The 121,865-nt window shown below is 36.2% G+C and overlaps 2 protein-coding genes and 1 long non-coding RNA gene across 4 annotated transcripts in view; 1 reads left to right on the plus strand and 2 right to left on the minus strand.

The window, feature by feature from the left end:
• The window catches only part of LOC138711872 (kelch-like protein 17), a 471,943-nt gene extending 441,805 nt beyond the window's left edge, over positions 1 to 30,138 (minus strand). For both annotated transcript variants that reach the window (XM_069843135.1, XM_069843134.1), the window contains exon 1: positions 30,023 to 30,138. The gene's annotated coding sequence lies outside the window, so the exon portion shown is untranslated. The remainder of the gene's footprint in view (positions 1 to 30,022) is intronic.
• A 12,193-nt stretch (positions 30,139 to 42,331) lies between these two features.
• LOC138711873 (alpha-tocopherol transfer protein-like) lies at positions 42,332 to 101,874 on the minus strand. The gene is made up of 7 exons (XM_069843136.1): positions 101,818 to 101,874; positions 95,405 to 95,562; positions 84,462 to 84,630; positions 81,416 to 81,665; positions 69,929 to 70,039; positions 56,076 to 56,181; positions 42,332 to 42,600 (listed from the first exon to the last, which is right to left on the minus strand). Exons 2-7 carry the CDS (start codon positions 95,430 to 95,432, stop codon positions 42,449 to 42,451), a joined length of 816 nt encoding a protein of 271 aa, XP_069699237.1. The 5' UTR covers positions 95,433 to 95,562; positions 101,818 to 101,874; the 3' UTR covers positions 42,332 to 42,448.
• Positions 101,875 to 106,608: 4,734 nt separating this feature from the next.
• On the plus strand, positions 106,609 to 115,654 carry LOC138711875 (uncharacterized). Its single transcript, XR_011335513.1, has 3 exons — positions 106,609 to 111,448; positions 111,530 to 111,867; positions 111,947 to 115,654. It is a non-coding gene; the product is annotated as an uncharacterized lncRNA (long non-coding RNA).
• The last annotated feature ends 6,211 nt before the right edge of the window (positions 115,655 to 121,865 follow it).

Consider the following 121,865-nt stretch of genomic DNA (forward strand, 5'->3'; position numbering starts at 1 on the left):
AATCATTATCGTAACGAAGTGGGCACGACCATAATTGAAGGGTTCAGAGCCATAGTGGGCCAAGCGCCATTTATTAAGCACGGATAAAGCAAGGGTTAAAGTTAAGTGAAGAATGTAGTTTAATGAAGATTGACATATTATTTTGTTTTAATGTTCATACTTAATATTACTTGCTATTATGTTTCATTAAATTGTGATAATCACTCAATTTTAAACCTTGCTTTCTCCCTTTTTTAATATATGGCGCTTGGCCCACTATGGCTCTGAGCTCTTCAATCTATATGAAAAAAATATATATTTCATTTCTGTTATAGAATACTCTGCACTACTTTATAGTACATAATCACGAATAACTCTGTACATTACAACTATAAAATATTTGATGTTGGTGATTCTTTCATATATTATAACTCAAATACTTGAAGGTTCTGACATATTCAGTTGTTTTCTATCCGGTAACTAATATTGTCTAGTGCCGCCTTGCGTTTCATGAATCAAGTGAAGGTGAGAGACACTCCTCCGAGGCTATTAAAGTCCGGATTGTGGAAGTATGCCGCTTTCGTAAAAGTCAATTTGTCAACTGTTTAAAGACAGGTTTGAACCTCATAAGTGAAACTAATAGGGCATTACTCATGAGGCAACTACGTCACGAGTTAATAGGGAAAGGTGGTCAGATCCTTTCCCCCTCCATTATATACATCGCTGACTAGTAATATATTACGCCAGGGATGTCGAACAGAGCTCTCAAACTGTGAAACGATTAATACTGTTTCCTACCGTAGCTGGGCTGAAACGACAATCAGCTCCCTGTAGCAGTGTTCTGTACGCAGTGTGTTTATTAACTATGGCGGCTGGTATGGATATGGAATGAAGATTCAATAGTGAATGGACAGATAAATATTTATTTATCTTAAAGGACGGAAGGGCACATTGCTTAATATGTAGAAAAAAACTTGGATACATTAGCCATCATAATATTAAAAGGCGTTTTAATTCTACACGTCATGCTGAAGCTTATGGACCAGAAAAGTTATCCGGTTTCACTCGTAAAAAGACTGTAGAAGAATTAAAATCAAGATTGAATTCAGAAGACCTTCCATCATCATCGGGTATTAGTAGAATAAGCTTAGTTTGTGCTAGCTACAAAATTTGTGAAACTATTGCAACGGCTTCAAAGCTATTTACTGACGGAGAATTTGTGAAAGACTGTCTCATAGCTGTTGCAAAAGGGATATGTCCGGAATACATTAATGATTTTAAATCTATATGTTTGTCTCGTAATATTGTTGCAGAGCGCGTATCAGAAATGGGGGATAACTTGGAGGAACAACTGGTATCAAGAATAAAAGCTTTCACTTGTCACTCACTATAGCTGTTGATGAAAGTACCGACCGGAAAGATACGTCACAGCTAGCTACAGTATATTCATAAGAGGTGTCGATTCAGATTTCAATGTTCATGGAGATCTTGTAGATGTCATTTCACTAAAGGATCGAACTCGAGGAGGAGATATTTTTAAATATGTAACAAAAACTATGAAAAAATTTCAGGTCACGCTAAAAGTAATTAATTTTATACATCAAAGCAGTTTACGTTTCTGAACTTGAAGTTACTCTGCTACAACACATACACATAAAGTTGATATTTTAAACATGATATTAACAATATTATTATTATGATTTACATATTTCTGCCACTAACGAACAACTTTCATGTAATGACTCAGTAGATAAAACTATTATTATTATTATTATTATTATTATTATTATTATTATGCTATTATTATTATCATCATAATTCATCCTCATGTAGGCTACATTCTTTGTTTATCAGAGTTAATCAAGTGCAAATCTAAATTGAGTTCCTAATCAATTGGTTAGATGTATAAAAGCTATCCAAGTACCAGCCGCCGCAGTTTCGCTTTTGTTTACTATCATTCGGTCGGACTGCCTGCTACCTGTGTTCAACCGTTCCACGGTAAGGGAGGAGTGAAGGCTCTGCAGTTCACAGCTCGAGAGCGCTGTTCGACATCCCTGTATTACGCTAATCAGACTAAGATCTATGCAAACAACTGTTTTTCCTCTGACATATCGTCAAGTGAGGTATACTGCCTGAAAATAGATGTAAGCCTACAGTCTTAGAAAAAAGTTTTGTCGCACAGATACATTGTTAAGTTCCAGAAAGGAGGCAGTGCGCATGATCAGAGGTCGAGCGACTTGGTTCACAAGAGCACGACTAGTTGCGGTAATAAGATTAGTTTCGTTTCGTTGTATGTCTGATCATAAAGTAGAATATCTGTGCGATAAAACTTTTTTTCTAAGACCGTACAGAAAATTAGAACTAACTATACATTGATTTCTAAAAGGATAATTTCTTCACTCTGGTTCTGTTTCCGACTTGTGTGACTCGGTTAAGAGAGAAGTTTTATATAACATTGTTATTGAATTTGGTATTCCCCAGAAACTGTTCCATTAATTAAAATGTGCCTCAATGAAACTTAGAGCTGAGGCAGATTCTGTCTGATGCTTTTCCAATTCACTGCGGGCTAAAGCAAGGAGATGCACTATCACCTTTACTTTTTAACTTCACTTTAGAATACGCCATTACAAAAGATCAAGATAACAGAGAAGGTTTGGAATTGAACGGGTTAAATCAGCTTCTTGTCTATGCGGATGACGTGAATATGTTAGGAGAAAATCCACAAACGATGGGGGAAAACACGGGAATTTTACTTGAAGCAAGTAAAGCGATAGGTTTGGAAGTAAATTCCGAAAAGACGAAGTATAAATTATGTCTCGTGACCAGAATATTGTATGAAATGGAAATATAAAAATTGGAGATTTATCCTTCGAAGAGGTGGAAAAATTCAAATATTTTGGAGCAACAGTGGCAAATATAACTGACACGCGGGAGGAAATTAAACGCAGAATAAATATGGGAAATGCGTGTTATTATTCGGTTGAGAAGTTTTGTCATCTAGTCTGCTGTCAAAATAGCTGAAAGTTAGAATATATAAAACAGTTATACTACCGGTTGTTCTTTATGGTTGTGAAACTTTGTTCCTCTCGCAAATTGATAGTCAGAGGTTAAGGGTGTTTGAGAATAAGTTTCTTAGGAAAATATTTGGTGCTAAGAGGAATGAAGTTACAGAAGAATAGAGAAAGTTACACAACACAGAACTGCACACATTGTATTCTTCACCTAACATAATTACGAACATTAAATCGAGACGTTTGAGATGGACAGGGCATGTAGCACGTTGTATGGGTGAATCAAGAAATGCATAGCCTATAGAGTGTTAGTTGGGAAGCCGGAGGGAAAAAGACCTTTGGGGAGGCCGAGACATAGATGGGAGGATAATATAAAAATTAATTTGAGGAAGGTGGGATATGATGATAGAGATTGGATTAATCTTGCACCGGATAGGGACCGATGGCGGGCTTATGTGAGGGCGGCAATGAACCTCCGTGTCCCTTAAAAACCATTTGTAAGTAAGTAAGCAAGTATGAACACATTGGCGCTTCGTTTCATGTTCGAACTAATAGCGTGTCATTATTGATTCTAACAAATGTGCGTGCTTCTTCGAGCAGTTTAATGAGGTCTTTGACTTTTTCAATGCGGTTATGTCATTTATCTGCCATGCTGTGAGAAAAACTATGTGCAGAATTTGTTTTTGTTTTTTGTTTTTTTTTTTCCTATTATTAGACTAAAATTTTGTCGAAAGTTTCACTATTCGGAACGAAATTACCTGAAAAAATTTGTTCCGCAGGAGTTCTTTTACATGCCAGTAAATCTACTGACATGGCCTGTCGTATTTAAACACACTTAAATGCCATCGACCTCGGCCGGGATCGAACCCACAACCTCGAGATAGAAGGCCAGCGCTATACCAACTGCGCTACCGAGGGCCATCTGCTCGGGAATTTTGTCGTTTTTAACCTCCTTTTCGTCCAACAAAGATTTTCGAGGTCAAGCGGAATTAAAAGAAAAATAATATTAAAAACGTAGTTATTCACACCTACTCGTATTTCGGTTCCATGATGAAAAATGTAACAGAAAAGTGCCGGAATGCCGTTCCAAAGCGTTCCGTTAGAAAAAGAGCACTAATAACAATTTCTATGTAGTGTCGGACATCCAGTATTGTAAATAGGTCGATGCTAACACGCAATCGAAAATTCTTAAAAAAAAAAAAAAAAAAAAAAAAAGCAGCAACTTGGGTGACAAAAAAAAAAAAAAGGTTTGTGTCAAAAATATCAACCTATCTATGCTGTATGTCCGATAAAAGCTTTCTATTATCGTTTTTGGAAACTCACCTATTTAAATTAATGTGAAGTCTGCGCTTGGTTGGTTGCATGAAGTTTCTCTATACGTGGCCTTATGATTGACAGGCAATACGTAAATCATCTTCAAGATGCAGCAGTCTGTTACTTTGTTTAGAGTACACTGTCTTCATGGTAGAAAATGCTGATTCACATAAGTATTACGTTGAAAACGACAGTTCTAAATGTCTTTCTAGTTTATCCGGTACCATCGACTGATTTAACAAAACAGTTCCGCATATAAGACACTCGGGATTTTGTTTATATTCATCTCCACGCCACATAACTATATTGCAAATATTCATCACTATAATATTTACGAAATGCAGTACGTTTTTGCAAACCGCGAAGGGAAATTTCGCTCACATTATTTGAATTAGCACTGCTGTCATCTAACCCAGAACTTAATTCAGATTGTGTTTTTTGACTTAAAAATTTGTTCATAAAAATCTAAATAAAGCACTTTTGATAAAATAATCGCACTGTCTATTCTAACGATTCTAAACTCTGTTTGTTACTAAGTGGGGGATTAAACGAATTACTAAGCTTTGTTGTAGGTGAAGAATGGATATGTAATAATATAATTTGTTGCAGGTGTTTACTTTCATTCGAATTATCGCCGGGCAGAAAAATTAAACTGAGTATTGTTGCAGGTGTTCACGTTTCATTGGTAAAGTCTGTCTCAAAATAAAATGTACCATATCAAAGAATTCGTTGTAAATAAAAAAAAATGTTGCAAAGAGACTTTCTGGATGGCATAAAATTTATTTTTCAATTTCAAAATTTCGCGACACACTCCATGGGGCTTGCGACACACCGGTTGGGAATCCCTGCCTTAGACCACGACACTAAAGCGAGGGACAAATGCTATAATGAATTAGATTAAAAGGTAATCGATGCGAGAGTGATGACGGAAGAATTGAAGGCACCAAATCTGTGGGATATGATACCAGGTTTCTGATGTAGAATTACTCGTATTACATGTGAGATATCCTGTAATTTTACAGCAAGCATAAAATTTTAAACTACTATTTCATGCACCCCTAGTTAAAGGTGTCATCGGCTGAAACTAACAAAACAAAGGAAGGTCAAGGGCGCGTATTACACGCGCTTGCTTCCGCTCCATTGTTGTGCTGTGAGCCCTATTACTCTCTCCCGAATCAGCCGTTGCGTATTGGCAGGCTCGAGATTAGCCACGTGTATATAAAGAGCTATCTATCAATATCTCTATTCTATATCTATGGGACTAACACCGCAAAATTCTGACATTTATTCTTCTTTTCACTGTCTCTGTAAGCATGTGCATGCAACAGTACATCTGATAGTTGATCAGCAATAGTCACAAGAGAAACCGATATCTATGTTCTTAAGGTAAAGTACCCAAATAAGAGACAATTTTTAACTGCTTATAAATGAGGATGGGAATAGACATTTTTAATCTGAATGAGTGTAATACATACAGCATTTCGTCAATTTTTTAAATTGACAATACAAATTTTAGTCAGTTTTTATTATTATTTTAAATTATAAAAAGAACTAAAACTGGGAAATAATGATGTTTTGGAAAGGGGTTCCAAATAAGAAATGCATGTGTTTTTTAACTTTATTTTTGAACATGGACAAAAATTATTATCATGGGTGAAAATTGAAGCAATATATAACATTGTTAAATCGTGTAGATACTTTATTAAATTCAGGAACATTTTAAAATTGAAGGGATCAGTGCAACAGTGGTCTAACTCCTCTCAAAAGAAATTCTGTTGTTTATTTGGAACTTTTCCATGTGAAATTAAGATGGTTTACGAAAATAACAAAAAGTCGGTCAAATTGGACATGAATGTATTAATCTTACTTACACTACTATTGCTAACGTTAATATTTTGCTAGAGAAAGGAAAAAATGATAGAATATTAAACTTCGATCTCCATATTTTAATTTTAAGTTGATTGCACTTATTTTGCGACCCCTTTAATTGTCACAATTCTTATTTCGCTGTATTGAGCAAATTGGACAAATGAAAAGTTCTTCATCAGTGCTGCAGTCTTCGTGTGTCCAACGACGATATTTTGAACACCGAGTCTATTTCTCCCCCCTGAGCCCTGGTGTCCTCTGAAAAAAAATTCAGTGCAAAACAAGCACTCTCCATCATGATAATTTTCTCCATATTCCGAGTCACTAGAGTTAATTAATTGCATTTCCACATCGAATTCTTCATCACTGGACGAACTCAAGCTGTGCTTCTTGGACTGATTGTTTTTGTGGTTTTTGTAGTTTTTCGAACAACTTCTTGCGAGCTCTATCTTTTCTTTATTTTTCCTTATCTAAAGTCTTTCCCCTTTGTTTCTGATAAAGAGTTGATATTATGATAGCTCCTTTTCGTGCCCTAGATACTTTACATGCGACTTCCCACTGGTTGAAGCTTGCGGCTCTTGAGGTGGTTGTTGCTGCTGTTGCTGCTTCTGTAACTGTGGTATAACTAAAGTCACCGTTTTTGGCGCGTGAAATAAGTAATGGGAACGAATAACTTATCTTTGCAACAGTCTGTGGGCATGAAAGGTTACAACTCTGATTGGCAGATTGTTGACGTCACATCTGTTTAAAAGGTGGTACCACTCTCAGCCGAAGTGACAACAGATGCCACTGACTAGACAGTGTACTCAGGGACACGTCCCAGAAACGCAAAGTGCGAGTGCCTTGCCTTTGACGTAGTCAGTTGGCAATAAGACTGACAACTGTGATTGGCAGATTGCTTACGTGACGTGTTGGGTGTTATTATTCTCAGCTATACTGGCAACAAGTGCTGACTGACTGGCTTTTTACTCAAGGACAAGCGTCACAAACGCTGGCATTTGCTGTAGTGGCGATATTTACACAGATCCAACGAAATTTTCGAAACCAGGAATCACAATTAAATTTAATAGTTTTAATGATTACACAAGATTTTTATTTGAAATATGTAGAGAATATTTCACGAATTACGCACTTATGTTTTGATCTTTAAGTAAGGTAAATATTGCCGGACTAGCCAATTTTAATTGATTTTAACCATTTATATTATTGTCATCTCAATGAATAATTAATTTTAGTCATTAATAATGATAACTTAATCATTTCAATTAGTAATTTTCGTAATGAATAAATGAGGACACTGGATTATTAATGATTGACGTAATACGTAATTAATTTTAATTAATAGTTCAATTAATCTTTCATTGGTTCTTATGCAGTTAATGACAAACAAACTGACACTACTAAAAGCATTAACGCTTTTCGTGAACTCTCAAAGGTGAGCATCATAATAAATCCAAACAAGGGTTCTAAATAAGAGATACTATCTCTTAATAGGACCCCTAGGTATCTTTTATTAGGGAACGGAATAAATAAAAATGAAATAGCTACCCAAGGTCATAGTTCATAAATTATTATCTTTCTTATTAGCAATCTACCTTATTATATGCAACATTTTGCCAGCAATTTTATAAAATTAATAATAAATTTGTTGTAGCTTACATTAACTACTGTTCACTTCCTCAACAAAAACCACCAAAAAGTTCAAAGTGTCAAAAATTACTTTGCTTGCACTCTGCTTCGTTGCTTACTTTCAACTGAGACTAGACAAAGAACACGATGCCTTAGAAGCACAAACATTGGTTTCCCAATTAATCGAGAGTTTACTGCAGGCGTAAACTTCGGAGACTCCTACTGAATATAATCAAAGCTAACATAGCTTGCTGTCGAGGTTGCATATTCTTCTTTTCCCTCTTTCAAAATAAAACTGTAGCCAGCGATTCCTTACTTGAAGTTCTGTAGTTGTTTTTGTTTAATAGCTAGCTCTTTGGAGGCGCAATTTCATTAGTTAAATTTTTAAGGTTGAAAGCATATTATTCAGAATATTTCGGGATCTGAATGAAAACAAAAGGCTTTCCCTGGTTTTTACATAGGAACACAGCCATTTTGACTTGTTTTAAGAGTATTTAATGAACAAATACACTACTTAAATCCTCAATGTTTATATACCGGAAAACAAATGCACACGCAAAGCGCATCCCTCAAAGTACACGCGCGCTATCTGTTGGTGCTAGTTCAAGATATCCCTATTCAGCCGACACTGGAAAGATGATTTCAACTTAATGACAGGGAATCCAACCTGAGTCATAACCACAGGTAGGAAGTTCGTACCGAAACATTAGATTTCAATTGAGTACAGCGAGTAGTATAGATGTCACCCGTCCCGCTCTACTACCGCTCGCTGCAGACGATACGCAGTTCACATAAACAACGCATAGCAAGTTATTATTCTGTGGAGCTGTATACAGTAGTGAATAGTTTGAAGAATATTGTTAATTTATATTAATAGTTTAGGCTTTGAACAAAGTGAGTTATTCTGTTATTATTCTATTATTTACGTAATGTTAATATTATGTATTATTCCAAAAAAGTAAACTCATCTCTTATTAAATAGTTATGTAAACAGGACTGTGTAACATGTTTATTTTTTCTCGGATTATTCTTCGTCAAATATTGATTGAAAGACACTTTTATTTACCGGCCCTCAATACTTGTTTTGCTGGTATGTTGACGTCTCGCGCTGCTGTGCTACTATGCATTCGGTTGCGTTACAGTCCAAGTTCAACTTCAGAATTACAATACAAATTTCCTAACTGTCATTACAATAGAAATTAAAATATTCTTGAAAACATTATTATGGGTTTAATATTATGTGCCTCATACGAGATACACTATTCGATTCACAAAGTAGTGTTAATCTGATACACTGTATCATATTTCAGATTGCTCCAGTAACGTCTTGTGACGTAGAACAAATATTTTCAGAGTACAAATATTGTTTTTTTTTTCTGAACATAAAATAAGTACGGTATTTCTTTTGATAAAATGATAATGTTCATTGTTATTTGTTATGATGAGCCTGGAATCATAATTGTATAATTTGTATGTTATTTAGGAGAAATGAGCGTTGAGCGACTTCCGCCGATTTTGGAATAGACACCGACGCACTTGAACTGCCAACATAGAAAACAAAAAATCACTATCTGTTCAAGAGCGGCGCACTCAATCGCTTTCACCATCTTGACGAGGATGATAGAAATCTAAACTAGCCCAACACTAAAATCCTAAACTAACCCAACGTAACACTAAAATCCTAAACTAACCTAACCTAGCCTAACCTAACCTAATTTGTCACAGATTTGCCTATACAAGGTATAACAAAAGCCTAAACTAACCTAACCTATCCTGTCACAGTTTCGTATATGCACAGTATAATAAAAGCCTAAACTAACCTAACCTAACCTGTCACTAAAATCCTAAACTAACCTAACCCAGGGGTTCCCAACCAATGTGTCGCGACACACTGGTTGTCGCGCAGCCCCATGGAATGTGTCGCGAAATTTTGCAATTGAAAAATAAATTTTATGCCATCCAGAAAGTCTCATTACAACGCATTTTGTATTTTTTGATTTACAACGAAGTCTTTGATATGGTATATTTTATTTTGAGACAGACTTTACCAATGAAACGTGAAACACCTGCCACAATGCTCAGTTTAATTTTTCTTCCTGGCGATAATTCGAATGAAAATAAACACCTGCAACAAAGCTTAGTAATTCGTTTACTCTCTCCACTTAGTAATAATCAGAGTCTAGAATCGTTAGAACAGATAGTGCAATTATTTTATCAAAAGGGCTTTATTTATATTTTTATGGACAAATTTTTAATTCACCACGAAGCGAAGACTTCACATTAATTTAAATAGGTGAGTTTCCAAAAACGATAATAGAAAGCTTTATCGGACATACAGCATAGATAGGTTGAGATTTTTGACACAAACCTTTGTTTTTTTTTTATAATGTCACCCAAGTTGCTGCTTTTTTTTTTTTTTTAAGAATTTTCGATTGCGTATTACCATCGACCTATTTACAATACTGAATATCCGACACTACATAGAAATTGTTATAAGAGCTCTTTTCTAACGGAACGCTATGGAACGGCATTCTGGTACATTTTTGTTACATTTTCATCATGGAACCGAAATATGTGTCAATAGGTATGTTTTTAATTTTTTTTCTTTGAATTCCGCTTAGACCTCGAAAGTCTTGGGTGGACGAAAAGGAAGTTTAAAACGACAAAATTCCCGTGCAGTGAACAGTAACCATCTCATCTTCCGCTAAAAATATTCTACACATAGTTCTACCACCTCTTTCTCCAGAAGAAAAGCACTGGTTGTTATTATTATATCACTATTTTTAATAAAAACAAATAAGTGTGTCGCGATATCGTGGGCGTTCAGTAAAGTGTGTCGTCAGTCAAAAATGGTTGGGAACCACTGACCTAACCTAACCTGTCACAGATTTGCCTATACAAGGCATAATAAAACCCTGAACTACCGTAACCTAACCTGTCATAGATAAGTACGTAAGACATAATAAAAGTATAAACTAACATAAGCTGTCATAACACTCCATTTTCTTACTTCTATACACTCCCTGAGGCATGAAAATGGCCGAATTTCTATCCCGCTGGAACATTGAAAACCAGCGTGAAACGTTCGTAATGTCTCATAAGTTATGTTGGTACGACATGTTTAACGACTGAAGATGCATATCCGCAATAGGAAAAGAAGTCACTCAACGCTCGTTTAACCGTTATATGTATGTGTACATTATTTTAGATTGAGAGTTACGATGTTTATAATTACAAATTATTGTTTCTTTTTTATTATTCGTTTATTTTCTTGTTCTAAGGCAGCACAAGTTGGTTGCCACCCAGTACATGTTTGTCGTTCTGGTTCGCTGACATTGAAAGCTTCGTTACTACGTTTCATTCGGTAGAGATACTGTATATTAGTCCAAGCTCACACAACTTAACAGTTTCGGTACAAACTTCCTAGCTCTGGTCATAACGAAGGACTGATTTTTGCATATTACGTTAACGTTACTGATCACCGTAGGTGTCTTTATTAATTTTCGTGGAGTTTTCAACTTAAAAAAATTGATCTAAGTACACATATTAACCAGTAGGGCCTACAGCACTGAAACATAGTGAATCTCATCAACATAAAATAGGAAGATTATATTTCAGTTTGGATCTGTAAAACCATGAACAAATCTCAAACTGGTGAGCAACACTGAACCAGAGCTTTGACTTCGCTTGTCGAAAATAATATCATCTGAGTTTTAGAATACTTCCGGTTAAAATTTCAAAATTAAAAAGGGCAGTATAATGAGGTACTAACAGGTAAAAAATCAAGTAAAAAATATTTTGCAAGAAATGTAAGAAAGACAAATTTTTTGAAAATTCAGAACAACAGACTGACAAAAGATTATGTAGTTCACACGATAGAGAAAAAAAAATAACGGAAGGTCGACGGCTAATAAAAAACTGTGACTTACATAATGAAAAAGTAACAGTTCATACATAATAACTGCATGTACCTCATTGTTAAGGAAGGAAATGTCAACAGTTAAACGTAGTCTGAAGCAGAGGTGAAGGTTGGATGTTAATGATGTGTAGGCCTATGTTTTCACAACCATGTGCTCAGCTAAACTCATGGTATTTAGTAATAAACTCTTCCTGTTCCAACATTGAGAATATCCTTTGTGTTCCTTGATGCAAGAGATGGCGTACGAGTATTCCTTCCTCTTTCTCTTTCAACAAACTTATCAGCGATGTTCCGAAGTGACCCAAGCCCTTGCACGATTTTTTGTGTCACAAAAACCAATCTCTCGATATGTTCATGGACCTTGCCTAGGGAGGGAATCGTTTCTTTCGTATATACGCAATAATGTGATTGCATGCGACTGCTGTTTTTCTATCAGCTTGAACCACAATCGAAGGCATGCCTTGCATCGCTCTCGCACACCGGTGTCGTGTGCGAGGGTCCGAGATCAGTTAAATCATCTTAGACATTCTGGTATCCGTTTCGGTGAAGGTGTCAGTAAAGTTAACAATCATATATTATATTCAATTTAAACGTATACTTAGAGTGATTCATTCATTCATTCATTCATTCATTCATTCATTCATTCATTCATTCATTCATTCATTCCATTTAGTGTTCTGACCAAGGGCAGGTCTTTCACTGTAAACCCAGCATTTTCCAATCTTCCTTTGTTTCAGTCTTTCTCTTGGCCTCCGCATACTATCCATGTATGTTAATGTCGTCTATCATCTGATAACTTCTTCTGTCCCGAATTTTTCCCCCGTTCACCATTCTTTTCAGTGTATCCTTCAGTAGGCAGTTTCTTCTCAGCCAGTGACCCAAATAATTCATTTTCTTCTTCCTGATCAGTTTCAGCATCATTCTTTTTTCATCCACTCTTTCCAAAACAGCTTCATTTTCTTATTTTGTCTGTCCACTTCATACGTTCCATTCTTCTCCATATCCACATTTCAAATGCTTCTATTCGCTTCTCTTCACTTCGTCGTAATGTCCATGTTTCTGCCCTATACAATGTCACACTTCACATAAAGCACTTCATTAGTCTCTTCCTTAGTTCTTTTTCCAGATATCTGCAGAAGATTCTCCTTTTTCTTTTAAAAGCTACGTTGCCATTGCTATACTCCTATAATTTCATGGTGACCATGATTTTGTAAATTTCTATCATCGACGCTTAAATCCTCAAAGTTCGATACAGATACGGTTAATACTGAGTCTTTAAATAAATGAGAAGAAAAAGCAACTAAAGCTATAGGAGTACGTGGCTTTCCTTGTCCTCTCCACATGGATAGAAGAAGAGAAAAACAAAGTAGGTCTAGTTGTTACAATTTCACAGAGTAGCGTGCGTCAAAGAAATATTCTTATAATCCCTTGAAATTATTATTTTTAATTAGACGTCGAACTTTTCTTTAGAAATTTCTGCAAAAATATGTCCTGTATACATAAATATGAGAAGGTTATAGGCCTCCAAGAGTATAGGACTTTTCAATTCATCATTTTATTAATATATGGAGAGTTTCAATTCACACATACGGGAATATAAAATGGAGAATTGCTTTGAATTATCGGGCAAAAGGAAGAAATGGCCCCGGACGTCTAAAGAAGAATTTTAAATAATAATAATAATAATAATAATAATAATAATAATGACATAATATAAATAGTAATTATTACTTTAGCTACGATTTTAACTACAGAAGTTATTCAGAACCGAAATTCAACATTAGCGAGAAATGACCAACAAATTCTTTCTGGGATACTCTGTCGCAATAGGCTTATTGTATGTGTGAAAAATCTAAGTCATCTAAAACAACGGCCTCCTAGCCTTACTTCCTTCCCATAGGACGCCATGCAAAGGAAATTCCTTTCTGATAACTCATTCTTTCCCCTCTCGCACAGATCAATAGATCATATGGCAGATCTCGCTTCCTCATTTGTACAGGTTAAACAGTATATACACCATTAAAGCGAACACACATTGTTGCAAACTTGGAGGTTTTCCCACTTTTGCAAGGGTATGTTTGTGGGGATAAAAATGTTAGGGGGATTTTCAGGGAAAATATAAATTTTAGAGGGTTCTTTTTGGGTGTTTTTGTAAACTACGTCATTACGCTTTATTTTTAAAATTAATTACAGTGAAACTACTGTGTTATGTAATTGAACAATGAATATCATGAACATGAATCCTCTATTCGGCCGGTATCGGATCTCACAAGCATGTTTTCTCTCTTGCTCTCTTTATTACTCGTATTATAATATGATGACGCTTTCTCCCGCCCGCCCGTTGTCGCGTTGCACACGTCATGTTCTTGTCTTGCTTAAGTCATAGCCTACGCAACAGTAGTCTCTGTAGAAAAATGCAGTTAAACAATCTCTCCAGTCTAAATTTATGCTCTTGATAAAACTGATTTTCATATTTTCATTTTTTTATATTCTACATAATAAAATGTTTTCTTAATTAGATTTCATTTTATACTAATATTATACGCAACATATGCCAGTCACGTGAGCTATGAATAACATTTTTAGTTTGAAACTAATATTGCCTGCTTTTCCGAGTAAAAGTCGGCACTTAGCAAGATGCTAGTGTAGTACTGTGGCAATACGTGCAAAATGCAAAACAGTGTTGTCCCGATGCATCAGAAGCCAACCAGGTCGTACTGCGAGGACGAATTATGAGAAATCCAGAGTACTCTATTCTATTGCATGTCAATGTGCATGATGTGTGAATATTTTGTCTATTCAATTGTGTATGTATAATCACATTTGCTAATTTTTATGTTGCATTTTTCCAAGTAGAAATTAAAAACTTTACGGATTTCTCTGAATTTTAGGGGGACTTTTAATATGATATAGGCCAACTTGGAGTGTTGCCAAGCTTGGGGAAAACGCTTTTGGCAGGCGGAGGCTTGGGGGTATAAAAATATTAGGGGAATTTTCAGGGGAAAGATGAATTTTAGAGGGTTTTTGGGGAATCTCTCTAAACTACGTCATTAGGACTTATTTTTAAATTAATTACAGTGAAACTAATGTGTTGTGTAATTGAACAATGAATATTGTATGATCATGAATCCTCTCTTCAGCCGGTATCGCATCTTGCAAGCATATTTTCTCACTTCTTCTCATTATTACTCATATTATTATGACGCTCTCTCCCGCCGTCGTCGCGTTGCACACGTGTTATCTTGTCTTGCTTAAGTCATGGCCTACACAACAATAGCAGTAAAATGCAGTTAAAAATTTCTCCGATCTAAATTTATGCTTTTGATACAACTGATTTTCATTTGTTTTACATTTTACATCTATGTTTTCTTAATTAGATTTCATTTTATTTTAAATACTAAAAGCAACAATTGTCAGTTACGTGAGCTATATACTGAATAAATTCTAAATTATAGACATCACCTCAAAGAATTTGAGTGACCACAAGAGTCCTGAATACAATAAACATGTACAGTATAATGTGATGTGATACATTAAAGAAAAAAGAAAGTTAATTGTTTAAGGCAAATATAAGTGGATTAATTGAATTACAGATGATGATGTAATATTTGAAGAGAATCCTTGATAATATTTATAAGGACAGACATTACATAATCAAAAGGAATGTGAAGTTCCTTAAGGTAATTCCATTTGAATTTGGAAATAGAACCTCTACTGCCAAACAGCAAACCAATGACAGACCATTGTTTAAGAGGGACGTGGTACTTTTGAGAAAGATAAGGCAGACAAGGTTCATATATGGACTTCTTCTCAATATCAACTTCGTTGGCCTGATTTAGGTTTCTTTCGAAAAGGATAGTAGGGTCAAGAACAAGAGCCCGTTTTAAGTGTCCGTTAATAGCAATAATGTCTGCCCGTCTGAAAGATCCATCTGATGATAAACAATGTACTTCCTCATGAATCTCCCAATTTAACTTTTTAGTTTAAAAGTAGTTGTCTGCTTGCCCGAGTATAAGTCGGCACTCAGCAAAGTGCAAATGTTAGGAACTTTCAGTGTACTGTGGCTGTTGTCCCGCTGCATCAGGAGCCAACCAGTTCGTAATGCGAGGAAGAATTTGAGAAATGCAAAGAAATAATATTATTATTAATTAAAAATGTTTTATATTAAGCTACTATTTTAGGCCTACCAATTTACTTATAAAGCAATTGCAAGGATATTTACCTTTGGAATAAATATCTTATTTTAATAATTAAATATCCTTGCACCTAAGAAATGAAACAATTGTTTTTTGTACTACCATGCAAAAATATCAACTCTGTTCGTTACAAAATATTAACTTACCTTTCAACAACGGATTTGTTTCCCAGAGCTTTGAATATGTTTGAACATATTTTACTTTTTTCCTTGAATGCCATATTTGAACATAGTGTGCAACTAATGCAAACGCGAACACTTAAAAATCAAGCAAATCAAGCTTTCAGGTATAACTCCCTGTAAAGTCAAATCAACTTTACAGGGAGTTATACCTGAAAGCTTGATTTGCATAATACACGTCACTGTTCGTTAACAGAAAGCCACAATTGAAGTCACACTGAGTTAGTGTGCACTCAATGTTGGTTGCTTGACGGTTGTCAGCCCACTTTGAGGTCTATGGATACAGACAGAAAAATTGGATCGGTGTCTGGTAGAGTTCCCGGGTAGCTCAGTTGGTAGAGCGTTGGTACGTTAAACCAAAGGTCCCGTGTTCGATACCCGGCCGCGGAACAATTTTTCCCTCGAAATTATTACTTAAAAATCAAATCCTGAAGAAATCGTCTTCCAGTGTAAGTACATACAAGATTGTACTGTGAGTGTTCTATTCTATTGCATGTCAGTGTGCATGATGTGTGAATATTTTTTCTATTCAATTGTGTATGTAAAATCACATTTGAAGAATACACGGGAAGAACGAGATAAGTCACCTTTTTTGCGAAATTGAGATATTGCGTTTATTGTATTCCCCAAGGCCTAATTTATCGTTTCATAGCAAGTACATGTTGAAAATGAGGTTAGTCACTTGTAAAATTAACATTAAGAAAACAGCGTACAGGAAAAGAAGGAGGTAAGTCATCTCAAAACCTAACAAGAATGAGGCACGTCAATGCAGTGATTTCTGTAATGACGTGTTATTAGTTATTGCGGTGTGTACCTGCAACAATGAACTAGTAGCATTGTTGGCATTTCTGCTAATATAATATCGTTGTTGATAATGCTAAAATTATGCGGGACTTGTTATTCATTTAGTTTTAAACATTGGTTCATCAGATTCAGAAGGCTAGATACCGACACACCTAAGAAGAAAGTGTAAATCATACGGAAGAATTGAGAATGTAAACAAGAATTAAGAGTACAGTCACAAACCATGCGAAGATTACAAGTGTAAACGGTACAAGTGTTACAGAGTGATTACTGGAGATGAAAGATCTGCTTCAATAAAGGATTTCAACTTTTGTAATCATGGGATGAACAAAATTCTTATCTTAGAGGGTTAATAACTATGTTGCCCATTAAAAAGGAGTGTGAAGATGACACTAAGTTGCGTGACTTTTCTTTCCACTATAAAGTTCGCACGAAAAGGGATGACCTAACTGAAGAAATTCTAGTGTAATCAGTAGACTTCGTTGAATTGCCACACGCAGCATGCAATCAGCTTGCCGATGTACGGTAGTATACAGGAGGTGAGCGACCGCCCGGTCTCGTAGTAGCAGCAGTTCATGTTAAGAGTTGTGACCGGGCCAAATAGATAGAGCAGCTGCAGCTGTAAGCACTTGTTTTTGCATTACTGTGGTTGGAATAGTCAAAGCTTAACATTTGTTCAGTGCAGACAAGAATTCAATCAAACATACTACAATGAGTCTGTTCCGAACAATTGTCCCTGGAATACCCTTACCCCCGCAGCCAGTCTTGACCCGTTGGAAAACGTGGTTGGATGATGTTAATTATTATGCAGAACATTACGGCAAAAAATTGGAGGTAATTGATGCATTGGATAGCACAGACAGTTCCGCTGTTGCAGCTGTAAAATCATTGCCTTCTGAACAGCTATTGGAAGATATTCTATTCACTGATTCTAATATTAAAATCGTGTCCAAAAGCATCACCCTATTATAATCGTTTAATCTACATCTCTCAGAAGCCATTAATATAGTGTATAAAGTATCACAAACCGTTATCCAAAATATCAGTTCACTAATTTCAGAAAAAGTGAAATGTAAGTTGAGAAACATTATTGCTAAAAATTCTGCCTATTTGCAACTTCGTATTATAATTTATGTACTATCAGGTCACGACAAGACATCTGAAGTTGGTGTACTAAAAAGTAGTGACTTTCCGTTCTTCAAATATGCACGTATTACATCGTGTGTTGTTCAACGTACATTTCCCCAAAATAAAAACTGTTTAAGTGACCCTTCGGAGGAGATTACTTTGCAGTCACTCAAAATGTACGTAAATCGTCACTGCAATGCACATATTCAAGGATTATGTGAGTATATTACATTAAATTTTAAGAGTTAATATATCTCAGTATAAAATAATTGTGTATTTACATGTTTAGACGTTTCCTACTTCAATGATCATTCATTATATTTCTTGAATGCAGGATACAGGTTTTATTGTAACCGCAGTATACTGCTCAGTGTTTACATCAGAGGCATACTCCATCCGCTGCACGTCCCCTTCTCATACAGTCTATACCGCGTGCGTAGTAAACCTTACGATTCCCGTGGCAATTCCACGAAGTCTAGTAATCAGCATAATCTAGTAAGAAGTAGATTATTTAAAATAATAAGATTACGAACACTATTATTAATTTTATAAACGAATCTAATTTTTATGTCTTTTTTTTCAATCTCAGACCTGTTACCTACAGTATTTACCCGAATATAAGCCGCACTTTTTTTTTTTTGCTATCTGCGGCTTAAAATCAAATACGAGTAATGTGCAGGCATGAACGATGTAAATATCCAATAAGATTTCAAGAAGTGCTGTATAACAAACAACCTTGATGGGTGTGAAGATGATATTCTTTGGTACAATGATAACGTTTCAGACTCATGAAAAGAGGAAAATGACAGTGAATTAGTGAATATGTGTGTACATATTTTGTTCCTCTGTTCTATAAGCCAACTTGTAGTGAATTATAAAAATTAATTTTGCTTAAAATCAATGGTTGGGTGTAACTTAGACTCTTCATTTAATCCATTTGATACCTATTTCACTATCATATAACTACATCATTGAGGGGTTAAATAGGGGACTGGAATTTCCTTTTATCCCAAAAATTAACCTAAAAATGTAGACGAGGCTTAAATTCAGGGCGGCTTATATTTGAGTAAATACAGTATTTCGAAAGAAAAATATAATGATGAACAAATCAAGAAATTTGTAGGACCTGAGGCTCAACAGTATTAGTCTCTCCTTCCAAGGAAGACATAAATCAATATGTTTGAAGTACATCAGGTTGAAAAATAATAATGTTTCCTTATCCAAATTTCTTGTATATTGAAGTCACGAATTCATGTCCGAAGGTCATCAAGCTAAAAACGAAATAAGAATTTCTTAAACTAATTTTGTGTTTAAGCCTAATGGTAATCTCAGAAAACTTCATTAATGTTGCATTTATAGAAAAGGACATCAACATAGTAAATCTCGCTTTCAGGTTTAGTTCTCTGTGAAGCTGATTTGAATAATTTCAAGGGAAAAATTTTTCCGACGCCAGATATCGAACCCGGCAACTTTGTCTAAACGCACCAAGGGTCTACCAACTGAGCTACCCAGGAACTCTACCAGACCCCGACCCAATTTCTCTCTTTATATCCACAGACCTCAAAGTGGGCTGACAACCGCCAAGCAACCAGCATTGAGTGCACACAAAATTACTCGGGACCAACATTGTTAAAAATGAAATAATGAAAGATATTGAGTTCTAGCAATGAGATATAATAATATAATTTAAGATTTATAGAAAGGATACTGAATTTTATTATATATTTACCTCATTCTTCCCGTGTACATAAAACGACAACAATGTTCATATTTTTATTTCTCAACAATGATGCAATTGTAAAACTTCACATTTTCAGTTTATTTCATTTATATTACAAGAAAATGTATTTAAATTTTCACAAATGTATCTTAACAGTTTTTTAGTTATTGGGTTTCAAACTTTAAAATTGCTCTCCTGTACAATTTAATAAAAGTGACTTACCTCGTTCTTCCCGTGTAGTCTTCATTTGCTAATTTTTATGTCGCTGTTTTCAAAGTACAAATTACAAAATTGATGGGATTTCTCTGAAATTTGGGGGATTTTTAATATGATATAGGGAGATTTCTTGTTCCTTGGTTGGTAACACTGATTAGATTTTTTTGTTTAGTTGAAGTATGTAGGTGGTTCGGTGTAAGTCTATTAAGACAGCTTCAAATAGTGTAATGAAATTATAATTTATTATTTCACACGTGGTAAGTTGTATTTCTTTTATCCGCACTTCATTCATATGTCTAACATAGAGACATAAATTACATTAATGTTAATTTCATTTATTCCTACTTTCTAGCAACTTTTTGCTGTTAGGTTGGCGATAAGTATTCCAGGCCAGATAGACAAAAAATCTTACTAGTAATTCACTTCCAAGTCCATAATCGCCGAGAGGATAGGTTCGAAATTTTAAAACAGGCGAAAATTTAGAATACGTTTAAATAAAATAGTACGTATAACAGTACAACAGTGTCTGAATTTATTTTACTAAAAGTGAACAAATTTCAAGAATAGGCGGATCATTTTTCTTCTAGAATATCGAAAATTCATGTAGTATATCATATGTAAATGTGATTTGATAATCATTTCTCAAAAGCTGTTCAATTTAAGGTTCATAGGATGGTATAGATTATTCGTTATCTTGTGAAACCAAATGCAATCGTGCGCCGTAGCTCATAGTAAGGACCTTATAGTGGGGGTAGCTACAATTGGAACACAGTGAGGAGAAGCTTCCCAGTCAACTTTTTCTTCTACGTTTTCTACGATGTTAAGGCTTTAATCTCAAGATACAGTAGGAAACTGAGCAACAGTATGCACGTAAGTGCTACCTCAAAGGAAGAGACAATATTGTAATGCTGCAGAAATTCAATTAAGAGATTTTCACGGAAACAACATTTTCAGAATGCTACCGAAGCCACCTGTGTAGCTCAGTTGGCATAGCGCTGGTTTACGACAATTTTATTCAATGTCGACTACGTCGGAGTTGTACTGTGATAGGCAAAGCCAATGTTGAAGGGTTTTCTTCCGAGGTCTCCTGTTTTTCCCTCGTCGTTTCACCAACTTCTTCAATAGTGGCTACACAAAAAGCACAAAGTTGGTTGTAGTGCTTTGTGTTGCTCCATGTTCCGCCCGATAAACACCTCTAGTGGTCCACGGAACCAATTTAGGGACTGAATGGTATAATTTACACAAAACTCAAACATTTTAAAATATGGTACAATCATTTTTGCGATATATAAATTTATAGTAAGTTCTTCAATACGAAAGAATATAATTACGTCAGTTTTCGTCGGTGAAAGTACGAACTTCAACTAGTTAGTTCATATTCTGTGGGTAAAGTGCGTATCTGTAGAAACTTCTTGAACTGTCTCAAATTCCCCGAATTCGAGTGGTGAGTAGGCTCGATTTAGGCATATTAGATCTCACAACGACGGAGTTGTATTGAGGTAGAAAAAGCCGAGGTTGAGGGTTTCCTTCCGGGGTCTTCTGTTTTTCCTCGTCGTTCCACCAACACTCTTCACAATATTCGCCTTTCATTATCACCCCCGTCTGCAAAGTAATGCACCATTTGTGTTTGCGTAACGCTTATCCACGAAAATTGAGTCTTTAGATTCCACCATAACTGCCATGTATTAATCTTTGGACAAATCGCGAGGACAACGACCGCTCAGTGTTACAAGTTACCTGGTTGAGATATTTTCCGTGTTTTTCCTCAACTAATTGAAGCAGAATTGCTGGGTAGTTCGGCGTTGGACCTCGGAATCATTTCGCCATCATTAATTTACAAATCATCATCATCATCATCATCCATGCAATAACCCGGGTTAAGTTCGTGATGCGGCGTGCTGTACTTGTACAAAAGCGCGGCCGTTCGGCTACCCAATCATTCACAGAATAGGAGTGGTAAGCGCAATGCCTCAGGCTGTAGTTCAAGCCTTTGGATCTCTCCTCCGTACAAAAGAGAGAGAGAGAATGACTGAAATATATGAAATAAACATAAACTCGGAAAACTGGCTGTTAATTGAATAGGTGTGTGCTAAATAACGTCGCACTACAAGTCACTTGCAGTTTCCTCTGAGAAGCGAAAGCGTGTTTTAAAATGTAGCTTCTACGTACCATATATCTCGAAAGGGTTATTACAATGAAACAGAAGATTTCGACATTAGAGGAGGCCGTCGAATTAGCAATAAATATCGCCAGAACAGTCTCTGCACACGAATATAATTCTGTGACGCCGTGCATGAACCCCTTAACCCGTTCTGAGCAAATCAAGAATTTAATGCACGGGTTTATTATTTTAAATGTGGCTACAATATGCTGCCATATCTATATATCTACTGCAAGTTTGTACACAATTACTAAGATTCCTGCATTTGGCTACCTGAAGCCTCCAAATAATTTGCAACAGTGTAGGTAGACCTAAGTACGGAGTATAGGCCGGCATACACACTTCATGTGATAGCAACAAGGCAGCACTTATGAGGCAACTAGGCCAGGAGACAATGGGACAGGGTGGCCAGTTCCTTTCCCCCTCCATTGCATACATCGCCGATTAGCTATATATTACACTAATCAGACTTCAGATGTATACAAACAGTTGTTCTTCCTCTGACACATGTCCACCGTTGTGGCTGAGGGGTTAGCGAGTCTAACTCCGAACCCAACGGTCCCGGGTTCGATTCCCGGTGAGGACGAGTTGCCTGGGCGAGGTTTTCTCGAAGTTATTTCCTCATTCCTATGGATGAATATCAGGTAACTTTATCAGGCGATTGGAACCCCACTCATCTTCGCCACTTCCTTTCCTCCCTCATCATTCTTTCGTCATCATCCCGTTTCAGATCAGTCTACAGGCGGCCTCTTGAAGCTGCTGACTCTCTCGACCGGCCCCGTGGAATGTAGTTCAGCGATGTTGGATGGCTTCTGCAATGGCACCCGAGGCAGACCTACTCGGGGAGGAGTTTCGCCTCTGACCGACAGTGGGGGCCTTGGGGGAATTTGCCGAAGCCGGAATGGTATGTGGTTTCTGTCGGCTGTAGGGACCGGTCGTTAAGGGAGTCCATTCCTCTGACACATATCGTCAAATTAGATGTACTACCTGATAATAGATGTACATTTATAAGCCAGAACCTCAATCAGAGGACCTGATTTTTAAGCGAAAAAATAATTACACTTTCATATACATATACACTTGTTCTACACATATCTCCATCTCCATCTTCCACTTACGCTCCATGTGTCAAAAGTTGTACTGCCACGCTCATGACCAGGGATGTATAAGAAATAACGCGTAAAATATCTTCGATTCCTTTACATGCTACCTGCTTGCAATATATATTGCTTTATATATAATATAGCTGTGCTCGGGCTTGGGTTAAGCCCGCGGGCCTAGGTTCGGCCCGGGCCGACCCGACTCATTGGTCGGACTTGGGTTGAAATTCACTTATGCTTGTCGGGTTCGGACCTTAAAGAAACGCAAATATATATATTTTTTCGCGAATTATATACTGATTAAATAAATAATACATGCTTTGTCGAAACAACTATTATAATGCAGTAAACAATACAAAACGAACAGAGCTCCCTCCCTTCACGCGACTTCCTTCATTTTGCATATGAACCTGAAGTACATTAGTAAAATAAACAACTGACGTCATCCTATAGCTAGTGTTTCTTAAACCTATAGCTATCTATATGAAATGTTTTGGAGTCTGAACTTGTTTCCCTAATGATCAGATAGCTTGGGCCTTTATCTTGACTTTGTTAGATTCATGAAAACCTGCTGGTACATTGGCTATGTGCTGCTGAAAATTACAATAGAATAATTTTCGCTAGAAGTTTAGGAATCTTCAAACACAGTTCATAGTTTAAGAAGTTGTAAAAGTTAAGGAAGTTTTTGTCTTAATAATGCAATGTTTTCAACATATTAAGGGCAGTATATATCCTTCTTGTTCTATACCTCGCTGCTCTACATAACCAATGCATGGACAACTTTTGCACCAGCTATCCCCATTTCGGTGCATTGTAGTTAGGGAAGAGAGGTATCCAGCGCAGAGCAATCTGCCCGTCGCGCGAGCTAGCCCGTACAGGCTGGCTTTATGCGTTCTTCTTCTGTAACGCTATAGGTAAACTTGGAGTTCATACAGTGTCGCTAAAAAGTAGATTAACAAACATTAAACAGTAATTCTAATCCCTACATTATTACTATACGTATGCAACGAATACGTGACAATTTTTTTGAGAAAGAGCAAAGCAACTCCGAGCGGGGTAATCGAGGCGATATCGTCTCATAAACGCATTTGGGAGGCCCGAGTTGAAATCTCGAGGTCGGTCATTCTTAGTGTGGATTTTTTTCGGATTTTCCCCGACAGGCACTGGTTTGTAACACCCGGAAAGGAGGTTAAAAAAAACAAAGCAGCACTTCTTTGCTATTTCATCGCCTTCAATGCTAGAATTCCCACTATATAGGGGCCATAAACAATATCAAATTCATCTGCTCAGAGTAATTTTGTTTTCCATTAAAGATGTGACTATCAACTCCTTATCCATATGGATTCCCACATACTGTTATCAATGTTATCATGTGACACATTGTTTCATTGTGTCAAGTTTACGGGTGTAGGCTACGAGTTAAAATACTGATGTAAGAAGATTATTTTTTTAATTAGTAATGTGACAAATGATGGAAAGATTTACAATAATTATCATTTTGGAACTCTAATATAAAACAATCCATGTATGGTGGGTCCCTATCACCACGGCATGGCGCGTCCTTAGGTTGCGGATAGAGGAGACGGCCTCCAGATATGGAGGGTAGCTGCGAATATATTGAATAAGCAGTCGTGGACAGCCGAAAAGGGGTGGTTCTCCAGCTTGGGGGTTGGGCGAAGGGCTAACAACCCATCACCGTAAAAAACAGCTTGTTACGAATCCCTACAATAAGCCTCGGAATAGGACTGATTCTCTGGCACGACCACAGCAGAGGAATAAGGTTTGATGAAGATTGTTGCATGGTAGTAGAAAGAAGGAAACAGGCAAAATTGAAATTCTTACAGGATCCAGTTGAGGAGAAGAGAGAGAATTATTTCAATGAAAGACGGGAAGCAAGTCGTACACTTAGGAATAAAAAGAGAGGTTACTTGAAGGAAAAACTGAATGAGGTAGAAACAAATAGTAGGAATAAACACATTCGAAATTTATATAAGGGTATAAAGGAATTTAAAAACGGATATCAGCCAAGGGTAAACGTGATCAAGGATGAGAATGGTGACTTGCTTGCAGACACTCCATCAATCCTAAACAGATGGAAAAAATATTTTGCGCAACTACTAAATGTACATAGGCCAAATAGAAATGATCGGGACGAAATTGAAATACAAACTGCTGAGCCATTTATACCCGAACCCACGCTTTCAGAAGTCGAAATTGCGGTAGAAAATCTGAAAAAGTACAAGTCTCCAGGTATCGATCAAATTCCAGCAGAATTAATACAAGAGGGTGGAAGTGCCTTATATAGCGAAATTTATAAACTTGTACTTGCTATTTGGGAAAGGGAAGTTGTACCAGAACAATGGAAGGAGTCCATAATTGTACGTATTTTTAAAAAGGGAGACAAAACCAACTGTGGTAACTTTCGAGGAATATCACTTTTGTTGACGTCGTACAAAATTTTGTCCAATATTCTTTTGAGAAGATTAACTCCGTACGTAGATGAAATTATTGGGGATCATCAGTGCGGTTTTCGGCGTAATAGATCGACTATTGATCAGATTTTTTGTATTGGACAGATAATGGAGAAAAAATGGGAGTATAAGGGTACAGTACGTCAGTTATTCATAGATTTCAAAAAGGCATATGACTCGGTTAAGAGGGAAGTATTATATGATATTCTTATTGAATTTGGTATTCCCAAGAAACTAGTTCGATTAATTAAAATGTGTCTCAGTGAAACATACAGCAGAGTCCGTGTATGTCAGTTTCTATCTGATGCTTTTCCAATTCACTGCGGGATAAAGCAGGGAGATGCACTATCACCTTTACTTTTTAACTTCGCTCTAGAATATGCCATTAGGAAAGTTCAGGATAACAGACAGGGTTTGGAATTGAACGGGTTACATCAGCTTCTTGTCTATGCAGATGACGTGAATATGTTAGGAGAAAATACACAAACGATTAGGGAAAACACGGAAATTTTACTTGAAGCAAGTAAAGCGATCGGTTTGGAAGTAAATCCCGAAAAGACAAAGTATATGATTATGTCTCGTGACCAGAATATTGTACGAAATGGAAATATAAAAATTGGAGATTTATCCTTCGAAGAAGTGGAAAAATTCAAATATCTTGGAGCAACAGTAACAAATATAAATGACACTCGGGAGGAAATTAAACGCAGAATAAATATGGGAAATGCCTGTTATTATTCGGTTGAGAAGCTCTTATCATCCAGTCTGCTGTCCAAAAATCTGAAAGTTAGAATTTATAAAACAGTTATATTACCGATTGTTCTGTATGGTTGTGAAACTTGGACTCTCACTCTGAGAGAGGAACATAGGTTAAGGGTGTTTGAGAATAAGGTGCTTAGGAAAATATTTGGGGCTAAGAGGGATGAAGTTACAGGAGAATGGAGAAAGTTACACAACACAGAACTGCACGCATTGTATTCTTCACCTGACATAATTAGGAACTTAAAATCCAGACGTTTGAGATGGGCAGCGCATGTAGCACGTATGGGCGAATCCAGAAATGCATACAGAGTGTTAGTTGGGAGACCGGAGGGAAAAAGACCTTTAGGGAGGCCGAGACGTAGATGGGAGGATAATATTAAAATGGATTTGAGGGAGGTGGGGTATTATGATAGAGACTGGATTAATCTTGCACAGGATAGGGACCGATGGCGGGCTTATGTGAGGGCGGCAATGAACATTCGGGTTCCTTAAAAGCCATTTGTAAGTAAGTAAGTAATATAAAACAATAAGCAAGAATACCTTCATTAGTAACTAGCTTTTCTTCAGAATTTCCCATTGAAACAGCTGTAGAGTTAAGCGGTAATATTGTGACTCTGTAGCGGCATTATTCTTCAGTTCGTATTTCTGAATAATTCTTCTTCTACCTCCGTGGCTCGTAAGCATTGCATTTCATTAATTAAAATTCCTGTTGTACTTTAAAATTTAGAATACATTTCAGTTCGCTGGTGGCACAATATTTCTTCCGAAACCAACACTTAGAACATTCAGGTCATCTTAAAAAAGTATGCCAGCGTATTTTTTTTTCTTTTTGTTCATCTATACCAGTGGTTCCCAAACTTTTTGAAAGCGAGACCCACTTTTGGGCGAGACTTCAGTTTGCGACTCCTCCCTCCCCCCCCCCACTATCGTACCGGTTCTTTAGTATTTCCGAAAGAAAGTCGAAACAATTACGACAGTCACAGATGGATACTGAATCCGTTGTGTTCAACTGGCTGAAATTCTAAAAAATAAGAATATATATATATATATATATAATCGTTCGTACATATATATATATATATATATATATATATATATATATATATATATATATATATATATATATGTACAAACGATTAGGGAAAACACGGAAATTTTACTTGAAGCAAGTAAAGAGATAGGTTTCGAAGTAAATCCCGAAAAGACAAAGTATATAATTATGCCTCGTGACCAGAATATTGTACGAAATGGAAACATAAAAATCGGAGATTTATCCTTCGAAGAGGTGGAAAAATTCAAATATCTTGGAGCAACAGTAACAGATATGAATGACACTCGGGAGGAAATTAAACGCAGAATAAATATGGGAAATGCGTGTTATTGTTCGGTTGAGAAGCTTTTGTCATCTAGTCTGCTGTCAAAAAACTTGAAAGTTAGAAATAAAACAGTTATATTAACGGTTCTTCTGTATGGTTGTGAAACTTGGCCTCTCACTTTGAGAGAGGAACAGAGATTAAGGGTAGCCTATTTGAGAATAAGGTTCTTAGGAAAATATTTGGGGCTAAGAGGGATGAAATTACAGGAGAATGGAGAAAGTTACACAACACAGAACTGCACGCATTTTATTCTTCACCTGACATACTGTAATTAGGAACAATAAATCCAGATGTTTGAGATGGGCAGGGCATGTAGCACGTACGGGCGAATCCAGAAATGCATATAGACTGTTAGTTGGGAGACCGGAGGGAAAAAGACCTTTGGGGAGGCCGAGACTTAGATGGGAGAATAATATTAAAATGGATTTGAGGGAGGTGAGTTATGATGATAGAGAGTGCATTTATCTTGCACAGGATAGGGACCGATGGCGGACTTATGTGAGGGCGGCAATAAACCTCCGGGTTCCTTAAAAGCCATTTGTAAGTAAGTATATATATATATATATATATATATATATATATATATATATATACCTCGAGGTTGTAAAAGAATCACTTAAATTTTTATAACATTTTCAACCTCGTATTACTTAAAATTGATATCAGGATAGGAATATTTAGTCCATATTTGAGAGGCAACGTTATGAAAAACAGGCACACTTATAACATTAATTATTTTATACCGTACTTTATAACTGCTGAATTTTTTTTTTTTGTTTTTTTTTTATGTTGAACGCTCCTAATGTTTCTAAATGCAAAATAAATGTATGTTAATAAGGCGTTTTAGTTGTATTTTGTAATTGTAAATCATCCCGCGACCCTGATCAGCTCTTTATACAACCTCTCAGAAGGCCGCGATTCCCACTTTGGGAACTACTGATCTACACTCTTTATTACTATTGGTGGACAACATCAATTAGCCAATAATACAACTAAAATGAACCAATGAAATATAAATATAATATTTAATAGAATTATTAGCAAACGATCAATTGTTTTCGAATATGAGACATGCGTTGCACAAAAATATTATTTTGTGTCTATCGAGACAGTCCTAAAAAAGGTCTGCAACAAATTTACATTTTTATGATTAATCCAAATTAAAATGAAATATGTTTACGAAGCGATAACTTTAGTTTATATTGGTAAGTTTACTCTTTAATAAGGGGGAAAGGAACTGGCCACCCTATCCCGTTATCTCCTGTCCTAGGTGCCTCATGAGTGATGCCTTATTGGTGTTGCTTATGATGTTCAAACCAGTCTTCGGACAGTTGATTAAACAACCCTTTAATAAATATTAGTAACTGATGAGACGAACATATTCCACTTGACTTTAAACAACAGCAAAATGTAGTCATTTACAATTCACGTGTTAATGTAATGAAATTGAAATTGTCATATATATATATATATATAGGACAATGGTAAACTTCAGCGATTCCTACTTACGTATATATGCGAAAAATAAAAAAATCTGAACTAACAAAAATATTTACTAAAAACTTTACAAATTAATTCCAATGGCATTGTGACGAAAAATTCTAACATTAGGGACTGTGTGAAAATGTGAATAAAACTTGAACGTAATATACTCAACAGACTGAGATATCAAATAAATATGAGTACCGGTAAACCTCTAAAGTGTATCGACTGTACATTTATGTCATTAATGTATCCAATTACACGGCAATATTGCTTAAATATTTTTATCACTACACAACTCACGTTTGATTCGTGTGGGTATAATTGTTGCGCATGCTTCAAAGCACGCGGGAGAATACTATTTGTGGGGTCAGTGTTTCTATAATAATATTATGATTATGTATTATTAATATAACAAGAATGCATGTAGGCGCTATATTACTATAAAATAATGCACTAGAATATCGAACATAATGATCCTTACAACATGCGAAATTCCTGTGTAAAATGTGAAACACTTGCGCATGATAAATATGAGAAAATGATCTGGTCATTACAAAATATCTCTCTACTTTATATGCATTAGGCATTACATTGTACACGTTTTAACGTTCTTTGAATTGGAGATATACGTGAAATATGCCCGCTTCATTGCTCTAAGACTGCAGACTTTATTTCTTAAGTTGTAGAAGTGATTAGCAATACTTACTACTGGAAATGTTGGAAGACAGATCTAACCTCACTCTCGCAAGCCCGCACGCGAAACACAACAATGACTACAGACGGACCATCGTCATGCAACCGAACCGACACAACGCAACACACTGATCTCAGCTGATAAATTTCAGGAGGTAATCACAAGTAGTGTTCAATTTCTCCACTAGATGGCAGCATCCTATAGATGACGTGGTTCATTGAGGTATCAGTCGTGGCCGTTAGGCAGCACTAGTACGTACTAATCGATCGCGGAGAAAATGATTGTAAATCGGTTTGGAATTATAGGATGCTATTCATAGACATTTCGCTAGCCCGGGCTACGAGCGTGCTAAACAGGATTCATATCATATCATATCGCTGACACTAGTTTATGAATACGAAAAACGTTAGTTCGCTGATCATCCACCGAAAGCCCGCGCTAAGAATGTCTATGAATATGGCCCATAGTATTTAACGACATCTGCAAAGTACAATTTGCTCCCTCTCCTACAAAACTCCAATGCTTTACCATGTGAACTACCTGGTCGCTGCAAGAAGCATTGCTGTTGCTGTTGCATTTATTATTATTATTATTATTATTATTATTATTATTATTATTATTATTGTTGTTGTTGTTGTTGTTGTTGTTGTTTTGTTGTTGTTATTGTTGTTGTTGTTGAATCCTAAGAAGCAGCGAAGTCGCAGAGCAGCAAAAGATTCCACTAGTTCACTCACATGGATTTTATTCTTTGTGTTCTTTCGCAGTAGACACTTGAAATTCTGAGTCTACTTAATCCCTCTTCTTTTTTTTACTTGGTTATTTAACGACGCTGTATCAACTGCTAGGTTTTTTAGCGTGGGTTGTTTCGATGAGAGCGAGGTGGTATTTGCCGATATGAGGCCGATGATTCGCAAGAGACTACCTGACATTCGCCTTACGGTTGAGGAAAACCTCGGAAAAACCTAACCAGGTAATCAGTCCAAGCGGGGATTGAATCCGTGTCCGAGCGGAACTGCGGATCGGCAGGCAAGTGATGGCTCTTAATCACTATTGAGACATGGTTCTACGTAAGTGGAAAAGAATAATTATTGTTCAATTGAAGAAACAGTTACAGGTAGAGAGAGAGGAATAAAAAGAAGTTGCATTTATATATTGAATGTCTGATGGTAAAGCGTAATAGAAATACAATGTTCAATTTGTATTTTTTAATAAGAGGTGTAACTTTTATCTCATTTTTAATGCATACTGAAAGCATTGTAACTGAAATCCAAAATCTTCTGTTAATTCTCAATATATTGTATCGTTTTAATGTTGTGTAACTTCTCTTCTGTTACAGTAGATAGATGGTAAAATCTATGGAGTTAGTACAATGAATAGATCGCTTAGACATTTCATAGAATTCAATCTAATTTGCAACTGATTAACAATTACATCTGAAGTCATGTCAAACACATTTACTTAAAAATATATTTCAGGATCTAATAGCCGTTCATCCTGAGCCAATTCAGCACAATATATCTTAGTTTTACAGAATATCTTGTTTTCGAATTTGGTGTTGACCCTCCATTGTTTTGCATGAGAAAGTCCAGATAGTAATGCTTCTTGGAAATTATTCCTATAATCATTTACCAAACTAGCGGCAGTTTCAAATAGCGTTGAAACTCGGGAAAAATCAACGTCGCTAGACTGAAGTAATTTTAACACCAAACGAAAAACTTTGAAGTGCTTTGGAATGCAGGACAACGGACGTGAAAAACAAATTGAAGTCTTTTAATCTGTTTTTAAGAGTACTGACTTCGTTACAGTCATTGACATTTTGCGTTGTAGCACCATTGGGGTTAGAGCTTCATAACTAGGGAACGGATTTCTAGGTGCTAAAAAAGATATATTTAGGACTGTATGAAATTCAACTTAGGATTTTCAGAAATTTATATAAAATTAAAAATTAACTATTTTAATGTTTGTAGATAGTCCATTTTAGTTGTATTTATGTACAGATAAGTAATTATTTTCTGCAAAATCATCTCCAATATGGTATTTTACTGAAAAAATGCAATTTCTAGAATACGAAATATTACTGTTGTTGAGGTTACCATCCACCCTGTATAAGACAGTAGTAGATTATTTTAAAAAACTTCCTAAACATCATGTTGTCAACTATAAAAAAATGGATGCATTTAAAACTTAGCGTCAACGAGGTCTTCCGGTGCATGATTAGCCTATAATCTTAAACAGCGGACATTGATGTTCGCAAAAAACGCAATTACTTTCCTGCTGCCTCACAAGCATTGATTTATCGATTTAAGAAAATCCATCATATCACCACACGTAAAATTACTAAATTTATTTCTCGTAAAGAAATTGAAAATGAATCCGAACTCGCAGTCAAAGTCAATGAATTCGCGAAAGTTATTAATAATAAAATCATCCATGAAAAGTATTACAGGTCTGACATTGTGTTTAACACAGACCATTCGTTTTGAATATGAGATGACTTCTGGCAGGACACTCTCTCATCAAGGTGAAAAAACACGCTTGCAGTTGTCCAGTCCATAGCATCCACAGCACATTCTTATAGCATCCAAATTCATATGTCCTCTGTTGTTGTGTTAGGTTCGCGATTTTGTATGTGTTTTCAAGAACCGAAGGTCGAATTTGGTCCTAGAGTACAGCAATTGGAGTTAGCTCCTCAGGTAAACTGTCTAAACTCCATGTAAAATTGGCTGAAGAAAGGTTTCATTCCTGATGTACAGAAAGATACCTTACTACTTTTGGATTTACCTGCAATGGACAAACATATAAATATATTTACAAATGAGGAAGTAATTCGCACACTGGATGGGAAAATTATACGAATAGAAATTATCTCACCCAAAACAATGCAGTTCATATAGCCATTAGATATGTCTATGTATTTAGACAGAACAAACTTGTGATTCGCAGAGTAGAAGATTATTTCACGTCCAAACTAATTACTCAGGAACCGGCAGAAAATTTATATGGTAGAATATTTATTCTGTTGTATATTATCAGTTCTATTCACCCGAACTACGAGACATGTTGGTATATGCTTGGAAGAAATATGCATATGTTACAAAAAAAGACATAGTAAACAATTTCAGTATTGCTCTCCAAATAACTCTGCATAGTGGAAAGAGTATTTGTGAAATACCTAAATGTGAGGAACCAGCTGTTGTGAAATGTTTGTACTGCAAAAGGACCCTCTGACCTGACCATTTCGTAACATAGCCATATTATCACTGAGTATAACTATTCAGGTATGTATAGATAATAAATTGCATATGGGATTGATGTGTGTATACAGGGTGTTTCCGGGCTAGTGTTACAAACTTTCAAGGATGATGGGAAAGGGCACATATATCAATTTAAGATAAGGAACTCTGGTCCGTAAATGACTGAGTCGAAAGCTATAAGCAAAAATAGTTGTGTGGAAATGAAATAATTTTATTCCTCTGCACACCTTATTTATGTATATTTATCTGTACATCTTACACAACTGTATTCATATGACATTGTTTACGTTGTCTACTTACAGTATTCCATTCAGTGCGCTGTCTGAGGGATGGGAACAGGAAATTACAATAAAGCAATACATATACCGTAGCGTAATGTGTAACGGACATGGTCGGTCCTGATATACATGTCTGTAGGCAGCAGTGTATGTGTACAAGTTGCAGTGTCCAGTCGATCAGTCCTAGTGAAATGGAGGATTATACGAGAGCTGAATATGCAGACATGATTTTCGAATACGGATGAGCCAATGGGAACAGTAGACAAGCTCACAGATTGTATTGGGCCAAGTACCCATGTAGAAGACATCCGGTCCATACCATCTTTCCACGGCTGTTCCAAAGGTTAAGGGAAGGAGGGCACGTGGTGCCAAATTGCAATTCCATTTCCACACAACTATTTTTGCTTATAACTTTCGACTGACTCATTTCTGAACCAGAGTTCTTGATTTCAAATTGATACATGTGCCCATCCCCATCATCCCTGAAAGTTTGTAACACCAGCCCGGAAACAACCTGTATAACAAACAACATGTCTTAAGATCGTAGTGATTTTTTCGATAGTTTTTTGTAACAAGCAATAGGTTTTCGAATGCCGCTGCGTTGCTAGGTTGGTGAGTAAGGATTTTAGAACAAATCTTGTGAAGTTTTATTTACGAGGGTGTGCTGAAAAGTAATGCCTCCTATTTGTTATGTGAAATATTTTATAGTTGTTTTTTCAAATTCAAATTTATTTACAATTTACATTTGAAATGAATACATATGTATAGATACCCGAAATGAGCATATGCTCGTGCTCGGGTACAGTCCAGTAGTCTACATAAATTTTACAAGGATCAAATAATAATGCTGATGATAGAAATAATAGTAACAATAATAATAATAATAACAATAAAATAATAATAATAATAATAATAATAATAATAATAATAATAGAATAATCGTGACAGAAATGATACAAAGATTGTAATACAAAATAATTCATTAATAATAATAATAATAATAATAATAATAATAATAATAATAATAATGATAAAACAAAAATATTTACAGTAATAAAATAAATACTAAGACGGATAAAATAAAATATAAAACCACTAGCGAGAGTTAACACAACTTAAATAAGCATATAATAACCGGAAAAAATTACGAACTCGAAAATCAACATAAAAGTTTGTTGTATCGCAGACGACAGCAACCGCCGTATTGACATTGTGTTGTGCATTAATGATAGTAGAGGGGAGCCGAAAGTCTACGTAACTGCCGTTCTCCTCGAATCTTCTCGTACAATCATGGGAAGTTAATGCTGCAAAAACAAAATGTCTACGAGTCAAACTGTTCATTATTACCAGGATAAATAAAAATAATACTGAAATATATTAATCTAGTTTCAGTTATACAGTAGATCGTGAGGATTTGGCTACGCAACGGAGTTGACTAATTATGTAGTGTTGAGAACGCTACATTTCGAGTTCGTTATCTGTTGCCCGGTACCACTTACCGTATGGGCATTTGGCTACGCAACGTACACTTAGCGGCAAAAAGAATGGGCCGACTCTTGGTCGATAGAAATGCTAAGTTCTATCGCGCGGTTCACTCGTGTAAACGTAACCCACTGCAAGGCATTGCTGTGGTCTCTCTTCATTGAAAGTCGTTCGTCTATAATGTAGTAAACCGTACGAGCAGTTTGTGGCCCAGCGGTAAGAAGTCTGACATCCGTACCAGAGGTTGTAAGTTCGCCTCCTGGTACGGTAAAATTATTATATTTTTATTTTAACTTTTACTTGATTTATTAGTTTAAATTCGAAATGGCATTTGTTAACAAACTTCGTTATGCCTGCCTTGTAAAAATATTATTGCCCATCACCTGTGGGCTATTAATAGGTGAGACCTGGCCTATATAAACAAAAATACTTGTTTCACATCCTAAAAAACCGGACGCATATCAAACACAATAAATAATTAAATTAACAAAAACAAACAATTTTTTAATATATTAACAAAACAAGGCTGTGGTGGGGACTAGTATCTCGTCCATAAACCACCTGGGTCAACAAGTACCCTAATTCTGCGAGGCATGGAGTCCACAAGATTATGGAACAGGTCTAAATTCTTGGCAATCTCCCCCCACGCATCTAGAACTCTGTCCCACAATTCCTCAGGTGTCCGAACGGGTGGTTGTTTGCCCAATTAGAGCGTAGGATCCTTTTGACTGCAGCCCACAAACTTTGAATCGAATTCATATCTGGTGAATTTGGAGGCCAGTCGACTGGGTCGACATCACGCCTCCTCGTAAACCATCTTTGATTCCGGTTGGCGGTGTGTATCGGATGATTATCCTGCTGGAAGAAAAGTGTTCCTTCTGGATATCGTTTTCTGGCGGAAGGGATCATTACATTTGCCAAAATGTGTTCGTAGACTTCTGCCGTAAAACCGCCCGTGGATGCGTTCTAGAAGTCCTGCCCCATCGTATGAGATCCATCTCCCAACACGCGACCCTCACGCAACCCGACTTGTTAATTCGTCTCACGAAGCGTTCATCGTATCGGTGGCCATTCATACAATAAACTAGGGCAGTACTATCGTTGCTATTGGAGACAATTACCTCGTCGGAGAAAATGACATTTCTCCAATTGAAGTCCTGTCGGAGAGTAGCATACGCAGGATGCTACTGGAGACAATTACCTGGTCGGAGAAAATGACATTTCTCCAATCGAAGTCCTGTCGGAGACTAGCATACGCAGGATAACCTATGCGAACCAGGACAATGAGTTATTGTTTCTGTGCCATTTTCAAGCGTAATGAAGAGACAGAACGTCGTATTAACAGATAGCAGTATTGCTTGAAAGAGAGAGGGAGGTTTATTATTTATTAGAGTTTGGGCATATTCTAAGAGATATCGCCACATAATTATAGCTTCGCGAGACACATATGATGGCAAATTTGTAATTTAAAAAAAAAAGAAGATTGTGGGAGATTCGAACCTTGAGCTACTACTATCAACTTGTTAAATAGACCAATGCCGTAACGGCTTCCGCTACTGTGACTGTTAATATCAGTTCGGCATAATACATGGTTTTCCCGTTTATATTCGCTCCAGTTGATTTTGTATTTATCAATTTTATTATTATTTCACTCTTCAAGGGCCCTGATGTATCTAGAATCAACCCGCCATTCGATTTTATTACATATTTTAGGCTCTTAAACAAAACAAAATACAGCAAATTTAAATGGTTTAATTATGTGTTACCTAGTGAACTACGGCTTTGACGAGACGAGCATGCGCAATGTTATGTCTCTGGAACTTAGAAATTGTCGGCCGGCCCATTCTTTTTGCCGCTAAGTGTACTACAATTTGAGTTTGCTGCCTGCCGTGAGTTCGCCTTTAATCATTGGGACTGCTCTACGTGGGTTTCGCTGCGGAACGCGGGTGCGTTCAAATTGCAGTTGACGGCTGAGCATCGCCAGCGCTCTACTGGAATTTTGGTTGGAGAACGTCGGTGGACGGCTGAACGTCCCGAACGTTCTATTACGACTTTGCTGCAGAACCGTGGTTGGCGTTCAATTGCAGTGTGCGGCTGAACGCCGCGAACGCTCTGCTTGCACTCGGCTGCGGAACGTGGGGTGCGTTCATTTGCAGTCGGCGCCTGAGCGTCGATGACATTCTAAGTGGACTTGGCTGCAGAACGTTGGATTCGTTCAATTGCAGCGGGCGGCTGAACGCCGCGAACGCTCTACTTGCACTTGGCTGCGGAACGTGGGGTGCGTTCAATTGCAGTCGGTGGCTGAGCGTCGATGACATTCTACATGTGGACTTGGCTGCAGATCGGTGTGTGTTCAATTGCAGTGAGTCATGAGAGCGTATGTAAGAATGCTGTGTGGTGTGACTATCATTATATTTGCAAGTTATATATTTGGTGATGTTTCCACTTATACACGTTATTAGGGAATATTATCTGTAAGGAAAGGTTCGGCTTTGTGATAGCCGAGTGGTTGAGTGGTGTAGATCTTGGGTTTGGTAATGTAGCTATGCAGGAATGTTTGATATTAGTGGTAGTCATATCGTCATCATCACGTCTGTGCAGATTAATTTGTATATCCTCTTATTCATGTTCTTTTAGCTTAATATACACACTCATTCTTAATGTGTTTCATTGTGAACGTTTTATTCATGTGCATTAAAGTTAATTTATTTAGTTAATATTTGTTATTTGTTATTATTTTTGGTGTTCCAACGAGACAACTCGAAAATCGTTATAAGAGAAGTAAGTACTCGATCCCTGTCGCACGTCACAATATGAACTTCAGGCTACAGAACGCTCACCATGCCGATGAAATTCTTCTATTAATCTCTTTGTGGTTTTTTGTGTGAAGGTAACCAGTTGACCCAAATACACATATTCAGAGACATACTGCAATTCTGTGTCGCCTACTCTGATTCGGATCTCCTGTACGCTTGTCATCACTTTTGTTTTCATGTTGTTCATGGTCAGTCCTATATGCGTATTTTAGATATTTACTTCCTCAATCATGTTTTGCAGTTCTCTTGCTGAGTCAACGAATAAGACGATGTCATCTGCAAATCTCAAATTAGATAGTCTTCTGCCATTGATGTTTATCCCACATTTCTTCCATTCCAAGTTTCGAAATACATCCTCAAATGTTGATATAAAGAGTTTGAGAGATATGGGATCGCCCTGCTTTATGCCTATTTCTAGGATAGAAATACCAAAAAATATTCTGCCAACTGTTAAGATTATGCTGAATTTTTTGTAGCACTACATTTTTATTCATGTCTCTATGACTAATAAAAATGAGGGTTATCATTGTCTTCCCTATTAATATTCAATTTATAAATCAGAAGCACATTATGGTAACTAAGTCAAAGCCCACAGATTAAAATATTTCTTCATTATTTTATGAGTAGGTTTCTTAGATTAATAAAAATTGGTATGTCCTAAACTCAGAAAAGCATATGATACAGTATATTGGAATAAATGTGGTGCAAAACATAGGCTTACATATATAAGGGCAATGGATATTATCAATTTTATTAAGTTAAGAACTACTGTCAGAAAGTATTAAAATTAACAAAGTTCAGTAAATCTTTACAACTACTCAAAAATTATAGTTTAATATTATATTGTAGACCTACATTCATAATATGTTCGTATTTAAATAACTTTGACAAAATGCAACTTCTGACGTCTCTCAATATTTTATATGAGTCAAGCGTAGCAATATTTCCAGAAAAAAAATATGTTCATTGAAGGAAAGTTATGTAGTTCTCATCATTATCGTAAATTTTCTGTAGATTTTATTAACAGAATAATTACACTACACAATCTATATTTAAAATTTTGATACAAATCATATCATACTATATATATTTTTTTCAGTACTCTAATGGTCTTCAGAGTACGAAATGCAACGTGTTCTAATTTGCAAACAGTACCAGTGCTTCATACTGAAAAGGAATTTTAAAATGTTACATTTGTTCGCATGAGATTTGTGCATATTTAAAGGACAAAACTAAATTAATTAATTCATTCATTATCATAATACACTGCTCTCTTAAAATGACCGAGCATATTCGAAATTAAATCAATGGTTTTCCAAAACTCGCTATGAAATATTTCATAAGAAACAATTTTTATGTCAGGATGGAAGCAAAAATGGATATAATTGTATTAAACTCTTTTGTTTGAAATGTCTCAAAGAATAACCCTCTGAAATTAATACGACATTGCTTACTCTTTACCCAGTTTGCTGGAAACGGAGAAACGACATAACTATCTTATGTTCTTATTGCAGGACAGGCAACAATTTTGTTTTCTTTTTATTTATTTATTTATTTATTTATTTATTTAGTTATTTATTTATTTATTTATTATATCGGATAACGCACTATTAACATTACTGTCTGTCTGTACACCGGCATTAATGACTTGTTTTTACTATCATTGACAATTAATATTTGAGGAGAAAAATTCGCTCCGGCGCCGGGGATCGAACCCGGGTCCTTGGTTCTACGTACCAAGCGCTCTGACCACTGAGGTACTCCGAATTCAATCCACAGCACCGGATCGAACCCTCCTCCTTCAATGTTTCCCTTTTGGCCTGACTCCAAGTCAACTGCCATTGTGCAATGGTCGCACTCAGTTGAGTGACTTATTTGGCTGGGATTCCGCAGTTAAGTGCACAGTAATCTGCACAGAATATGCATTGCTAGCTATGAGAATATTCAAGATTTTATTAATTTGTCCTACAGAATAATATCTGTAATATTAATTGACAATTAATATTTGAGGAGAAAAGTTCGCTCCGGCGCCGGGGATCGAACCCGGGTCCTGGGTTTTGGAGGAGGGTTCGATTCGGTGCTGTGGATTGAATTCGGAGTACCTCAGTGGTCAGAGCGCTTGGTACGTAGAGCCAAGGACCCGGGTTCGATCCCCGGCGCCGGAGCGAATTTTTCTCCTCAAATGTTAATTGTCAATTAATATTACAGAGATTATTCTGTAGGACAAATTAATAAAATCTTGAATGTTTATTATCATCATAAAAAGTTATTCTTTCTAAAGTGTTAATCTGTATTAATTACGACGTTAATATTCATATATATATATATATATATATATATATATATATATATTAGGAGTAAGCACAAAATATATCTTTTGAAAATTTTCACCTAAAACAAGTTTCTTGTAATTCTTTCAATAATAATAGAGTCAGCATTTTAATTTGTAGTATCAAATGAAAAAATTGTTCTTCGAAATTATCCTATTTCTTTAAATTTCCTAAATTTCACATAACAGCATTTCCTCTTTTAGTATTTAGTAATGCCTTCTTATATTAAAGAACACGTACAGGATGTTAAAAATGTATCCATTACTTTAGGAGGTGATAGTATGCATCAAAGCAAGAAAATAATGTCCAATAAACATGGTCCTACAACACATACTTTCTGAGATCTGAACACTTGTTCATAGGAGATGCCCAATTTGACGTCCATTCTTGGCAATGCATTTTTCTGCCCTACAATACAGGAGACTACCAGATAATCATACCGTAGTAGACACCTTTGGCATGGAATACTGACAAGTTGCAAGGAATACTGAAAACAAAAGTCTGTTTGCGGATATGAGCGGGGTTCGGCAGAGATGGTGTTGTGAATTTTAGTAATCAGCATGTGTAGGCTGATGGATATCCCCATTCAGTTGAAGAAACAAGGCGTCAGCACTGATTCTCAATCAACTTATGGGCAGGCGTTCTTGGTGATAGATTAGTACGTGCTACCACAGAAATTAACTGGGGATCGTTATCAGGACTTTCTTATTGACGTATTAAAAGAAATTTCAAAGAGAGCGTGATTTCTTACGCCGAAGGGCAGAGGAATGCATTGCCATGAATAGAAGTCACATAGAGCACCTCCTATGAACAAGTGTTCAGAACGTGTGTGTTGTAGGACCCATGTTTATTAGACATTATTTTATTGTTTGATGCATACTAGCACCTCTTAAAGTTAGATACCTTTTTTAACACACTGTATGTATGTGTGTATGTATGTATGTATGTATGTATGTATGTATGTATGTATGTATGTATGTATGTATGTATGTATGTATGTATGTATGTATGTATGTATGTATGTATGTATGTATGTAACTGATATATATATACCGTATATATATATATATATATATATATATTGCTCACTACATTAGATATTAAGCTTAGGCTAATTCTACAAAGACGGAAGGTCGCGGGATAGATTCCCGACGGGGTCATGAATTTTGTCGAATAATCTAATCCTTTCGGCCGCACTATGGCCCTGGAGTTAACAAAGTCTCTAACAGAAATAAGTACTAGGGGCAATTCCTTGGGGGTAAGAATGGTGGAAACGTAGGACTGACATCCCTACTGTCATTAATGTCGATTGTAAAGATGGGATCCTTAACCTCCCGCAAAATTTCGGTCGATTTGGCCTGTAATGGATTTCACTTTCTTATTAAATATACAGTATAATGCTCTCGGCTATGATTAGTCGTAATAAAAAGAAGCAATTACACTACTGGTACATTTGCCTTCACTGTTATTCTTTTATAATACTTACAGTGCACTTCTTCAATGAAGTCTATCTGTACAAAGCATACTTAGTTATTGATTACTGTTGTGTTAGTAGGGTAGAAAAATACTGCGCGAGCTACATTATACTTTTTCACTGACGGTTCTACAGGCCTGCATAGACATAAAGATGTTAACGATGTGAAAACAACGGTTGTTGGAAAACTCTAATAAAAAGCTATTAATTTTCATTTGCGAATATGACATGAAACAAAATCACCAACAATCCACAATTAAGACATAAATGTAATACGTTCAGTGAACAGTCCGTCTCTGCAGACCTTCTCTTACGTTGTAGACAAAACTCGTTTGTCATCTCGTAGTCCATAATGCAATAACTCTATATGTTCCATATTATATGCTGTTGAGTTTGCCGCAACATCTATAACATTAATAAATACACAAAACTTACATATAAACTAGCAATGTACAATAATGCGGCTGCGTGCATTCTAGTTATTAGTCCCGATCAGATCTCGTTCTCTACTTTTTTTAAGCACTTCCATCTCAACTCAACTTTTTCCATTTTACTGTATTACGTTTTGGAACAACCTTAAAAGAAGTGAAGCACTTACTTGTGGTGCAGAACATCAGCGTAACTCCACGTATGGTATATAACCAGACAGTTGAGACGAATACAGGGTCGAAAGAAAGATGTGACCACAAGGCTTTAATGTATTTATTACGTAAATTATATAATAAAAAATAGATTTCTGTTATCATTTGCTGAGAGAGTTAACTCATTTACTTGTCCGTGAGTGTTATAAAATTTAATTTCAATTTAGTCAACATTGAGTCTTCTGAAGGAGCCCTCAAAGCCGAAGAGATCATTAGAGTTGAAGGCACCTCCTTGCCTTTTCATCTCATCAGACTTGAAGTTATCGTGTTGCAGAAACCAATCGCGGTAACTGTCTACTTTCTTAAGCCACAAATCTGAAACAGTCCCAGCAAGATGTTAGACAGCTGCAAAAAAAAATTTAAAAATAATTTAGATAGAACGTGGTGGCTATGTACGACACATTTTGTTACCTATTTTGTTTTAATGTTGTAAAGCCGATTTAATTGAAAGACATGAATGTGTTTGAGGTACCTAAAACAATCTCTTTCAGCACTTCATTTATTCTTCATAGAACATCAAATAGCCTCTAAGTAAAGGGAGAGAAAACGCTGTAATTATTTAAAGAATCAGTACAATATTAACAAATTAGAAATTTACGGACAAAGGCAAAAAAAGCAACATCAGACCTACACAAAAGAGTTTTAAGCTATAGGAAATGGTACTTCAGCCTGGCTTGTCGCAGTCTCTCGAACACTTTCCTCAGGTTCGACAACTGTTCGCCGAAAATCTTGCCGACCACGATGACGTCATCAAGGTACAGAAAACAGGTGTCGTATGTCAGGCCTCTCATTACGGACTCCATTAGTCTCTGGAATGTAGCCGGGGCGATGCAGAGGCCGAACGGCATAACGGTGAACTGCCATAGTCCCTGGCCTGTAGAGAATGCCGTTTTCTCCTTGTCCTCAGGATGTAGCGCCACCTGCCAGTATCCTGACTTGAGATCCAACGTCGAGAACCACTCTGCTCCGGCCAGGGTGTCCAAGGTGTCGTCAATTCGTGGAAGGGGAAAGCAGTCCTTCTTGGTGACGTCATTAAGTTTTCTGTAGTCCACGCAGAAACGCCGGTCCCCATTCTTCTTCTTCACCAGCACTACAGGTGATGACCAAGGGCTGTCGGATTCCTCGATGACTCCTCTTGCTCTCATGCCCTCCAGTTGGCTGTCAATCTCCTTCTGTTTAGCTAGAGGGACGCGTCGAGGAGGTTGTCTGATTGGGCGAGCATTTCCGGTGTCGATGCGGTGCTGAACTTTCTCCGTTCTCCCGTAGTCGTTTTCAGACAGACTGAACACGTCTTGAAATTCTGTCAGTAGATCGTGGACTTGTCTTCTTTCTCCTTTGTTTAAATTCTCCGCCAATTCTCGAGCCAGCTCTTTCAGTGCTGGGTCTAGATCTGGACGTGGTCGGTAACACTCCTCGTTATCTGCCAGAGCCGTCACAGACACCACCGGCTCGACGCTACCTAGTACAGTTCCACTAGGCACCTCCTTGTCCCGATTGGTGACATTCAGGACCCTCACCAGTACCACCTTCTTGTTCGGGAGTAGGGATCTTGCCACATAAACACCATCTATCGGAGTTGTTTGCGAATCGAGAAGCAGGTTTCTCTTAGGTTGTCCGTCCAGTCTTGCCGTCACCACCATCTCGCAGCCTGCCGGGATTGTCACATGATTCTCCAAGGTGAGTCTGCTGGCCATGGGTTGGTCTTCGACGTCCCTCAGGAACACTTCATCCTGACCAAAACGGAGGATACGGCGCCGGACGTCCACCGTTGCATCGAAGATCCGCATGACGTCGAGTCCCAGGATGACGTCTTCAGTCTCCTCTTTCCCAAGGTCAAATCCAGGAAAACCTCTTTCTGGATGGGCAGGCTCTCGCCTGAGGCAGTACGTAGCTCATTACGGCGCAGCGGCGTCCTCCCAGGTAGGCCACGCACGACTTCCGGTCTGGCGATGGTGAGCGACGCCCCGGTGTCTACCAGTACTCTGCATGGGCGGCCTCTTATCCATCCGTTAGCAATCAGCCCATCGTCGCATCTTCTGTTAACCGTCTGCAAGATCAGCCTAGGGGATGGTGATGACGGCGCTGACGTGCCCCTCATCGCATCGGCCCCTTTTAGTTTTCCTGTTTGTGACCAGATCGGTCACAGTCCCTCCTCAGGTGTCGAGGTTCGCCGCAGGACCAGCAGGTGGGCACTCCCCGTCTTCGTCGCTCGGGTGATTTCGGTTGACGCTCCTCGAAGTCGGCCGCCGCGACGCTCCTAATCCGGTGCGACGTCGAGACATTCGCTGTCAACTTTGCTGCCTCCATCCTGAGGGCCGCCGCCAGAGCTGCGTTGATGGTGCGATGCTCTGCTAAGAGTAGCTGTTGTCTGATTTCGGGGTCTCGAACTCCACTGCCGAAGGTGTAAGCCGCCTCTCCAGCGATGAAATCATTAGGTAGGCCCCTGAGGGCCTTATGGGCCAGTTGTTCCACCACTATCGCGAATTCTTGTAGGGACTCGCCTGACTGTTGGACCCTCGTTTTTAGTTGGGTCCTGAATGCTGCCGCAAGTTGATGGTCACCATAACGTCTCTCCAGGGCCGCCATTATCTCAGCGGCTGTCCCATCTTCTGGAACGCTGTGAAGAATCTCCGACGCCTGTCCCTGAAGAGCGGTCAGCAGCTGAGTGGTTTTCTCTGCTGGCGTCCACCCATTATGCTCTGCGATGGCCTCGAACTGGCGACGGAATATCGCCCAAGACGTCGTACCGTCAAACTTCGGCGTCTTGACGTTGTGATGTCTGGCTGAAGGCGATGGTTCCGCAGGGCCACTATATAGAGTCCTCAACTCAGTGGCCGCTTCTTGCATGGCACTTCGAACCTCCTCGGCACCTATCTGTTTATGTTCTCTAGCCTGGCGATCCACCAACGCGAGAATGTGCTTGTTTTCCTCAGCGTGTTTGTCCATCATCTCACTCGTCTTGTCCAGCAACTCGCTCGTCTGCTCTTCACGACGCTCGAGATCGCGGATTTTGCCATCGAAATGGTCTACAACCTAGTTCAACTCGGCTACTGTCTCGTTTATAGTTGTAAAATTCTGGTTTAATTTATCCAAATCGGCTTTAAGTTCGTCTTTTACGATGGCGACAATTTTATCTACGTGGTCCGAAACGCTTTCAATTTGCGTAGTGACGTCATCTTTCACTCCGCTTATGTCGCCTTTCACTCCGCTTATGTCGCCTTTCACTTCACTTATGTCACTTTTCATCTCCGTTTTCACTTCACTTATGTCACTTTTCATCTCCGTTTTCACTTCACTTATGTCGTTCTTCACCTCACTGATATCGTTCTTCATTTCTGCACTTAAGTCGTTTTTCAGTTCCGCGATGGCTTGCAGGATCAGCTGTAGGTTCTCCATTGTCGATAATGTCCCGATTCTGACATCAGTTTGAATTTTTATTTCCACTCAACAATAAGGTTTTATTCTTCCAACAATAATTCCTTTCTACAATTCGCCTTAAACGCTCTCGTCAACAATTGGATTTTCACTCAACACAGTATTCGTTATAGCACTCCACCGACGACAATGACAATTTACTTGGACTATTACGAACAACAATGAACTGTTAATCTTAACTAATATTTACAAAGCACTATTTACAAATCAGAACTATCAGTTCTCAGTTCACAGTTCTTCTAGCTCAGCCACTCGAGTTGACAGTATCTCGAACCACAGACCTTCAGAGACAGTCCACTGTACTCGAACTCAGGTCCCTCCAACTGCGGTCCACTGCACTCGAACTCAGGCCTTCGGCTGCTGATACAGTTGCGGACGCACACTCGAGTCGAACTCCGGTACACAAGACTGGCTTGCTTGCTCTGGCTTTCTCACTGACTGGCTGACTAATCAACTGAAAAACTGCTCGAGTTCGCTGGCGTTTCTTCTTTTATAGCGAAATCATAGTTGCGAGAAATTTCTACAGGTGTGCAGAGAATTATCTGGATATCTCCACTTCGACGCACTTCTGGAAGAGTCGGGACGGTCCGTCCCCCCTACTCCGTACGCAGCAGTTGCGCGCGCACTCTCCCTCGTCGCTTAGGCCCTTTCCCCTTTCTTCTCTCCGCCGCGCGCCGTCCCACAGTGCTTCGTGGAGCCTGTGTCGGCTCACGTGCGGTCTGCTCTCTTGCGGGACGCTGGTCGTGAGTTCGAATCTCACGTCGCTGTCACAATATTATCTATATATGTATCCTTTTATATTCATTAAAAATATTAGGGAGCACATTTCATTGACACTACTCAATTCATTTTGTCTAGTAATATTTTTACATCTTGATTTAATTAAATTTAGGCTTGCTGCGCTGTTTCTAGTAGCCAAGTTATCCCATAACCATCCTAATCCTATATTAAAAATGTTATTTTTAAATTTTAAGATTGCCATATTTGTTGTAGTTTTAATTTGATTTAATAAATATTGTTTAATAAAAGTATTTTGTTCACTTTGGACTCTTTTAATTAAATATTTTGTGTTTCTAACTAGGATTGGACTCATGATATTGTCCATTCCCATTTCTATTCTAGCTGCATTATTTAAAGAATTTAAGCTAATATTTAATACTTTTTTACAATATGTGGCTCTTATTTTATTTAAATTTATCAATGCTTTTTCTTCTCACCCCCATAACTCACATCCGTATAATAATCTAGATTCAACAGTCGTGAAAAAAATACATTTAGCATATTAACGTTGATATTGGATAACTTACAGTATATATAGTATTATCAATTATTTTTACTGCTTCTCTACCAACATTAAACAGGTTATTCATCTGATTTATCCATTCTCCTTTGTAATTTATATTTATTCCGAAATATTTTAAGTTCGTCGTAGTTTATAAGTTCAATCCGTTAATTAATACATTTTCTGACATTGATCTTTTACATCCTTATTTACAAATTATCAGTTTTGTTTTATCTTTATTTAATTTAAGGTCTCAATTTATGCAATAATTTTCGAAAGCCTTTAACAATTGCCTCATACCCGTGACAGTCGTAGACATTATAAACGTGTCGTCTACAAAAATTGCACTGCTGAGATTTGCACATTCCCTAATGTGGGCCAGTGGCCGCTATTGCTGTCTAGAAATAAATAAATAAATAAATAAATAAATAAATAAATAAACAAATAAATAAATAAATAAATAAATAGGTAAATAGATAGATAGATAGACAGACAGACAGACAGACAGACAGACAGACAGACAGACAGACAGACAGACAGACAGACAGACAGACAGACAGACAGACAGACAGACAGATAGATAGATAGATAGATAGATAGATAGATAGATAGATAGATAGATAGATAGATAGATAGATAGATAGATAGATAGATAGATAGATAGATAGATAGATAGATAGATAGATAGATAGATAGATAGATAGATAGATAGATAGATAGATAGATAGATAGATAGATAGATAGATAGATAGATAGATAGATAGATAGATAGATAGATAGATAGATAGATAGATAGATAGATAGATAGATAGATAGATAGATAGATAGATAGATAGATAGATAGATAGATAGATAGATAGATAGATAGATAGATAGATAGATAGATAGATAGATAGATAGATAGATAGATAGATAGATAGATAGATAGATAGATAGATAGATAGGCAGACAGACAGAGAGATAGATAAATAAATAAGTAAATAAATAATTAAGTGAATGGATAAATAAATATATGAATAAATAAATAAATAAATACACAAATGAAGAAATGAATAAATAAATAAATAAGTAAACAAATAAACAATTAAATAAGTAAATAAATAAATAAATAAATAAATAAATTCTAGGATTTCTTTTTTTTCTTCCGTGATACTTTTCTAAAATATTGCTGATTTTTTCTTTCAGTTCCGAAGATTTTTATGAGTTTCTGCAGTTAATCTTCCTTGATCCCAACTTTTCTTTAATTCTTGTAATTTCTGAGTTCAAAATGGACATTATTGAACATAGACCCCTTCCATTTGAGAAACAAAGAAAAAAACTATAAGATTCAAATCCACAAAACTGTACTTTCATTCCTTAGACTGGGTGATGTATTCTACGTGCATTTTTGATTTGTGCGAATGTATTTTCTTAATGAATTTTCCCCCTTTTCAAGTAATCCGAAATGTTTTTTTAAATTTTTTTTTAGTTCTAAAATCATATTGATGTTACAAGTTACTCAGGAGTGTTCAGTATTAGCCATTACTTTTTTCCAATTGAGACAAAAATGGACTAGTAAATCCAATATTTTGTTCATGATTTTTTCAAAATGTCGGTAAATCCTCTTCTTGGATTATGCTCACGACAAAATAATCAGTATGTATCGACTTAATAACGTGACATACACTCTCAAATTTGACAGTTTGTAAAATTCCATACAAATATAAAAATAAATTTAAAGGACGCTCATAATTTCAGAAAATATTTTATTGTTTATAAAACAGAAAATTCTGAAACTCAACAACAGAATGGCATATGAGAAATAATGCGGAAATGTAAGTGAAAGTAGTTTGAAAAAATTGGTAAATATCTGTTCATAGTTATGGTTTGATGGAAAGAGAAAGTGAAGTTAAAAACTTTGGATTGCTTTCTCCAAATTATGAAATATATGTTTAAGTCATGTTTCAATGCAGAATTTTGCAGGGAATATGATGAACTTCTCGTTTAGAGTCAAATTGCAATTTACTTACCTTATCACCGTTTGGAGTAAAACTGCACTAGTTCTTCGTCTTTCCCGAAAGATAAGACTTTTTGATAAAGTGCAGTTTGATTTGATTCTAGGCGACTAATATATTCGATATTATTACTGTTCAAATTGTTCAACTCTTTATAATGATATACCAGACCACGTTCTCCTTTCCATTAATTCTTCACGAGCCTGTGTTTTACACGAAGCCTAATATTACGATGAACTGTTACCATATAAATAAAGCAGCGACATGAAAAGCTTTGAAGGTGAATTAAATCGGGAAGGAAGCAGACCAGAGGTCTTATAGCAAGTCCAAGTGTCTGGCCATTAAGTTTAATAAATAATAATGTATTCTCAGACGAATAGCAGAAGTTAGGACAACCAGTGAATTTCAGTATACCTAGGTATAATAGGAACAACGTAATATTTCTGCTTATTTTGTTAGATCGAAAAAATCACAGTAGCATATTTCCTGTGAAAAATCTTTACGCGCCTATGTCAGTCAATAAAAATCGGCTGCGTCCGTCCCAAAGTCACGTGAATCGTCCGTGTTTCGATGTTGATATCTCGTAGTAGCCTTCTGAGCAGCTATACACGCTCTCTATATTATATACTAACTCTATAATAACACCCCAACCAACGCCATTGCAGCAACCACTATGCCGCGGCATCTGTGCAGACGAGCAGCACTTTGTTTTCGTCAACTTTAATTGGATATAATACTTTGAGTCCATTGTTGGCAAATTGTGAGTTTGTTTCCTGGTTTGTCTAAAGAAGTTGCTTTGTACAGTTGTCAAAAAAAAAAAAAAAAAAAGTGGCCGCACTCGTGAACAGCGAATATTTTCAAAGTCCACTTCGGGTCGCGGCGATGTTACACGATGCATGTGCTTGTACAACAGTTCCGGAACTATGAAAGTGTTCCATATCTGCGCCTCGTAGACCAGCAGTAGAGTGCTTGTTTAATGGATTCAAAGGTTGTGGGTTCGGACCATCTTCAAGTTTTCATTTTATTTTTTAATCGTTCTTTAGCGATGTAAATAATATTCAAATTATCATTTATATCCAGTTATCGTTCTTTATGGATATCACGTTATTTATATTTTGTTATCATTCTTTAGAGATATGAATAAAATTCAAGTCATCATTTGTATTCTGTTATCGTTTTATAACGATATGAATAATAATAATTATTACTGATCTCCAATGGGGCTTAGCCCTATTTTACATATGTATGTTAGGGCTATAGTTTTATAGACAAAAAGATAAGCATAAAGAGAAATGGAAAAGAAAATTAAATTAGATTACGCGATGTAAACAAAACATAAACAATCCGTAAATTAGGCATTGCGATTGCAAAACAAATATCAGTTATCAATTTGAAACATACAAAAACATTAACGACACACACATAACACAAATATGCAGCTTTCCGTACCATACATCATAAATTAATACACAATAGTCACACAAACACAATCAAACTATAATTACGACATGCGACGACATCAAGCATCCCATAACTGACTCACATACTGTACATAACAAATGAAGCATCCGTTGCAACACATACACTTCAACATAGTAACCACATTTTTAAGAGTTACAAATTTGGCTCCAAGAAGAATAAATAGGACACTGTTACTAATTACTATTCTTCTACAATTTCTTAAATACATCTGTAATAAATCTGTGAAATTCCGATATGAATAATATTCACGTTCTTTATATTGTTATCGTTATTTAGCAATATAAATAATATTCAAGTTATCATTTATATTCTGTTTTCATTCATTAGCATTATAAAATAATATTCAAGTTATTTATATTGTTATTGTTCTTTCGCAATATAAATAATCTGTATTTTATGTAAGTAATTATTATAACACAAATAACCATCTTTCTTTGTAAAATAGGTTATTTTATTTAGATAATTAAATACATATTATATAATATCTTATAGGCTATTAATTAAACAAACCGATATTTATCATTTATATTCTGTTATCGTTCTTTAGTGATACTGTATAAATAATATTCAAGTTATTTATATTGTAATCGTTCTTTAGCGATATAAATAACATAAATTTAATATTAGGTTTGGAAAAATCCAGTTACATACTACTGGTATTACTTTTTCTTTTTGTATTATTACATTATACTATCTTGAACCACAATAAAATGAAAAGGAGTAACGAGGAATTGAACCTGAGACGTTGACATCTAAATTGCGACGTTCGTTAGCTGAGCTACGAGGGCAAATGTGTGGAAACATTTTCGGAAAAATTGGCCCAATCACACTCTAAGATTTTCTGATGATTCGTAGAAGCTAGTCCAGGATGCGGGGGGGAAAGGCTAATTGAGATTTCCCGGTCTCTGATCGGGTCAAACATCCTGATAGAATTAATATTTAACCCTTGCCGTGACTTTCGGTGAAGTCCGGAGGGCCCAATTAGTCAAATCCACTCTCCTCATCGCCACACTTGGGCCCCCTGGAATTTAATAAGATGCGAAAGAGATAGTGGTGTGCGGAAAGCAACGGGATGTTACCGCATTTAGGCCTATCCTTCCCAAGAAAAACTGCAAACATGAACAATGGAAGCTTTTAATAGAAGAAGAAGGATCTTCTGCGGACCTCTGGAAAAAGAACTAAGGAAGAGACTAGTGAAGTGCTTTGTGTGGAGTGTGGCATTGTATGGGGAAAGAACATGGACATTCCGACGAAATGAAGAGAAACGAATTGAAGCATTTGAACTGTGGATGTGGAGAAGAACGGTGCGTGTGAAGTGGACAGACAGAATAAGAAATAAACTTGTGTTTGAAAAAGTGAGTGAAGAAAGAATGTTGCTGAAACTGATTAGAAAGAGAAAAAGGAATTGGTTGGGTCTCTGGTTGAAAAGAATAATAGACGACATTAGGATATGTGGATCATTTGCGGAGACTAAGAGGAAGGCAGAAAATAGGAAAGATTTGAGATTGCTGGGTTTGCAATGAAAGACCTGCCCATGGACAGAACACTTATGTATGTATGTTCAGAATGCCTGGAATATCGTGTCTAAGAACAGTCGCTATTTGCAAAGACTAGTCAATGCCATGCCCACTCGACTGCAAGATGATCGAGATAAGAGGAAGATAGACTAAATATTGAATTGTGGCTTTTTGGTTTGTTTTTTGAACGCTTAATTGTTTGAATGTTTTAAGGCCGACGCCAGTATATTTGTTTTGTTTATGCCACGAAAGATATTTTTATTGAGAATAAATTTCTTTTCTTTCCATTTGCAGCCACAATATCATAATGATAAAGTCATGGCATAATATATTAATGAACCTGATGTTAATTACTAAAATAATCGTAAAAGAGAAAGGAGCCATTATGTATAGTTTGTCTCTCTCAAAAACAGAACAAAAAAGAATATAAAAAGCACGAGGTTGTAGTCGAACGCAGGACCTCATGAATAAGAGGCCTGAACGCTACCATTACGCTGTCGAATAACACACCGTATACTTCAATTATAACTGTAGATATCAGCCAACGTGGTCCAACAACATGCAACATCGCCTGTCTCCGAATTGTAGCGAAGATACCCGAAAGGAACTTTGTTTCAGGAGAGCGGTCACTTTTTTTTTTTGACAGCTGTACATATCCGGTAAGCTCGGGATGTCACATCTAGATTTAATTTCCCGAAAACTGAATTAGTAATGTATGGACCAAAATCGTCAGTCGTTTCGTCACCTGGTATCCAGATATGTGAATCTCCTATATCTTTCTGGATTCTGTTCATTGCGTCATTGTAGGTTCAATCCAATTGCGTAATTTTTGGTGGCATTATTTTTCAAGAAATGCTTCGAATGTTAGATTTTCACGTTTTTGGAATGGAATGTTAGCTGCCACAACTGCATGTCAAAATTCACTGTAAAACTGATTCCTTTTGCTGAAGTCTTCAGATGATTGCTATTAAGGAGTTGCTTACGATTAGATTTGTGTTTGCAGATATAAAACTATTTGATAAAATATAACTGCTTTCAATTCCTCACAGTTAAATGGGAGACATTTTTGTAATAATAGTAATAATAATAATAATAATAATAATAATAATAATAATAATATAACTATTATTATTATTATTATTACTTACAAATAGCTTTCAAGGACCTGCATGTTCATTGCCATAATCACACAAACCCCCGCCATCGGTCCCATCCTGTGCAAGGTTAATCTAGTCTCTATCATCATATCCCACCTCCCTCAAATCCATTTTAATTTTATCCTCGCCAAAGGTATTTCTCCCTCCGGCCTCCCAACTAACACTCTATATGCAGTTCTGGATTCGCCCATACGTGCTACATGCCCTGCCCATCTCAAACGTCTGGATTTAATGTTCCTAATTATGTTAGGTGAAGAATACAATACGTGCAGTTCTGCGTTGTGTAACTTTCTCCATTCTCCTGTAACTTCATTCCTCTTAGCCTCAAATATTTTCCTAAGCACCTTATTCTCACCTTAACCTATGTTCCTATCTCAAATTGTGATAGTCCAAGTTTCACAACCATAAAGAACAACTGGTAATATAACTGTTCTATAAATTCTAACTTCCTGATTTTTTGACAACAGACTGGATAATAAAAGCTTCTAAACCGAATAATAACAGGCATTTCCCATATTTATTTTGTGTTTAATTTCCCCCGAGTATCATTTATATTTGTTACTGTTGCTCCCTGGCATTTGAATTTTTCCACCTCTTCAATAGATAAATTTCCAATTTTTATATTTCCATTTCGTACAATATTCTCGTCACGAGACATAATAATATACTTTGTCTTTTCGGGATTTACTTTCAAACCTATCGCTTTACTTGCTTCAAGTAATATTTCCATGTTTTCCGTATTCGTTTGTGGATTTCCTCCTAACATATTCACGTTATCCGCATAGACAAGCAGCTGATGTAAGTCGTTCAATTCCAAAGCCTCTCTATTATCCTGAACTTTCCTAATGGCATATTCTAGAGCAAAGTTAAAAAGTAAAGGTGATAGTGCATCTCCTTGCTTTATACCGTACTGAACTGGATAAGGATCAAATAGAAATTGGCCTATTATACGGACTCTGCTGTAAGTTTCACTGAGACAAATTTTAATTAATCGATATAATTTCTTAGGTATTCCAAATTCAATAAGAATATAATATAAAACTTTCCTCTTAACCGAGTTATATGCCTTTTTGAAATCTGTGAATAATTGTTGTACTGTACCGTTATACTCTAATTTTTTTCTCCATTATCTGCCGAATAAAAAAATCTGATCAATAGTCGATGTATTACGCCTAAAACCGCACTGATGATCCCCAATAATTTCATCTATAGGCCTATATGGAGTTAATCTTCTTAAAGGAATATTGGATAAAACTTTGTACGATGTCAGCAAAAGTGATATTCCTCAAAAGTTACTGCAGTTAGTCTTGTCCTTCTTAAAAATAGGTACAAAATCATGAACTCCTTCCATTTTTCTGGTACAATTTCCTTTTCCCTAATAGCGAGTACAAGCTTATAAATTTCACGAGATAATGCGCTACCACCCTCTTGTATTAATTCTAATGAAATTTGATTGATACCTGGAGACTTGTACTTTTTCAGATTTCCTATCGTAATTTCGACTTCAGTAAGTGTGGGTTCGGGTACAAATGGCTCAGCAGTTTGTATTTAATTTCGTTCCGAGATTTCTATTTGGCCAATGTACATTTAGTAGTTGCCCAAAATAGTTTTTCCATCTATTCAGGATTGAATGAGAGTCCGCAAGTAACCATTCTCATCCTTGATCTCGTTTATCCTTGCCTGATATCCGTTCTTAAATTCCTTTATAACCTTATATAAATCTCGAATGTTTTCATTCTCACTATTTGTTTCTACCTCAGTCAGTTTTTCCTTCAAATAATCTCTCTTTTTATTTCTAAGTGTACGACTTACTTCCCGTCTTTCAATGAAATAATTATTTCTATTCGCCTCAACTGGATCCTGTAAGATTTTAAATTTTGCCTGTTTCCTTCTTTCTACTACCATGGAACAATCTTCATCAAACCACGGTTTTTTTTCTTAGTTTCATAGCTCAGGTGCAATTCTGATACTATCTTCGATATTTTCCCACAGCTATTAACATGTAACTCTTTGTCAACTTCGTCGGAACTTCAAGTGGAATAATAACAATAATAATATAAAAAATAATTAATAGTGGTTGTGACGCCTAGCGTGCTATCCGTATCTTTTAAGGCTTCCGTAAATCTTCATTAATCTTTCGGTTTGTCATTTTGAAAAGTGAGGAGAAAACAAAAATAAATAATCTTAACAGCAAACCAAAATTTTAATTGTCAAAAGAAATTAAATAAGAAACTTCACAACAATGTAAAAAAAAATGATAATACATAAAACTTTGTAGGGCCCCAAATCCTGGCACACTCTCTCTCACTCTCTCTCTCTCTCACACACACACACATACACACACACACAAACCCCACACACCACACCACAACACAACACAACACACACATACGCTCAGACACTACGAATCCCACCATCTCTCGAGAACATGAATAGATTCTGTACAAATGTACTCTCAGCAACGAGGATAACCATATGATATGAAACTTCATAACCCCCAAAAATTGACTCCCGCCCTTCTTTTCATATCATTCGTTATCCAGATAAATAAATACAATAATCACATGTAACCTCCGGGCCGAGTACCAAATGCTCTGTTTAAGGTTCATAAATCATTTCTGCGACGAAGAAGAATCCAGCGTGTACACAACGAAACAGTCCCATTTTTATAGGAAAAACATCAATAAATCTGTCTAGAAACACTCATTCCGTCCTCATTTGAAAATACCATTCTTAACTCTCGGCCTGCAAGGCGTAACGTTCGTCCTCACCCAAACAGAAAAATCACTGGAGCAAAGCAGACGAGAAACTTCGGTGCACAACTCACGACAAGTCCAGTAACAGAAAATCCTCAGAGTACAAAAAAGTTTTGTAACTGAAACTGCTTTGTACTCTGAGAATTTTCTGAATGCAGAATACTTACTCCAGTTCTCTTGCAATGAACCTCCTGTTCCACCCAGATCATCGGGAAGGCACATTCGCGGTACATGTTTACTGAAGTTCGTGAGATCTTCTCCATGAACATAAATCTGGAAATTGTAAGCGTTATATCTTTTTAGTAAAATTTGCAATGAGGTTGTTTTAATTATCGGAAGATTAAAAGCTGCAGCCAAGACAAACGATAATTAATTCGTCAAACTATACCAAATAAATAAAATTATCAATTAATATTAAATATATCAAGTTTGGGAAGAAAGGCTTTAACTTCATATAAATAGCCCTGAGATTAAGAAGTCAATTTTAATTCAAGAGAGGAGTTATTCAAATAACTATCTTGGTTGTTGGAAAGGTTTCAACGAAGACCTAACATATTATGCATTAAGACACCCTCCTCTAACAATATATGCTACAGGATTACATATAACGTACAGGAGATAATTTTATGTGCTATATGATTACCCATCTCATTTATGTAGCCCTAAGTAGAATCAGCAGGACAAAAAAGGAATTATTAAAATGTACAATCAGTGGTACTGAGGATTTTGAGAGAAAATGATGGATATCAATGACGAAAAAATAAACACTTTAAAAATATCCGCTTTAACTATAGGTGCTCGTTTCAACAATCGCTAACATGAAAGCTGTTCGTTTTAGTTTTATTAAATGGAATACCAAAGAATTTTAATAAGGCGCTAGCATTTATTTTCAAAGTATTCTTCAGCAGTGAAGTAAAACTAAGTGTCGGGCAAGTGAATTGACCTTGTGTTTCCACAAAACTTATCGGCCAGCTGTTTTACAGGTTAATTAAAAGAAAAGGTGAGTGTATATGTATGAATTTTGGATCCGTATCACCAAGACATGGCGGGTTCTCAGATAGCGCCATAGCGGATAAAGGAGACGGCTTCCAGATATGGAGGGTAGTTGCGAATATATTGAATAAGCAGTCACGTACAGCCAGTAAGTTGGTGATCCTCCAGCTTGAATTTGGACGAATGACTTAAAACCCATTACCGTAAAAAAAGCATATTGTTACGAAATTTCAAGTGAAAATCCTGCGTTACTCAGTCGGTAGAGCATTGGTGCATTAAGCCAAAGGTCCCGGCATTGATAGCCGGACACGGAACAATTTTTCCCTTGAATTTATTCAAGTCTGCTTCACAGGGAGCTTTACTTAAAAGCTAGAAGAATGAAACGACTCTTGGTCATCGAAAGTTAAATTTCTATAGTGCCGTTCACTCGATATCGACGTAGCTAAGAAGACATCTGGTCGTGCATGTGTAGGTCTCCTTTTACGTCCTTGATCGTTTACCTTTGGCGAAAGATTGAAATATACCGTGTAACACGAAAGTCACTCGCCAAAGTGGAAAAAAGAACATTAATTTTGAAATGACAAATGTAGATATACGCAAAAACAGCAAGAAACATTGTAAAGACCACAAGAAAGACAACAAGGACCACGACAGGGACAAAGATCAGGACTATGGTAAATAAAAGAAACACGACAAACACCATGACAAGGATTATACCACGACATAGACCACCATAAGGATTAAAAAGACCAGGATCACGAAAAGGACTATTAGAAAGACAACGAGGTACACGATAAGGACCAAAATCAAGACAATGATATTATATAGGTTGCGTCAGAAAGAACGGATGGATTTCACAGGGCAAGAAACTTGTAAGAATTCATCAAATCAAAAATTTATTGTTATCAACGGATTCACCAATACATGCAGTTTATTTATGAGATACAACATCATCCATATAATGTCCTTGGTTTTCGATACAGGCATCGAGGCGTTTTCTGAAGTTCGGCATCACTTTCACAGTCATAGCTGGTGGAATTGCCGCGATTTCTTACGAATCTCCGTCTGTAGTTCGTCCAGTGTATGTGGTCGATGTTTAAAAACTTCCGTCTTCCAGTGGCCCGAAAGAAAGAAGTCGCAGGGCGCAAAATCTGGCGAACGTACAGGCCAAGCAATGTCGCCACGATGCGAGATGATGTGCCCGGAAAGAGCTCTTGTAGGAGATTTATTGTTTTTTTTATCGCGTGGTGTGAGGAGTAGACCCATCTTTTTGAAACCAAATGTCCTCAGCAGCAAGAGTAAGCTTGTTCAAACTAGGCTGGAGGAAAATTATTAACGCAACAAGAACCTGCAATGGTTACTGTACGGCCGTCGTCATCCTAAAAAAGTAAGGCCCCCAAACACCAAATTCTGCTACAGCACACCAAACCGTAATCTGTCACTGTGAAGAGATTTCTCGTGCAATTCATTAGGACTTGTTCCTGCCCAATAACGAAAATTCTGCTTATTGACACAGCCGGAGAGGAGAAAATGGGCTTCGTCATTGGTCAACAGAACGGTGGTAGGAGTCACGTTCGTGATAATGCGCCAACAATAATCAGCACGGTTCTTCCAGTCTCCTGCATTAAGTCGTTGCACAATTGTCATCTTTAAAAATTGTGAAAATTAAGGTCTAAATGCAAAATGCGTCTTACCGTAGTGTCGGACAATCTCAGTGCAGTAGCATGCTTGCGGTCTGATCGTTGAGGCTCCGGACAACCAACTATCTGTCTCCACATTTGCAGGTATACACGCGCTTCGTGGTCGTCCAGGTGATTTATTCTTTAATATTGAACCTTTAGTACGAAATGAAGCCACCCACAGCAAAATTGTAGCCTACTCCGAGTTGGAATCCTGGCGTGATGTCCGATCTCGAAATCAGTCCTGTGTGACGATCACAGACTTTTCATTAAAAAAAAAATGTCTCTACGATGAACGCACATCGTACGCAAGTCCACTCCATGTTCTCAACTGAAACTGCATTTTCTCGCTGACCTAACTGTCGCGGTCCCGTTCACTCTATCCCACCCCTCGCTGAATATCGATAGTTTTAAATCCGTCCGTTCTTTCTGACGCAACCCGTAACTACGACAAGAAACACGACAAACACCACGACAAAGATTACGATAAATACCACGACATGGACCACGATAAGGACTTCGAAATTTATCAAGAAAAGGTCCATGACAAAGACAACAAAAGGGCCATGATAAAAGCAGCAAGGAGGACGATAAGGACTATTACAATGCCAACAATGACTACAATAAAAACAACAAAGATCACGATAAGGGACATGTCAAAGACAACAAGGATGACGGCAAAAATAATAAGGATCACGATAAGGACCATGACAAGGAAAACAAGAACCAATATAAGAAACGCGATATGGATAAAGACAAGAGCCATGATAATAATTATGAAAGAGACCACGATAAGGACAAGGTTCACGATAAGGTTCACGAAATGAATCACGATAAGGACCAAGACCATGATAAGAATCATAACAAAAACAAATATCACGATAAGGACCATACCAAGGACAAGAATTGCGATAAGAAACATGACAAAAGCCACCGACGTGGCTCAGTCGGTTAAAACTCTTGCCTGCCGGTCTGAAATTGCGTTAGGGCGCGGGTTCGATCCCCGCTTGGGCTGATTACCTGGTTGGTTTTTTCCGAGGTGTTCCCCAACCATAATGTGAATACAAGGTGATCTATGGCGAATCCTCGGCCTCATCTCGCTAAATATCATCTCGCTATCACCAATCTCATCAACGCTAAATAACCTTTGATACAGCCACGTTAAATAACCAACTAAAAGAAACATGACAAAGACAACATTAACCACGATAAGGATCGTAGCAAAGACAACAAGGATAATTATAATATCTACGGCAACGATCACGATAAGGACCATGACAGGGACCATAGAATAATCATCATAAGGACTTCGTGAAAGACAAGGACGATGTTAAGAGCCATGACAACTACAAAACAAAGACAAGGACCACGATAAGAATCACAACATGGGCCACGAAAAACACTACGATAAGGATCACGATAAAGACCATGACAAGCACTACGATAAGGTTCATAGAGACTAAACCAGCGATAAGAACTATGCGAAGGAGAATACGGACCCCTTTAAGAATCACGATAAGGATAAGAACGAGGACTACGATAAGGATCACGACATTGTCCACGACACGCACCAGAAGGTTCAGGATGATAAGAACCATAGCTTGAACCACTTTAAGGACCGCGACACTGACTACCTTAAGCATCACGACAAGTACTAAGGTAAGGACCAAGACCATGACAAAGACAAGGAGTAAGATAAGGGCTATTAAAATGACAAGAAGACCACGACAAAGACAACAATTATCAGATAAAGAACACGACAAAGAGCATAAGGATCACGATAAGGACTATGCTAGAGACAACAAGGACCAATGTAAGAAGCGTGACATGTACGAAGACAAGAACCACGATAAAAATCTCGTCATGGATCACGATAAGAACCATGACAAAGACAGAAGAACGATAAGGGCCATTACAATGATAACTAGGACCGCGACGAAGATAACAGTGTTAACGATTAAAAAGATGACAAAGGCAACAAATTATCACGGTAAGGACCATGCTAGAGACAACTAGGACCAATATAAGGACACGACATGGATCACGATAAGGACCAAGGCAACGATAGGGACCATGACAAAAACAAGATCGAAAAAGGCCATTATAATGGCAACAAGCACTGTGGTAAGGTCCCAAACAAAGCAGAGAATAACCACAACAGAGACAAGAATGACCATGATAAAGACCATAACAAAACATCAAGGACCATTATAAGGACCTCGATAAGGGCAAGGACCACGATAAATATCATGAATGGACGACGATAAATATCATGGCATGGACCACGATAAATATTATGGCATAGACCACGACATACACCACGACATGATCGCAATAAGACATCATGGCTTTGACAACAATAATGACCACGATAAGTATTACGACGAAGAAACAACGACCATTATAGGACCACGACACGGACGAACACAAAGACAAGAATAACAACGACCTCGTTAAGGATCAGGACATGCATCGCGATGGGAATAACAATCAGGACTACGACATGGACACAACAAAGATCATGACAAGGATTACAAACACCAAGGCCACGAGTAGAGCCATGACAATGACAAGGACCATGATTAGGACTACAACAAAAGCAACAAGTGGCGCTTGCCTGCCGGTCTGGAGTTGCGTTCGGGCTGGGATTCGATCCCCGCTTGGGCTGATTACCTGGTTGGGTTCATTCCGAGGTTTTTCCAACCGTAATGTGAATGTAAGGTATTCTATGGCGAATCCTCGGCCTCATCTCGCCAAATATCATTTCGCTATTACCAATGTCATCGACGCTAAATAACACAGTAGTTGATACAGCGTCGTTAAATAACCAACTAAAAAAGGCAACAAGATGACGATAAGAATCACGAGAAAAACGACAAGGACTACGATAATAATGACGTCATGAACAACGGAAAGCACCACGACAAGGATTACAATAACGACTACGATATGGTTCACGACTAGGAATACGAAAGAACCACGATAAGGACCAAAACCACGATGAGTACCATGACAAATACAACAAGAATTGTTACAAGGACTACAAAAAGGACAAGGATCAGAATAAGGCTCACGAAGAAGACTGCCACTTAAGGTCACGATTTTACAACATAGATCAGGTCACAAAATAACATTTCTTTTCTGTACCGAATGGCAAATGCCTGCTGTAGGGTCTAAATTCTGGACTGCTGCTAATGTCACTGTCTTGTCTCGGTAGCTTATACATTTAGAGTGTCGGATCCACTGTATAAGCGAAAAATCTCGTGTTTGATCCCAGGTAGAACGTTTTTTTTATTTAGGTGTAATTAATTTGTTCAGAGTCCCTCAACTCTCTCATTTTTATCGAAAAATATGGAATAATTTGTGCCAAATTTCTGGGTCTTACAAGTGGGCTGAACGTCGTCTAAAAAAATTAATCTTACGTAGAAGATAAAAGTATTCTTCCTCAAACAAAATACTTAAGAAACAAAAAGAGACCTGTTAACTTAAAATCTTGTCCACATGCCATCAGCTTCTATTACAGTTCTAAGTCGATCCGGCATGGATGTGACGAGATTGTGGAATAAGTTCTGATCATCGGCGAGATCTTCCCAGGTGTCAACAACTTGATTCCACCATTCGTCTCGATTTCGAGGGAATCGGTGGGCATAGGTGACTATTCTTCTTTTTTTTCAATTCCGCCCATAAATTTTCGATGACATTCAGGTCAGGTGGCTTCGGAGGCCCATGAATGATTTCGATCTCCGTTCACCTTTGAAACCATCTTTGAATGCTTGCGACATAGTGCACGGGATGGTTATCCTGATGGAACAGCAATGTTCCTTCGGGAAAACGTTCTCGGGCGAAAGGAAGGAATATATTTTCCAGATTGTGCTCGTAAGTTCCCGCATTAAATCGATCATAGATGCGATCTATAATGACTGACCCATCGTAAGATATCTACCTCCCAACACGATATACTAAAGCGTCCCGATCTTTCACGCCAGTGCACATGGCGCTGATCATGTCGGAGGCCATCCTCACGATAGACATGGACAGGACCTTCGTAGTCACTCGATATGATTGTTTCATTGCAGAAAATTACATTTCTCCAAGCTTGTACTTCCCCCAGTATTTTCATTTGCGTAGCCCTCCAGTTCCTAATACCGCGGCTCCTCAACCTGTTGATCACAGTCTATGAAGAACCAGGAAAGTTAGATGCTGCTCTTATTTCGTTAGCAGTTCGAAAGGGGTCCTGTCGAAGTGTCTCGAATAAGGAAGTATCCTCTTCCAATGAAGAAATCCGCGGACGCTCAGGAATAGGGGCGATATTCGACCTCCTCTGAATTCTGGTAACAGCTGTACTGCCAGGAATACCGAACAAACGGCCAGCAGATCTGGCCCCATATCCAGCCTTAACTAGAGCTATAACTCGCTATTTCATGTCATGTCGGTTTGCTATTACGATGAGAAATGAAGGATGACGATAATACTTTAGTGTAGACAATGATTATTTAACGAGATGTAGAATTATTGAAATAATGGGCATCTTGCACAGTAAAAGTTAATAAATCAACCCTATATTTAATATTTAAGTAACTGGATATAACAGAAAATCCAATTGTTGCGAAACTAATCAAATTAAATCTAATTACATTAAGTAAACAAATTCCAAGTTATGACACCACTTGCTACAGTTAATTCGGAGGGTATTAACATAAGCACTGAATAGATCCGTGCTTATGCGTTGGACGACAAAACCAAACATCTAAAGTTCGAATCTTGCCAAGGAATGCAAGTTCTTGGTTTTTATCATGTAAATCAAACTTATAATTACCATCAATCATATTTCTTACATTTTCCATTAGTATTTGTAGCCAACAATGAATCTGTAATCAAAAGACTTTAAATACATCATACGGAATTTGTCATCTGTAATGACATAAACATACATCATCTCTCGGAAAATTTCCGTAAAAGTAAATTAAATTCACTCCTTGAAACTGGAAACCTTAGTCGTAGAGTAATTTTCCCAACCTGCATACAAGCTGGAAGTAGGACAACCATTGATAAAAGTTTTATACACAGAATTAGACTGAATTCGTTTTCGACAGAACCTATAATCAATGGCTTGTCTAATATGATAAACAAATCCTAAGTGTTCCTCATGTCACTAAACAATTTCAAAATATTAATTTAAAAACTAAAAAGGATCGTATGTGCTGAATCTAGTGATTAATTACATTTATGTCTAGAAAATGAATCTTGGAAAAACGTATATGATATTGGTACTACTGATATTAAGAGTAAATTTAATGTATTTTTCACTTCATTTCAGAATCACTTGAGTGAATATTCTCCACTCAATGCTGTGAAAAAATAATTCAAAAGTAGGAACATGTTCTTAAATACTAGAAGAAGTACTGTGTAATTTTATCAAATGTTATAAAAGAAGCAAAAAGAATATATTTGAATAGAAAAGTGCAAAATTTAGATAATCCAATTAAAGCTATTCTGGATATTATTAAAGTTAAACTTGTAGATATCCTAAGAAAGAAAATATTGTTTCATTAAAGCCAGTGATTATAAAGTAGAGGATCCCAAATCTATTGCAAATTCTTTTAACGCCTTGTAGTATATAGTATATAAATATGAAGCATTCAAGATGTTGCAAAAGACAGTGCAATTGGTTACTTAACAGATGCATTTAATAATTAGTATTCATATACCTAATCAGTCAATAACTGCAACAGTACTTTTTCATTCAATCATAACATGAATAAAAGTGAATGCGCATTAAATTAAGCAGTATTGCAAACACGTAGATAAAATAGTTAAAATCAACTGAAGGGTTGAGAATAAAGTAGTCCAAAGCCACACTTTTAACAAAAATTGTTTTGTGCAAGTGCATTTCTTACACATATATGGGAAAGCTAATGTAATTTAGTAGTCTGACCCAATATTTTGGGTTTGCCCTGCGACACAGAATAGCTCACAATAAAATTTAAAATGAAAAATTATATAAATAGGTTTCAGACAAAAGTGAATAAGACATAAGAAAAAAAATAGAACCAAGTGTAATTTAAATTGAATGTACACCATAAAGATGCTGACGAAATATCGCTACAGAAAATTTTTTATGGTGGTGACGATGGCATCTTGAAGATCTCTCGTCAGCTTGTATTTTTCCTTCCACTTTACAAAGGCTTTCGGGATCGTGCCTCTCGCTCCGAAGAAGAGACCGGTAACTGTGATTTTTTCTGTGTTGTATTTCGCCGATAGGTACTGAATGGTGGGCTCTTAGATTTTCTTTTTCTCTCCGTTCACTTCAGATGGTTGAGTGGCTGAGATTTAAAATCTGATGTAGGATCAATTATTTTGGCTGTCTATTTATTCCTACTTATAGCTATGATATCGATCCTACGATTGTTTCCACCATCAGCAATACAATGAACTTCCTCGTGAACGTCTAGATTTTTGGATCGAAGTGCATCTGCGATCATAGAACCTATGGTGTTGTGACGTTTTATTCTGAGTACTTCTCTGAGTATTGTAATAATTGCTCAACAAATGGCATAGGCCTAAGGATTCTAAGCCTTTGGAAAAGTTTGTCTTAGTGGCTTAGGAATATTTTTTAATTTCATTCAAATTATTTGTGTTTAATATATATGTATTTACACTGTATATATGTATTACACTGTATATATGTGTATATAAATATAAATATATGAAGGGCTGAGAGCCATATTGGGCCAAATTCATTTTCAGAGTTTTGAAGCTTATTTTATATTTTGATTGCCTGCTGACTCACGTACTTAACAGACAGCAACATTTGGTCCAAATCCCTCACGTTATGAAATAATTAAAGCAACAAAAATACTCTCTCAAGCAAATGCCAGTTCTTTTGAGAAGCAGAGTCGGCCATATCCAAACGTCCAACGAAAGCTGCTACTTCTTGCCATGGGACTTGATGTAGAACATGACAGGCGAAGTGGAAGAAAATAACTCGACTAAGGTGAAATCTAGGAAGCGTGTGGAAAACTGATGAGTGGGAAATGAATGTACGAAACAGGAAAATAAATAGTGGTCAACAGTATGTAAATGCAAGTGGAAATCCTGTGTCTGCGAAAATGTACACTGACAAAGACTGCAAATGTGGATTATGTTGTGTCGAAAGTTGGGATAATGAAAATGATCGAGCACATGTGCATGATACATTCTCGTCAATAAGTAATTTTGACCAGCAAATGAAGATCTTGCAGGAATGGTTCATGTAATAAATATAAAGAGGCACAGAGGATCTACTGATGTAGAAGGTAGTCATGAATAGCATTCACGGATATATCTTATTAAGTTAAAAGTACTTAGCATAACTTCAAAAATTATGTTTTCAGTATATTCATAAACAAGGTACTTATTTAAATAATGTCTCTTTTAATATGAACACCTTATTTGTGAGCTATTAAAATTTCATTAATCTAGCGGTGTACTGTACAATTTTGCCTAACTTCGTTAGAGTATGTATTAATTTATAATGAAATGAAAAAATAAATGATTTAATAAATCGAATTTCATTCAATTTAGAAAATTATATAAACAAGGCGAATTTTTGGACCAAGAAAGAAGTTTAAATTGTTATTTCTATAAAAGTATCCTAGATGTACCTATGGTAAACATCAATTTTTATTTTTAAGTTGACACTAATATCCGAGTATGCAAAACGATGTTCTTCAGTTTGCATATAAAACGTTGGAGTGCATGACTGTGAACATGATATTAAGCTATTTGTGGAGAGAAAACACTGCTCAGAGGGGGGCATCTGAAGTGGGATCATATCTATTGTCATACCTTAAAACTGTAAATACTGGAACAAATCACTTAATAATATATTCAAATAACGTGTGAAGGACAAAATAGAAACCAATAGGGTAAAGTAGGGTCTGTTGGACAGTCGGGCATGTTGGACACTTCGTACTTTAACGTGTTACCTCGCCACTTGTGGGCATCACATTTTGCTAGAAGTCAATGACGGAAGTAGCCACAAGTGGCGAGGTAACACGTTAAAGTACAAAGTGTCCAACATGCCTGACTGTCCAACAGACCCTAATTTGCCCTATATATCTTCATTTTTAGCCTCCATTGTCCATCATTCACATTTTAAGAAATAGACCATAAATTTCTAGAATTTGAGCATTCTTTCCTCCCTAATGACAGGGACTTCAGCATTATTGAGTCAGCAAAACGCAAATCCGAAAATCTCTTTATCCTAGACGATTATGTGTGTTTAAGGTATATGTACACTTTGCATACAAAAATTTTGCTTTGCATAATTTTGCTCTGTAAAATTTTTATGCAATTGAGAATGGTACCAGAAAGAAGATGAAGTCAACAAGATAGAGCCACATTTTTTTCACTGTTTTATAGCTAAAACTATTCTTTAGTGCCTGACATAGAGCTATTTTTTATTTTCATTTACATTAATTAAATATTATCATATATGTAACTTACAATAATATTTTACGTTGCATACATCATGGAAAAAGTCCATAGATAATTATTAACTACATTAATGTTATTTTACTCATTGTAAGGCACTAGGGGACATATCAAGCTTCAAAATGACACCAATATCGTCTTGGTATCACCATATTTGACTGAGATATCATGTTTAAAAGAATTAAATATTCTAAAATTACTATTTACAGGAAATGAACGACAAACTTTCAGAGACTAGAAGACTGCATCATCATATGTCACCCCTTAAGCAGCTTTATGTCGGTCCTGTTTCAGCTTCTTTCTGCCTCTCAAATACCTCCTCCTTGTTTTAACTTCAGGTGTTGAATGTTTTTTTGGGATTTTTGTCCTTATTTTCCATTGATGCAAAAAATCCTGCGATGGTGCTTGTACCAAGGTTTATGCCCATTCTCCTCAGAATTTTAAGTTCTCCTTTTGGACTCTTATTAAAATGACGTACAATATCACTGACACACAGATTTGCAGTTTTATGACAAACAGTAAAAGATTATAAATTACTTCATTATGTGAAAATGTGTTTTCAATCTAATGATCATGCCCTGATATCTATACATTTAATTTGGGACTAGAAAGAAGTTTATTTTACAAGCAATGCTGGACGAGGGGATTGACAGCTACGAGGATCACTCCAAAAGTAATCCACAATATTTATTTAAAAATTACATTTTTATCCTACAGCTTTGCTATTTTCATAGAATGTAGATACATCCTTCAGGAACAATACGTCACTTTTCCACATAATCCCCGCACCTTTCAACTGCCTTACGCCACCTTGGAATGAGGGCCTGTATACCTGCACGATAAAAGTCTGAACGAACACGTCTGAGCTACTCTCTGGCGCCACTCATGGGAACGACTTAAATTAAATTTGAATACAAGGAGGAAGGTTGTATCTATGACCTCCATAAATTGCAAAGTTTTAGAATAAAAAATAAATTTTAAACAATGTTGTGCCTTACTTTTGAAGTGAGCTTCGTAGAAGGGACCATGGCTGATGACGCAGAATTTTGGAAAATGGGAATTATCTGAAAAACCATAAGGCTTAAATCGAAAATTCTTATATCAAATTAAAGGGGAGAAAATTCTCTATTAAAATAGTTATATTTTGAAAATTCTACTTTTTCATCATTTTTTGCGTTTTGTGGGTGTACATATACCTCAATGCAACACTAGGAGAAAGGAAAGCCTTTGTGGTAAAGGAAATGGAAGAGTAAAAATTTCTTAATATCAAAGATATTGCAAAATACAAATATTTGGTGTGCAAAGACACTACAGATGGTAACAAGGTCCAATGGATGAAAAATAAATGGCTCAGGTGCAAATCAACTAAACCAATGAAAATTTTGTTATTCTCTAAATGAGTTAGAAGCAGTTTTTCCACAATTTATAAATGGAAAAGTAGGCACTGAGACAGCTTTTGGAGATAGCCCATTAGCAAATTTTTGTTTAGACAAGATAAATGTAGTGCCATAGTGGGCCAACTCCAAGACTTTGAAATACTTGTAATTTCATGATGTTATAATTAGTGCAAAATATATATTTTTCCTTTTTATGTCATATATATATAATTTCATCAACTTTTTTTTATATATTAAATTAATAATTACTTATTAATATGCATTCAATGAATTATTTTATGTATTTAGCTTTACCTCAATTTTTCTCAGTTTCATGAAAATGGCACTTGGCCCACAATGGCTCTCATCCTTTCATATATATATATATATATATATATATATATATATATATATATATATATATATATATACCAATGGTGTAAATACTTTCATCAGATTAACGTTTATAATATTATAATTTGTAATTTTATATTGTCTGTGATCATTAACATTTAATCGCAGGACTTTTTAAAACTCTATTTCAACGTTATTAAGACAAAAAAAATTGTTGGTATAGACTAAGAACCAAACCCATTCTCTTTCATACAACACGCAGAAGTCCTAGCGCCTGAGTTATTGAAACGACACGAAAGTTTTCTTTTCTGTGAGGAGTGTCGATCTAGTCATGACGGTCCAATGTGGATTTAACTACACGATTTATGTATATATTTATCTATTATTTACGTCATATTACCATATTTTTTTGCAGTTTTTGAAGTGCATTTCGGAACGATGCTAGTAACAAACCAAATGACTTGAATTTAAGTAACTCATTATTCGTTATCTTGTGTATCAGTGCTCTGGTCTCCGATCATGCGTAGTGTCTTACATCTGAGACTTAGGAATATTCAATCGTCTCATTCTTTTCTTGGGGAACTGTACATTACTGTAGGTACGTTAACAGAAAACAATTTCAAGTCATACAGAGTTTGTGTGGTTTTCTGGCATCTTGTCAACCCACAAGAGTTATGTGGATATAAAAGAAAAAATTCAGACTGTGTCGGGTGAAGTTCCTGGATAGCTCAGTCGGTAGGGCGATGCTGCGCTAAAGAAAAGGTATCGTGATCCATACCCGGCCCGGAACAATTTTTCCTTTGAATTTATACAAGTCTGCTTCACAGAGAGCTTTACCTGAAAGCTAGATTTTCATAATTTACACTATTCCGAAATGTCTTATATTTATGTGTTAATTAAAATCCAATGTTGATTTTGCACTTAATTATGTGAATTTATAAAGAACAATCTGTGTTTCTCAATATTATTAAAATTTACGTTCCAAGTTTCTGTCACTTCTATTTTGAAAAGTAGAGAATTAAAATGATTTATATGATTAATTGTTTGGTAATTTAATGTAAATTTGGCTTTTGTTGGATCTTAGGTGATATATTTATTAAAGAATCATAATTATAACACCTACTTTAGTAAGAAAATACGTACCCTTGAAGTGAGTTTGGGGCTTAAAACAACTTTTAATATCCATATGAAAACTTCAGCATAAGAAGGCGCATTTATGATGTGAAATGCTTTTAATCGAGTGTCAAACGCATCCTGAAAAGAAAAAAACTTATTAACAAAATCAAGCTCTTTGTATTTGTTCTGTAAGCAAACAGTCGCTATATTAGTAACTACACATTATCATTTTAGGAAACATCTTCAACTAAACAGTTCATACAGAGAAAATTTAGTCTGCATATAACACCTATGTAGCATACCATTTGTTGTTCGGAGTCCTGAAGGCATAAAAAAAATATGCAAACATTTTGGGGTCAACTCTTTCTTAAAAAAACACACACACACACACGCAGTGAGACTGATACTACAGTCATGATACATGAACAGTAGTATGTAAAAAAGAAGCTTATAATTTAGCGTGCATAAGACAGTGGAACATTATAATCCCTTGAATAATCTTGCTCTGTATATCATACCTTAAAATTCCGGTTTGAAACATATTTCCTTACATCAAAGTAATATGGAATATGTGACATAAAGCGAAATAGACAGAGAGACAGACAGACAGACAGACAGATATATAGGTAGTAATATTAATAACGAGATATAGGTGAAGAAACATATAGACCTAAAGAAATAAGTTAGTGAATAAGCAAGTGGAAATCTATAACAAATAATATCAGAAATGAAAATTTAAATATACTGTAATAGAATAATCCAATTTGAAGAAGTGTACACTCACCAATAATTTAAAGTACTGGATTCATAAATGAAACACAATTTGTTATATGTCTTGTAGAGTTAAACTTAGTAAAATCGATTTTCCAAGTTCTCAACAGAAACGTATTCAATATTTTCCAAAATGTAGCCTATTTTACTGGATTGGATGATAAAACGAATTTGGAAGCAGAACTATAAAATAGCCCTATTAATTATTCATGACTTTATGAACTATCACAAAATGTGATATGTATGAGTCACGAAACAGCTTACAAATGAGAACATAAAAATGAATCTTAGGCCATTCTGTCATCCAAGAATTGTTATTTCGTTGAAGAGACGAGTTTCCGAAAATAATTTTGACGTGTGATGAAACGTCAGTATACAGGGGACAGAGCATTGAGTGAAGGATTTCATTCTTATCTGTGAAATAATATAAATTTAAGTATTTGCAGACGAAGTAATAATGACTGTTTTGTTCGGGGACGTTAGTCAAGTGATATGTAGAAGACAGTCGTGGTATTGTGAATGGCATGTATGAAGCTTATTTTCTAAGAACAGACGCGAAGTCAGACAACGTCGAGTACAAAGAAGGAAGATTAGTTTTCTTCAGGGTAGCCATGTCCTCACTTCGCCCGTACCACGTCTAATGGTACAATGCTTGACAGCTTGGACTGAGAGATTCTGCAGCATTCCTCTCACAGCTCAGTTCTCGAACCTTCAGATTATCACAGAATTTTGTATTCTCAAAGGTGCTCAAAAATATTTAAATTTGACGAAAATGATCATATCAAAATGGAACTGTAAAATTTAAATTTGTTGCTGTCGCGAATCCAGTAACCCTCATTTCGTACTCACGAATCATTAATATAGACTGCCATTGTTTATCTAAATTTGCGTATCTTGTAGTGGTATGTTCTTCACTCTCGCGAGTGTTTCATTGAAATTCTTGTAATTTATAACTTAATATTATCTTTGAGTTTCTCAAAGCAATTGCACTACTCACTCGCAAAGAAGGATCGCCTTATTTTAGAGTATGAACTGGTGCATAATGATAAGCAAAGGCCAGTGTTTGGTCACCGAGTGAAGAAAACAGGTTAGATGTGCTGATGCTGATAAAATAGCATATGCACACAGAACGTTCGGTATAGTCGGCTCTGAGATACTAGTAAGAGGTCACGGATGGAAATATAATTAGTTTGTCGATATTACTTACTTACTTACTTACTTTCTTATTTACTGGCTTTTAAGAAACCCGGAGGTTCATTGCCGCCCTCACATAAGCCCGCCATTGGTTCCTATCCTTAGCAAGATTAATCCAGTCTCTACCATCATATCCCACCTCCCTCAAATCCATTTTAATATTATCTTCCCATCTACGTCTCAGGCTCCCCAAAGGTCTTTTGCCCTCCGGCCTCCCAACTAACACTCTATATGCATTTCTGGATTCGCCCATACGTGCTACATGTCCTGCCCATCTCAAACGTCTGGATTTTATGGTCCTAATTATGTCAGGTGAAGTATACAATGCGTGCATCTCTGTGTTGTGTAACTTTCTCCATTCTCCTGTAACTTCATCCCTCTTAGCCCCAAATATTTTCCTAAGAACCTTATTCTCAAAAACCCTCAATCTCTGTTCCTCTCTCAAAGTGACGATCCAAGTTTCACAGCCATTCAGAAGAACCGGTAATATAACTGTTTTATAAATTCCAACTTTCAGATTTTTTGACAGAAGACTATATGACAAAAGCTTCTCAACCGAATAATAACACGCATTTCCCATATTTATTCTGCGTTTAATTTCCTCCCGAGTGTCAATTATGTTTGTTACTGTTGCTCCAATATATTTGAATTTTTCCACCCCTTCGAAGGATAAATCTCCAATTTTTATAGTTCCATTTCGTACTATATTCTGGTCACGAGACACAATCATATACTTTGTCTTTTCGGGATTTATTTCCAACCTAATCGCTTTACTTGCTTCAACTAGAATTTCCGCGTTTCCCCTAATCGTTTGTGGATTTTCTCCTAACATATTCACGGCATCCGCATAGACAAGAAGCTGATGTAACCCGTTCAATTCCAAACCCCCTGTGTTATCCTGAACTTTCCTAATGGCATATTCTAGAGCGAAGTTAAAAAGTTAAGGTGATAGTGCATCTCCCTGCTTTAGCCCGCAGTGAATTTGGAAAAGCATCAGATAGAAACTGGCCTATACGGACTCTGCTGTAAGTTTCACTAAGACACATTTTAATTAATCGAACTAGTTTCTTGGGAATACCAAATTCAATAAGAATATTATATAAAACTTCTCTCTTAACAGAGTCATAATCCTTTTTGAAATCTATGAATAACTGATGTACTGTACCCTTATACTCCCATTTTTTCTCCAATATTTGTAGAATACAAAAATCTGATCAATAGTCGATCTATTACGCCTAAAACCACACTGATGATCCCCAATAATTTCATCTACATATGGAGTTAATCTTCTCAAAAGGATATTCGACAAAATTTTGTACGACGTCAACAAAAGTGATATTTCTCGGAAGTTACTACAGTTAGGCTTGTTCCTCTTCTTAAAAATAGGTACGATTATGGACTCCTTCCATTGTGTTTGTCGATATTAGTCTGATTTAAAATTACCTGTATAAAAAATTGAAACAGCATTAGTAAAATTGGCATGTTTTGGTGGACGAAGATCAGGCCTATACATACCATGTGTCACATTTTATACAGGGTGTATCAAAAATACGTGTACAAACTTCAGGCATGTGTTCCTTACACCAAAAGAAGGAAAAAAGTTCATATGAACATATGTCCCATAATTCTTTGTTTCCCCGTTAGGAACTGTTCAACACATTGGTACACTTATAATGTGCCAACACACAAAACTCATAACCAATGCTCGAAATGTCCTCCTCTTGCTTCTAGACATGCATGCACTCGTCGAATCATGGACTGTCGCACCCTTTCAAATACTCCGGGATGATGTCGAATGGTTTCGCAAGCTTCCATGACACGTCGATGAAGAGTTTCTTGATCCGGGATGTCTGCTCTATAAACCAATTGCTTAAGGTGCCCCCAAAGATAAAAATCAAAGGATTGAGGTCGGAAGAACGTGCTGGCCATTGAACTGGTCCTCCTCTGCCTATCCATCTGTCATGGTAGACACCAGTCAGTGTATCTCGAACAAGGCGACTAAAATGTGCTGGAGCCCCATCATGCATGAACCACATGTTATGTCTTATGTTCAGAGGCACATCTTCGTGCAGTAATTCTGGAAGAGTGTTTTGGATAAAGTCCCTGTAGATAGCACCTGTAAGACGTGCTGGTAGAACGTATGGACCTACCAGACAGTCACCTACAATTCCAGCCCACACATTAATCCTAAATTGTTGCTGATGTCTAGCCTGAAATACAGCACGAGAATTACGATCTGCCCATACGTGTTCATTGTGGAAATTGGTAATTCCATCTCTGCCTAACGTTGCCTCGTGTGTAAACAAAACTGATGAGACAAACAATGGATTGGTTATTTGTGCTAGAAACCATCGGCAAAAGTTCTCCCGTGGTGGATAATCGGCAGGCGAAAGGCCCTGCACACGTTGCATATGATACGGATACAAGAGCTGCTCGTGAGGTACCCTCCATGCTGTAATGTGTGATGTACCAGTTGCCACAGCCAATTGTCTTGTACTGATACCTGGATCGTCTTCGGCACAGTGTAAAATGTCTTCTTCGAGGTTCGGCGTACGAACAACTTTTGGTCTTCCTCGATCACCAGTCTGTGGTGCAACGGTTCCTGTCTCAGCAACGCGACGATACACAGCAACAAAGGTTTGATGATTCGGTTGTCTTCGGTCTGGAAACGCCATCTGATACAGCCGTACAGCCTCGCGTCCATTACCATTCGCGCGACCATACATAAAAATGATGTCAGCCTGCTCACGAAATGAATATCGTCCTGCCATGGTTGAACGAAACACGTTAACTCACTCCACGTTCACAATTGCAACGTTGAAGACAGACTAATGACAAATGACACATGTAAACAAGTCTCCATGGCAACACTTCGCCATCTGCAGTCCATTTCTGATGCAACGAGTCACAGCCTTCTATGAATGAGTGCATAAAGAAATGAAGTTTTGAGGTTGGACCTCGAAGGCCGTTGAACGCAAACTTTTAGTAATAAATGAATAACGGGGAAACAAAGGATTATGGGACATATGTTCATATGAACTTTTTTCCTTCTTTTGGTGTAAGGAACCCATGCCTGAAGTTTGTACACGTATTTTTTATACACCCTGTATATGCACCAGTAACTCCTTGTGAAATTTAAGGAAGTTTGGCGAAATACTATAATTGATTATCCAAAAGAAGGAGAATATTTTCGTTTGAAATATTTGAAATGTACTTAGTCATTCTTTTTAATAGTTTAAACAGAAATGCTGCCTAACATAAACGTAAAATTCATTGCTTTTTATATAGGTTATTTCGAAAACGTAACATGTACAGTTCTGCGCAAACTATTTCAATAGCATATATTACATTAATAAAAATAAAAGTACGTTCTGTTATTCATTTTTATAGATGATATGTGGCTTATTTTATGACTTTTAACAATAATATGTTATAGGAAATACAAAAGAGCACTCTTGTTGAAAGAAGTAACATGCGCGCCCGAAAATGCCACATATTACGCTTTCGAAATAACCGATTCAATTCAAGAGAGATTATAAAGTTTTATTGTTGTGAAAGTCTTGCAGTGTTTTTATTGCAGTTATGATTTACTACATGAACTCATTTTCTATGCATGTTTTATAAATAAAAATAATCTTAATTTACTAAAATATTATTTCGTAGATTAATATACCAGTAGGGTGTAGGCCTATTACTATTACTATTATTGATGTTAAGTAATTATTATAATTTAACAATAATGCTGTATTATTTATGGATAGTCTGTGTTTTATATAATTATTATAATAGAAATAACCCTACTATTTAGTAAATTAGGTTATTTTATTTAAATAATTAATTTATTTATTATATAATATTCTATACTACAAAAAAATCGAATTACCAACAAATACAAATAAGCAAGACATATATTAGAAATTCAATAACCTAAACCAATATAGGTAAAATTGTCTTAAACAATAAAAATAAAGTGCCTGAAAAAATGATTATTTAGATAGTATAAATAAAGTAATTCAGAATTACTTTTATTACATCTAGGCTAATAGAATTAACCTATTACCTAAAATATTACAAATTTTTGTACACCATACACCAAAATGTATTTAAACAAAATATTATATTAAGGGTGTTCGAGAATAAGGTGCTTAGGAATGTATTTGGGGTTAAGAGGGATGAAGTTACAGGAGAATGAGAAAGTTGAAAAGCGTAGGACTGCAAGCATTGTATTCCTCACCTGACATAGTCGGCAATATTAAATCCAGACGTTTGAGATGGGCAGGGCATGTAGCACGTATGGGTGAATCCAGAAATGCAAATAGAGTGTTAGTTGGATGGCCGGAGGGAAAAAGACCTTTGACGAGGCCGTGACGTGGATGGGAAGATAATATAAAAATGGATTTGAGGGAGGTGGGATTTTATGGTAGAGACTGGATTAATCTTGCTCAGGATAGGGATCAATGGCTGGCTTATTTGAGAACGGCAATGAACCTCCGGGTTTCTTAAAAGTCATTTGTAAGTAAGTAAATACATTAGTTTTATCGTGAGCTGACTGTACATGTTTATACCTGCCCTGTATGAGTAGTTAGGTTCTTGTCGCATTGTTCGTTACTCGGCATAGGTATGTGTTAACTAAACTTGTAGTTCAATGTGACGAAACACTTGGCACTAGTGATAAGATTGCGTTTTTTGCATATGATACAGACAGTCTGCTAGCTATTTTATCTTAGCGATTTTTGTAACGAATGTTCGAGAATAGCGTCTGTGTCCACAAAATGGTGCCCCTCTCTGTTAAAAGTGGTCTGTTTGTAGGGTATTTCTTAAACAACACCGACCCCATATGCTCAAATTTATTCACTAACTTATGTTTTACCTGGATAGTCGGCGGTCGAGTTTTCGGAAATTTCACAATAAACTTAGTAGAGACACGAAGAGCCGATTCATACTTATAATATGTCTTGCACACAAACACTGTTTTACTGGCATGAAATAGCGAGCCATGTCCTGCGTTATCTCACACGAAAATCCACTCTACAAAATCACACAAGTGAACAACACGCGTGAACGTATCCAACGTGATGGGGAATCAAGGAGCAGTGTGTGCGGCAAAGAATTGACTAGACTACTGTCTGTTGGATCACATGCCATACGTCGGTAAACCAAACCAATAACAACTATGTACATTCTCATAACCTCCGCCTAATGTTTCACAGAATGTCACGTTAACAGTTGAATTTTCTGTACTTAATTATATTTGAATCTCTATTAGATTGATTGGTGGTGTAATTGTCAGATTAATTTGTATGCGCCAAACGGATTTAAAGTCATTAATGATAATTTTATTATACACTAGGGTGAATACTTCAGTTTTTTTTTTGTTCCGTAGTTTTAAGTGTTTCATTAAGAGTTGAAAGAGTTCATTGAACGCAATTTCTTGACAAACGTGGGTAGATTATGACAGTACAACTTTCATATTTTTAGTATGCTGTATACCTTGGCATACAAGTGAACTTTTGAACACAAGTTCTTGATAAACTTACGTTCACAGATGTAGACTTGTGTAATGCAATTTTTGGCTATTTAGTATGCTATGTCTTTTGATGAAAAAACAGTTTAATGTATAACAAAAAAGACACAAAAACCGAGAATATCAATGTATTTTGTGACGTGTTAAGTGCAATTTCTGACAATGATAGTAAGATTAACGTCCGTATTTTGCATTACGTTTTAACACAGAAATTTGTTATAATTAATGAACGTAGAACATCTTAATCAACATGTGGAGTTTCTAACAAAGAGTATTGATTGAAACGCGGCGGTAATAGTTGGTGCCTCTGCCTTGTTCAATAGTGATTTGAGTATTAAAATTCGTTTTGCACTCGTAAAAACTACCGACTCCTCATTATGTAATAGTGAGTCAAGTGAGAAAAATTACACTGTCTACCAGAAAGTAATTGGGCACTGTTTTTCCACTTTAGAACCTCGTGGTACCACCTCTTGTTGATGTAACAGCAACCACCCTGTCAAGCATGCTCTCCACTAGTTTGTGTAGGATATCCACTGGAATGCGTCGCCATTCCTCTTGCAAGATGGCACTCAGTTGGACAATGGAAGTTGGCCGCATCTCCCGAGACCTTAATCACCGATCCAATTCGCCCCTAAGGTGCTCAGTGGGATTGAGATCAGAACTCTGTGCAGGACAGTGCAACCGGTGAACATTATTGTCTGCATACCACTGCATAGTAGCCGCCGAAACATGGGGCCTAGCATTGTCATCCTGGAAGTAACAAGGGTCCATTCCATAGAAACGCCACAGTGTTGAGAGCATTTAGTTATCCAGAATTGTACAGTATGCCTGTGAGTTCATTGTGCCACGAACAACCGCCAGTGGTCCCACACCGTAGTACGAGAAACACCCCCATACCATCACTTCACTGGCACCAAATTTCCTGGTAGGCACTATACGCTCTGGTAGAAGCCGTTCCCCTGGTAGCCGCCACACCCATACACGTCCATCAGACCGAAATAATGTGAATCTCGATTCGTCACTTCACATAACCGATTTCCACTGCTCCAGTGTCCAGTTTCGATGGTCCAAACACCAGCTGAGTCTCTGAGCTTTATTCGTCTTCGTGATATGCGGCTTATGTGCTGCTGCTCTTACGTAATATCCAAGTTGGTGGGCCTCTGTTCGCAATGTTCCAATGGAAACAGACACGTTTGTCGCTGCTTGAAACTCCTGTCTGATGGTAGCCATTGGTTCTGTCCTGTTCTTTATAATCTCACGTTTTAGGGTTCTGCGATCTCTGTTGATCAGAATTTTCGGTCGCCCTGAACGTTCACCATTGTCACAATGTCCATCGACCTTCCACTTACGTAGGACGAATGCTACTGTTGATTTGGGCCTGTTTACCTTAGCGGCTATTGCCCTGCTAGACAGTCCACTGAGGTGGCAGCCCACAATTATGCCCTTATCAAAGTCTGATAGCTCTCACCACGCGCCATCTATTTCTCAACTGGTTCTCTTGCTCACTGCAACACATACCGGCCACAAGAGTCAAATGACATACTAAATTAACTAAAATCATGGGTGCCCAATTACTTTTTGGTAGATAGTGTATAATGTGAATGTTTCAGTTGACGATTTCCCATCGCTCGTTATTTCAGAAATAACATTACACGGTGGTACCACTGGTAAATCTAAAGTAGTGAGCTCGGGAAGTAAATCTTAATGCGATTCCAAGACTGCTGGAATTGGAACGGATTCCACGAAGGTTAACAATTCATCTACTAACAACCCGTCCATCTCGAATATTCCACATAGTGAATTTTGGACTCATGTTTTATGATACGTAAAAGTTCCAAGTATAAATGTCCCAAATTTGTGGATAAAAGAGATAATGTTGTTTGAAATAAGGTTACATTACAAGGTGTACTCACAATTTTATTATGTCGCGCCATGTTTGTACAATTGCTCCTGCTTCAAAGCCTGAACACATACAAGAAATAGTGAATCCCGACTTTCCCGAGATTGTAGTCGAAAAGTTATCTTTGAGGAATTGTACTCTGTATTCTTTATTTTAAATTGATGTTTACGAAAATAATTTTCGAGCAGCTGCTGAACCCAATCTATGGCGAAAGTCTTTTTTTTCACCCAGAGTCTCGAATAATATATCCGGCCCAAGTGTTAATTCACCTTTTCAACAAAGGGTGAATCGAAAATCGAAATATAAAATCTTGTCCTTTAATGTTCAGTGTTTGATTAAAAAACTTAATGAACTGAAAATGGCCCTGAATGGAGGATAGTATATAGTTTTCTGTGTTTCCAAATATTAGTGTACCAGAAACACACGTTCATATCCTAAGTTATATCTGTGTTGCATTGTTTTGTCAGAGTTCTTTTATACAAGGGGGCGTAAATTTTTATCTTGAAGATAAAATATCAATCAACATCTCTTGATAATTTTTGTCATGAGAAACACTTTGAAGTTTGTGCAATAGTTCTTACTAATTTTAAAGTTATTCTTGTTTCCATTTATCGTTCTCCGAGTGGTAATATTTATATATTTTTTAATGTTCTTGAAAAAATTCTCTTTTTCCTAGACTCGTACAACCTGTCAATTGTATTACGTGGAATATTAATTTAGATGTTAATAATAAGTCATCATCTAATATCCAGTTAAAATATATATTGAGGTCAACGATCTTCCATTACATAAATGTAGTTTCTACCAGAGTGAACTCTTGCTTGGACTACGTTTTTACTAATGGCCTATATCTCGTGAACTTATTGATACTGATGTATTAAGCTTCCATTGTCTGATCGTAGTGCTTTGTCGATAACCATAGTGAAGTTCTTTGTGTGGAGTGTAGCATTGTATGGGGCAAAAACATGGACATTACGACGAAGTGAAGAGAAGCGATTGGAAGCATTTGAAATGTAGATATGGAAAATATGGAGCGTGTGAAATGGACAGACAGAGTAAGAAACAAAGATGTGTTGGGAAGCTGGGTGAAGAAAGAATGATGCTGAAACTAATCAGGAAGAGGAAAACGAATTGGCTGGGTCACTGGTCGAGAAGAAACTGCCTTCTGAAGGATGAACTGGGAGGAATGGTGAACGGGAGAAGAATTCGGGGAAGAAGGCGTATATATCAGATGATAGATATATGGATCGTATGCGGAGACTAAGAGGAAGGCAGAAAATAGAGAAGACTGGAGAATGATGGATTTGCAGTGCCCTTGAACAGAACAATTAATATATTATGATAATGCTTATCGTCATGAAATAATTATTTCGAGGCTTGTGACCTCCAAATAATTATCACGACAGGAAATATACTTTGAGCTCAATTAAATTACCGGGAAACTATCAGGGCTATTTATATTACTGTTGATAAGTTTTAAAATTGTTTCCATAAATTATGGATCTTTAATTTATTTGGATGGTGGTATCTCGCTGAATATTAAAATTCTATTCAGTAGAGTTTCACATTTCAGAAGAATATTAGCTAGATTCTCTTTCGCCTGCTTGCTAATTCGTCAAATGTGCCTGTCGTACGTACAAATCAATATTTCTGAACTGACTTTAGTTACAACTCCGCTATCTCTCTTAATGAAAGTTTCTCAATTTGAGTCATACACATATATACGACTCTTTTATATTAACATTTCGACACCCTCTTTAAAAACCTGTTGTAGTATAAGTACTCTTATATTAATTTGTTCTACAAAACGCGTAGAAAAAAATTGTGAAACACGAATTGAATTGGAAATAATTTACTGGAATGGAATGATCTGTTGTGCTAGTACTTCCAGTGATTCTATTGCTTGTTAATAAAGAGAACTCACATGCGGCCACGTGTATCACTTCGTACACAAGAGAAGAACACGACTAGAAACTTATAGGTGAAAATTCAATTAAATGGTTGTTCATTATGAAATGAGGATTGCGTTGCCTGTTTGCCAACAGTAGTCAAACGTGAGAAATATGGCCGAAAAAGATGGTAGGTCAAAATTCCGAGAAGAGAGAAAGTAGTGTACATATCTTACCATCAGACAGACTGCGAATTTCTTCGCAATAGTAAACGTTATTCTAGAAGCATGTCCAAGTGTATAATTTTCCATATCAAGTACATATATATCTGAGAAGCAGTATTCTTCGCACATTCTGGCTTCATTTATCATTAAAGCTACTCTAGCTAGATCTTCATGCATGTAATTAATTGCATCCTTAGTTAGATATTTTATCACAATTATTCGGTCTCCTTCAGGTGTTAGTTCCGGCATTGGAAAGAAACAACTGTAACAACAGAAATGACATATTTAGTACTAGATAATTATTTCTCTATGATCACAATCAACAATAACAGGGTATTCACCGGTGTAAATATCATATAGATCAACGCCAACATCACCATAAACACCGCCATCCTTATCATCGTAGACGTTACATTAACCACCTGTAACATTGCCAATATCATCACAGTAACTACTAGGACCATGTTAGCACAATGGTCGTTCCTGTTTGGCACCATATTATTAAAGTCACCGCCATCCTGTTGAATACTACAATACAGACATGACTAATATTAGCTATATCCCAATAACTTCCAGTACAGCATTCATTATACCACTCTCATAACCACCAATACCACCACCATTGCTATTCCTACCTACAGTGTGAAGCTCAACGCTACCGTGTTAACTAAAATTTAGTTTATTATGATCGTCAGAGTTAGAAATGATGGCCTAACAATATCATTTTTATCACTAGAGTTCGTAAGTGCAGGCACTAGAAATGTTAAAGTAAACAAACAAAAATGCACTAAATCATCCGAAACAGGCGCTCAAAATGTGACCTAATATTAAAAATGTATATAAAGAATTATAAATTAGCTATATTTTGTCTTCTCTTGCTGTGCTGCACTTTTAACATAACTATGCTGTGTTCCATTATGTTTTAAATTCTATTCCTTCCACCTGTGAAAAAAAAAAAAATTCACTATCCTTCCAACTATTAATCCTTAATAAAAATGATTAGGTATTGAAACAATTTACTTAAAAACACGCAACCAATAAAAGTATGAAATAATGCCGTAGTGGGCCTTTTGAAATATTTGTGATTTTTACTACTACAATTAGTGTTAAGAATAGATAAGAGGCAAGTATGGTTGTGATTAGATTTGTTGGTTGGTTATATAGTTTTATTAACGAATTTATAATTTCATTTTGTTTATCATAAATGTTTTCGTGGATTATAATTTCTATATTATTAGCGGTTATATTTATTTTAACCTCGTTGCATTTTACTTAACTGGCGTGTTGTACACCCATGCTTCTTGTTTGGCTTTCTCTGAGAAGTACTGGATCAAATTGGAAAGATGTAATAAAAATATAATTAAAATTCAAAATCATTCGTATTCTTACCATTCCATTCCCATGTTGCAATAAACTTCTCCCCTTAAACCTGAATTATCCGAAAAGTTCCATTGAAATTCACAACCGGAGTTCACAATCTTGCATCTAATAAGAAGCTAAAGAGAACTATTAGGTCTTCGACTATAAGACCGCGTCTTCTAGAGCCGGCCACTGAAATATCGATACTTCAATAAGACGTCTTCTTAGGTGCTTGTTTTTAATAAAGAGATCAATTTGTTTATGGTAGCGATATGTATGGGTTTCTGACTCACTTAAATAAGGAACATATTCGTGATGAGGGACGTCTCTTCATAGAATCCTGTATGTAGTTAAAATTGGGAATGTGGAATGTTTGGTACCGAAAAATTTCCTTTGCGTGCGTAAAGATATGAAAAATTATATTATCTTAGGAAAATATGCAATCTTAGGCATATTTCCTCAGGAAATATGATACGATACGCTGTTTTTTAAATCGGATTCAGGACAGAGAGGTTGCTGAGAACGATCAGTTTTATTTCAGGGGAAGTTTAAAAATTAAAATGGATTCTTTGGTGTAGTTAAAAACTTTTTTTCACTACCTTCGTACAAAACACGCAGTTACTCCACTGACTATAGAAACAAAAGAAGACATTTTTCTTTGACTGAGCTATTCAATTGTTTACTACGAAATAAAAATTTATTTCACTTTCTAAAATATAAGAATTTTATTTCAGAAGTTATAACAGAAATATGATGGCCCTGATGAATTTATGAGATTATTATTATTGTTATCATTATTATTATTATTATTATTATTATTATTATTAATATTATTATTATTATTATTATTATTATTATTATTATTATTGTTGTTATTATTAATTAGTGGTAGTGGTAGTAGTTGTAGCAGTGCTATTGTTGGTAGTGGTGGTAGTGGTAGTAGTGATGGTAAATATATTTAACAACAGGATTAGCAAATAACAAATTCAGAAACAGTTACTTCTACTTCATTCCAAAGTAATATTAATTGTACTAATATCCATTATTTGTCATCTGAGAAAAACTAACAATCCAAACTCGATAGGAACAGAACAAATGTTATTTTCCGAAGAGCCCGTGCTTCCAATGTTGTAATGACATAAGATTAATATTTCTGATATTGTCAGATTTAATATAAAAGTTATGAAAAGAATCCTGTATACAACTTGAAACTCAACAGCTTCACGTCATTCATGGTTTCTATGGAAGTCACCTTTTGGCTCGTGCGAATAAACGAAGTTAAGCTTTCGCCTCAAGATGTATAAATAACTAATATCCCCTCTATCATTATCATGAACTGTATTAAATTTTCATAATTTACTTTAATTATTTCAGGAATTTGGATCACTGTGTCACTTTGGATTTTGAGATTTGTGAACGAGCATTATACAATGACAAGTAGCGGAAAACTGTTCGAATTCAGCATAAACATTCCTTAGGATAATATGAGAAAAGTGGATGAAAGGAACTCACGCTTTCTTATGGAGATATATATATATATATATATATATATATATATATATATATTAAATATATATTATTAGGTTATCGAAAAGATCCATTAAGAATATCACATTAACATGATTTAAAAAATATGTCAATAAATATTTGACATGAAAATTAAACATAAGACTTCAACTAGAAAAAAATATATATTCACATTGCTTGAACGGAGTCCTGGAACCATTTACTTCTAGGATTCCAGTCGCACATCAAATCTGGAGATAGAGACTTGAGTGTGTAGTATAAGTCTATGGACTGCTTGGTTTTCTCCATGCTGTTCTTGCAGCGTATCAACCAGCGTTCTAATCGGGCCTCATGTAAACTGCCTGATAAAGAAACAAAACAAGTTACAGGCTTCCTAATTTGGTTATTTAGATATGATGAGATAGCTCCTGCGTCAATGAGAAAGAAAGAAGACAGTACCTCGGGAATGTTGGAAAACAACGCAAGGACTCCAAAATAATATTTTAAATTCATGAAGATTACGAAATGTCTTGGTGTCTGCTTCAATCCTATGAAATTAAGAGTGAAAAATTATTTTTTTCACCATTTTATCAAAACAAGTTAGGAGAGAATATTATTATACACATAGTTATAGAAGAAACAAGGAAGAAGAAGATGAGAATCAATAAATTGACAAATATATAAATAAAAAAGAGGATGCCAGAGAAACTGAAACTCCTTTCTCTCTCCTATCTGCTCGGAAGTAAAAAAAAAAAAAAAATTGAAAAATTATTTGAATGGAGTACATGAAACTGATTTTTTTTACATTCCTTATACATTTTAGAAACAAGTCTGAGAGGTGACATGAATAGTCTAACCCAATTTTATGAGTGAATCTTTGTTTTAAATTTAAAGTCTGCACGTCTCCTGGTTAACAAAATAAGTCGGTATAATTATTTTGATCATTATTGCCTCCCGTTATCCATCTCTTAATGTTCGTATTTCGTAAAATTCAGTATTATCTATTGACTAAGGTTTAACAGTAACGTACGTAGACTTAGAGTTTAAGGAGATTTAAGTTGATGAATCAGTCAATCTGTTGATTATAGAATTTTTTTTTTATTATATAGATTGTCTTTATACTTTGTAGTAACGAGAAAAAGACTATGCAGCAGCAACTGGAATTATCTCGAAAAATGTGTGCCGAGAACTGGTCCCTTTTCATATACTACATGCACACATTATAGATTACTGTAGTTCTATAGTTTACCTATATGTGCATAGTTTTTAGAAATGACTGTCCGTCTAAGTCCACTCGGATCTCTGTATGTTTGCCCTTATGTCCTACCCATTCCAGCTTCAGTTTGCTTGCTGCAGAGATATTAACCGATTTTGCATCGGTGAGTAACTCGCTCTGGAGTTCAGAGTAACAAAATCCGTCTGCCAAAATCGCTGGCTCCTACTATAAAATGATCTGAAGTACTCCTCCCTGTGCATCGAACTTTCATAACAGCCTATTGAAATCACAACTGGAGGTCGCATACACAGCGCATGGAATGGAATTTTCGGGAGGAAGACAATATGATCCAGAACTGCGGCCTTTTAAGATCAATTGAGCTAATCCCCAATCCAAGCGCATTGCATGCACACACCGGCTGACTAACTATGGTTCGCTGCGTACCCAGTTTTCGAGCTAAGCCACCCAATTTGTTCCTAGGCCATCCCCCTACATGTGTCGTACGATGGCGATTGCGAAATCTTATCGCGTGATGAAGAATTGGAGATATTCTGGCTGAATTATGTAGATGCCTAATATGGGGAAACGGGAGAACTGCGAGAAAACTCCAAATGCGATCTTGCCCGCCACAAGATTCACTGTGAATTTTTTGAATAAAAATCCCGGGACTAGAACTCGGACCGTCTGCGTGACAGACTGAAAGTCTGATCATTCAGGCATCGTAATAGTATACACAACCCTTATTTCATTAGTTGTGTACTCATCGCTGGGTTAAGAAAGTCAAGGAAGTGCAACTGTTGTCTACGTACGTACCATATCTTAGGGGCTCAGTTTTGCTGTGTGGTAAGCAAAATTCAGTTACTTACAGTAGGACACATATTAAAGATGGATGTTTACGTCAGTTAATAAAACAAAGTACAATTTCTAATAGCTATTAATTTATCAATCATGTGTAAGCGTATGAAGGCTTTTGCAAACGAAGATTTGTTTGATGTGGTACTAATATATGCAGAATACCAGCAAAATGCTACAATGGCGGAAGAGCTGTATATAGATCTGTTTCCTAGTACATGCCATTCAACTCTTCCCACATTGACCAACACTGTCCAAAGTTTTCCCGAGAGTGAGTGTTTATGGCCCGAGAAAACGGCGACATATCGTATCAAAAATTGAAATCTATTGTAGGTCATAGTCAGGTAAATTGACTCTATCCCTGTGCCATTTTTATCCCATAGTTCTCTTACATTCAGTATTCACGATTTCAAGGAGCCAGCAAGATACAAAATACCCAGGAGTGCTCGAATTTCAACGTCATTTGTTTATTTGCAATCTCTGTCACGTCCGTAATTTGCAATCTCTGTCACGTCCGTAATTACGCCTCACTTTTTCAATATAAATATTAGTACACTTTACTATTACATTGATTATTGTCTGATCAATAAAGCAGTCAAAACACTCTGTGTGTGTCCGTGCAGTTTTTGCAGCCCTTTTAGGGCCCGGCAAATGAATCACTATGCAGAGTGTTTCAAAAATACGGCGCATAATTTCAGGTATGTATTTCCCACATGTAGACAATCAAAATAGTTCATTACAACATGTGTCCGGAAATGCTTTATTTCCGAGTTATGGCCTTCACAACATTGAAATTCACCGCAACGTTTTTCTTTCCGCAGGTCGTTGCCGTCAAAGGAGACATTAAGAGGGCACTCTGACAGTTCATTCCGAGGCGAAGGTTACATTCAGTGTTGTGTAGGCGTTAGACTGTGCGACATGTATTTAAATTAAGAGCTGGCAGAGATACACTTCATGTAAGGTAAGGCGGACGGCAACGCTGCGCTGGCTCGTCGTTTGTACCAGAAGAGGTACCCACAGCGACAATGTCCAGATCGGAAGACATTTGTACGTCTCCATTACCGTCTGTGCGAGTATGGAAAATTTAACTCTCCTGGTTTGGGAAGGGGACAACCAAGATCTACAACTCCAGAAGTACAGGAGGAGATTCTGGAGGCTGTGAACATGACTCTTTCTATCAGCACACGAAGGGTAGCGTTGCAAGTCAATGTTCCTCATACGACTGTCTGGAGACTGTTGAAAGAGTATCAATTGTATCCTTATCATTTGCAACGTGTACAGGTCCTGTCACCAGCAGATTACCCTGCACGAGTTAGGTTCTGTCAGTGGTTCTTACAGCAGTGTGGTGTAAATCCGAACTTTCCTGCCTTAGTATTATTTACAGATGAAGCACAGTTCACACGAGATGGCATAACAAATTTCCACAATCAGCATGTATGGGTGTATGAAAACCCACGTGCAACTGTTCCATCTCATCACCAGGTGCGGTTCTCCCTCAACATGTGGGCCGGTATCATTGGTGATCGATTAGTTGGACCCCATGTACTTGCAAACAGACTTACGGGGCAGGCGTACACAAACTTCCTGGAAAACACCATACCTCATGTTTTAGAAGACACTCAACTGTTCAATCGTCAACACATTCACTTCTTGCATGATGGCGCTCCTGCACACTTCAGTCGTACGGCTCGCCGGTACTTGGATCGAAGGTTTCCTGATCGATGGATAGGTAGAGGTGGCCCAATTGCTTGTCCTCCACGCTCACCTGATCTGAATCCTCTCGATTTCTACTTGTGGGGCCATTTAAAATCATTGGTTTATTCGTCTCCGGTGCCTGATTTGGAATCCCTTCGGAATCGAATTGTGGCATGTTCTGAGGACATACGCAATACTCCTGGAGTTTGGGATCGTGTTCGCAGGTCAATGAGACATCGATGTGAGGTCTGTATTCAAGCAGGAGGTGGACATTTTGAACATCTTGTGTAATGACAACGAGCTACGGAAAGAAAAACGTTCCGGTGAATTTCAATGTTGTGAAGGCCATAACTCGGAAATGAAGCATTTCCGGACACATGTTGTAATGATTTTTTTTAATTGTCTACATGTGGGAAATACATACCTGAAATTATGCCCCGTATTTTTGAAACACCCTGTATTTTGTACTCGACTTCTCTCTCGTTGAGCTATTGGTTCTTCCTGCCAAATTGTCGTGTTGTCTCTACCAGTGTAGCAGTTTCCATCATTTATAGACATTAGTCTTTCATCATCACCATCATCATCTTCATTGTCTTGTTCTGAACTAGAATCGTGAACTTCATTCAAAAGATCTTCCCTGTTGCTTTCATCATCACTTTCATTTTCAATGCTATCATCTAGATCTTTATCCAGCCACATACAAATGTCGTTTGTAATTTCCGTACCCATTGGAGCCAACTACAAAGAGGATAGAACGATGTCGCACATTTTTGCATAAAGTTACTGCATTGCATCACTCATAACTATATAAAACTATTTCACTTACCTGAGCAAAAAACTGGTTGATTACCATTGTAATGCACTCTGAAAAAATGTGTATAACTTGATAAAACTCCGTATAACTTTGCAAAGTGTTGCGACAAATACGTCTAAACACTAGTAATGCCTCAGACTGTGATGAGAAATTGCATTGACGCTCAAATACGCAGTGCTACAGGCGGTGACGTAATACAGGCTTAAATATCAATGGATTACTATTGTAATGAACGCGAGCACTGAAGGGTTAATTTTGGAATTGATAGTATCATTAAAGAATTAACTGAACCAAATTGAGTAAGTTTATGGGTTTCAGCTATTTTCTGCGGCAAGCCATGTATCAGCTTTTGAATTTGCAGATGACTTAGCTCTCATTGGGAAGGATATATACTCACTAAACATCTTCATTAAAATCACATAGGCCTAACTACATTTATATAACATTTGTCCAAATGATAACTCCAAAAAGTGAGAACTGGAAAAGGGTGCTCTTCATCGTGACTCCGTTACGCTGAACAATGGAAATAAGATTGTCTTCATCGTTTCCAATCAAAAGCTTATATATTTACAGTTACTTTCACTGGCGAAAATATATTTGATCAACATAATTATTATCCGATTTTTCACTGATAATTTAACCTCCGGTCATCTACTTAAACGAAAACAAAAGTTAAACATTATTAATCAGCATATGAAAACCATAGGCTAAAAATGTGATAAGCCCAAAATTATGGATTTTCTGTGTTAGACGTCATGTAATACCTCAGGTAATGTAGCTTTTTGTAGTTTAACTGAACAGAATAACAGTATTAGCCAAAATAAATTTCAACAAATATAAACCAAATGCAATAGAATATAATGGGTCTGGAACCTTTCAACTTGCTCTCCTGTAAAAACAATAAAACGTGACTTATCAGGTTTTTTCACTATACTCTTCATATTTGGCCGAGGATCATTAATTCACTTCAAAGTACAACATTTAATAAAATGTCTAAACAGTTTTTGTATGGCACTAAGAAATTATTCGTACGAGTGCTGTGCCGTTTATTTTCCGGCACCCTGTTTTTCTGTATTCATTTATTTTCTCCCTTTCCTTATTTCATTTACTTCCTTGTTTTAGTTTTTATTTTTTTAATAGATGGCGTTTTTTCATCCGCCATTTTCTGTCTGATTTCTTCTATGTATAAAGAGCGAGTTTATTTCTATCAGGAAACTTTCTTATTGGTTCGTGATTTCTGTCTTGCTTGTGATTGGATTGGATTGGATGTTTCTGTTACAAGCGTCTTTCCGGGCTGGACTCGTGACGCCGTGCCTGAGGCAGTGACTGATAGGACTTCAGAGGAGAAAGTCACTCGGCAGTGACTGAGAGGCGTCCGAACGAGAAACTTGCTATCCTGTCTGGGGAGAGACGGTTGCAGCGGGGACTGATCCAGATACCGACATGACGACCTGGGATGGTGATTGGGTATGGACAGGCATGGCCTGACCCCGTGGATTTTGATATTTTTTTTTGGTACTACTACTTCAAGACGTGGTTTTCGGTTGCCGTGTGATCAAGCGATTTCATGTAAAGAGAATTTGTTCCGTCGTGTGCATAAGGAAGGCGATTTCAAGTTGATCCCGAGACTGGCCTGCTGCCGATTATAAATGGATTCGACCATGGGTCCATGGGTGACATTATTATTTTATTGGGTTATTTTTTTACGACGCTGTATCAACACCTCAGGTTATTTAGCGTCTGAATGAAATGAAGGTGATAATGCCGGTGAAATGAGTACGGGGTCCATTTGCTCGTATTGGATTGAGGGGAAAACCCCGGAAAAAAACCTTAACCAGGTAACTTGCCCCGACCGGGATTCGAACCCGGGCCACCTGGTTTCGCGGCCAGACGCGCTGACCGTTACTCCACAGTTGTGGACGACATTTTATATATATATATATATATATATTGTCTTTTCTAAATTTTATCTTGTTAACTTGCCTTTACTTAGAAAGATTCGCTGACATTCGTCAGTCTTATATTGTCCGCTAAATATTTCTAGTTTCATTTTGTTAAGCTTTATTCTACATTAGTACATGATAGAATTGAGGGCTAGTTAAATTAATATTCTATTTCTGTAAAATCTGTTAATTAAATTCTTATGTGTAATGGCGAATGCCAGGTAGGTTTATATGACACGGCAAGCCAGTCGCCGGAGGGACAGTAGTTTCATAGTTGATTGATATTCGGGTCTCCTCTGCCTTTACTACAGTTATTGTTTTTCTTGGGACGCTTCCTTTTCTTATTATAGTTTTTTTTTTTACCAAGTCACTTTAATTATATTTACTAATTTCTTATACTACATAAAGATTCATATTTCTAAATTTTCTTGTTGTTTTTTCAATATAGTTTATGTAGAGGTTATTACCTGATTTTTAATCAATAAATGTTATCAGGTAATTTGTAATTTTTAAGGTGTTTATTTTGTTTTCCCTTCCTAACGAGATATTCAACCTTACCCAACGATTTACGGCGGGGATAGCCAGGAGTCCTACGCTTCAGTGCTAAGGATATTATATGTTTATCACATGATTGTCCGACCGTTGTACTATATGCAGCCAAGAAATATAATAGTTAAATTTGAATGGGCAGACCATGCGCAGCACAACATTTTTAGTTGTCTTCTCAAAATAAATTATTAATATCTTCATTCTCGAGATTGAAAAACAAGAAGCTCTTCACAGTTTAAATTTTCCCTGCAGCGATGAAAACCATCCTCTGACAGGACGATGTTTAAAGAGATGAAATGTGACGAAGATCATTTGAAGAATGGTATCGTCTCGCACAAAAAGGAAAAGGGTGGTAACGTACACAGAAAATTGGAAATCTGACTCTTGGATCAGCACAGAAAAGCATTACCCTCCTCTGAGTGGACTAATACCATCAAGATGTCCACTAACATATCAGCAGTACAATCCGTTCCTGGTCATTCCTTGATAGGCCAACTATTCCGCCAGGCGGGTTTCCAGAAATTCGAATTTCTTAATCATGATTTGTACTACTGCCCAAAAGAGGCATTATTGCGGAATATACTTTGCAGATTTCTAAATTTTATTACAACCAGTCTTCGTAAAGCACAGTTGAAACTGAACGAAGAGGTTCATTGCTTAGTAGAGTATGAGACAACAGGAGGAACGGTCATTGTGGCAATCGATCGACGCAATCCAGGTACTCTTATTTTAGATCCGACGATACGTTTGGAAAATGATCAGCAGCAGGTCATTCAGATACAACACGAAAGAGTTCATGTACAGCGAATGCATTCCTCACTTATGTGAGAGAGATACAACATTACAAGTACTGCATGGGATTACATCTCTTTTGATTCAAGAGGAACATTATTTAAATTTACGAAATCCACTCATCTTGTCCCCCAACTTCACATGTGAAGATATAAAAATAATTATATGATGATACTGAGGGATTCGGTATCAATTTTGCATAGTATTTTATATAGTGCCTAAATTACTTTCACACAATAATTTTGGCAATATATTGTGGGTTATTTCGTCTTTTACTTTAAATTGTTAGTTGAAAAGTTTAATGTATTCTGGAATCTTGGAGTCAGTCGAAGTTTTCGTTGAAATGTTCCTCATTTTGGAAATTTTTGTACCTATAACTCATTAAATTTGGAGTTTTTTTTTTATATATCAAGGCTTGGATTTAGACGCGTAGAATTGTTAAGGTTTGACATAAATTTAATCCAGGTGTGTTCGGCGAGGGCATTTATACCCTTTAAACGAGGTTCAACAGTGACGTTATCTTTTAAGCGCGTCCCCGCATGCGACTGCACATTACACTGACACTACCCGACATCGACATATCAAAACCAGAAGACATAGACCACGCCGACGAAACGTTCGTACAGGTGCTTGAAGATGCAATGAATATATCCATACCGACAAGAAAACGCACCACGGATACACGCAGGCGACTACCACCAAACATAATCAAACTAATAAAGACAAAGAGAGCAGCGCACAGACTATTCACACGGACACACGCAGACGAAGACAGACGACTGTACCGTTCCCTTCAACAGGATGTACGAGAAACCATACAACGTTTTGAGGCGCACAGATGGAAAAGATTTATAGACAGACTTGACCACAATAGAACTCACAATCCCAAACTTTTCTGGGACGTGATCAAACGGATACGAGGAAAACACGCAAACTCAAACCACCCACTACGCGACGGACAACACATAGTATACGACACGCCTGGTAAACTAGATCTTCTCAGCCGCACACTAGAAAATATACACACCACACCAAATCACCCATCTTTCAACCCCCAACATCTAGCATACATTACACATCACATCACACAGAATCCTGATCTCTACGAGCCGCTTCCAGCGCCACTTCCTCGATCGACCCACGATCCACTCATTGACAACATCACTCCGCTAGACATATCATTGGAACTAAGATACATAAAAAACTCTTCCCCCCGACCAGACCAAATCACTTACAACATACTACGCCAACTGCCTCCCAAAGCACTAAATTATATTGCAGAACTTTACACAGGATCACTCAGACTAGGACACACACCAAAGCGCTGGAAACAGTCTCACATTCTTCTCTTTCCTAAACCAGGCAAAGACGCGTCTGACCCACAAAACTACCGACCGATCAGTTTGACAACAACATTAGCTAAATTAATGGAGAAAGTTCTCGTGTCACGACTACACGTCTATATGCGCAACCGCCATCTACTCCCGACCACTCAAGCCGGATTCCGACCGGGAGCGCAGCTACACGACCAGCTGATACGAGTGCTCACTCCCATTGAAGAGGCTTATACACGCAGACACTACAGCATCCTTATTGCCTTAGACGCCAAGAGAGCCTTTGACACAGTTTGGATAGACGCCCTAAAATATAAACTCACATCCTTAAACCTGCCACACGAAATCACACTTTGGCTCTCCAGCTTCATATCGAACCGAACAGGACAGGTGAGACTCGGAAGGAACGAATTTTCTCGGACCTTCCGAATAGAAGCTGGGGTCCCCCAAGGCAGTGTCATATCTCCCACTCTGTATAACATCTATGTGGCAGATATTCCCCTACCTAATAACCCGCTAGTAGGACTGGCACAATATGCAGACGACGTCGCATATTGGGCAACACACCCCCGACTCCCCTCCGCTAGGAAGTTACTAAACGCAACACTCAGGCAGTATCTAAATTGGACCAACACGTGGCGGATCACACTCAACACAGACAAAACACAGATATGCGTCTTCCGCCCAAAACTCCAGACTCGGGTCCTCCAGAAGAACCCAATCACAATAGCCAACACTCAACTTCCACTCCAGCGGAATCTCACATATCTAGGAATACCCCTCACCTCCAAACTCTCCTGGACCGAAGTAGCTAAAGAAACCTGGAGGAAATATAATGCAGCCACCAGAGCAATAAGCTACCTAAGTGGCATCAATCGACCCGGTTGTATAACCGAAACACTCCTCCACCTATACAAAGCATTGGTTAGATCCCTATGCATATATCCCTCCATTTTCCTCGCACAAGCCCCTCCAACGACCCAATTGAAATTTGAAGCACGCGAAAGAAGAATTCTCCGCCAAATTTTCCACCTGCACAGACGCACCAGAAATAACACAGTTTACACTACCACAAAAACAAAGCCACTCTTCACACACCTAAACAACATAAACAGGAAATACACACATTCGGCAGTAAATCGCGTATATACACAACACATCTTCGCAAATCCACCGAACACAAACAACAGAACAACACTGGAGAAACTCCTCTACAACTACCACCAGCCCCCACCACCAAACTAAAACACACAAACAAAACCACAAACACGTGTTGGAAATTTGAATACTGTCTGAGAGGACACACGACAGCAACAGAGAGGCAGATTAATAAAATAACACCACACCATGAAAGTCTCCATAACGATTCAGACGCTTCTGCCACCGGAAGGGGAAACCCAAAATGTATGTATGTATGCACAGTGTTCTGCCCAAGAGCAGGTCTTTAACTGCAAACCCAGCATTTCCCTTTCTTGCTTTCCTCTTAATCTCCCCATATAATACTTTAATGCTGTCTATCAACTGATATCTTTTACCCCGAACTCTTGTCCCGTTCACCATTCCTTAAGCATTCCAAATTAACAAATTAGGCCTACACCAAAATAATTAAAACAAAAAAAAAATAAAGTAAAAAATAAAATAAAATAAATAAAAAGCCAATTACCGCACTCACACACCTACTGGCACTTAAGCCAGAAATAATGTATAAGTACGTAAATATATATTTATTGATATTTATGTACAATGGCTGGAGAGGGCATCCTGCGCGTATAAGACCCTAAAACGGCCTCTGGCTCAAAGCCAGTAAAGTCAATAAACATCAACAACACCTCGTTTAGGGACTAGAAATGGCCGCTCTAACATACCTGACTTAACAGAAATAAAATAGAATAATAACGTATTGATTAACTTGTAACACATATGTGTATATTTGTTACCTACCAGATTCTTCAGGCAGATGGGGCTCCATGGCTAGCCATTTCTTCAGAGCTTCTACTGATTCCTTCACCCTTTGTTCATTTAATTCCAATTCTCGCCAGATTTTTTGTACCACATCTTTACCCGGGGCTCGGAATTCTTTCGCTATTATAATTCGTAGTCTGGAAATAAAAATAAATATAATTGATTAAATGGTGAACACAGATCAAATTCAGAACACACACTATTTGACACAACTCTTCATCACACGAACGCACCCACACAACAGGTAGCGAAGTTGAGATGGCGCCGAGACACAGAAGGCTCTGAGAATGGTGTCAAGTAGCACCGAAACAGCTGTAAGCCGCATATGCTTACATAATTAACAAGAGTAAGATCGCCATTTAACCAATTATTTATTTTCAAGTGTTAAAAGTAGTGTAAGAAAGATTCCACATGAAAAATAAATAAACATTATTTCGTTTAATAAATGTGTAATGCTTATATTTAACATGTTGTAGCTTCAACAAGTGGAAATGATGATTCATTCTGAATTTGTAGCTCTTCGTTATTTATTGATTACTTAATTGAGGAGTGTTGAATCAAAAAAAGCTCAGTTATCCGGAGACGAAATGCTGTTCGAAACGGATTTCCTCAGTTTCTGTAGAGCTGAATCGACCTGTGAAATCAGTTTCTTTCAGAAAGCGCTCCTTCACAGTCTAGAATAGCTTCTCAGATAGCGCTGAGTCCATGGAGGTGTTTGGAACAAAGAGAGCTTTGTAACATAGCTGGAAATAATCTAGTATTTTCCTCTACGTGTTTCCTTGTGGAAGTAATCTGAAACTTATTGGATTCACATGGCAAAGCAACCTGATATCATTGGTGAGCTGACGGTTTCGCGCAATTTTATTGTCAACAATGGCAACTAAAAATAAGTTGAAATGAAATCTGTTCAGTTAGAGATTTACAGCGTTTTATGACATAATACGTGAGGACAATTCAATTAAATATTAATTAGTATGGAATTCGAAGTACCGGTTGCTGTCTCTAGTATGGGGATAAGATAAAGTTTGAAGAGTAAAGAAACTAAGACATATAAAGTGGTATAAGTAAGGTAAGTTATCTTATATTATACTTTCTTACTAAAGGATCTATAATACAAAGTAATAAAATTTATTATATTACTTCGATATTAATTTAAATGTATTAAAATTTCTGTAAAGGAATTGATTCAATATTTTATATAGTTTTCTTGACGTACCTTCTTAAAATTGTTGTTTTATAAAAATGTGACACAAGGAACCTTATATTTGTTTCTGAGTGGATTATAATATAACTCCTCATAAGGTTCACTGAAGTTATCAAATTAAATTATGCAATTCTATAGTCCTATTTTCGTTTCAAAAAATTATTTTCAATGTGGCTGGTTCAAAAAGTATTAAGTCCAAAATATTTATGTCGATAGTTGAGATATTAAATAAAAAATGTTTTGTTTGACAGCTACAAGTCGATGCCTTAATTGTACACTACAATTGGATTTTACAAGTTTTAATAAAGACCTGAAAGTTTGGAAGATACCATTTCTTTGCTCCTGAAAGAATAATGTTATGGACTTAGTGCTTTTTGATTGAACACTCCTCTACAATGGGATGTAGTTACCAAGACGAACAGAAAACAATATTATTCCTTAATACAATTTTTTGTATCCCCGATGAAACATACATAAATTCTGAGAGATTTACATGAAGCAACGGAAATTGACATGTCGAAGAACTTCACCTCCTGAGTCCTGATACATTTATTGTTTCATTATTATTGTTCACTGGAAACATTGTCGTTGACATGAGGAAAAATGCTGAAAAAATTCTACAGGTCACTGTTAGGGCACAAATGCAAGTATAATATCAGGTCTCTGCACATACATCTTACATCACAATCGTGTATGAAGTATGGTATATTGTACTATAGGATTATTCTCAGAACTCAGAATTTACGATCCCTGTCTCTCGTATCTGTCCCAACTAGACGGACTGTCATTTATTTACTATTTATTTGGCAGCAGGGGAGGAGTTTCAAAATTGACATCCCCATATTTAAAAGGTTTGCATGTCCCTCTAACTTCATTATGTGAGACTATATTAAGCATAATGGAAGATTCACGAAAGATTATGTCGTAATCTATATTTTTCTCAGTAAAAAAGAAATAAATATAAATTATGAAAATGATAAATTCAAGATGATTACAAAATCCATTATTATGTAAATATATTATTCGTTATGTTTTGAACGTGTTATTACATTCCAGAGCATGTCAGGTCGTCGATGTATAATTTTAATTCATAAAGATATATAATATTTCATTCACTCATTCATTCATTCATTTATCCATTCATTCATGTATCCATTCATTCGTTAGTTCCTTCATTGATTCATTCGTTCATTAATTCCTTCGTTCATCTATTCTTTCCATCATTCATTCATCTATCCTTTTATTATCTTTTAATTTCTTAATCTGCACAGTATGTCGGGAAAAATATTACGTTTTAGATCTCTGCAGAACATTTTAAAATAGCGTTTCAGAACGAAAAGTTTTATTCGGATTAAATTTTGCACAATTAAAGGACAAAATTAAATTATTTCAATTATTTATTAACATAATACACTGCTTTCTTAAATCTCAAAGTATAACCCCCTGAAATTAATGACTACTTACAGTTCATCCTGTACACATACTTACATACCATTATTATTGGTGTTATGTTGTCGTAATTGTTACTTGTGAATAAGTAAAATCGATTTAAAATTATTCATCAGAGTTTGAGAAAAAGAAAGCAGCCTGACCCTACTCCTCCTCCTCGGTGGAGTTTGACGCCAAAATATACTCTTTCCTCTCAAAAGTAAAGGTTTTTAGTTTTTAAGAATTAAGTTTTATGGAAGTATATACATCGCTCATTTGTGATAACAATGTCACTACTCTAAATTCATGGTTTTTCGGAGGAGACTTTGAATGGTTTTTAAGTCCTTCAACGTTGTTAGGTAATTATATTCGAATAACATCTTAAGATAAGTTGCTAGCATGGACACTCATATTTATATTCTAGTAGACAGAATAGCTTAATTGATAGCTATGGCTCACTCTACACCTCTTTGTAGAAACCTCTTTCAGTCTTATGACCCTCTAGCTGCGAAATTCCTCATAGAATAGCATTATGTTGAGATGTGACCTTATTGTCAGTAAACAAATTAGTTCTCTTCAAGTTGTGTCAAAAGTAAATTGATTTAACATGGTACAGATAAAAAATAAGAAGTGTTTTATTTCTATAAGTACAATATTACTGTGTACAAAACATTTTGAAACTTGTCACTGTTTACTCAATTTTTTATTTCAGAAATAATTTTTCGTAGATCTTTATTCCATAACTCATTAATTTAGGCATCTGCATAACATACCATTTCCATGACTTTCTGAATTACTGAAAAATAACCAACCTTATATTATATCAGTCTGCACAAAACTATTTTAATAATAATTGTGCCTGCATAAAATGACAATTACTGTGTGATTACTAAAATAAACAAATTTACTTGAAATATACAAATTGCTATAACAATTTGTATAGTGTTTAGGTATTCATTTCTTATTAATCAACTCTATAAAATGATTTTTATTTTCCTCTTGGAGATTCCTTGCTTTACGGTAAATATACGAGCTAAGATTACATCATTGATAGTAGATATCTTATCCTTTTTGATGACGATTGCTTCCTGAATATTAGCACCCAAATATGACAGTTTTTAGGAAAGTTAATTGGAAAACCCTTTCAAAACTTTCAGTACTTTTATATCTGTATCTGTACAACTCCCATATTAATACGGCCTATGTCCATCTGCAGCTGTTTCATATCATAGAAATCTTCGTAACATATCTCATTTACGTAAAATGGTTCTCCAGTCTCTCTCGAAGTTCTAATCACAGAAATAAATGTCTCTGCTGTATACATGAGTCCACTTTTCAATTATCGCTTCACTTTCTTACCAATAATGGACCTTCGTCCTGCGTGTTTCCCGCTATGAGGTATTTGTGGTGTAATACTTCTTACATTAAGTATCCAGACTGCGTAGAGATACCCAGCAATCACAAATTTAATATCTTTTCTGGCATGCGCAAATGTCAGAGTAAAATATGAAATCTCTGTGCCAGCTTTCTCTTTCAAGTATCGAAGTATACAATGTTCGCATTGCGTTCACATCTACATGCTCACTGTATTCATCCCAGACATAACATTCACAGGAAACAATTTGTAAAATTATAGACAGTAAACTTCAATATGTTTAATTTCGATTTTTAATAGATGACTGTTACATCACTTTTGAGTAATTGCATCACTGCTTGCAAATCGTAAACTGAAATAACTGCGTGTTCCGCATTCTTATCACATCTCGTGTCAGTACGGGATACAGGAATTCTTTTTCATTGAAGTTTTAATAGTATTTTTCTTCCATTCGATTCTTTTCTTCTCCTCTTTATTAAGGTATTGAGTAGGCCTATATAGATCGCATTGATATTTTTCCGGACGACAGATTGTTAAATTCAGTTATAAACAAACGGAAAACAAAATGTAGTACCCAAACCCCACATTATTCTCTAGATAATAGGCCACGTAATCTTCATTAATTTCTGAATTGATCTAACTATCATCAAAGAAATGTCTTGAAATATTTGCTCTCTTGTACTGACTCGATTATTTTTGGTATTGAATCAGTGAACTGCCTAATACCCTCTATGATATTCTCATCGCTTTTTGGTTGCTTACCGTGCTTCATTCTTTTATTCCCTTCCGCAAGAACATTCGCTACCTTGTCTTGTTTCTCCAGTGCCGTGTATATGGGACGACTATTAACATACAAAGAATTCATAAAGAATAACTTGCAGACTCGGACACTCTTTTGGTCATTGCGGTGGATATAAAAGGCCGTGGATGGTCTACTGCCACCAGCACACACGAAATCACTCACGAAAATCTTATTTCAGGACTAACTTTATTCACCATTTGTCTTTCTAAGCTTATCACGATTACACTCAAACGGTGAAATTACGAAAATTTATTATATAAAAATATCTTAAGCTGAAATAATGTCATATAAGTTTCTAACAATAATATTATAAATCTAAGTATTACAAACTACTCTTGCATGTCCATAACTTATTTTCAGCAAGAGTGTCATAAGCCAGTTTAATAATTAAATTGATTCTTTCAAAATGACTTCAAGATTAATCGGAATAACGACATATGTAGAAATAGTAAATCCAATGATTGCTCGAATACCTTCGTATTTCGAAATATGACTTTCTGGGCTTATAATAATTTTCATCCAAAAACGTCATATTTCCAAATATGAATTAAAATTATGGCAACCTGGTTATGTTTACTTTTTAATAATTAACGTCTCATTCTAAAATAATACTCTATTGATAAAAACAAAACGAATCTTAACTGTCTCTCTTCTCGACAATAAAGTTTCAACATAAGATAATGGCGTTCTTCGTGCTAAACGTGTAAAGGCTGGTTCACAATAGTTAATTGTGAATGATCACATTTAAATACATTTATCTTAACATTATTTCCGTTCTCGTTCTCGTTTCAGTTACCGGTTTATTGTGAACCAGCCTTAAAGATAACAAGGCAAAATCTAAAGCAGAATTGAAATAAGCCATTGTTGTTGTTAAACTAATTACGAAATTCTATGACCGCAACGAAGTCACAACTATCCTGCAGCTGGTAATTTTGTAAGGTGAGTTATGACAATTTATCAGTTAAAAGTGCGTTTCAAAATTATTCCTTCTATAGCAGTAATTCAAAACTGCTCAAGTCTGAGTTGTAACATTCTTCTTTCAAATAAGCGACATAGAATATTATTTTCTGTGAAATTGCCACACTTCAGAATTACATTATTGCGTTATAAAAACTAGAAGCCAAAGCTCTGTTCTTCTTTAACACATCATAAATCGCCATAATGCAACACCTACCAACTACTGAGATAGTTCGTTGAAGCCGACTACTCAGGTTAAATTATACTCCGACGAATAACATCAATTATATAGTACATAGGTGCAGGAAGTTTATTTTTAGAGATAATGCCATTTATTCACCATTTCTTTCTAGTTCCTTTCCTTCCATAACATCCATTTATACATCAATGGCAAATTACTTGAACAAGTCAGATTGAAACTAAAATCGTGGGGATTAGAATTGAATTAGTTGTATGGAAGACCTCATTAAAACATGCACTTCGATATGCCACTACATTCTGAAATTAGGTTGCAATCATTAAGAAGAAGAAAAAGCAGCTGTCATTGTGTGTTGAACTATCAGTGAAAGCCATATACGAAGTCATATGATATAAATTCGTACTTAAGTATTTCTGGCTCAACTCACAGATTTGCAGACGTCCGTCACTCCGTGGTTTTCAGCTCTCACTGATTTGTTCCCTTGCAGATTGTGTTATAATATGAAATCAGTTTGTATAAATATCTCTCAAAATTGAACATAAGCCAATTTTTATATCGTATGTTATTTTAAAACACGATAGTGGACATGTACATGTAAAATTTCTACTGGAACTGTAAACAAAAGCTGGAATAAATTACTTGCATATGAAGTCGAAAGGGCGCCTTCTGAATAAAGATACCTTATGTAAAATCCACCAGTCATTATATTGCAGGCACGAATCTTATCTGAGCAGTTTGTAAAAAACTATTCAGTTGTCTTTAAGAGCAGAGTAAAATTTTTTTTCGTGGTACCACAGTTCTTGAAGGTCCCAGAGCGACCAGCCGGCTGCTGGCCTCACGTTCACATGTCGAAGCAGAGGTGGACGATCATCCAACCAGAATGGAGGTATCGTGTGGTTAGCACGATGATAGCCCCCGCCGTTATAGCTGGCTTTCGCAACCTGATTTCGCTACCTATCGTAGCTCCCCGAGTGCATCACGGTGATCGGTGGGTACCTTCCCATACACTGGCTGAAATTTCAAGAGAAAATTTCTTCGCCCATGAGGACTCAAACCAGTGCGGCAGAGTAAAATTACACGAATAAAATTTCTCCACCGATTTCTCTCCCTTTCAATTCAATTGAAGATGAGAGCTATTGAGACGAAACAAAACGCCATGCCACAGAACGACATGAAAATATCCCATTAATGTTATAGTGTAAATTGCGCTAAGGAACGACCTCCAAGATTCGGCCCATTTATCACAATTGTTACAAATCACGTAAATCTTGTAAACTCTTTAAGACAATACATTAGGACGCAAAATTGAACTTTAAGGAATCGAGTCACTAGAAGTGGAGTGATTTGTAATAATTTTAGCGACAAGTGCTTACAAATAATTAATTTTATAGTTAAAAATTGAAAAAATTTCTGTACGAAGCAGCTAAGTAATTCACAACACGTTTTTAGCTTGAGAATAAATGATATTTCTGAATAGTCCATTCTCTGTTTATTACCCTTAAAAAAAAAGTATTTTACAGACAACTTCAAATTAGTGTAACTCTGAAAATTTTGAGGACAGGACCTATGTTTATATGACATTTCTCTTCTCAAAAATATCTTCGTAATTAAGCTGCGTAAATGGAGGTAAGTCCTCCTGTATCATCCTGTACAATGTTAACTCTTAAACACCTTACAAATGTGATACCGGGTACAGCTGACTATGAAGACAAAGGACTTTGTCCACCTTATTTCAGACATCGCGTCACCTTAGGCTGGACTCTAGAGGAATATCTCAAGGGTCAGAGAGACCTGCTGCTCTTATAAACAAGTCTGCCGACCTATGATGCAAAGGCTATCTCTTCTTTCTAATAATATCTGCAGACAGAACGCTGCAATGCTAGAAGTGCACTGTAACATTGGAAAATTCCCTTGCAGAAATAAAATTTATATTTATTCAGATTAAATTTCTGCGTTTTTAAAGTACGAAACTAAAATGTTTTCAATCATCTATTATCATAAGACACTGCTCTCTTAAACTGACTAGGCATATTGGGAATTAAGTCAATGACTTTTACAAAACTCGCTAAGAAATATTTCATATGAAACAATTTTTATCTCGAAAAGGAAAAAAAAAAAAAAAAAAAAAAAAACGAACAAAATTGTGCTAAGCTTTTTTTTTTTATGAATTTTCTCAAACAATGACGCTTTAAAATTAATTATGTTAATTACGGTTCAGCCTGTATATTGCTGGTGATATTCAGTCAACGTGATTAAATCATGACCGTAGAAAATTTTTTAAACAATGCGGTAATTAAGACCTCAAATGAAATTAATGTTAAAGTAAATAATCTTCATAATAGAGGAAAAATACATAAGAGCAAGTTAAATCTGAAATGACATTAACATTCGCCCATTTATGATTCTTGTGTTTTTTGTTTATAAGTGTTCTACATTGTGCTCAGATATCTCTGCTAAACAATGAACTACTCCTTTAAATAAAACTAAATGATCTTTTAATATAATCTAATAATATTTATTTAGAGTTCAGTCTAATTGACATATCACAGTTTAAAATCAATAACACTTACAAATGTAAATGATCATTGCATATTATAAAATTGAAATGCAAACGTTTTCGCCCTTGGGCATCATCAGGCATTTAACTCACAATATATTATACAATTTTTCATATCTTTGCTGTGAGATTCGTACAAGATTTGAAATTTACAATCTTGTATATATTAATAAATAACTATTTACATGGTTAACTCTATGATAAGTAACAATCTGAAATTTAAATAAGTACAGGTATTAAAATTATATATGATAAAATTGTGACTAAAACGTTGTATTGATCTTATATTTCAAATTATAAAATTGTGATCATTAAAAGAACATGATGAAAAACCATTATTTTCTTCTATAAAGTTTGAAGTCAATGAGAAACGTAAGATCCTTATTGTCGACGCTTTCTATGTAGAACGTTATCTTTTTCTTCAATTTCGTCATCAGCATCGAATATAGTCTTCTGTTTACCTTGTATGTATGTGCTGTGTTCATTTTTGAAAAAGTCTGCCAAGTAACATAATTTGTATAACCATTCCTGATCATTCAAATAATCTGCTAGTAAACTGTTCTGATAATTCAAAAGTGAATAAACTTCCGTTCGAAGTTCATGTAATCGGGACAACGCTTTACCGCGCGACAACCACCGCTCTTCTGTGTGTAATATTATTAACAATGACTTGTGTATGCTACTCATATCTTCATACAGGATTTTAAGTAGTCTACACTGCGAAGGTCGTGCCTTAACAAAGTTGATAATTTTGACGGCGTTGTCTAGTACCTACTTTAATAAGCTGGCATTTTTTCGTGCGAGGGCGTGTTAGTGTAGTACACAGTGGCTACTTGTTCAGTTTTTAAAACTTTCTTGATCCTTGTAACAGCGCCAGCAACAGGACCTACCATGGCCTTTGCGCCATCTGTGCACACAATGCAATTGTCCCACGATATCGAGTTTTCAATGAAGAAGAAAAAATTTCATTACCGCCTGTAGAGGATGGCAATGGCTGCAGAAAAAAAATATTTCATTAAAGAACCTGAAAATTCATACCGCACAAACATCATTAACATAGCTAATCCGGCAAAGGTCGTGGATATGTCAAGTTGTAACGAAAACTTCGTTTAACTGATACGGAAAATCATGATATTTTTTACGTTTTTATACGTTCTGGATTCCATTATGCACTGTGTTATTTGATAAGGGCACACTGGAAATCAAGTTTGCAGTTTTCTCGTCCACCATGCACTTCACTACCTTCACTAATAGTGGTTTCATAAGAGTTTCAACAAGGGTGAAGTTTACCAGCAAAAGCCTCGTCATGACTAACCAAGTACGACGTTTTCAGTGCTTTCTCGTTGTTTGTTTTTACACGAGGTAAAATTTTGTCTGAACTGCATGGAGTTCGTCACTTTTTCTTTCGAAGTAGTCTGCAGTTTTATTTGTGAATTTTTGAATTGAGAAATGCCGTCTAAGTTTGGCAGGGAACATAGAACTATTGGGAAAAACTTTGTTACATATCACACACTGTGAACGTTCGTCAGCATAATCAGTGAATGCCATGTCCAAATATAAATCACAATATTTTCGTTTGTTACTTTCAATACCTCTACACTAGGCATCGTAGACTCAGAGACAGGATCATGTTCAACATATTCGCACTATCTTCTTTGAAAGTAAGGTTGCAGCTGTTGTTATCTCCCTTTGACTGAGCACTGGTTGATGACTAATGTCTCTTAGGTCTTAGGGAGCCCGTCTTAAGCAACAGTTCCGGTTCAACTAAAGTTTAGCTAACACATCTGCTATCAAATTAACATGCAGGTATACAGTATATACATTTTTTGAGGTAACGTAACAGTCAATACATTGTAGATTCCACGTACCATGAATAACAAACGCTGCCTGCCCAGTATATAAAAAATAAAATAAATTTCGAGAATCATTGCGTACTTGGCAAGCAAGAAAGATCGAGATAGTTCCAGTGACGAGTAGATCTAATATTAATGCTTCCATGTAGCAAGAAGAACGCAAACTACATTCTCAGAAAGTATTTTTCGCTTGGTGGAAGTAGTTCCCGCTTTCCCCGCTAGAGACTAGATGAAATTAGCAATTTTTGTCATCTTCATAATTTCCGCGGGCTCCGCGGAGCACACTTTGGGAACCGCTGCTATAATATATTATATTATTTATTATGTGAGGAACTGTTATTAATGTATTCAAATGGAAAATTTATTCAAATGAAAATTATAAAATAACTATTTAGAATATTCACATTTTTAAGTTCATATATACTGCACTAGGTTATATGTATTGACTTTTTGCATTTACATTAAAACAATTTGTAGGACTGGGTTTATCTGTAACAAGATATAAAATATCAGAATGTATGAAGTGTTGGTTGTAAAAACTATGACAATTGTATGAACGTACTTGCAAGGAATTGTGGCTAACCTAGTTGCGATGCATCCTGTCGACTAATGTCGCCTACAATATATAATAAACATATTATTATTATTATTATTATTATTATTATTATTATTATTATTATTATTATTATTATTATTATTATTATTATTCTGAGAACATAATTACATTTTATTTCCAAAAATATTACAGTACCTGAAACATGTTACTTAAGGAAAATTAATTGAATCTTTCTGGCAAGTGAAATAAGGAAGTACAAGAACTTATAATTCTTTTATGAAAAGAATATAACAAGATCAATAATTCTTATTCGATCATAGTAAATATATATTTAACCCTTGGATGCATGGCGGGGGTTTTCGAGGCAGTTCGTCAATTTAATTACTCTCTTAAAAGTGTTAAAAGATTATGTAATTGCACCAAACTTCATGTAATCTTCTAAAATATATCTAAGAACATGTTGTATGATCATTTAAGGAGATAGCCTACATTAAGATAAACAGTTTAAAATTAATTTATGTTAATGGTACAAGCATAATGCACAGCGGGGGCCTCTCAGGCCTGTCCTCCTTTATTCAATATATAGCCATACAATTTTATGTTTTACTGCTAATATGTGAATGTTGATACTTCTCACATTTGTATCGTAGTGGCAGTTGTTGCAACGTTTTAATTTGTAACCATTTTCGGATATAACATTGGCAGAGTAAGCTGCTGTCCTCAGAGCTTTGAAATGTAACTATTTTTATTACTCTAATTGTGTTTTGTGTCTTACTAATAGAAATCATGTCCACCGGTGTGGTCTCGCGGTAACGTGTTCGCTCCCGAACCCAGCGGGCCAGGGTTCGATTTCCCGCTTGGGACGAGTTGCCTGGGTAAGGTTTTTTCGGGATTATTCCCTCACTCCTATGGATGAATTTCAGGTAACTTTATCAGCCGTATGGAACCTCACTCATTCTTGCCACTTTCTTTCCCCCCTCATCATCCTTTCCTTATCATTCCGGTTGTCTTTCTTGGTCTTCAGATCACGCACTTCGCAGCTCCTGACAGTCCATGGATATCTCAAAGAACGGTATTTGGTGACACAGCAATGGAACCCACTACCCTCCCGACGGGAGGGGTGGCCTACACCTCAGACCGTTGGCCAGACGGGAAAGGTGGTGTACACCTCAGACCGTTTGAGGGGGGAATGTGGTGGGGGCTGTTGGAGTAGAATGGTACATGAACTAAGAGGGATGACGAGACTGATCGTTAGGGTGTTAGGGGTTAGGTCGGTTCGGCGTGGGTGCAGTCGTTGGGCTACAACTCATCCCAGGGGTGCACAATAGACATCAGGTCGCGATGTATAAGAATGTTTCCCTCCCGCCTCATAGAGAAAAAATAGAAATCATGCAAATGTTTATTCTTATTTCTATTTAAACATTTATTTTTAAACTTAGAATGTTTCATTCTTTTGTATAGAGTATGGCTTCAATTAGTGGTTCTCAAGAAAAGCGATGTAGGCCTACTGCAAGTACCACAATAAACACAGATAATTCTAATTCTTCAACCTCAATTTCTGAATGGTTGAATTAATCTAGCGAAGCTTCAGAGAATGAACCTGGATACAGGTCTGTGTCAGATAGTTCAGATTGCATAGTACATAAGTAGTGATGAGGAAGTAAGTAGTGATCAAGCATCTGACATCAATCATACAGAAAATACGCCCCAGCCTGCGAAGTGATGGAACTCAGTGGAGTAAAACACTACCACCTTCTAACAGGGTACATATTCATAATATTACCAAATTTTCTCCAGGTTCTGTAGGAGGAATATCAGTCAGTACTGAAGTATGCATGGAGTTACTTCATCACAATTAATATTGTAGACTATTGTATATTGTACAAATCTGGAGGGACGACTTTTAGCAGCCGTAAGAAACAAACATGGCGGATGTTACAACCTTGAACTTATAAGACCACATATGAAGCACAGAGTCAACCGAAACTTGAACATGAATGTCCTTCAAGCAATTGCCCGGTGTGGAATCAAACGGCCCCACCAGGTGGATATCGACTTCATCCGCCCAAGGAAAATTCCTACGAGACTTAGAAAGAAAAATTGCTCAGTGTTGTTCAAAATGTTCTAAGAATGTGTGCAATGAGCATGATGTTCTTGTTTGAGAAGACTGTTTTCAGTAAAAGGGCATTGGTCTTCATTTTATGTAATAATAATCCGAGCCACGACAGTCCATGAAGGACCATGACCGACCAGCAGACTGCTGGCCTCATGTCCATACCAAGCAGAGGTGGACGATCATCCAACCAGAATGGAGGTACCGTGCATTTAGCACGATGATTCCCCTAGCCGTTATAGCTGGTTTTCGTAACTGGATTTCGCTACCTACCGTAACTCCCCAAGTGCATCACAAGGCTGGGTGGGCATCGGTCCTATATAGGCCTACTGGCCGAAGTTTCATGGGAAAATTTTATCCTCTATGAGGAATCGAACCAGGAATCGTGTTTATCGTACGGCTCGACCTCCTCCACACGTTACCTGCACTTTGTTTACGTTTTCACTGTGCCTAAACGAGACGCTCTACTGTACAGTAAACACTGTGGCAAACAATCTCGACACTAACGTCAAAGTACTCTGCTGGCTTAAGTTCGGTTCCTACAGCGCGCAACGGGACGGCTAACAGATCATTTTGCGTTCTTTAAAAATGTAGACTACCTACGAGAGTAAAGTCACATGTCTAATCTCCGTTGTGCATCAACCTATTGCCGCCGTAAAGGTATCCCAAGCCCGCAGTCTACTGATTTCCATTTTCATGGACACTTCAAACTTAAGTACTACATTACAAACAAACTTTTTTTGTCTCTTCGAACAGTGTAACAAGGTCTGTGTATCTTCAGAACTTATTTTATGGAAGAATTGGTCTTTTTTTGCTTCTTAATTTATTTTTGCAATATCCGGATTAAGATATTTTAATGCTATATGCCGCAAAGCAGCTTTCAATCTTGTATCCTTTATGTTTGCTATCAGTCTTGGCTTCATACGCTTCATTGTAGAGCAGAACTCAAGTACATGTACTACCAAACTTGGACTTATATTACTCTTATGGATATCTGTTGCGTAGAGAAGTTATTAATTTTGTCTAAATATAGCCCAGAGGAAGGAGTAGTTTCTGTTTCCTATTCGTAGCGACAGTTCGAATATAAAATTATGTAACTACTGTATACAATTCTATGAAACTCTGTTGATCTTTAATAAAGTGAATAATGTTGCCTACGAGATTTGTTTACTCTGCTACATAAGTCAAGTAAATATCCGCTTTGCATGTAGGTAATAGGGCCTGCTGTTATTATTCATGCCTTCAAATCTAGGTTCTAGGAAATTTACAGGCTAAATATTTCCAGTACAAACCAAAGGTATGCATTCTACATTTTCTTAAATACAACTAATGTAGAATGCGTTCAAGAGGAACAGTGTATTGTAAAATTTGATCCCGAAACATGTTTCAAAAAAGCTCATGTGTCATAAATTTAAACCATTCATTCATTCATTCATTCATTCATTCATTCATTCATTCATTCATTCATTCATTCATTCATTCATTCATTCATTCACAGTTTTCTGTCCAAGAGCAGGTCTTTCATTGCGAACCCAGCATTCTCCGATCTTTCCTATTTTCCGCCAACCTCCGCATACGAGCCATATATCTTTACGTTATCTATCATCTGATAATTTTCTTCTGCTCCGGGCGTTTCTCCCCTTCACCGCTTCTTCCAGTGCATCCTTTCATAGACTAGTAACCGAGTAAAATTATGTTTCTCTTCCTAATAGTGCTAGCATTTCTTTCTTCATCCACTTTTTCTAGCACAAATTAATTTGTTATAATTTATTTTTTTTTATATCCACACTTCGAGTGCTTTCAATCGTTTCTCTCCACTTCGACATAATGTCTATGTTTCTGCCCCATACAACGCTACACTCCATACAAAGCACTCCACTGGTCTCTTCCTTAATTCTTTTCCACAGGTTCGAAGAAGATGCTTTGTCCACTTAGGCAGTTTTGTAGTTGGGGAAGATGAAAGTCTTTTTTCTGAATAAAATACCTTTAATTTAATTTCATTTTCATAGATTAAATTTTATGCACAGAAACAATTCTAAAGTATTATAGCCGTTATTGATCATATGACTAATATTTTTTTTTACTTAAACGCGTCTATGCAGAAGGTCTATTTCATGAAAATGCGTTGCTTATCGTATCAGTACGGTCCAACGTTGAACCAACTTCAACTGTCAGGGAGAATCATTTCATCAATTAACGTTATCTGCCAGGCATCACAATATAGGTACCATAAAAATCAGGAAAATATGTGTGCAAATATGCAAGCTTGCTGATTATACATCCGGTGATTGTCCGAAGACGCAATTGCTGAGATAAAAAACATGTTTTTGATTATGTAGCATAATGGCCACACGCAGCGTCTTATATTACACAAATATTGCATTGATTACATGTACATAATCGCTATCTGCTATATGTCCAACTATTATGCAAGCTTGCTGAGTATACATCCGGCTATTGTTCGACGATGCAATTGCTGAGTAATGATAAAAAAAAGTTTTTGATTATGTAGCATAATGGCCACCTGCAGAGTCTTACATTGCACAAATATTGTATTGATTACATGCGCATAATCGCTATCTGCTATGTGTGCAAATATTATGCAAACTTGCTCATTATATATCCGGCGATTGTTCGACGATGAAATTGCTGAGTAATGGTATAAAATCTGAGATTATAAAAGCATAATTGGGAGTCATGGATGCATAGTCGTGGGAAACGTTGTGACACTACCGTTGATAGTCCACTGGGAGAGATGTGATGATTCTTGTCCCAACCACAAACCGGCAAGTGTATTTTTCTTTTCATATGAAGTATATCTGCATTTGAGATGCAAAATGGTTATATTTGTAATTGTTTTCTTTAACAGATGCCAGGAATTGTGAAAATAGTTATTGTTGAGGAGAAGAAGAAAGTTAAAAGAGGAAACATATATTGTAGCAGAAGAAATGCATTAAAACATGCCTCAACTATAAAGTGGTGAGTGTATGTTTTGTGATCTGATATTGAATGTTGATTATGTAGAACGTATGTAAGACTAACTCATATTATTATTTTCAGCAAAGAGAACTAAAAGGGCAGAAAAAGGAAACAACGCATTGAAGGAGGAGGTGATATTGTTCAGCAATTAACTGAATAAAGAAAACAAAATGGACAATAAATGTGACCTTTGGGATAAAACTTTTTCACATAAATGGAAATTGAGAGCACATGTGAAGGACAAGTACAATGCAATAGGTCACAAATGTGATATTTGTGCAAAAGACTATTCATTCAAAAAGAATTTAGAAAGACACAAAAAAGAAACTCACAACACAATCATATTCAGATGTAAATTATGTGGAACAATTGGCAAAGTGGAAAGATACATGGCTGAACATGTACAAAATCACAGTATGGTGAGTAGGATGTGAATATAAGCATGTACTGAGTTTGTTTAATACTTATGAAAATATTAATGATTGATTATTGTATCAGGTTACAGATATCAAAGGGGCTTATGAGGAACTGTACGAGGATGGAAACGCTACACCTGTGATGAGCACTGGATTGAATGCATCAACATCAGAGATGGTTATGCCAACTACCTCTGGACTGGATATCGAGATGACTGCACTACCTACCTCTACCTCTGGAGCGAATGCCGGGATGATTGCATCATCTACCCCCACAGAAAGCACAGTGTCTGGATCAAGTCAAGTATGTTCCGGATCTGTGTTTACGTTATCAGATAGAGCATTCAAAAATCGTTTGAAGACTTATATTGCTCTAAATTTGACAAATCATGATAGTGAATTGAAAGATATTCTAGAATGTGTCGCTGATGAAATGGAAGATATTTTTAAACAGAAATTTAAAAGAGCAGCTTGCATTAAAATTTAACATATTTGTTGAATGTATGTTTGCAAATGTTCACAGCGAGACAATATTTCATAATTTTAAAAGTAAGAATGATGTGCTATATCAATATTCGAATGTTACAGAGTTTGTCAACAAACAAAAAGGAAAGATTCTCAAAGAGTCTGAAGAGTGTAGTATGAAGGGATCGGGCTTGTTTTATGTCAAATTGCACAAATTAGAATTCCGAGTAAATAAATATACGGTACACCATTGATGGGCGGCAGTGCATATATAGAACTTCCTCCTAGGTACAATCATTCAAAATCTCTAGTAAACATTGCCAACAGTGATATCTATTATTTTAAGTATTGTATACTATCAAAATTTCTCGATAGAGACAAGAAAGTTATGTCTAGCTATGAGAACAAACCAGATTTCGAATGTAAATATGATTGGTGTATTGAATTTCCCATGGGAATTAAGGATATTGAATAATTTGAACAACGCAATGACATTTATATTAATGTGTTTGCACTTGACGAGAATGATGATGTGTTTGCTCTTAGAATGTGTGAAAAGGAATTACCAGATCATAGGGATTTGCTATACATTGGTAATGAAAATACGTCTCACGACTGTTGCGCAAAAAAATTCATTACTTTGCTAAAGTCTAAGAAAGAATGTCTTAATGCTGTCTCAGACTTCGTTACACAGCAAACGTGAATTTATTATTGTTTATTTTTCCAGAGGAAAGATGATATAAGTGAAGTGGGGGTAATATGGACATGCCTTAGTACTATTTCGGGTGCAATATCTCTCGGTTTTTTTTCTAATAATTAATTTTACAGCTTTGGTATATTTCTTAACAATTTTGCTATATTGTATAAGAATCCTGACTGCTTACTTCTAAACGTATGCAACAAAACTGGAAAATGCAAGTTAATGTGTTTGCCCATATTGCCCCAAGTGTGGGAGTGAAATGGGCATTAATGTTGTGAATCACAGTCAACTGAAAGAAGTGAAAAAACACTTAAAATACTTGAAAATATAACTGAATTAACTATATTATATATTGCATATGCAATTTGTGATGGTTATGCGTAACGTCTTTGGCAGATGATGTGACTCTCTGGTGATGAATGATGTTTGGAGATTCTCAGACACTTGAATCTGTGGAAGGAATTGTATGAATTATAGGTTTGTCATCTGATGCTGCAGTGCCAATGGAAGCATAACCAGGAATGACACTAATGTGTAATGGAAAAGGACCTGAAGCTCGGAAGGCATATTTACAGCCAGACATACATTGACACATCTGTTCCATGCTTCTTTGACAATGAAAGCAAACTCGACTTTCGTAAAAGATCTTCTATGTTGCCTGAAGAAAGCTGTAGCACCACTGTTGTAAGCTTTCTTCAGAGGACCAAACAGACCCTTATCTGCTGTTTGAAGCCAGGCTGTGGCATGTGGAGAAAAACAAAACATGCATAATCCGTTTTCTACTGCAAAGTTAGAAGTGTCGGGATTACAACTATGTGAATCACGTCCATCTACTATCAAAATCGCAAGTACATGCTTACTGATGTTGAAATAAGCAACGAAGTTCTTCATTATTGAGAAAAATATACGAGGTGTGATCATTAAATTCCGACAAGGAATCACCATGGACTCGAAAGTGGAGCAGTGTTTCTCAAACATTTTCCACCGCGAAACCCCTTTTAACCTATACTATAACTGCGAAACTCTTATAATACTTCATTAGTATTCAATATAATTAGTCTAACAGACCAGTGAAAGCTAGTATCTCAATAATTCTGTTCAGTGGGACGAATGTGTTTGCTTTTTAAACCTACAATCTAGTTTCATGGCGAAAAGTTGTAGTCTCATTTCTACTTCTGAATTTTGTCTGTTTCGGTATTTTGTATAAGTGGACACATACGTAGAGAATCCAGTGATGAATGTGATAAGTGTTATTTTCCGTATTCGAAGTTAAAAAACATTAATATTTCGCATATTATTGAGATATTATTATTATTATTATTATTATTATTATTATTATTATTATTATTATCATCGGTGGTTTCATGTTATTATTGATTTAAAATTTCTTAACATTTATATATTTTTATAGTGTCCTCTAAGTATAAATTAACAACTGGCACTCAGTCGGCTAAGGCGCTTGCCTACTGATCCAGAGTTGCGCTCCCGCTTGGGGTGATTACTGGTTAGGTTTTTCCGAGATTTTTCGTAACCATAAGACGAATGTCACGTAATCTATGGCGAATCCTCGGCTTCATCTCGCCAAATACAATTTCGCTATCACCAATCCCATTGACGCTAAATAACCTAGTAGTTGATACAGTGTTGTTAAATAACCAAGTAAAAAAAGTATAAAATAAAATTAAAAATCACGTTGGGCTCACGGAACATCGGCAACATACTTTGAGAAACGCTGCTCTATGGTAATTCAGCAGTTCTCCAGACTCAAGGAAGAGTGGCCTAAAAAAAGCGCTTTCAGAATAAGAAGGCATATAAGGCTGAGCTAGTTCAGACCAGTCTATGTCGACTAGCCAGTGAGAGTGAAGCGGTGTTGCCTAGTTAAATCGTAGCGAAGTCTTGCTGAAGCGTCGCGTATTAGTTTCTTTCTTGCGCGCACAATACTTATGGCTGGGAATGAATTTTAAGCTGTGCCATACGATAGAACTACACATACGGAAATCAACTGTACAAGAATGGCAATTATATGTCAACTGGTTCTCGTGTTATCGCTCTAAGACTAAACAGAGATATCCAAACTACTCCATAGAACATATTTTGCTCTGAAGTCCTTTGTAAATGAAGCTAGATTGTTTATTTTCAAATTCATATGTAAACTGTTTTCTCTTGTGTGATGTGTAACTTACCGTTACAAAGTCTGTTGAAGGGATTGCAAGTGACTCTGGTGTTTTATCTGTTATACGAAAAAGGATACTCCTATACTCACAGGCGAGGAGTATGGTGTTTTCTGTATGTAATTTTCTAAAGGACTCGCTTCTGAAGTTATGATGCAGTACGTGTCAGTTTTTCACAAACAAAGAATCTGACTGCAGAGGCGTGTAGTTTGGAAGTGCTTACATTATCTCGTATTCTCGGACACGACAAAGAGACAATTAAAATACATAGGTGGTATACCTGAATTTGCCTCGCCTGGAAAATAAGCAAAACAAACGTGTTAATTATTTGTACAATTTTCAGAATCGTGTATTTTATTGTATTGTATTGTATTGTATTGAATTGTATTGTATTTATTAACATTCCATGGTATTCATACATTGCTTTACAGCTAGAATATGGAACAAGTCAAAAAACTTAATACTATTATAAAGTCTTAATTTATAGTCACAGTCTAGATGAAATATAAATATCGACGAGATTTACAGTATAGTCTACTAGTACAACACATAGTTTTAGTATCAATTTCATGAAGTGTTATTGAATGTCATGAATTCACTTACAGAATAGAAGGCGTGAGAAATTAGGTACTTCTTTAATTTGGCCCTAAATAATCTTATGTTTTGAGTTTCATTTTTTATATCGATAGGGAGACTATTAAAAATGTTTACTGCCATATAACGCACTCCTTTTTGATAGCACGATAGACTTGCCGATGGAGTATGAAAGTCATTTTTTGGCGTGTATTTATGCTATGAACTGTTAAATTAGTTACAAAGTTTTCACGATTACATACGAGGAAGACTATTAATGAAAAGATATACTGACAAGCCATGGGCATTATTTGTAGTTTTTTGAAAATAGTCCTACAAGATTCCCTAGATTTGGCACCTACTACTATTCTATTTACTCTTTTTTGTAATAGAAATATACTGTTACTATCTGTGGAATTTCCCCAGAATATTATTCCAAAACTCATTACCGAGTGGAAGTATGCAAAGTATATTGTTTTTAAGGTATTGATATTTACAATCTTTTGCATAGTTCTAATAGCAAAACAAGCTGAATTTAGTTTGGGGATAATTTCTTTAATATGATTTTTCCAATTTAACACATTATCGATTTTTAAGCCAAGAAATTTGGTTGTCGTTGTTTCTAATAGGGATCTGTTGTTAATTACTTGTGTTAATTACTTCATCGTGCGATATTTGAAATATATTAGTAATATGTGTTAGCAGTGCCATTATAATAGAATATGGAAATAAGAAGAAAGCTGAGAATAACCATAGGTACGATTTTCACTTTAATTGGAATATTATACATGGTATAAGGGGAAATATTGCATAAACATATGAGATATATGATGATATTGTAAACGTAAACACTCATCCCTCTTTTTCCGTGAATTATACGTAGAGTATTAACGACATTCTTCCTTAAGAGCGTTAGAAAACTTTATAAGATGAAGCAATTTAATTACATTTCACTTTCAAAATAAATACAGGCATGCTAGGAATGAGAAGATTTTATAATTCTAAAACTCAATTTCTATTTTAAAACCTTTCGTTATATATTACATTGTATAGGCTTTTTATAAATGTGACCGGTTCTTGAAAATGCTATTTTAGGTCCATTGTTGTTTCTAGTTTATATTAATGATTTAGCCTTGACTATAAACAATTTATCTCGTGTAATTTTATTTGCATATGATACAAGTGTGATTATTTCAAGCAAACAATACGATCATTTTATAAAAACACTTCCAATAAAGTGCTGAATCTAATGAATGAATGGTTTTATGCAAATAAACTAGCACTTAATGTTGATAAAACCAGTGCAGTCAAATTTATTAAACACAATAGTGCTCAGGTTTCCTAGTATTCGATTAAATAGAACTTATCTCAAAGAATCTATAAGCACAAAGTTTCTTGGTTTAGAATTGGATAATAACTTGAACTGGAAAACGCATATAGAATGTATTACTCGTAAATTGAGCTCTGCCTGTTATGCATTAAGATCCCTATCTACTATTGATGATATAAACTTACTTAAAATGTCATACTTTCCATATTTTCACTCTGTAATGAAATATGGATTAATATTCTGGGGTAACTCGTCTGAAGGTAAACATGTTTTTGTTTTACAAAAGAAAGATATAAGAATAATGGCTGGTGTGCATATAGGACATCATGTAAAAATATTTTCCGAAATTTAGAAATCTTGACCTTACCTTGTGAATACATTCTTTCCCTAATGATGCTGTATACTAAGAACCAAAATAAATTCAGTACTAATCAAGACATTCATCATTTTAATACAAGACATAAATCAGATCTTCATCTACCCTCTGTTAGTCTAAGCTGTTTTGAAAAAGGAGTTCGCTATTCATGTAAAACAGTCTTCAATGCACTGCCTAATTATCTTAAAGATTTGAAGAACCATGAGAAAAGGTTTAGAAAAGAATTAACCAAATTTCTACATACTCATACCTTCTACACAACTGATGAATTGTTTATGCTTGTGAATTGAATTATTCTACTTAAATGGCATGTACAATTTTATATAGCTCAACTAAAATATTTTTTTTTATATTGACTCAATCTGTTTACTATGCATTATATATTTTTGTTTAGCATAACTGATGAATTGTATATGCTGTAAATTGAATAGTATACTGTATATATCAACTGATGAATTATTTAAGCATATACATTGATTTAATCTACTTCATATGAATTGTACAATTTTGTACAGCTTAACGAAAATAAGTTTGTAAATTGAACTAATTGGAGTGAATATGTTTGTATAATTTGGCTGATGAATTGTATATGCTTTTAAAATGAATACTAGTCTGTATAGCTTTACTGATGAATTGTATATGCTGTAAATTGAATGGTAGTCTGTATAGCTCAATTGATGAATTGTATATGCTGTAAATTGTATAGTAGTCTGTATAGCTCAACTGATGAATTGTTTATGATTATAAATTGAATTAATCTACCTGATATTAATTGCACAAATTTGTGTAGCTTAATGAAAGTATGCTTGCAAATTGAATTCATCTGCTTACTTTGTATTGTATATGTTTGTATAGTTTTGGCCGATGAATTGTATGTGCTTTAAATTGAATAGTAATCTATATAGCTCCATTTATAAATTGTTTATGTTTGTAATTTGAAGTAGATTGCATGATATGTATTATCGATTTCTGTATATCACAACTGATTGAATTGTTTATCCTTAAATTTAATTAACGTGTTTTGTATTACACATATAGCTCAACTGATGAATGATCGTTTGCGTTTGTAAATTTAATAATCTGATTGGTTATGTATTATATATTTTTAGTAGAGCCATCGATGTAGCTCAGTCGGCAGACTCGCTGTGCTGCTGATCCGGAGCTGCGTTCGGGCTTGGGTTGGATCTCCCTTGGTCTCATTGAATGGTTTCCCCAGCCGTGGGACTGAAGCCGGATGGTCTATGGCGAGTCCTCGGCATCAATTCATCTCACCCCTTTGATTTGATTACTTGGTTGGGTTTTTCCGAGGTTTTCTCCAACCAAAAGGCAAATGCCGGGTAATCTTTTGGCGAATCCTCGGACCTCACCTCATCACTGTAGAAAATTACTAAATTGTAAAATTGTAAAAATTGTAAAATATTGTAAAAATTTGTAAAAATTGTAATTGTAATATTGTAAAATTTTGACTTGTTCCACATCTTAAAGCTTCATTGCTCATGTAAGTTCTATGAAATATAATAAATGATTGATTGATTGACTATTTAACTTCTCAACATTTTTTCAATTAAACTCATGTGTTTATTTGAAGCACATTCTTGAACACAGAAAATGATCCCTCTACGTCACAAGAAGTGACAGGTGTATACTTATGCGAAGAAATTTGGGACAAAGTGAGGTCAAATTGTAAGTCTTTTACATGTCCGCATGGCCATGTCCCCATCGGGAATCGAACCCGCGACCTTCCGACTTTGCAGCGTTACGTGAACCGCAATGCTGTCGCAAAACCCTAAAATACATGAGTACTTAGCCTACGTCTTTATTACAATAATCACAATAATCTACATCACCGTCCGTCTTTAGAAATTCCTTTTCCTCAATCCATTTTGACACAAGGTCTCTTCTTGCAGTTCTAACAGGAGCTATAGTAACACTTCACAATTCGACACAAATGTATAAAAAATTGCAGTTTGCAAGCATGATCTTTCTATCTTCCTTTCTTTCAGTATTTTGAACTTCAATTTGTAACGAGTGGGAGTTTTGGGATTGGAAATGTCATTGTTTAGAGGAAAGCCTAAAGATTAGTCAGGTAGGATGCCATGAAACCATATATAATATATGAACTAAAGCCAGGTAATAGGACATAATATACAATTCAAAAGTCTAAACATGTGCTATTAAATCTAAATTCTTCCAAAAATATGCATTATGCATGAATTTACTCTAAAAAAAAGTCAAATCATGCATATATGCACGGAAAAAATACGGTTATTTCGAATCGTTAAGTCATAAAACGCGCAATTGCTAAGTTCGAGTAGTGTAACCAGCTTATATAAAACCATGCATTTACATGGAATTCCGGGCTTTACTAACAACACTTTCAAGTCCACCCCAGCTTGGTTTAGCATTAGTCACTATTTTTTTCAAATGAGACATCTGGCCTCAAGTTCCTGATCTGCGGCCGAATAAAAAATCCATAATTTAATTTAGCTTCAGAAAAACAAGAAACTTTGTACTAAATAACTTGTAACAAATGTCAAATCCTTCACAATTGAGGGGCTTAGAACAAAAAGCAGATAAGTGACAGAAACCTAGTTTTGAGGAAATTACAGTTAAAGTTCTACATGCAATGAAATATTATACACTAGTCTGGTGAAATGATGCCCATATAACAGCACTGCAAAGTGTGATCACTTACCTGATTTTATCCCAAAGAAACATCCTTTTGGGCTATCACAACACGCACTTACCTAATTTTTTTTTAATAATGTCACTTACCTGCTTTTTGTTCTAAGCCCCTCAATTATTATTGCTTCATTAAATCTAATTTGATATGCAACGATGACAGAAGTACATTCACTTGATACGCTAGGTTTTCATAGTCTACATGTTTTTATCCTGTCACAAAACATTCTCGTTCCACTCGTTTTTGTCTAGTTTTTAGATCGGGTTCTACTGTCTTATTTGCATATGAAACACGACATTTTTGTGTAGCCTGACTGTTGTCCTAGAATAGAAGCGCCCAGAATTTTCTTTTAAAGTGTCGTGTAACTAAAAGGGTGATAGGTCGCGGAACAAATTTTATACTAAAGATAATTCCACTAAATACAAATAAATTGATACATAACTTTACTTTCAATAAATATTTCATAGGATGAAGCTGATATTTTACATTTACTTATACAACGAATTCTAGTTAGTTTTTTTAAATTTTGTACAACATGCGCTGTTAGAAATAAAGTTATATCAATTTGAACATCTGATTTTCTATTAATTGTTCAATTTCATTCACGTAATATAAATTAGATTAGATTACCTGTGGGAACGGGTAATACAGGTGGTGGGATAGCTACGTTTACAAAAAATCGCTAGCCGATCAATGTCAACTATGCCTTATTTCGAGCGTTACTCCGTGCTAAAGGAAAGCATTTTTCATAGCTCGATAAACGCATTAGGCCTACATATCTCGCTGTAGTGTGTTACCGGTCTAATAGATTCATGCTCATCAATTTACAGTTTGCGACACTGACTAAACAAAAGAACGGCCATACGATAAATTGATTGTGATAAAACGAGTTGCAAAAATTATCGCGATTTATGACTGTGATTGATTGGAATTCAAAATTTCATTACACTTCATTGGTCTACAATAGAATGACGTCATATAAAACAAAATAGTCATGTAATGTAATGCTACTCACTATATTTTACCGTAAAATGAAATGTAATAGCGTATTATTTTTCTTCTCAGCTGCTGTCTTTTATGGATTGGCTTAATTATTAACATGGATGCTATTATTTTCTTGTGGATTTTGCTAACTTGTAAACATGGCATACTTTTTAAAACTGATATTACCGTACATAATTACAATGTTGGTGTCGTACACTTCGATTTGTAAAGGACCGAGGTACATATAATTAGATATACTCGTAAATCTATTAAATTATGTACAGGCCATGGAATATATTCTATATTTTGAATATTCCTTCAAGAATAAAATGATTTTTTTCCTTGACACTATCTTAAGCGTGGAGATGAGAATAAATACACAATTGAATGAAAATAAAATTATCATCTAATAATAATAATAATAATAATAATAATAATAATAATAATAATAAAATAATGTAGGCCTACCTCTTTAACTATTGAATGATAACTAATATAGTGGAGGACAGGTTATATTAAACTGATTCACTATTTGGGAAATATTTGGAATAAGTGCACCAATGAATGACTCACAAAAGTTTTGTTTTGTCCCAATTGTAAAAGTAACTATACAGAATAAGAATAAAATGGAATTAATGGCAATCGATGAGGGAGTGGCATCATTGGTAGAAGGCATGTTGCTACCCCTACACTTGACCCATTGTCAGTTCAGATTTTCG

Source organism: Periplaneta americana, chromosome 13, assembly GCF_040183065.1.
Source record: "Periplaneta americana isolate PAMFEO1 chromosome 13, P.americana_PAMFEO1_priV1, whole genome shotgun sequence".
Lineage (NCBI taxonomy): Eukaryota > Metazoa > Arthropoda > Insecta > Blattodea > Blattidae > Periplaneta > Periplaneta americana.

Excerpts from the sequence above, each read along its gene's own strand:
- LOC138711873 (XM_069843136.1), bottom strand. The coding sequence starts at position 95,432 with ATGGAGCCCCATCTGCCTGAAGAATCTG. Across the intron at positions 81,666-84,461 it reads CAGGACTCCGTTCAAGCAAT|TTGTTTCTTTCCAATGCCGG; the intron begins GTGAATATATAT and ends CTGTTGTTACAG. Across the intron at positions 56,182-69,928 it reads GCCCCAAACTCACTTCAAGG|ATTTATGTTCATGGAGAAGA; the intron begins GTACGTATTTTC and ends TACAATTTCCAG.